Raw genomic sequence first — 144,179 nt, forward strand, 5'->3', positions numbered from 1 at the left:
GAAAAGAATAGTAACAAGTGACTAACTACGAGGCTCTCTAAACGTAACTAACCTCACCGCGTTCTAAAATACCGCTGATAATTCAGCAAACTCTGAATATAACGTTGAAAGATTAACAATCTGCCGAGGCAAACACACAGGCCGAAACGCGTGGTTCTTCGATTTCTAACTAGCCACCTCCACGCTCGTGAAGCAAGAAAGCACACATTCGAACTCTTTTCCCTTCTATTTAACTCAGAATACTTCCGCTGACAATTTGAATCCTTGCGAGTTCTAAAATTTACATACTCTGGCATTGGCAATTCCAGGGGAAAGTAAGGCTTGACAGGAAAGATTGTTTAAACTTAAAATAAATGTTAGTTAAAATAAATATAAACCCTACATTTGCCGCTGCCAGAATTTGGAAAACTTGGAAGCAGGTCCTACAAACGACCTGTTGAAAAGTTTCTAAAATTCTGAACTAAATTTTAAGAGCCTCGTTTACATAAAAAAAAATCTGATATCTCACAAAAGGTATAATAAATTTCTGTATATACTTATTTAATTCTCTCTTCTTACAGCAACTTTTCCTGGACTTCAGCAATCAATCTGTTCTCTTCCTTCCAGCATCTGGAAGGAATAAGTATCAGTATCTTTCTAAATACATTATAATTTACACTTTCTTGACACTGAATAAGTTTTTGTTTTTGAACGATTTATTTCCTTAGTTACTGCTTAATTCACATTCATTCAAGTATTCAAACATGAATTTAACTTTGCCCTGGCTCTCCACCATGTGTGGTGTCAAACGGGAATATTCGTGTTTTAGTATTGCAACACTTCCCCTAACCACAATGATTTGTTAGAATTCAACGACCAAATAGACACACCTTACTCGACATTCTACAACTCGATGAGCTACTTTAACATTCTTAAAATTCAAGTGTAGGTGGAGAACCCTACAAAACGCATTCATTCTAACTTCCCCTCATTCATCTTTAGACATGCAGGCTTTCTCTCTAAAGCATGATTTTATCTACAGTTTAATACTTAAATTTGAATTCATTGCTTTTGAGCATTTACTTTCAGCATCTAAAATTTTATGCTGCTAGACTAAATTCTACTTTTACATAACTTTCAAGTATTTACGTATATTTACAAAATTCTAATACATATGATTTTTACAATTTACCATAAAATGAATTAGAGAAAAATAAATTTTTACTTTACTCATTCTTCGCCAAGCTGGCGGCAATGAAACTAAAGTTCTTATTAATACAAGAATACGAAGTTATTTTTATCTTCGGCCAAATTTTGGCTTTAACATAACAGAATTAGTCTTTCGACCAACAGAAACTGCTTGTTCTTAAATTTTATACTTAAAGAAAATAATACTTTTGCCTTAGCTAAATAAAGTAAAACAAAACTAAGTCTTAACCGAGACACATTGACTTCCGTCAAAACATAGAACTTCGCATTTACGCATAACATTTCGGAACAATAGAAAAAAAAATTATAGAAAATTTTAACTTATCTTTGAGTTTTCGATGATTGGAACTCCGACATCGTTTTCTGGCAGAACTGCTCCCACGTTTTAGGTTTCATCGACGTCAGTCTTCTCCTTAGTGTCTTCCGAGTGTCGTACACGTTACTTTTTCTTTTTCGCCCTCTGCATGCTGGCCTCTTTGAGTGGTAGTCGTCGAGTTGCTGTCTTTTCTGTTTTTCCCCTGTACGGCTGGTCTTGGCGTCCTCAGGTCTGGAGTAATGCTTGAATTTCTTCTGTTGGTGGTGGTCTTTTCGTTCCTCCTGCTGTCTTTTCGTTCTGGGGAACGGCGGCCTTGTTTGCACCTGACTCTCTGGCCCTCGAAGCGTTTTCCTCGAAGTAGAATTTCTACTTCGATACCTTGTAAGTGGTGTTTTCCTCTTTACCAAGGTTTCTTTACGCGGCGGCTTTGCTTTCTTGTATTTCTTAAATGCTGGGTCTGAAAGTTTTCATTTCTTCTTTTCGGTACCGTCGCATGGGTTGTAGAAGTAAGTTTCTCTTCAGTTCTCTGCTTCTTGGGTGGTGGAACAGGTGACGTTACTTATGGACCTTCTACTTCTTTTACGCTTGAGTCCTGCAAGAAACTTTTAAGGATTTCAAAATCATTTTGATTATAATAATTTTTCACCTGGTCGAGACTTGCTTTACAGATTTCCCCTCTCTCGTTCTAAAGGTACAATACGACTCCCTTGATTTCCTGAATTACATAGGGGCCTTCAAATTTTGAAGCTAACTTTGCAGTAAAATTGTCTGGGGCACTTGATAAAGAAAACTTCGGCTTCAACACTTTATCCCCAACTTTAAAATCTACTTCACGGCGTTTTCTATCATAATATAATTTTTGCCTATTTCTTGCCGTATCCGAGCTTTTAACCGCCTGGTCAATAAGTGTTTGCACATCTTTCTGTTTAAATTCTTGTTCTCTTTGTTGCACAAAGAATAATTTATCTAATGGCGTAATTACTTTCGTCCTAAAAATAATTCTGCTGGAGTTTTTCCCGTAGTATCGTGATTTGCCGTTCTTAAAGCATAAGCTAACTCATTTATGTAGCCATCCCAGCGCTTGTGATGTGTGCTAACATAACTTCGAATTATTTTTACAATGTTTTTATTAACTCTTTCTGCTATGTTTGCCTGTGGTCTATACGGAACCATTTTGATATGGCGTATGCCAAGTCCAGTGCAAATATTTTCAAATATTTGACTAACGAATTGTTTACCGTTATCGCTAATGACTTTTATCGGTGCACCGTATTTTAAAATGTATCTGTGTAAGAATGCATCTGCGACAGTTTTGGCTGACGCGCGTTTAAGTGGAACAATTTCTGTCCATTTTGAAAAATGATCTACAATTACTAAAAGAAAACGATTTTTATTTAACTCACTCTGGGGGAAAAGACCAAGAAGATCTATGCCTAAAATTTCATTCGGAAATGTAGCGCAAATGCTATTTAAGTACCCGACCGGGCTGTAATTAATATCATTTATTAACAGACATTGATTGCAGGACCTGACACACGCAGTTACTATTTTGTATAATTGCGGGAAATATACCGCGTTGCGTACCCTTTTTAAAGTCTTTCTGACCCCTAAATAACCCGCTATTTTCGCGTCGTGTAATTCCTCAAAATGCTTAATCGAAGCGAGGCTGGGGTGACTGGTTTGTACTCGAGATTTTCGTTTGTTGTTTTCGTATAAAATAATAAATTATCTATTATTTCATAGTTTTCTGCTCTATTTCTTATCGCATCGATATCTGTGTGCTCAAAGATTTCGGGGTCTTTCAAATACGCATAGATACTTCCAAATTTTGGATCAGCTTTCAATTCAGCAATAATTGTATCTCTAGAATCTAAAATTTTTAAGTCAACACAGCGCATTTAAGTTCATTGCCTTCATCGTCCAGTTTTATACGAGAAAGTGCGTCAGCTACATTGTTTTCCTTACCCGGTTTATATTTGATTATTAGATTATATTCTTGGAGTTTTAAAGCCCATCTTATTAACCTGGGCGTTAGGTTTTTCCCCGAGTAAAGTCTACCAACAGCCGCATGATCCGAAAAGACTGTTACTGGCGCTTTGCCGAAATAAACTCGAAATTTGTGTACAGCCATTAATACGGCTAAAGTTTCTCTCTCTGTACCTGTATAATTCCTTTGTGTATGATTCAACATTTTACTAAAAAATGCCAAAGGATGGCTATTTTGCATAAGAACCGCACCCACAGCATAGTCCGACGCATCTGCTGCAATGTCCAGGTTTTCGTCTCCCTACGGGAATTTTAAAACAGGGCCATTGATGAGCGCTTCTTTTAATCTTTCAAATGCTGTATTTGCTTCCGCTGTCAACGTAAATTTACCTCTCTTTCTTTTGATTACTAAGAGTGGTTCATCAATATTAGCGAAATCTTTTATGAAAGACCGATAGTAAGAACATAACCCAAGGAAAGAAGAAAGTTTCTTGGCGGTGTTGGGCGGTGGGAAATTCTTGATGGCTTTTATTTTTGAATCTTGAGTTTCTATACCCTTTTGCGAAATTTTATAACCGAGATATTTAAGTTCTTTAGTTGCGAACTTGCATTTTGAGGCGTTAATTGTAAGACCGGCCTCTTTTAATAATTTAAAAACTTGTTCTAGATCTTTAATATGTTGTTCCAACGTACTACTCGTTATAATTATATCATCTAGATAGATTAAAGTCGATTTTCCTAGGACAGGCTTTAGAACAATGTCCATAGCTCTCTGGAATGTTGATGGGGCCCCACACAACCCAAAGGGCATGCGTAAAAATGCATAAGTGCCCGATTTTGTTATAAACGCGGTTTTATGTATGTCTTCGGGTCTCATAGCTATTTGATAGTAGCCAGATATTAAGTCCAAAGTAGTCATGTATCTAGTAGATTTAATCTTTCAAATAATTTCCTCTATAACCGGGAAAGGGTAAACTGGGAATTTAGTAATACTATTCAGTTTTCTGTAATCGATAGCAAACCTCCAAGCCCTTTTATCCGACGGAGGAAACTCGTTCTTTTTCCTACATAGTAGGACTGGACTCGCGTACTCACTACTTATGGGCGTTATTATTTTGTTCTTTAACATTTCCTGAATATGTTCTTCTATGATTAGCTCTTTCTGTTTATCATAGCGATAAGGTTTAGTCCTACAGGGTTTGTCGGGAGTTAACTGCATCTCATGCGTAACTATTTGACAGCTACCAGGCCGTTCTGAAAACAAGTGTGAAAAAGTACTCACCACTTGCTGGATGGCTTAACTTTCATGGTCATTCAAATGGCTAAGGTCGACTTGCGGTTGTTCCACTGGTTCCACCACCCTCTGGTTCATCTCCAGCACAATAGAACTGTCCTGAAAATTCAGTTTGGCCCTCCCGGCCCTTAAAAACTCCATACCTAAAATAAGTGGATTTTGCAAATTTTTTACTACAAAAATTAATACTTTAAGGCTTTCATTCTGGACCTGTATCCTTAAAGATAGTTTTCCGATACATTGACAAGTTTGTCCTTGTGCTGCTATGATTTCTGTGTTTTTATTTTTAAATAATCGTAACCTATTAAAGTTCTTCTTAAAAAAATATCACTCATAAAATTACCTTCTGCTCCTGTATCGATGAGGGCTTCTACTCGTACATCGCCAACCAGGACTTGTATAATTGGTAACTGTGAATTCTTTACGATGACCGTATTTAAGTATCTTCTTGAGGGTTTTTTTTAAACTTCCGGGGTCTGGACCCTCGCTTTCACAGGCCACTCTACTCGTTTAAAGCTTTCCTTTCAACTTCTGCCTTCTGGGTACGCGGACATTTGTTTCCAAATTTCCTTTTTGGGTCTTGACCTTCGAGCTTCGATGAGTTAGCTTGATAGCTCTTTCCCCCATAAGAGCGGTTTGCATTTCTGGTCTGCTCATTTGAAGATTGCCTTCGGATACTTTGAGAATACGATGCCCTTCTAGCTTTTTCCGCTATTCTGCGATTTTGAAACTTGACCGCCAATTCGAAGAGCTCCTGCAATGTGCTTGGGTTTCTAATTTCGAAGTAGTCTTGAACAGCAGGTAACAATCTTGGTAAGATTATTTCAACAATCTCCGCGTCGGGTTTCTTCCCATACAGCATATCCGTCAGCTTAACTTTTCGCAGAATAAAGTCCGTCAACTCTTCTACATCCCGTTGATAAAAACTATATAGTTCGGCTTCTAGCCTTGCTCGATCTTTCACTATGGGAAAGGCCTTTAATAACGATTTTTTGAAATTTTCAAGTGCATATGTCTGGCCTCCGAATTTCCCTAATAAAAATGTGCCTATATTCTTCCACCATAGCGCGGCCTGTCCTCTTAGTGCAGATGTAGCGATGGCAACTTTTTGTCTTTCAGGCAGAGGGTAGAGCTGGAAGTGATTGTCGAGGCTTTCTAGAAATATCGCCACATAATTTTTTTCCGTCGAAATTGACGTTTGGCTTAATGGACGCTCTCATCGTCTGGACCAGGTATCCAAATCCTTCCAATTGGCTTGCCATTTCTTGTTGTTGTCCAGCATCTTCCATCCAATTTTCGGCCATTTCAGTTCGACAAGTGTTCGGGCGCCAATGTAACGTTGCGCGCTTCCAACCTGCACGCAACAATAGTGGTGACTGCTGAGAACTGGAAAGGAGACCAAAGTCTTAAGAAGGGTTTAAATCCCTTTTTATTCAACTTTAGAAATTACAAATGCGTGCTCTTGACGCTCACAAACTACGCCGACCCGGCGGTAAAATAAAAATAAGAAACTAAGAAAAGAATAGTAACAAGTGACTAACTACGAGGCTCTCTAAACGTAACTAACCTCACCGCGTTCTAAAATACCGCTGATAATTCAGCAAACTCTGAATATAACGTTGAAAGATTAACAATCTGCCGAGGCAAACACACAGGCCGAAACGCGTGGTTTTTCGATTTCTAACTAGTCACCTCCACGCTCGTGAAGCAAGAAAGCACACATTCGAACTCGTTTCCCTTCTATTTAACTCAGAATACTTCCGCTGACAATTTGAATCCTTGCGCGTTCTACTAAACTTGGAAGCAGGTCCTACAAACGACCTGTTGAAAAGTTTCTACAATTCTGAACTAAATTTTAAGAGCCTCGTTTACATAAATAAAATAATAAAAGATAATAATAAAAAAAATCTGTTATCTCACAAAAGGTATAATAAATTTCTGTATATACTTATTTAATTCTCTCTTCTTACAGCAACTTTTCCTGGACTTCAGCAATCAATCCGTTCTCTTCCTTCCAGCATCTGGAAGGAATAAGTATCAGTATCTTTCTAAATACATTATAATTTACACTTTCTTGACACTGAATAAGTTTTTGTTTTTGAACGATTTATTTCCTTAGTTACTGCTTAATTCACATTCATTCAATTATTCAAACATGAATTTAACTTTGCCCTGGCTCTCCACCATGTGTGGTGTCAAACGGGAATATTCGTGTTTTAGTATTGCAACACTTTCCCTAACCACAATGATTTGTTAGAATTCAACGACCAAACAGATACACCATACTCGACATTCTACAACTCGATGAGCTACTTTAACATTCTTAAAATTCAAGTGTAGGTGGAGAACCCTACAAAACACATTCATTCTAACTTTTCCCTCATTCATCTTTAGACATGCAGGCTTTCTCTCTAAAGCGTTATTTTATCTACAGTTTAATACTTAAATTTGAATTCATTGCTTTTGAGCATTTACTTTCAGCATCTAAAATTTTATGCTGCTAGACTAAATTCTACTTTTACATAACTTTCAAGTATTTACGTATATATGCGTGTTCTTGACGCTGACAAACTACGTCGACCCGGCGGTAAAATAAAAATAAGAATCTAAGAAAAGAATAGTAACAAGTGACTAACTACGAGGCTCTCTAAACGTAACTAACCTCACCACGTTCTAAAATACCGCTGATAATTCAGGAAACTCTGAATATTACGTTGAAAGAGTAACAATCTGCCGAGGCAAACACACAGGCCGAAACGCGTGGTTCTTCGATTTCTAACTAGCCACCTCCACGCTCGTGAAGCAAGAAAGCACACCTTCAAACTCGTTTCCCTTCTATTTAACTCAGAATACTTCCGCTGACAATTTGAATCCTTGCGAGTTCTAAAATTTACATACTCGGGCATTGGCAATTCCAGGGGAAAGTAAGGCTTGACAGGAAAGATTGTTTAAACTTAAAATAAATGTTAGTTAAAATAAATATAAACCCTACAATCTAACGTGCTTTGATTGCAATTATATTCTATTTTTTTAGCGTTTTACACAGCCTTAAAAGGGAGACAGCAATATTCTGAGTGAAAATTATGGCTTTTCTCAAGGTACACTCGTACCTAACATTCAAATGTGCTGTCTTCAGAACAATAGTTTAGCAGTTTCATGAATTTGGCACGGAAATGATGATATACAAATTCCAGTTTATATAATAGAAACGGAAGCATCACCTAAGACGTGACGTAGTGGAGCAATTGAGATGAAACTCAGAGGTGTCTAATAGGCGATACCCATAATTAAGGGCAAAATCTGAAAATTTATTCGAGTCCGATGCCGCTCGATCAGCACTCCGATATTTCGAGCTAAGTATAAACATTATCCTTACTCGAGTGAGCACGAATTAAGCTTCTTCCTCGGCAAGTTTCGATCTGCGACCTCACTAACGGATCGATGACAATTTATGATAACTCGAACCCGGGTTTTATTGTTTTTTCCTGAAACAATTCAAAGTGCGTCCTCTCCCTCACTACACACTGGTTCCTCAGAAGAGCGAAAGCGAGCTCTGCACCGCTGCCTTCTCCGTTTTCAAGCGGCATTAAACTTCGCAAAACTTTTCCGAACCCTTAATTTTGAAAAGCGTCTGTTCTCATGGGTGATTTTAATGCGGAGAGGTCCTTGCCAAAGCGTTCGAAGGAAAATCGTTGCAGTGAAAGTTCGCGCGATGTGCGACGGGCTGTCACTCATATTTCACCACGAGCTCAAGCTTAAGCGGTTGATACTATGCTTACAGAAGATAATGATTAGCATTAAGCAGATAAATATATTTAAATGAGGTATTAGCAGAAATAATACACCTCTTATGTACGAGACTGCGTGGCTGACAAGCTTTGTTATCCTGTGGTTGTATGACTGCTACACGTTAACTAAATATTATATTTTTGAAACTTGGTTACGTAGATTTAGAAACAGTTGAAATTATTATAACCTTTGAAATTCAAGTAATTGAATCAAGAGAAATACGTATTCAGTGGAAGAACATGCGGAAAGTTAATAATTTCGGATTAATATTTATAAAAGTATATAGCAAAACACCAATTGATTGGAATCCATATATGCCAAACTCCAAATATGCGAATTATATTTTTCTCCTTTCTTGGTCGACTAAATCTAATTTTTCCTTCAATGTATTTAATCATTTCTGAATGCTTCAGTGATATAAGTAATACATAAAGATAATGCAATAAGTTACAAAATATGTTTAATGCATATGTCACAAAATTTGTGAATTTTACTATAACCATGTAGTGATAAAAAGTCAACAATCGATTTACGCGTGGGCATTTATGCTCACATGTAGGTTTTTTTTAATCACGAGGGCCTGCCAGCTAAATTTCCTTTTGAAAGGTTGATGGGATAGAAAGATACATAAGAGGTTTTTTGATTCCATACACTGTGTGTTCTTGATCAAACTGAGACATACCGAGACAAATTATTACAGGTTTCTAAGGCCTTTTTTAAAATTTCAGGTCCATTCAATTTTAAAATGCCTTTAATGATCATTTATCTATTCCAGTGGTTGTATACATGGCGAAGGTAAAAACGTTTAAGTCTCATTTTAACTACCACATTATTTTACAAGCTAATCATTTTTTCATGTCTATTTCTTCCATCAGCTTTCAGCAAAATGAAAAATAACCTCATCTTAGTAGCGAAAGTAGTAGTTCCTTTGTAATTTACGGATAATGCTGAGGCAACCAGCCAGTACAGCGGGGTAGCTTGAGACTACAAGAATCCATCTAACTGACCTGAGGATTTGGTGAGTGAATTTCGCAATAGAGCACCTTAATAGGCGTAAGTTATTTTGTAATTGAAAGTTAGCTTGTGTGATATACTTATTCGTCGAGTTACTAAAACAAATTTATATTTATTTGCGTAACTGAAAATCCCAAGAAATGGTAGCTAGTATTTGCTAAATGTTTAGTTTATTTACGAGTCACAGGTTTTAATAAAACCTAAAGCTGAATTTTAATTTCTGTCTGTATTTCTGATGTTTTTTCTGTTTATTTGTGACGCAAACACATCATGCAGTCTTAATTTTAAAGCTTATAAGGTATTTCTCCCGCCTTCCTAGCATGCCTTCGTGTTGTGGTAGTCTGCACGCTGGGCGCGTATTCCGGAGGTCCGTTCAACAACCGGTGAAGGCGTTACATATTTTTCATCTTTCCCGTCTCGAAATAACCTAATGTTTCTACAGTGGGATCGAACTAAAAGGGTGATGGATGATGATTCCCAGGATTTGTCGATTGGGTTCCCTAAAAACTCCAGTCGCCCTTCGAAAGGGGGATTGTATAAGGTATTTCTCCCGCCTTCCTAGCATGCCTTCGTGGTGTGGTGGTCTGCACGCTAGTCACGTATTCCAGAGGTCCGTGGTTCGATTCCCGGCGAAGGCGTTGTTATTTTTGCATCTTTGCTGCTTCTCAAAAAATCCTAATGTATCTATAGTGGCGGCCGACCTAAAAGGGGTGGTGGATGATGATTCCCCACACCCAGGATTTTCCAACTAGGTCCCCTAAAACCGACAGTACCACCACAATAGAAGTCCAAAAAGTTTTAAAACACTGTAAACTCTAGCAACAATGTTTATATCAGTTTTCTGGACAACCTTGCGCAACTGTTATTCAGTTTTAAGAAGTAACATCGCAATGTTCATATGCGTTTTGTTACATGTCATAGTGGAGCATAGCATGTAACAAAATGCATATGAAAATAGCAGGTTTGAATATTCAAATGCATATGAAAATAAACGCATACGAAACAAAACGCGTATGAAAATTCCGTGTTTTACAGATAAATCGATGTATATTTCTTTGCTTTAATCTCAGTTTTCAATGTGCGCTTCTGTAAATTTGTCTGCATTGGAAGAAAATGAAGTAAAATTTCCGCAGGAATACAATGTTTTTCCACGGATTCACTCAAGGAATAACTACTTTTAACCTACTCTTAAAGTCATCGCCACGAAATTTCTTCCAAAACAGGAAGTACCAAACAGGAAATACAAGGAAAGTAAAGCAATAATGCCTTTTGTAAGTATGCTTATTGTTCGATTTGAGGTATATATCTATAATTAAAGGTGAAATAAGTATGCAATAATATGTATGCATACAATAAAAATTTTCTTCTTATTAAGACTTGTCATTCTATATCTTCCATACAAAATATACACACACTGTCAAAGTGATTGCGCCAGTACGAATGAATGATATGTCTGTGAGCTTTTGTGATTAGGGAAGCTGACTGCCGTATCATTGCTTCTCAGTTAGGTTTCTGGAGGTGGATGTTTGTAAGTTCATTATGTCTATCCTGAATGGACAGGCTTAAAATACTGGCGAGCCAAAAATCGAGTGGTTTGGTAGTACGGAAGGAGGGATGAGAAAACTTCCCATACTGTCCCCGGTGAGTTTTCTATCACAGTTGGGACAGTTGAGTTTCACACAGTTGCACAGTCATAGCTGTGGAACTGTACGTGCATAACTAATGATGAAATTCTGGTGTCTGCACCCAGACTGTATACACCTTTTTTGGTGCGTCTCCAGTAGTGAGGCATCAAAGAAGTTTGTATCTAACAACAGCGTCCTGCTTAATGTGTTTAAAACATGTTCTATCGGATGCTATCTGGTGTGCATCCCACTCACTCAATACACCCTTTCCTTCCTTCTCCAAGCATCTGCCTAAGAAGACCTAAAAAATGAATCGGGCATTTCCATGCATAAAAAGGTTAAATCCATTATGGCAGCAATTTAGAACACGGCCAAGGATTTTTACAAATTTTGTCCTTGTACCTATGAGCAATCTGATATCCATTTGAAACAACGTAAAAGTTACTACGCCTGCCTAAGTTTATCCTTCCCTAGCCAAGCGCACCTTCTGCAAAATGCAGCCGATCTTTGGTACGCAGTTAACTACATCGGATTCCGTGTTCGGTTTAGAAGTCATCAGTTATCCGATACTAAGCTGAGTTTGGGCTTGTCGAAGAAAACAGGTTTTGGCCATTACGGTGCAGGTGGATTAATGGCAAAAAACAACTGCCCTATATGCATAGAATCCACGGGTTTGAAGGCATCTGAAAATGGTTTGCCATTCAACTTTGTCTAGTTAAATTCTATTTTGAAATTTATCCTGAAGACTGACCATCTGGCATCTAAGATGGCAACCTCGGGAGGCGTAATGGAAAACTGCACATTCACTTGATCAATGTTAAACGAATTTCGCATACTGCGCATGCCCCGAAGAGAATTTGGCGTAATTACGACTTTGATACAATTTTAAAAGAAGATAAAAACGGTGTGTGGTTGATATTCTGTTTATCTGGGCGTAAACAGTTCGGGGTTTTAAAACTTGTTAGGTTATAAGTTCTTTATTACTTAGGGGTAACTATCGATTGTAAACTACTCAAATATTCGTTTATATTAGTTGAATCTTTATTGAATATACTTGTGAGGAATAAAAGCAATTGCGTATGGTAAATAACTATATGTTCCATTCGTATATACTTTAACAAATTAAAGAATAAATCCAGTTTAAATTACTGAATTAAAGTCAAGGAAATTATTATAAATAACTGATATTAAATATAACATTTATGAACAAAATAAAACAAAATGAATTGAAACAGAAGCAAATGCACTAAACACAAATAAATTTCGGTAGTATTATAATTCTAAATAGTCGATAAGACCTACACGATGAACAGGCTTGTGTAATGGTTGCTTATGCTTAGTCGCCAGTTCTTTCTGCCTCGCCAACGGTACACCACTAAGCATGCGCAGTAAACGAAATTCGTTAACATTGATCAACTCAAATTGCGGTTTGCTATTACGCCCCCGGGAGTTACTCTGACCAAGCCCATTTCGACGACCTTAATTTTCGAACCACACGCACAAACGTGCAAGTACACTTTGGAATCTTTCACGCATGCTATCCATGGATTTTGACTAGTTTCCATCCTTTGCGTTCGCGCCAACTCTTATTTTCTCTCAAACAGTACTGATTCACAAATGCGATAAACTGCGTCTTCCGTGTTTTTGGTTTGGTTTGGTTTATTGAGATTACGGCAAAGCACACAAGGGCTATCTGTCTAAGGGGGTGCCTTCGGGGAGGACTTTCTAAAGAAATCCGGCTCTTATACGCGTTACACATGGGGGAACCACAAAAACTCCCATGCAGCCAGTCCGTTCACGGGATTCGAACCTCGAACCGAACTACCAGTGTTCAACCACTTTAGCGTTCGGCCGCTGGTGGACCACTTTTCTCGTGGCTCGAGGTAGAAGAATACATCTCCGAAAACAAAACTGCATGTTTTATATGGCGTTCAGATTAACATGAATTTCCAATTGCTTTGCACACGTTTTTTCATTATTCAGAGCAATCATTATAGTTCAATGGTATTTTACTCAACAGATTTGAATAAAACAGTTAGTAAACAATAAAACACGAGATTTTGTGTTAAAGTTCTTCACCACTGTATTTCTTTCGTTATTTTTTTAATATTTTCTTTGTAATGTGTGTTCCCATTTGCATAAGTCGAATAATGTGATAAATTTATCAATGTATAAATGTTTAGAAAAGGTTACCTGAATGATTAACCAGCTCTTGAAATTTTCATTTTAGACATGTGGTTGCAGTTTAAAAATTGGTTTAAATAAAACAGATTTTCAGACTCTAAAGCTTTTGGTCCGATATATTTAATATAATGAATATCTCTTTCAAAGATCCATTTAGTTCCCTGTAAATTCTTATGAATATCTGTATACTGCTAAAGATTCCTCATTCGATAAAAGTTCCTTATCAATATTCGATTTTATATTGATAGTAGTTCTTTATTAGAATTTGATTTTACATTGATAATAGTTCCTTATGCCTTTCTGTACTTTTATACAGATGTGCATATATATATATACAGATATCCGTAGTTATACATACATGCATTCCTTATGAATATATCTATAAATATTTACACCTAGTGAGAAACGCTTAAACAACGTTTCGTATTTTGGCCGTAATTCTGCAAAACATCAACTTGGAAACATGAAATTCGTACTAGGGAGGCATAATGTAGTACTTAAAAAAATGAGAAATGTACATAGTAGCAAAAGCAAGCAGTATGGGGAATACAGTATGAAACGAATAAAAAAAGTATTTATTAACAAAATGTCGTTGGTATAAAAAAAAACTATATCACATCCTCTAATTGCAATTGTTGCGTTACAGCGTCTGTTGGTATTCAACATTAGATTATCTGACAGTTCTTAGGGTAGATTTTCCATTCTTGAAGATGCTTTTGTTTCAGTTGTGTTTGGCATAGTCTTTAGGGTAAGTTTCTACCACCAAGCATCTCCCTAGAATATCCAACGTATTTTCAAAGGAAATAAAGTCAGCGTGGTAGGCTGTCCAATCCATTCTGTGGGTTTCTTCACTTTCTAGAAGCTCCTCAGCAACATGAGTCCTGTCTGGCCAACAATCGGGACCAGTGCCACCCCGAAAAAGAAGCACTATTGTGAAGGAGGATGACTTTATTACTATAACGATCTCCGGTAAGTGAACCTCTGTCGAAAATATCCGTTCATCATAATGCCTCCCTATACAAGGAGAGCAGGATAACTCAAACCTACCTCTCTCCATACGAACAGGACGGTCGGCGAATTGCGCATCTTTATGAAGTTTTCTGTCCGTCCGCATCTGTTGAGCAATATATTCTGTTGTCCGGTTTCGATTTCTGTTCGCACTGCAAAGAGATGTATCCGTCATCAATCACCGTTATTTTCCTTGGCCGACCATGAAACTTTCTCACAGCTTTACTTATCATGTAGAAGGCTTTACTTATCATGTGGAAGGCTTTCCAATCTCGTGAAGGAACACTTATATCAATTACAAACTCTTGGGCATTAGACGTCAAACTATGCCCCCTCCTGCAGCTTGAAAATCATTCTGTCACGTATAAAGCCGTCCTGATGTTTTCTTGCAGTAATTCTGCCGGCACATTCACATTTTCATTGATAGAAAAATACCTGGAAATGCACTTTGCATTCTTTTTTTTTTTTTTTTTCTTTTCTTAAATTACCTTGTACTGCACGCTCTTACTCTTCGCGTTTTACGTTCCCTGACATACCCTTTGACGCCATGGTGCTCATATTTGCATATGCATGGCCTTTATATTGAGTTGGCTCTTCATTGCAATGATCGCGGAAATCCCTTTTCAACATATGCTTGTATGAAAAATGTATTTGTTGCTTACTTGTTGCACACTAGCGTAAAAATAAAGTCTGTGATAATTGACTAAAGATATAAAAATAATCCCTGTGATATCTGACTAAAGATATAAAAATAAGCCCTGTGATAACTGACTAAAGATATAAAAATAAGCCCGACTAAAGATATAAAAATAAGCCCTGTGATAACTGTCTCGAACACAATATTAAATTCATATATAGAGTTACATTCAGACGGGTGAATACTAATATGTAGATTTTAGAATTTTTGTAAAATCTAAATTTCCTTAGGTAAGTAACTTCTAATTTTAACTTTTTGACAAACGAATACTTGAAACTGACAGTTTTCGCTATAAACATCTCATTCTGTATTGACATTCTGCTGACGAGCAAAATGACCTACTTACTGTAATTTAAAAATCTAACATCTATAATTTTTCTTATCAATACTCACAAGCACCTCTGTAAGTTTTATTAAGAATATTTAAAATATATTTAAAGAAATATTTAAAGTATTCTAAAAGAATACATTTATTTATTAATTTTGGGTAATTCGATACTTCTTCTCTCATTTGCCTGTTCAGAAAGTTAGTTGCAATAAAATCACCCGTAACGGGCATTCAGGTAATCAGTAATATTAAAGTAACGGTATTTTTAAAGATCTAAATTTAAATTTGAAATTTAGGCCTACGAGAGAAAAAATAAAATGGGTTAGCAATCAAGCAACCGTATCGTGTGTAAAGCTGTGTCGCATTCCATAATACGACGCCAGTCCATAATATGAGATCTTCGACTACAGTACTCCCAGTGGCTCATTCGTAAAAGAAATCACATGCGTGCTTCGTAAATCGCAGAGACTAATCCAAGAGCTTGTACTATCAAACTGCATTCGTATATTTACTCTTGAACACGTGACGTTTAGCTATTCACGTGAAACGTAAGAGGAATATTCTCACTCTTTAGTTAAGTCGTAATTGTTGGAGCCAATGAAAAGAGAAATCACGTGAAAATGTTCATCCTTATTGGACACAAAAAATCAAGGTGAACAACTTCGGAAATTCTTCATACAAATAGAATCTAAGAAAGTTCTACAAAGTTTTAAATTACTTCAACAATCTCGATGTAAAGAATTGGACAGTGTATTAAACGAGGATTTGCCCCAAAACGTTCGGAGGGAGCGTGTAGTTTTGGTCTGATGCTGTAAAAAATGCAGAGGAATTGCACCGTAAAATGAATTTCCAAGGCGAGTGTAAGTTTTCGGTTCGATGTCTTATCCTGTTCATAGAAAGTAATAAATTCTCAAGTTAGATCCATCGAGTGAACAGAGGAATACAGAAGAAATGTCCGCGAAAATATTTATAGTGAAGTTTTAGAGAATTGTGCTTAAAAATAATGTGACTGTGGAGCAAATATATAATGCTGAAAAGACTGGATTATTAAGCACATAATCTTCTCACGTCGAATTTAGCCTGAGCTTCGAAAGCCCTTCCGAAGGCCATTAAGCACGATAAGGACCACGTAACTATAATAGTATTGGGAAATGCTACAGGCAAAGCACTAATTAATATAATTAGTAGCAGTAAAATATCGCATTTACAGTGCTTTATAGATGCAAAAACAATGCCGATACATTACTCAATCACAAAAGATTGCTTAAATGGATTGTGATGTATTGCAAGAATGGTTTCGTAGTATATTCATGCCAAATGCAAAGGAGCATTTAAACGAGAAAGTTTACCGCCAGATGGAAAAATGGACAAATGGTGCTCGTATCTTTTGACTGAAAACTTAAATATGGGAAACATATTATGTTAGGTGTCTGCCGCCTAATGTAACAAGCGTTATCCAATCATTGGACCTAGCTGTTATCCAGAATATAAAGGATCCCTTTTTATGCTTCAATGTCTGAACTTTGAAGATAGTGCCCATGATTTCCTGAAATATTTTCTTGGTTTTAAATTTTGTCTCTTGTTTGGACAGGATTAGCGTTAGTGAAAAGGAGTTTCAAGCTTGGGTGAATGTAAACCATACTCTTTAACTATTGCCATATTCTTTTAAAACGACAACAAAGTAATCGAACAGGTGCTTGGAAAAGAGGACACTTAGGGTAAGAATGTTTCGTGGAATGAAGCTGATGAAGCCTGCAAATGTTCATAAAATTTGCGGAGCAAAGCTCGTCTCTGGCAGTATATGGTGTTTATGAAGCTTCATTGCGCACACAACGAATTTCAAAAAATGTTTAATAACAATCTGGGAAACCGGGAGATGTTCGAAATTATGTATTTATCACAGTAAGAAATTCGTAAATTTCATGGAATAGTATATAGATAGGAAGATGTTTTTTTTTTTTTTTTTTTTTTCAGATGTATAGAATTATGCTTCTGTTTAATTTTAGATAACGTGTACGATTTCTGATATAAGTTATTTATCAGTGAGCAATAGATCCAGAAATGTTCCCAATGGATTTTGCATACTTCAGTTTCTACACTTGATATCACAAAACCTAATCAGGAAAGTTCTACAAATATATATTCAAATTTTCGAAAAATCTTTTATTCTGAATTGGTGAAGTGCCGTATCCGGTTATGAGAGATTCTAATGTGTTGTGTATCTTTATTTATCACCCTGATCCATTTCTACTTTATTTGATTCGGAAATTAGAGGTATTGACCTAGAACTAATCATTCAAGAGCGTTTAGTCACACGATTTTTTATAACGTCCTCTATAATATTTTAATCATTTTTGGTAAGTTTACATTTTGTTTTCACGAAACAGTACATGTGTAGGTTTCTAGAATGCAAATTTATTTCTTTCTCTTGCTATTTGGAAAATTTCCATCTTATTTCTTTTAGCTGAAAATTTAATTATGCGTTAGCTTTATGTTAATTTGTGAATTAAACAGACGCTCCAAGACAGGCCATTAATTATACACCTCTAACTCATTAGTAGATTAGGATGCCGCAGTTCTCATGAGCTCGACTAGAAATGAAAACAAAACTGTTTTAAAAGTTAAAAAACGGGAATAAAAACCTAATTCTTTTTCTTTGATTCCGTTTTATGCCAGATGACTGTTTTCAGCATGGTTAAATTCTTTAACGTTTTCCTTCTTCCTTCTTTTTTGCTCAGTGCGTTATATTTTTCTAATCGTCATTTTCTAAGTTTTCCTAAGGAAGTCGGAATTGTCTTTAAGACAGAAACCCCAGATAGGTACAATTTTGCAATGACGCTTTGAGAGATCAATGATCCCTTCAACAGTCCCTAGAAGAGTGTTAAATTTCGGTAGTCTGTCTAATTAAAAAAAAATTTCAATCTAATGTTTCTACATATAGAGCTCTAAATTGATCGATATGACTATATGTCTTTTCTATGCAACGCTTTGCAGCCAAAACACAATTCAGTGATCTACGGCAAAAATAAAAATGTGATATAAATTAACTCAAAAAGCTACATTTCAGGATATGCAGAAAACACCGTAGACTTTAATTATTCATCTCTGTTTCTTAACCATGGGCGGATGACACCACTGGAAATTAGGTGAATTTCGCAAAGGACAGGTACCGTGTCGCAAATTTACATCTGATATTAGTGATTTAACATTTCACGGTATTTTAATCATAACCATCGCGTATTCATGGGGTACAACACATTCAGCATATAGGAAAAAAGAAGAATAAAGAAAATAAAAGATTAAGAATAATTAACAGGGTATAAAAGTACTGGCAGGTATCTTGAACTCATCATTTTAATGTTATCATCATTACTTCGTCCCGAATTCATCTTTGTTCAATTTAATTCTTACTTCGACAAGTAAAAGCTGAGAAATTTCAATTATCATTAAGCGAACTTCTTTAAAATAAAGCCTTCATAGCTAAGTCCATAATTTTATGTCTTTATGGAGACTTTAAAAAGAAAAGGGTTCATATTTACGTAAAACATAGAGAAACAACGAAACGGGCATGAACTCAGGCTGTTTTCAGTGATTTTATTCGTGACTGGACTACTAGTTTTCAACGGTCTTATCAACTCGGCCACTGGTGGTCGAGATAAAACTTCTTCAAAATCAAAATGTTATAATTTAAATTTCAACAAACTGGTTTAAAAAGTTTTAAGCAGATTTGAAGTTTGTACCACGCATTCAGATCTAACGGCATTGTTCTAATCATATCGTGCACTTTCATTTTGCAAAATAGTTCCAAATAAACAATTAAAAGAGGTACCTGGTTAAATTAAAATTAAAAGGTTCAATTAAAAGAGGTACCTGGTTCAATTAAAATTAAAAGGTTCAGTTAAAAGAGGTACCTGGTAAAGAGGTTCAATATAGGTACCTGATTAAAACTGTGAAAAATTTTAAAGAACATTTATCTGTTGACAGTCATTTACAAGTCGAAAACAGAACCTTAAATTAAAAAAAACTCAGCCTGATCTGTCACAAGGAATTGCACCACGAACAAAATTTTCATTATTCAGTCTATTATTTTTATATTCCGTTTATGCTTTATTCAGTGTTTATTTTTTACCCATTTTTTCATGGAAATATGCACAGAAAAACATCGCACTCATCTTTACTTTTACCTCAAAATTTTGGTTCTTCAGTCATCGAGTAGACGATTAACTTAATTGTACCCATAACTTGAATGCATTTTAAAAAACTTCCATATGAAAAATTAAAGTCGACAGTAGTTAAAACTTCATGCAGAATATAACTAAGAATATTCTCCTGATAAATGTTACATACTTATTTTATTACTGATAAATAGAATCACTACATATATAGTTAGAATCTTAATTTATCTTATAAAGTATTTCCAGTAATACTTAGAAAATAGTAGGTTGGGTAAACTAGCCGCAATAATTCAGACATTCTCTAAAATATTTTAGCATTTCATCAGCTGTTGTAGTTGTAGAGATAATTCACATAGAGACGAAATAAATTTGAGTTTCATATTATATTACAGAACTTAAAAGCATGCAGAAGATAACTGATTCCCAATTTGTCTGTCTGTCATGTTTCCTGACAATGAAATATTGCGACCCTTTCATAAATGATGCATTCAAAATCAAGAGATAGCGCATGTAAATGCATCCTTTGCGGATGCTTAGAGAAGAATGAGAAGAATGGAAGATTAATGTGTTGCAATAAATAGCGTTCTTCTTTGTCTTTACTAATTCCAGCTGCCAGTTTGCAAAGATATTAAACACGGAATTCAAAATTCGTCTTCATTTTCCCTGCTTATGAAATAAACCATTTTCCCTTATTGCGCTACTCTAAAGATTTAATAACCGTGCCTATATATTATTGCATACGCATTTATCACGCGGCAAATATTGCTTTCTTTTGCTTCATTTAATTAAATAGGAACTCGAATTTAAAATACTTAAATTACATATGTGTCATATTTCGTATGAAATGTAGCATCAGATATCACGAAAGGTTGTATGCTAATAATGTAAAACATTATTTAAAACAAAGCATTTATAACACAAGTTTTAAATCTAATAATAAGTATGGAAGAATTCGATAAATGAATTGAAAACTTAACACAGAAGTCAAAAATTGCGTCTATGATGCTTTCAAATAAATTTATCATCAGTTACTGCAAATTCTTTCTCTTAAAATCTCCTTACTGCCCAAACTGATTTTTTGAGAACAAAAAGCAAGAAATGAGCTGTAAAATTATAAAACAAGGTACTAATTTAAAACATAAACTAAATCAGTAAGTTCAGTTTTCAATAGAAAAAAATCGCATTATACCGAACATAATGCAGAATATTGTTTAAGCCATGGCGTAACCTGCTTGAAAAGATAAGAGTAATTCAACAAAATATGAGATAAACTGAACAGTGGTATGTGTAGACTAATCAAGAAAGTTGAGCATGAAATTTTTTATCAGACGTCTATGATATAATGCAGCAAAATCTGTCTTCGCAAACAGTTCGTATATCAACTGTTGGAAGAAGAATATTGTAAGTAAATATACGTCTGACTAGATTTGAACACAAATTTATAATGAGTTCCTTTTCGAATTTGAAAAGCGGAGTTTTTGTGATGAACAGTGTGCAACCTTGAAGTATTCCTTTCCGGAAATCTGTTACGAAAGGTTATAAAATGTTCCGGTAATTGTATCGAGAAGATGATTTACTGCATTTAATTACATTTAATTTTTTCAAAAAAAAATTAGTAAGGATTTATTTTGTTTTCTAAACAATGTGATTCGGGTGCTCTTATTAGCGCAGAGAACAAACAATATGATAAACGCAGCCGCTGTAATTCGTGAAGGTGGCCAAGTAGTAATGGATGAAATAGTGGAGATGCAATAGATTATCTCATGGCAGCAGATTTCGCTTACTCACAAAAAAGACGCTTCTCTGAAAGATGAATGCCGAGTTTATTAACTCCTGAACAGAAGCAAATACGAGGACATACCAGCTTTGGGAACTGGTGACGCATACTTATAGCCTATCATAACTGCAGGTGAGTGTTGGCAATATCACTACGATGTTAAAAGCAAATAAGAAAGCGCAGCCTGCAAAAAGTCATGTATTCCTTCTTGAAAAAAGATCGAAGTTAAAAAGTCGATGAAAATGAGCTGATTATTTCTGCTTTTGCACATGATGGAATAGTTTATGAACATTCAGTGTCTGAGCATTCAACTGTTACTTGGCAGTTTTAAGTTATAAGTTTGGAAGAAGTTCTTCGAAGAACCTAACGTTGAATGTCCAACAAAAACAATCGCAGAGACTGCATCAGATTTGGCACTTAACATAATGTACGTTGTTATATGCCTATTATTGTTCCGCTCGAAGAAAATTGAATGTGTTCAGTTACCTCTATGTAGCTGGAAGGCTATATTAGCTTATCTATGAGGCTATTTTTTATTTCGTCGTCTAAAGGTCAAAATCTGGACTTATTTTTGTCTCCGTTTTTATTAACTTCAATTCATTTAGATGATATTTACTTTATTAAAGAAAGAAAATATTTAGAATTATAATATAAAAACCAAGTGACAAAAATTCTCATTCCCGTATAAAGGCATTTATGTTATTCAAGGTTCTAAACTTATTAATAGTTATGTTTTGAATATATAGCTTTATTTGGAAAGTCAGAACTGCATTGCAGTCTAGTTCATCTAATAGTTATGGTAGTTATTCGTGAAAAAAATCCATTTTCTTTCTGTCTGTATCTCAAGTGCAATGTTGGTAGTTATATTTCTATAGAAGGAACCCATGCGTAACATATAATTGAGAAAAACGGAGAAGTCATTTAATGCGAAATACTAGTACGCAGTTTCACCATAGAACACTCAGAATCTATTCAGTCTGCGCCTGTCATCTAGTTTTCCGAGAATGAAAAATTTAGAATTTGCGAGATATTCATTTCAAACACTTTTTGTATACTTCTTGATATCAAGCATTTCAATGAATGCAGTGTGCAACTGATAACTAATAAAATATTTTGATTTTTGAAACTTCATTTAGAGTATGAAGTATTGCGTATTACTTGAAAACTATTACTTTGAACTAGTTTTGAACAGGAAAGTTAAACATTAGATTTGTATTAGAGTATTTCACGAGTGGCAGAATTTTGTTATTTATTGAGAAGAATATTTTTGGCACCAGAAATTAGTGACATATAATTATTAAGCTTATAATTTTTGGAACTAAAGATAAGAAATTTGTTTAAGCACCATTGATATGCAGTGGTCAATATATTTAACTAGAAAATAGCTGACTAAGTTTCTATTTCTGTTTAGGTACTGCTGTTTTCCAAAATTTACCATTCCAGCAATTCTAACGACTCAGCAAGTTAACACGTCTAAATCGTCTTTATCAAAAGATTTAAATATTCTTACACTAATTAAACTACATTATTGTATTTAATTGATAAAAATATTAAGTTTCTTGAATTCTCGAAAATTAATTTAAATCTAGCAAAGAAGTTCATACATTATGTTGAAGCATTAAATGCATTTTGATGACATAAATACATGACCTAGAGATCAATGCGACAAAAAACTAACAACTTGCATTTCCTACTTTAAATAAGTTTCATGAGCATTTCAAAGCAAGAATATTCCTCAACAATATTAATAATAGGAATCCTGCAAAAGAGGTTTAACACAAAGTCCCAACATATCAACATTAAAATAAGAATTCATACTAGTGCAAATTCTAAAAATAAAAATGAAAATGCAAAAGGAGAAGAAAATACAGGATAAAAAATATAAAAATAATAATTGATCTCCTTTTACTGAAACTCCAGTTCAGAACTCATCAACGTGTTTCGTTGTCCGAGTTCATTTAAGATCAAAAACCGAAAAAAGATTCTGTTAATTTTTTATTTAAAATACTAAAATTCATTTAAAACCGAAACCTCGAATCTCAAATGTACTAAGATTTTCCCTACAAGCATCGAAACACTTGCTAAAACGCATAAAAGATAACATTGTGCTAAACTGACTGCTAAAAAAAACCACAAAACTTTACATTATATAAAAAAAAGACCATTAAAAATTCACTTGGTCTAAAATCATTATATGCATATTCGAAAATCGAAAGCAAGTAAATATAAAGAGTAAAACTAATAAACTTTTAACCAAACTGTCTTTTGAACAACACTTAAAAATTGGGTGATCCCTGATTATGCTAAACTAAACTTTTAATGCCAACAAAACGAAAAACTCTTCGCAAAGGTTCTTTAAATAATAAAATCACAACTGAGCTTCATCAGCTAAAACTGGAAACCAACTAAATACAAAAATAAAAAAAAAATTTAAAAAAAAACTTACTGAAACCTTAGGACGACCTTCTAAACGAAAATATGCTTTATTCTTCAGACGACCAAACTGTGTTCTTGGAAGAATTCAAAGCTGTTCTGTAGATGCAAAAAATTGTAGTTCTTGGAAAAATAGTGCGATAAGGTTAAAAGTGTTCAATAGCAGAACTAAGTATTTAAAAATGTGTTCAAAATTGTGTCCTGTTAAACTTTGTGCGGGGGGCGTCAAATGTTGGGTGCGAAAAAATTATTACCTTTTAGTATGGTGATCTTCGAACCAAAATGGCGGCGTAAGAAACTTCTAAAAGATGCTGTCTTCTGTAAAAGTAGAAGTAAAGTACTGTCTTCTGTAAAGTACTGGCGCAAAGATGAGGAAAAGGGAAAATATATGTTATAAAAGATAAGAATTTTCACGTAATCGGGGTGCATGTCTCAACTAAAAAACCTCATTATTTTTGTAAAAGCTACAAGACCTAACGATTATAAAATTTACAAAATAATAGAAAAATAGTATAAATAATAAATGAAAGGAAAAAGAAACAATATGTTTGTACATATTTACATTAAATTTCTTATCGTAGTCATCCAAATACTACCTCCTGTTAAGGTTTACGCAATAATTAACATATCACTTAGATGAGAAATTTAAAAAAGGAAGTCAATACCAGCTTTCTTTAAAGCTATACACATTTTGAATAGAGGTGTACTATTCTCTAAGATAATTTTGACTTAGTGATTTCTTCTTGCTGGTATTCGACTTGCAAATATTTTTTATTCTAATAATTTGAGTATTTAAGGTATTAAGTATTACTCTTTTGGAGATACTGGAGTGCCGTTGGAAGAGTTTCATAGTAGGGGAAACCAAACTCTATTCGTTTGTCATAAATTTTGATATCTTTAAAACTGATTATTTGCAAATCTAGGTAATTAATATCTCCTTGTTGAAAGTTAGTTTTATTGAGTTTCAAACTTGAAGGATAAATGTGATCGTATTCTATTATATTGAAGTTGTTTATTGCAATAAAAATCCTCCATGAATCTGTAAATGTTAGAGTAATATGAACTGTTGATAATACTTGAGATAACTCTTGTTGGAAAAGAGCTTCCTTGATGAAAAGGTACAAATTACAAATCGCTGAAATTGTGCTAGTTCCCATCGGGATACCGTTGATTTTTTTGAAAAGCATTATTAAATGCAATGTAGTTATTAAAATGAATACTTTTTAAATATCGCTGACATTCTTCTTTGGAAATAACCGTAATAATTTGTGGCAATAAATTTGGTAGAGTTAGAAGACTGTCAAAGATTTATTGTAACGAAACAACCGTATATAAATTTTCAAAGTCGTAAGAGAAAATGTTTTTAATATTTAAAGCATGAAACGCTTCTACTACTGGTTCGTTATTACATATTATCCAATTGAAACTGTGGTCTTGCATCTGTGCTTCTTTAATAAATAGTAGAGGACTTTTTAAAGGATTTTAGTAAAATGGTAGTCTATTTCTTTCATGTAATTACTTCAGTCTTACAGCTATTGCTTTTAATTTTAGCCCCTTGTACTGTTTCTTTTTGTATATATATGTAAATCATATATATAATATATGTGTTGCCATCCCCCCGGGGTCAACTAGTGTATTAATAGAGATCTCTCTCTACTCGGATAATATTGGCACCGAGGGTATAAATTATACAGACCCGGTTCCTGTTATCTGGAGGGAAACTTTGTACTATCCTGTAGGGTAGGTGGCATGCATCCTCCGGGATGGGCATGATGAGTGGCCTTTCTTCAACTTTTCCCTCCGCTGTTGAGACTTGTTAGCTCACGTCTCCTGTCTGAGAAAAAGAGTAACTACGATGTGGGTGCAGTGCGTAGTATAGAAGCGTAGTGCGTCCATAGATGAGATGCAGAAAACGTACATCCGCAAATAATTTTTCAGTGATTGGATAGAAAATGTCTGCATTCCAGTGCTACACAAGATCTTATGGTGGAGATAGGAGATTAATTTTGAAATGACGCAGTTCAGATTCACGTATTATAAATAGTTCCTATTTTTAGGACAAAAAGGTGAAGTATCCAAAATGAATCTTTACGTATAATGAAAGGAAGTGTCTGTCTGTGTGTCTTTCGTCCATGCTGAACGTAAACTAATAGACCCAGAGCTACGAATGATGAAATCGCATCAAATCGATAATTATCTCTCATTATATCAGAAACAATAGCACGCAGCCATTGTGGCTGATAAATCATTGTTGTCATTGCGGCTGATATCAGCACTGTTGCCATTCGGAAAAAATGAAGGCGATAATTCTGTGCAGTTTTTACTTCCTTGTACAAATTAAAAAGGAAGTATTGTAATCGCGGAAAGTTTCAAACAACATATTTCAACGAAAATATCCATTTTGACCGTTTTCGAATGCAGTTTAACGATGTATTTGCGTGATATTTGTACGTAAGGACAAATAAAAGACTTTTCCTCCAAAAAATTATAAAATTGCTTTAAAATGAATTCTGAAAAGAATTTTTCGTAGCGTCTGTACGAACGTATGTACGTAAGTATCTCGTATAACTCAAAAACGAGTAGCCTCCGAACGTTGAAATTTTGTATATAGGACTGCTATAACATGTAGATGTGAACCTCGTATTTTGGTTGCAATCGACCGCGCCAAAGTATATAAATATATTTATATATATATCCACTCTGTTACCCGGCTCAGTGATTTCAGTTTCTTTACTCTTATATGTTTGTAAATTGTGCATTTTTTGCTTTAAAAATGATTGAATTATGTTGTTCTTATCTTCCGGTTAAGGTTTTTATGCCTTTAGTAAATCTGTATGCAATATTTTTAGAATTATCAACAATTTTAAAGTTGTTTAAGTGCCGCTAAGCCTAATAATTTTTCTGATGGCGGCCATTGCTTGTTTTCTTTTATACATCGTAATCATCTTTGCTTATTTTTTTATACATCGTTCTAGCTTTATTATAGTATTTGAATAGAACATGTGGCAACGATTAGATAATTCTTTAAATTATATAAATATTCTGCATTCTGAGTTATAATATGAATATAATACTGTTAAGGAAATATATGAATATAATACTGAAAATGAATGAAATATGATGAATAGTATATGAATGAATATAATACTGGAATATGGTTATGAATATAATACCGGAAATATAATACTGTTAATTGTCGCTATGGTAAACAAATAGAGTGAATTTTAAAGAATGCATTTATTCTATTGTGGTTTATGCTCTGTTAACGAAGTAGGTTTGTAGAGTCATTAGGTTAATTGGAAGCAGAAAGGATGAAAAATATGCAACCGCCTTCGCCGGGAATCGAACCATGGACCTCTGGAATACCGGCCCAGCTTGCTACCGTTATACCACGAAGGCATGCTAGGGAAGTGGGAGAAATACCTTTTGTACTCCAATTTTTAAAGGTCGACTAGTGTTTTAGGGGAACTAGTCGCCAAATCCTATGTGTCGTCATCCTATGAATCGTCATCCACAACCCTTTTAGTTAGGGCGCTACTTCTAGAGTCATTAGGTTAATAGGAAGCAGAAAAGATGAAAAATATGCAACCGCCTTCGCCAGGAATCGAACGACGGACCTCTGGAATACTGACCCAGCGTGCTACTGTTACACCACGAAGGCATGCTAGGGAAGTGGGAGAAATACCTTATAGGTTTAATTCAATCCAATAAGTTTAAACGAAATGCAAGAAAAATGCGTATAATTTAATATTCCGTACAAGGAAGTCATGTGGTGTACATATCAGATTTTTAATTTAATGTTTCTCATGGATAGTGGACATTTGTCGAGAGAATGCAACGGGAAGTTGTTTAATTTATTTATTAGGATAATTAATACCTGTATTAAGGTTTATTGCTTATTTTGTTGTGATTTTTTTTTCATATGCAATACATTTTTATTGATTTTTTTTTTATAAAATTGTTCTACAGAGTAAAATTCGGTGAAATTTTTATGTTTGGTGTCCCCTTCAAGCACTTTTCCGATACATTAAAAAGCCAGACGAAGACTGGTCGCGTAGGTGTTAGTGAAAAATAAAAGTTGACTATTGCTAGTTGAAATTAGATGTTTTTTATACATTTTTAACTTGCATTAACATATATATACTCTGATCATACAACATTACATATATATATATATATGTGTGTGTGTGTATATATGTGTGTATATATATTATATATATATATATATATATATATGTGTGTGTGTGTTACAAAAAGAAACTATAAAATGTATATCCAAAATAAAATTTGAAGAAAAAAAAAAAAGTTGAAGAAGCAACAAACCAAATGATTATGTATCGAAAAGTAAAATGACTATATATATAGCATATATATGGCAATATATATGACCATACATATATCGTTATGACTGTATATATGGCAACATAAGAAACATCATTTTTAATTACAATAGACATTTTATTAGATATAAATGACTTTGATTTACACATTCATTTATTAATTTATTCATTTACGAGCGTAATAAATAGAGGGTCTCTACAAAAATTTTAGAATACATTAAGTGCATTACAATTACCGTATAGATTATGCATTTTCATATCATATTAGTCTATCTAATTGCCATTTTTCTGACTTTCAATTTACATCTTAGTTTCTAATTAACTGGTCATTATTACAGTTAGTAGAAATATTTTACTTCAGGGGATCTTTCCTTGTTTCCGTAGACCTTTTGTTTTGCAATAAAAAATTTCATTCTCCGTCCTTTAAAAATGTAATACAGTATTGGTGAATCATCGAAGGATTTTGAAAACATAAAAACAATATAAGCAGTTTTTATTTCTCTTTCTCGTTTGACATTTCCTCAAAAAATTAATCGATTACAGAATGGTAACTTTATAGGGTGGTAAACTTTAAATATGATGGCTCTAATAAAACGAAATTGGTTCTTGAAATCAAGAACTGAAATTTTGATTTCGTGATATAAAGATTTAGCTTAACACTTTTCTGACCTGAGTGACGGATAATGACAAATCTTTTACTGAAACATAATTTATTAAAAGACTCAAATTAATTAAACTGAAATGAAACCTACATGTCTTTCTCACTTATCTTTTTCTATTTTTCACAAAAATCATTTATATAACTTCATATTTCATCGAGAATTACAATATATACCCACTCTGCTTCATTCCAAAAACTTTGATAAAAATTGTACAGTATTCAATCTCATTTTTAAGCAAATTTCCATGAACATTATGTTTCTTAGCTTAAGATTTAAATATTTGCTATTCTCTTCTTTTCTGGTGATACAAGGATATAGCCGTTGTTGTTTTAGTCAGTAAACATATTTTTGAAATCACAGTCTTTAAATTACAGCCACTAGTAATTTGTCTTTTTGAAATTTCTGTATTTAATAAGCAAGCGCATAATACGCTTATTCTATATAAATATTAGATTTTATTGTCAGAAACTTCTAGATTTTTAACTTTCAGTATTATGTTGTATCCTGTTACTCTACGAGTAGATTTATCAACCATGTACTCTGTTATATTACTTGTTAACGATAGTGTTTTTATTTCTATATGGCACTGAAGTTTTTAATTATCAACTTAAAATAATACATTATTTAATATAATGAATGATTAAAAATAATAAGCTTATCAGGTTCTGTGTTCCTCCTTACTTGCTTTGGGAACATTAACTGTCCTGACTCGGAACAGGGAGCTTACTAAAGCTAAGTTCAATAAATTTGGGAAGTAGACAATACACACAGGAAGGGTATACGAAACCCTTTATTTTTCTCTCTTTACAATGATTTCCGGAACTTCGGAATACAGAGACCAACCACTTGTGGTCTGAACGTAAGAATATAAAAAATATTAACTAAAAATCTAACTAAACTAACTTTGGATTAACAAACAAGTGCCTAACACCAAGATTGGCCGTATATTAACAAAAAGCCGTATGTAGTACAGAGAACTGCTAACAATACGATACGTTTAAAATTATCAAGAGGAATAAACCTCTGGCCTTGAAGGCAACCAGCAACCAAGTAAAACTACTATGGCAAGCGGCCTGCTTCTAATAGCTCCTTCCTCTCTCTTGCTTGGCAAAAAGCCACAACTTAAGTACTTGGCGTTCGCAAGACAAATTTGCATAAATAAGTTAAAGCTTTTAATTCTGGCCAGAAGTAGAAAATGAAGTGATAGTAAAGATTTAAAATAAAATAAACGTTAGTAAAACTTAGGATCCTTACAAGCTTACTTCTTAACACCTATGTTCCCATGATTCGTACTACTTTGAACATGCGCTGTATACATTCTACTTTAAAGCTAGCTGTTAAGGCTATTTTAATAATATCTAGTATTCTTTACATTACATATAAACATACATGATTGTTATGAGCTAGCATGTACCAAAAATTTAAATTTTGTCCTGTAAATTAAGATTTGCACCATGCTTGAAAAAGATTTCATTCTAGCGTTAAGTATCACTTATGTCATTAGAATTCAGATGAATACTGCTTTATTTTAAGCTATTATAAAATCAGAACTTAATAGAAGAGCTGTAAGATAAACATCAACTATAAGATGTGAGTGAATACGCTGACTCAAAACATTTGTTCATTTCTATTTTGCAAAATCCTTGTACCACTAAAAGATAGTGAAATCAAATTCAAGATGGCGTTTTTACGAGAAGTAATGCAGCTGGTATGTGTTGAAATTTCATTTACCAATAGTGTCATATTAGTTCAATGGAATTTCATTTGCAGTTTTAATGTAAAAACACATACAATCAGTTTATATTATATCAATGACTCAATTAGATCTACTTATATTCTATCAATGTCTATAAGTATGTTAATTATGTTAATTGTATTAATTCGTATTATATCAATATCTATATATTATGTCAATTACATCAGTTTATATTTTATCTTTAGTTTTTGGCCGAGTAACAGATGGAGAGCATATCCAGTGTTTGCAATGAACGTGATGAGAGAATGAAAGTCTATCCACAGAAGTAAAAGAGTATTCTAAAAAATTTTGATTTTACAGCCTTCTTCAATTGAAGGAGTGTTTTTGTAAGTACTCTGTACAGCAGATTATAATCTACTCAGAAATGATTCCTTTACATTATCTGACAGCGTATCTTTGTTTCGTAAATAGAGAATAAATTTTAAATATAATTTTTCCTTATAGAGGAATTTTGCATCCTTTTCACTTTCATTGCAATGCAGATGGTTTTAAAAATGGGCCCTATTTCTAGTGCCAACATTAGCATTGCAGCAGGACTGCATGTACATTACGAACATAATTTAAATTGACTAGGCAAATAAAAGAATGAACTGATTTAAGGTTTTAAGAAACCATATCTTTGCGTGCGTACGCGTTCGCAATAGACGCACGCAAAAATATATTTAGTAAAACCTTAGATTACACATGTTCAGTGATAGCTTGATAAAATTTATTTTACCAAAAGAAACACTTAAGAGTTCTGGAGCTTTTCAAAAAATAGTCGCACAAATTTTCTCAGTACAGTAAATCAGTAAAATCAGTAATTACACTTCAAACTACTGCGAACGTTAAGCACAACACAATGCAAATGCATCTAAAGATCGAAGCTAATCCGGAAATATCTCAGTAGGCTGAACTAACAACGGACAATTGACAACCGAGAAACCGATATTCTCTCTGATCTTATACAGTTTTCATCTGGCGGCGGAGATATTTCTTCTGCTTCTCTAAATTACTGGAAGGCTTATGAGGGCAGAATAAAAGTTCAGTTACGCAGAGGATCAATTACAGTTATTCAATTATACTACGTATTACGGTGATACAGAAGTTAGACCAAAGTGCGGGCAAATGTTTTGGCGACTTTTGTAGATTTCTCGCCAAATTTGGAGACAACACGTAGTCGCCAAAACTACTGCAAGCTTGGCGATATCTCCCCAAATTAGCGAGATAGCCAATTACTCACTTAAATAATGCTTGCCCTATATTCTTATTTTCCGGCAAAGCATTTCTCACAACTTCTCATGTTACATTATATAGAAAAATATAGCAATTTCACATATAATTTCACGAAAATTATCTATATGTGTACAAAATTTGTAAAAAAATGTTACCTTCTTATCTCCTTTTGCTAAATCTACATAAACAAAGATAAATGTTTGCGTCCAAATATGGAAGTGGAAGTTATTTCGTATTTTACTGCTGTTCGCTTTAGAGTTCTCCATAATTTCAGATCGCGAGAAAGACGCGTTGGCAAAAGAGATGAATGACAAAATCAATGAAAAGTCGTGACAATAAAGCCAAATATTCGTTTAAAACGGGAACCAAATTCACATGATCGGGAAATTCCTGTTGTTTCTGAGAACAATCTTCAACGGTGTTTACTTTCCTTCTGCATTCTGATGATATCACAAATCGATTTTTGCCACACATTATCGGGAAAAAGACATTTCATGCTTTTAATTGTTGTTGGTGATGTTCATCGCTGTAGATCAAAAATGTTCAATAACTATGCTCAATAACTAACTAATTAAACTTTGTTCGGTGGCATAGATTTGGTTCTTAACCCAGTCTTCAGTTTTTAAATTCCGATAAACAAATTGAAATAATTGTTAGGAAAAAAAATCATAGCATTGCGTTCGAGTTCAATTATGAATTATAGAGAAATTTTAAATCGAATATAGATTAATTATCAAAATATGTCAAGACAGCATCAAACCTGAATTCGATTATTGTCTTTTATGATTTTGGATCATTTTATCATTCTCTATACGCTAAAATATACATTAACTCTAGGTATGATCAAATTCATTTTGAGTTACAATTTGTACTAATCTTCTAGGCTGCTGAATAAATTCTTATCAAATCTTTGTATGTTAATACTGAAACACCGATTAAATATAAAATAGATTTAATTGGCTTCATCTCGAAGTACAGAACTAATAGAATTTACTATCGTATCTTGCGGGAATTGACAGGTAACAATAAATTAAATAATTTACAAATCAAAGATTTAAATTTATATCTTAGCCTTCTGGGTTTGCTATTCCAGCTCTATCAACTAATTTTGCTTATGTTGTGGATATTCACCAATGGCTAGTAATATGACGAAAGTAGAACTGTAACAGACGAGCTCACCACCGCCAGCGCGAGTTTCCAAATATCTCTTTTAAACTTACAGGGTTATTACAATTATGTTTTACTAGCCAGATATTTTATGTTTTGGAGCTTAACTGTCACTTCTCGTTTCCCTACAAGAATACATTGTGGTAATGAATTACGTTTTTTCGTTTCACTACCAGAATGTACTATTTACATAGAGGTAGAAAGAGATAATATTTAAAAGCAGGTTTCAAGATTCTCATTTAATTCATTTCCTGCCTCTCGATGCTACGTTGCTAGGTTTTGGCCGGCTCAAATACAAGATTTTATCCTTCCTCTCGGCATTATAGTGTTAGCATTTGAATACTTACGCCAGTTAGATCTGCAACCGAACTTCGTGTTAAATTGAATTGTATAGCCTTTGATTACTAGCTTAATTTTAAATTTGAACTTACTATTTCTTATATCGACGGAAATGTTTGCTGAATTGTAAACGCAAGTCGTGCTTTTATGTTCCAGTTCTGATTTAATAAAAAATTTTATTTTCAAACTTTCTAAAGATCATTTAGTTCTGTACAGACATGGAGAAAATTTGCTTAAAGTTTGTTAAGAAATTGATACTAGTTCATGCTACCAGAGCAAGTCAAGCATGAACTAAAAATTTGCTCCTTTTTTATATTCCTGTCATTTATGCATTTTGATAGAATAAATGAAACAACATAACATAATTTAATATAGAACATAATTTAAAATAATAAATGACATTTTATTAAGATTAATTTAACAACAGAAGTGATGGAGAAAAGTAACACTGAATCAGCTATCCTGGAAATCGGTCATTTGCACGTTTATACAAAACACGCAAGTAAACACGCAATTCACAAAAACGAAAAAATTGTACTCAGCACTAAAAAAATGCAACAATTGATAATTGCATGGTTAGTAATGTGTTCAAAAACACCTAAAGAAATAACATGCATGCTCCTGATAGGTATCTTGGAAAGTTAGCTAAGCCAATTTTCAGATAAATGGTATTCCTTGTGTATAATTTCATGGGATATCAATACTCACATTCTAGGCAGCTACTCAAATAATTGCAATACACTGTGTCCGTCGTTTAGAAATGAACAGAAATCAGAAATGTTGATGACGCTGACGATTCCCATCTCACAGAAAACGTATTTAAAATTAATGATACCCTAGTTTTCTGAATCGTGAAATTAGTGCAAAATTAGTAAGCTGCAGAAAGTTATAGTTAACATTTGGAAAATTTTATTCATAAAGTACGTATTATTAAAAAACAATAAAAAATTTAGATTTTGATTAGTTGGATGAATTTTTCATATAGTATTAATTTAATTTTATGCAAGGTATTTTGAAAATTTTCCTGCCCTGTGGAATAATTGTGATGAGATATATTGCTTAAAGCTGATATTAGATTAAACTAGTGTAAAGACTTCTATTATTTTCTAAATATTTAAGCACAAAGCTTAACGAATAAGATACAATTAACAATTATTGCTGTTAGATTTAGTGCAAATTCATAATTAACAACAGACAATATGTAAGATAAAATAAAGGATATTGTTACGAAATGTACAGGCGCTGTGAGATAGCTTCCCCGCAAAACAGTTTTAGGTGTGTTTTGGTGTATTGAGAATACGACAAAGCACACTTGGGCTATCTGCTTAAGGGAAGGGATGCCTTCGTGGAGGACTTTCTAAGGGAAACTGGCTCGTATACACGTTACAGATGGGGAAAACCACGAAAACGCCATGCAGCCAGCCCATTCGCGGGATTAGAACCTCGGACCGAACTACCAGTGTTCAGCGATTTTACCGCTCAGCCGCTGGTGGGCCAAACAGTTTTAGGATTGCCGTAAAATGGCAAGGTAAATCAGGGTTGCCACATTTGGCGATAAATCGCTCATTTAGCGACATTTGGCAACAAAATTGGCGATATGCCATGGACGGATGGAAAACCCTCTGGAACGAATTCTTACCGGTTTAGCCCAGAAAGTTCTCGAACACAAGCCGAAAGCTATATAAACCCTGCTGGTCCGCAGTCAGTGTGTGTGCCTCTTCGAGAAGGCGAGTGAGAGTGCCTCGCATAGAGTGCGAGTTAGTTAGTATCGAGTTGGTGTCTCGTCTAGCGAGTCAGTCCGTGCGGAGTCGATCGAGTTGACAACTCGGCAGCGAGTGCCGAGTGGGTCGTCGATTGCATCGAAAGAGTCTCTTCGTAGTGTATCGTGGTTAGTGCATCTTCGAGAGAGCGTGTTGAGCTCCGGGAACGACTGAACCGAAGAGTCGGGAGCTGTGCTCTGTGTGTCATCGAGTGCATCGCGAGTTGTAGCGTGGAGAGTTTCGGAGTACGTGGAGTTTCGAGAATGGCCAAGCAGAGTCGGGAGCTGTACTCTGGTGCTTTTCAATGAAGCTGTTTCCAACGTGATAGCTTGATAGCCTGAAAGCTGAGTAGCTGATCGTGTCAGCGTGTTTATAACAGCTCGACGACTGTAACAACGTGTTTTGAAGCTGTCCTGATTAGTACTGGCTAAATAAAGTGTGTTTTGATGCTTCACCAAGTGCTGTCGTCATTATTCACTCCAAATCCTCACGAAACCCGTACGAACGTGAAGGAAGAAAATAACGTAACAAGTGGTGTCAGAAAAGAAAAACACAACAATATGTAGAGAAAGTTATTACTGAAGACACGTAAAAGAAAGTATCTTTTATGTAACAAATCCAGGTTCAATTATTTTTTCCCCAAAAATACCACCTCATGAATCCGGAAACAGTCTAAAAATTACAGCATTTTTCTTCTAAAACTAAGATAAAATCGCATTACAAAGATGTAAACTCTAATGTTGAAATACGCGTCAACTCAAAATAAAAATCTTAAGCTTCCTTTAGTGTTTCCAAGATACAACTGGAGGCAGTATGTTGCAGAAATAGTAGTTTGTTCAAAATTAATTTAAGCGAGAAAGATTGCAGCTGTTGAATAATTTTGAAATCCTTCAGTCTAACGATTTTAGAAATGAAATAACTCATAACAAAAAACAGGTTGATCACATAATTTTATTTGATAATGATTCAGTGGCTTTTTTGACTCAAGTTGTAGAATATTTACAGTCATATAAGCCTGTATATATAAATAAAACATTCACTAATTAATGTGTAAAATTCAATTCGTATTATTTAACTACATAAAATTCTGAAATTAATAATAAAGAAAGGAAAAGTATTTTTTTCCTACGGATGCGCTTTATTGTCCTTATTTCATCTTTCAAAGCAATAAGATATAGTATGTGTTTTGAGGTCACTGGTTCTACTATATATTAAAGACAACTTTACAACAACAACAACAATTTTATTGTAATATAACTAAAAATCTAAATCGAAAATAATAAATCCCGACCATACGGGATTAAAAACATGTATGCTACGCTAGAAGTTCGAATCTTAACTAACTAAAATTGCGCAGAAACAATACGCTGTACATAACTTTGAAGTTGCGCTGAAACAATGCGCTGTACATAACTTACATTGCTGCGTAGGAGGCAACATACCACCCCACGTTGCAATATCTATGATATGCAAACTAAATCTAAGCATACAATTCAATATCAAATGCTAACAATTCAGCTATTCAGTTTTTCTAAGCATTAACAAAAGACTTAAAGTTAAGACATTTACAGAATGAAATAAGCAATTCAGAAAATTCGATAAAGTCTGAACATTTGCAAATTTTTTCAATAGTTATATATATCAACATTTCAAATAGTAAAAAATATTGACATTTTTCATCAAAATTAACAAAATATAAGTATAATAAAGAACAATGTATATTTTATTAACAATAGAAATTAATCCTTGAAGTTATCATCAATAGGCAATAAATAAATTTTTGATATTGGCCTTTTAAATGGACCAAACTTTGTGTTAATGACTGCTACTCGTATCTTACCATCTTTACCAGAAATTGTTTGATCTATTCTTCCTAGTAACCACTTAAATTTAACCATTAAATTTTAGCATCAATTCTTCCTAGTAACCATTTAAATTTAACCATTAAATTTTAGCATCAATTCTTCCTAGTAACCATTTAAATGGAGGTAACTGATAATCTTTAATAATAACCATTGTATTTTTATTTATATTATTTTATTTATATTTGAAAAATACCATTTCTTTCGTTGTTGCAAGTGATTAAGATAGTCAGTTATCGATCGTTTCCATATGATCTGTATCATTTTAGTTAATTTTTGCCATCTTGACAATCTGCTTTCTGACAAGTCTAAAATTTGAGGTTCTACAATTGAGTTTATGGGTCTACCTATTAAAAAGTGACCTGGCGTCAAGGGTTCGTAATCTGAAGGTTCAGACGATAAAGGAGAAAGAGGTCTCGAATTTAGTATTCCTTCAATTTGATCAATTACGGTTAAAAATTCTTCATATGTTAGTTTTGCGTCGGAAATAGTCTAAAGGTTTTTCAAGATGAAATTTAAAAGATTTGATTCCCGCCTCCCAAATTCAACCACAATTGGGGGCATGAGGAGGAATAAATTTCCAAGAGATATTTTCAGAAGCCAAATACTTACCCAAAACTTCATCAGGGACAGTAACTTAAAGAAGCAAGTTTCTTTAACTCTTTGTGAGCTCCTACAAAGTTAGTTGCATTGCCACTAAACAGACATGAGCTTTTACTTCTACACGAAAAAAATCGTTTTAAACATGCAAAAGGCTTCAGATGTTAAGTCAAATACTATTTCTAAATGAATCTCTTTTGTAACTAAGCAAACAAAGATTGCTATATAAACTTTATGTAAACTACCTTTCCTTTGATTTCTATATTTGATTAGAAAAGGGTCTGTGAAATCTACCCCTGTGTTATAAAAGGTTAGATTTGGATTTATACGTTCAGGAGGTAAATCGACCATTAATTGGTCTGAAATGATAGGTTTATGACGAAAACAAATTACACATTCGTGAACTGTTTTTCTAGCTAAGTCCTAGCCACCAATGGGCCAAAACCTTTCCCTAACAAAATGTAACAATGCTTGAGGACTAGCATGAACATTTTTCAAATGATAATGAATAAATATTAGCTTGGTTAGCTTATGATTTTTTGGCAATAAAATTTGATGTTTAGAATCATAATTGTGGCATGAGTTCAGCAACCGCCCACACGTAATACATCTTTTCCATCTAAAAATGGATTTAAAGTTTTTACCTGACTTTTGATTACTCTCTGATCTTGTAGTGATTTAATCTCCTCTGCAAATTCTATTACCTGAACCATTTTTATCAAGTGCATTTCCGTATCTTGAAATTCAGTACTACTAATGGGGCCTGTTTTCTTCACTGGACCTTTCAGATTGGACAGAAACCTGAAAATAAGACTTAAAATTCTAATTAGTTTAACATAATTATTTGTTAATTCAAAAAAAGTATTCCGAAACAAATTTAAATTGCAGTTCAAATTAATTAAAATCACCAAAATTAACGTCTAAAGGTTTTTCAAGTTCATCCTGATAAGCAGAAGAATCTATGAGAGTCTTGTCAAGTTCAAATAAAGAAGCATCACTAAGTTCGTTCTGTTCAGGACCATTCCACCACAAGAAAGATGTCACAAGCTCATGAGGATAAGCACCACGAGAAATCAGATCTGCCGGATTATTTGCTGATGATACGTGCTTCCAGTGTCGCGGCTCTACTAGTCTTTGGATTTTGGAGACTCTAGTTGCAACAAATGTCTTCAAAAGTTGAGGAGAAGTCTTCAACCATGACAGTGCTATCGTCGAATCAGTGCACAGCATAATGACATCTAAATGCATCTTCAATGAGTTGCTCAGATGAGCCAATAAGAAACATGCACAAAGTTCCAATCTTGGAATGGATACAGTTTTCAATGGAGCCACACGAGATTTGCTGGCTAGTAGATGAGATGACGAGCCGTCATCTTCATCGACACAAATCAAGTAGACAACTGCACCGTAAGCGGCTTCCAAAGCATCTGCATATCCAATGAGTGAAATCTTGCTTGGATGATTGGAGAGAATGCAAAGATTAATTTTTATGTTTTCAACAGTCTTTAAATTTAAAACTATTTGTTGCCATTCGTGAGCAATAGTTGCAAAATGTGGTTCATCCCAACTCAGTTTTAGAACCCATAATTTCTGTAAAAATATCTTGGCTTTTGTGATTACCGGACCACTCAGTCCTAAAGGATCATAAAGTCTGGCAATTGTCGATAAAATGTCTCTTTTAGTCGATAAAATGTCTCTTTAGATGATTTTTCCTTGATTGAGACTTTAAAGCTAAATTCATCCTTCTGACAATTCCATGTAATGCCTAAAGCTTTAACCACATTATCACTTTTGGAGGAGAAGGAAAGCTCAGAGCTTGTAAAAGTGCTATCCAAAAGTTCAGGAGAATTAGAGTTCCATTTGTGCAAAGTCATTCCACAACTATGAAAAAGCAGTATAAGCTGATTTTTCAATTCCCTTGCTGAGTCTAAGTTTGATGGAACAGAGATGACATCATCAACATAACAGTCTGACAAGACAGCTTTGGCAGCTTCAGGATATTTATGCATTTCGTCATATGCAACTTGCTTTATGAATCTAATGGCTAAAAAGGGAGCACTTTTAGTACCATAAGTCGCCGTTTTGAGTCTATATGTCACAGGTGAGTCGCTAAGGTTTCTCTTGCATAAGATTCGAAGTAAAGATTCGAAGTAAGTCTCTTTGGGATTCATCAACTAAAATTTGCCGGTAAATTTTTTGTATATCCACAATAACTGCAACTTGATGTTTTCTAAATCTCACAAGAATATCAAAAGTATCTTCTTGAACTGCTCCCGCTAAAAGTAAATCATTCAAACTTAAGCCATTTGAGCTCGGAGCACTAACATTAAACACAACTCTTAATTTTGTACTTGATTTCTCTGGTCTATACACTCCATGATGGGGAAGATAATATTCAAGTTCCGGTTTTGAATTATTATCGACCCTTTCCATATGGTCCAAATTTTCATATTCTGTTATGAAATCTTGATATAAATGTTGCAATGTAGCGTTTTTGCTAAGACCTTTAACTAATTGATTGAGTCTAATGTTGGCTAAGTGCTTTGAATTTCCTAATTGTCTGTCTTTCATAGGCATTTTTACAATAAATCTACCATCTTCATTTCGTCTGTAAGTGTATTTGAAATGTTGTTCATAGAATTCTTCTTCTTGGCTAAGCACTGGCTTTTCTTCACCAATATTTTCCACTAACCAAACTTTTTCTACCAATCTATCAATATTATCAACATTACCGAGAAGTCCACAATAATTCTGACTATTTTCAAGGGATGTTTTCAAAGAACCAGTAGCTATATAACTAAACACAGAATTTCTGAAAACGAGTGATTTCGTAGAAGATTTAAATTGGCCATTAATAAAAATGTCATAAACTATTTCTGCTCCTGAAAGCAGATCTATACTAGATGGAGTTGCAAATTCTGGATCAGCTAAACTTGATGTATTAGGAATATCTATATTTTCAATATTTAATTTTGTAGAAGGTACTAAATCTGTGGTTTTATTTACAACTAAAAAATTTAATGAAGCAGAGAACGAATTATTTCCACTAAAAATAGAAGCAAAAGTACAAGATTTAATGTTTGAAATTTGCCCATTTAAACTAGAAACGGGAATATTTATTCTTTCCTTTTTTAAATTTGCACGCTCACAGAATTCATTTGTAACAAAATTTGAAATTGATCCTGAATCAAGAATTGCTCTTGCTTTAACGAATTGGCCATAAATATTTCTAACCGAAACAATCGCAGATGAAAGGAGAACAGTTTTATTTTTCGAAAAAAGACACGCCGGTAAGGCTTTTTCTGTTAATTCATTGCTATTCAAAACAGCCTCATTTTTGCGGTTCTCTGGAGAGGGTGTAGTTTCACTTTGCTTTCCCCCACTTGTTGCAGACGACATGGATCCGTCATTCCGATGAAGAAGTGAATTATGTTTTAATTTGCAAACCGAGCAAAAGTGTCTAGATTGATAAGAAGCTACTTTATGATTCGCCTAAAGAATGAAGAGATGTCATGAAAGAATCCCATTCACATAAATCATTACTATTTACTAACATTTCAAATTGCTTACGCGATTCTTTATCTATTTTATTAAGAATAAATAATATTAATCAGCAAAGCTTTGCTTAATTTATCCATATTTAATTCCATAATTTTTAATGCTCTTAAATGTTTCTGAACTTTATCAATTAAAGAGCGTAAATCTTTAGGAGTTTCATGAACTATTTTTTGAATAGAAAGTAATTCATTGATATGAGAATTTACAACCAGTCTCTTATTATCATATCTTTCTTCAAGTGCCTTAAATAAGGAAGAAAATGTATCATCTATTGTTTGTATCTGCTTTGCATTACCAATTAAACAAGATTGTAAATAAAACAATTTCTGAGAATCTGTTAATTGTCCATTAGGTGAAATTAAAGCTACAAATTGGTTTTTAAATAAATTCCGGACTTCAAAATTGCCAGAAAACTTAGGTAATGTTATTTCAGGCAATTTATAATTCAATGAATTACTTCTTGTTTCTGGGATACTATTATTTGCATTCTTACTACATAATGAAGTATAAAGACATTTCACGCTTACCTGAACATTGGTAATATCCATCTCGATTTCTCAAAAGTAGCTTCGATGTCTGATATTTCTTTATCTTTGCACACTTTGTAATAATCCAAGCGAAGTTCATCAATTTGTTTATTTAAGTTGTGCATTTTTTCTTGCAATACTTCTCTTTGTTCGAAAACAAAATCATCACTTTTTCCACTGACAGACGACTTTAATTTCCTTATTTGAGCTTTAATGCCGCCGCGTTTTCTGTTACACGTTGTTATGTCTTCATTAGCCATTTTTTATTCTAATTAGCTGCGGTTCGACGATGACCAATGTTTTGAGGTCGATGGTTCTACTATATATTAAAGACAACTTTACAACAACAACAATTTTATTTCTTGGACTGTAATATAACTAAAAATCTAAATCGAAAATAATAAATTCCCGACCATACTGGATCAAAAACATGTATGCTACGCTAGGAGTTCGAATCTTAAAAAACTAAAATTGCGCAGAAACAATGCGCTGTACATAACTTATATTGCCGCGTAGGAGGCAACAGTATGCTCTAAACATATTTTCTGTTTACTTTTTCCTTCCTAAACGCTCATTTATATCCAGTTCTGTATTTATGAAGTGCACGTTTAAAAGGTGTTTCTTTTAATTCTGTAACAGTGTGACCCGTTGTTTCATTTTGATAAAATCGGAATTTTATTCTTAAACAATTTGTTTTAGGTTGAAAGGGCAGTTAACTTGAATAAAGTTGAATAATTTCTTCACTTCGCCGTTTTGAAGCATAATAAAGATTCTATCACATAATTTTCAGAGAAAGGAGAAATTATATAAAAACATGTAGAAAATGCGAAATAGTAATTAATGAAAAAGTGAAATCAGTAGTGTTTCAGCGAATTAAAGCAAAAATATATATTTCCTGCTATAAATTAAAAATACGTGTTCCCCGTTGTAGAGTTATAGTAGTATTGCGTTCTAGTCATTTTTGTCTGAATTCTTGAAGAGAGGCATTTCTGATAACAAACGTGTGACCTATATTGAGCGACAGAAATCTATAAATACAGTGGTGGCCAAAATCATGGACACTTTTGGAAATTTTTATGTTTTTGAATTTTGTATGCTTATAGAAAACGTTACGTTTCACAAACTGCAAACTTGTATATATCATTTTAAAGAGAATTTATTACTGAATTCAATACAAAACAAAAAATTCAATTATTTGCAATACAAAAAAGTTAAACGATAATAGTTATCGATATACATTAGATAGTGATAATTGCAGTGAGTTATCAGTACTTAGTAGGGTACCTTTTATTTTTTATTACAGCTTCACATCGACGTTTCATTGAGCTGACAAGAGTTTTAAGCTTGCTCTTCTTTCGTTATTACATGATGCCAGGAAATAATTATAGCCTCAATTAGTTCCCTTTTATTTGATGGGCACCATCATTCGGACAAGAGTTTTCAAACGGTGCCACAAATTTTCGATAGGATTGAGGTCAGGACTGTTTCCTGGCCATCACAACAATTTAATGCTCTTTGTACGAAACCATTCTTTCATTATTTTGACCATGTGGCAAGGAGCAGAATCCTGCTGAAAAATAAACGAAGCATTGTTGGAAAAGAGATCTCTGATGGAAGGTAGAAGTTTTGGTTCTAGAATAGTGTTAATGTACTTTCTGGCATTCAGTGTCCCATCGATGACATGAAGGCGACCAATACCATCTGCTGACATGAAGGCGACCAATACCATCTGCTGACATGCATGACCAAATCATAACACTAACTGGGTTCTTCACAGTTGCTTGAATGCAGTCAGGATGTATCTCTTTTCCTATTCTACGTCTTACATATTTTCGCCCATCACTACCGAATAACGATATCTTAGTTTCATCACTCCATATAATTTGTGACCACTGATCATCTGTCCAATTAATGTGTTCCTTTGCCCACTGTAGTCTTTTTTTTCGTTGCTGAAAATAAGATAAGGCTTTTTTCGTGGAATTCTACCTCTCAGTCCAACATCTGTTAATCTTGTCCTGATTGTTCTTGAACTGACAGAAACACCAGCATCATTCTGATCACTTCTGATGGCCGCTGATGACATTTTTCTATCTTGGAGACATAGTCTTTTTATTCTTCTGTCATCAATAGATGTGGTGCAGCTTTTTCGGCCTTTTCCTTCTTTGTTTTTTATTGAATTTGTCTCCTGATATCGTAAACAAAACTTTTGGACTCCAGATGTAGTTATTGAACCACCCATCCGTCTTGCAATTTCAGCATAGGAAAGACCACTTTTTCGTAACACAATAATATTACATCTCTTTCTAGGTGTCCAATCTACTCTTTTATTTGATGTCATTGCTTCTTGACTAAATATTAAAAATGTTTACAAAAATTCCTACTTGTAATTGCAGTGTATAAGAAACAGGTCCTCCTTCTACAGAACAAAACAAAATAATGAATTGTTTTAAGTGTGAACATGATGTCAGCTTCTACTAGCAGTTACTAACATTTGATTGGTTCTAAGAACAAGAATAGTGATTGGCCAGGAAAGCTAGACATTACAAACCACTTCATAACTGTGTTTTTTATTTATATTAAAGTAAATATAACTTTTTTTGTATTGCAAATAATTGAATTTTGTGTTTTGTATTGAATTCAGTAATAAATTATCTTTAAAATGATATATACAAGTTTGCATTTTGCGAAACGTAACATTTTCTATAAGCATACAAAGTTCAAAAACATAAAAATTCCAAAAGTGTCCACAATTTTGGCCTCCACTGTAGTACGTAAAACTTAACTGTATTTCTTCTATTCTAAAATATCATTAATTATATTAACCTTCTTAACTTCAGTCGTATCAATGATAAAATGGATTATAGTAATTCCCAATAAACAAACTGAATGAAATAAAACCTTAAAATGTATTTAGAAAATATCTATAAATCTCTCTTTAATTCATTAACGACGGTTGTGTTTATATTTCAATTAACAATTCGAAAGACATCTGCATTTCTGACAGATTACCGATTGTTAGGTATACCCTAATTTTGCCACGCTCATATTGGGACAAATGTTGATCAACGCTTAAATGCAGATAGAAAATATAATTTAATCCCTTTTCAAGTCATTAACGACAGTATTATTTCTATTTTAATTAATTATTCGAAGACATCTGCAGTTTGAACAGATTACTGATTCTGAGATATACCTTATACTTAGCCACTAGAAGAAAGCCATACTAGAAGAAATGAAATAATTTGAAAGAGAATACAAAAAAATTAGAAACAATATCATTAACGATTCATTGTAGATTCATTTTAGAAATAAGAGTGTATTCTGCAACTTTTCTGCCAAAAAGGTTACTCAAAAAATTACGGCAACACATTGAGAAAAGCATTACACTGAGCATTATATTAAGAAAGAAAGTTGCATTGCGAAATTCTAGACGTTGCTGCTGAAAAAGCAGCACCTAAATTAAAGCTGCTGATGGCAAAATGACAACTACCTTCAGCCTTCTCCAAAGATATTATAGAAAGTGTATTTCACCCTAAATTAGGTTATAGAGATTTAAGTACTTAAAGATTTTTTTAATTCTTTCTATGTTGAAGAACTTAAAAATTAAAGAACTAAAATGAATGTTTGCTTGATCACATGACTGTTTTCAGGGACTGAATAGGTTTCCGATTCAAAAGGTAGAATATTGTAGAAAGAACATTACGAATACTCATCGAGTTATTATTAACCTTTAACTGCTGTGACAATTTTTTCGGCGTAATTACTGTGAGCGATCTCACAGACCGCTTTAAAGAAACGCTTCAAAATACATACTTTTATGCCTTTTTAAGGAATGCTATAAATACTTTACGCATATTTGTGTAATTCTAATTAATTTAAATCAATATATTTTAAACATAAATCATTTGATTTTATGCAATTAAATTCACATAAAAATATGACTATTTTCTTCGTTTTAGGGAACAATAAGGAACAGAGATTTTATTTAACATGCATGAAAATATATGACTTTATTGAGTATTACTAGCAATTAAACCATAATTCTGCAACAGTGAATTTAATTATTAATAAATAATAGAATAGTATATCTTTGTTTACAAGGATGACTCATGATATACAGTCAAAACACATTTTTTGAGTACACTGAAGACACACTGCTTTCTTGCATCGCAAGCATTTGTATGCTGTTTTTTTCTTCTTACATGGTGGTCACGGACTACATGTTTTTCTTTCTTCTTATTTTTCCTCTTGATTTGATAAATTCATTCTCTTAATTTCCTTCTGTCCAAAGATTATTCTAATTGTTATCTTCCCTTGACAAAAAACCGAAAGTTATCCCAACTTTTAGATGCTGTTTAATAAGTTGATAAGCTAATAAAAGCATTAAATTATTTTCTTCTCAGTTTTGTAGCATCAGGATATGACTGGAACAATATGTATGAACATAAATTTTAAGTGTCTTCGGGCTCTGCTCTAGAGCCTATTTTTGCAGGATGTTTTAGACCAGGGAGCTGAACTATTATGCTATGTTTTGGTGTTCGTACACCCCGATTTGGTTCTTTTTTGCTCTATTTGAAGTGCTTTTTTCCATAAAAATTTGCTCACAGTCATTAGAAAATTATGATGTTCATTTGCAGAAACTTTTGTTTTCCCTGTGAATACTATATGATTCTTCAGAATCTGAGTGGTCTACATCAAAAATATTTTTGACAAGGTATTCAATTTCTTTTTGAGTGAGATATACGGGACGTTTTCTTTTAAAATTTGAAATCATTTTTATCACTTTTATGAAAAACAAGCATCCGATAAATAACGTCTACCGTTTACTAAAACTAGTACGCATCTGCTGTGAGCGGTCTTCCAGACACCTTAAAAAGTAAAAATATGTGACAGGAACCATTCTCTGGTTTTAGGGGTGGAAACGACGGTTAGAAAATCCTCAGCGGTCTCTCAGACCGCTCACATCAGTTAAAGGTTAAACTACGATTTATTTACATGAATTAAAATTGTAAAGAAAAATAAAAGAATTACAGCTATGTCATCGCACATTTGCGTTCGTTATAGTCACACATCTGCATTCGGACTCTTGTTGCGCGCTCATCTAGATGCCGCTCTTTCAGTATATCTACAGCTGCTTAGCCATTTCCTATAACATTTAAAGTGCTACATGTTTGTTCATAAAAATAAAGAATAAATAAAAATAGCGGTAAAATTCAGCTTGTCTTCTCTCACAATATAAAATACCAAAATTAACTATAATGAAAATGAGATGTTTTCACTTTTGATGTACTTTATTATTATTATTATTATTTTGTGTTTCGAAGTAACAAAAGTGAGTGTAAAAGAGTTTTAAAAAAAATTTCTGTTTAGTACTTCCTAAAATATCTTCTTTTATCAAGATCTCCGTTTACTATACATTTGTTTAAAAAATGCTTCTTCTAATTCTATATATTTATTTTCTTCTAATCCAATTTTATGTTCCTTTACTTCGTTTGATACATGTGAAGTATTGTCTTTCCTAGAAAATACAAAGGCTTGAAAGTGAAATTTTTACCTTGGTGATTCTTTTTTAGCTTCAAGGGCAATTAATTCGAGCAAAGCTTAGGAATTTCTTCATTTCAATATATTCTTTTTCAATGTAAGGAAGATTATATTACGTTCGCTTTTCTAGTTGGCATTCAGTTTTAAGGTTGAAACAGAAAATACTTTATTTTGTTACTTTTTTAACCGTAACGAAATATTTCCTTCCAAGAAAATAAAATGCTGCACTGAAATCGCCTTTACTTTTATTTGAAATAAACAGATTTCAAAGCGAAGTAAAATAAAGTAAATCTATGCTTAATATGCAAAACAGCTTTTACTACATTTATGTCATAATTTGTAATAAGAGTATCAATAATTTAAACCTTAAAGCAATTAAGCTGATATTTAAAAATCTAAATGCTGTAATATAATAAGAATACACGAAATGTAACGAATTTACAATAATAATTCTATTATTCTAATCTATAATTCTAAAATTCTATTAACAATAATAATTCTATTATTCTAATTTGGACTTAGGTAATGCTGGTTGATTTAGATATTCAGAATAGTAACATTTTGATAACATTTAGTTAACATAAAATTAAACTTTACATAAATTGAAGCAACTATAAAATGTATTATAGTAATTCCCCATAAATAAAGTAAATGAAATCAAAACTTAAAATTCATTTAGAAAATATCTATTAATCCTTCTTTAATTCATTAACTACAGTAGTGTTTATATTTTAATTAATAATTCAAAATACATCTGCCTTTCTAACAGATTACCGATTGTCAGGTATACCCTGTTTTTAGCCATGCTCATATGGGGAAAATGTTGATAAACGCTTAAATGCAGATAGAAAATATATTTTAAACCCTCTTTAAACCATTAACTACAGTATTGTTTCTATTTTAATTGCAAATCAGAACTGAATTTATTAATACTCCCTAACCCAAATGATTAAAACAATCATCTTCTGATATAAGAACGCTGACACTAAGAGAGGTTGGGCTAGTTAACAATTGCCCAATTAAGCAGCGTATAAGAAAATATTCCGGCTGTGATATCCGGTTGATAGCAAAGAAGTTTTGGTTATGGCTGTCGGAGAATATTTTTATGTATGAATGGATGGATACATCACATCAGGTGTCCCTGATGTCAGCTAGCTAAGAAAATTTATGTGAAATGCTGAATTTATCAGTAAACAAGGCAGCCATTCTTAGAGTGTAGTGTGTGTGTGTGTGATTATGGCAAAGCCTCGAGGGCTATCTGCCTAAGGGGAGGGATGCCTTCGAGGAGGACTTTCTAATCGAAACTGGCTCGTATACACTTTATACATGGGGAAAACCACGAAAACGCCCATGCCGCCAGCCCGTTTGCGGGATTCGAACCTCGGACCGAACTACCAGTGTTCAGTGACTTTACCTCTCGGCCGCTGATGAGCTCCCTATTCTTAGAGAAAATATGATGCACAACCATCTTTTTACGCTGTACGAACAATTCTCAGCAGTTATGCATCTCCGGCTACAGACATATGGTCACGCAAACTGAGTTATAATGAAGCAAGGTTGCATAAGATAGAAATATACTATTAATCTAAATTTGCTGAAAGTTTGCAATGCAGATGTTCATCTGTTCAAGAAGTAAACAGTAAATGGAAATGATTTGCTAAAATACGTTAAAGAAAGAAAGTCAGTTATCGAAATGGGCAACACCTTTACAAGAAGTTTCACTCAAATGTCAAGTTATTCTTCTCAAAAATCCATCAATAAAATCTTCGCAATGCAGAATAAAAGAAATAATGCGAGAACTAAAGCTTTTATTAGCAAATTAAATATTTTGATCAGTTGACAAACAGAGTAAGCTGAAGAAAAGAAATTGGCTGTAATGTCATCGATTTGCGTTAAGATGGGTTCGTTCGTGGTATAGACTTTAATTATTAGTATTTAGGAATGAAAATAGAATGCCAAAGTATCTGGCCAATATCGGAACCAAACGCTGTAATTAAACACTGTAAATGTAAGTTTTTAATTTTTATGGAAACTCTTCATTCCATAAAACAAACCATATTTTCAAGTGCCTTTGAAAATGAATGAATATAGGTGTTTCAGGGACCTGTACAGGCTCTGTTCAAAATCCTACAGAAAAGCATTTGAATAAGCTTCAGCATTTCTCTTAATCTTAAACGGGATATTCAAAAGAACAATTTCCGTGCTGTATTTTTCTCGCTTTTATATAGAATGTAACAATACGCAACCTAGTCATCACGATGAAGAGTAAAAGCAGCTGCCACAACCCTAGATATTTGTCGTAATATTCAAGTCGCTAAAATCCGTTATTGCTAATCGGAAAGTCAAAATGATGAGAAACCCATTGTTACTTTCTTTTCTTTTTGCCATGGACACAATAGCTGGGCTCTTGGGTTAAGTATTCTACAGCCTGTCGAATCTCGTCGATGGAATTTAAAAAGAAATCTGAAGGCTTTCAGATTTTATATTGCGCCCAAATCGGCGATTTTCACACCTACGGCGTTACAGACACCTACACGTTTCGAGAGCATTTGTGCTAAAGCCACTTCGGGCTAAAAATATTTAAAAGCAGCATATCTTTAGAATTTCCATACACGGGAGGAAAAAAAAATTTTTTTTTTTTTTTTTTTTTTGTGCAGTGTTGCCATTGCTCGCTTAAAAATTGTTGAATTCGTTAACCAAAAATTCTTTAATGTCTGACAAAATATGAAATAGATAATAAAACAAATGAAAACTTCCAGGGTTTCCAGGTGCCAATATTTCGTGGATGATTACGTTATTCAAAGTTTGATGGCACTAGGTAGCGTTGTTTTATCACAAGGCGAGAAACATACATACATACAATTATGCAGATTCTTCATTATTTAATTTCTTTAAATATAATACGGAGCGACAATATTTGGTGGAAACAGTTTGAAAAGTGATACTTCTCATTTAAGTGATTTGACGCAAAATACCATTTCGAGACTAAGAGCTCTTCTGAGCTAACGCCTGTTTGGGCTAAAACCTGGAGCTTAGTACTGAGTGCTCCATAAGCTGACTACTGAAGATGAGAATTACTGAAAGCAGGACCGCAATATGGAGAGAAAGTCCACAGTGGGAACACGGATGCTGAGACTAAGTAAAAAGCGCTACATTATCACAAGTTTTGCGAATTTTTAATATGTTGCGTTCTTCTACTCATTCAATACATAGTTTAGATATTTTTCACTGTTATGGTATATGTTAAGCGTATAAATATAACATGGACAGGGTGCATATACAAGGTACAGATGTAAAGATGTAATCTTTAGAAATATTTATTCGTTCCAAATCATGAAGGGAAAAAAATACAAATTATGTTAATACAAATAAATTTTCATAAATACGTGTTGCGGTTACATTATGCAAACACTAATGGAAAGTTATACTGGCAAAACTGCAGATTTATGTATCCGTATTATACACTAATAGTAATTACAAATGGATTAAATTAATTCTGAACTTAGAGAATTACATTAACATGGGTAATGTCCTGTTAGGTGCTATGTAAATTAAATAAATATGACAAAGTATGAAAATATGTCTGTAGATTGATTTACGGAGCATACATCATTACAGATAATACCTGTTTGTTTATATTTGGGGTACAATAATCATTGGCAAGGCAAAATAATAAAAAGAAACATGCATATGTTAATGTTCACTGCAAAATATAAGTACAAATAAATCATGTAAGGTACATCCTTAGTGCAAAATTGAATAATTAGATATAGATAATTAGATATAGAGAATGAATGATAAAAATGTGAATAATTAGATATAGAGATATTTAACTTGGAGTAAACATTCATAGCAATACAAGCTAGGTTAAGCACAATAATAAACATTATTAAAGCAGATAATTATTATACAGTACAATTCATATGCACACTATCAGTAATATTCTCCACCTGAATGCCTAAACTGATACTTGAATTCATTTCTAAAATATGATTATTCGTGGCGCATCTACAAAAAGTGCAGAATATAAACGCTAGATGGAATCGTATATTTGATATTCGAATAACTAATTCTATTATTCGTTCGCCACTTAAAGAATCTTTTTTGAATTTTTCGAAGCAAGGGAACTGAAGAAATCAGAATGCTGTCGCATGGAATCGAACTCCGGATCTCCCGAATACGCGTCGAGTATGCTTCTACACCACGGAGGTAGGCGGAAAGGAAGGAGAAAATACATGTATTCTTTTGGAAATGAAAAATGTATTGCTGCACAGTGATATTTTTAGTTACAACTCAAATTTAAAATGTTAATAGCACTGTTCGATACGCCCAATAAAGAATATTTATTTGAAATTTAAAATTAGTTCCACAGTGATAGAAGCGATAAGCAAATTATACAGTAAAACTGGAATACGGTTAGTAAATATTAAGTTCGCTCATTTTTAGCTTTGTGGTCCTTTTTCCTTAATAAATAAACATTTCCTATGATTAATTTGTTTTCAGTTTTCTTCTTATGTAAAAGAGTAATTGAAATTTCAAAACCTGAATTAAAATATTTCGACAGAAATTCTACTTTCTAACTAAATTTAGTTTCGCCTCGAGATGCAAAAGTAGCTTACTCTTATAATAACGCTTATGCGCTTTTCAGAATAATGTAATGTTTACTTTAGACTGATTAGTTATTCTCTCAACAGAGCATTATAAAGTTTTTAGTTACGGACCAAGTATTAATATAGCCTATTTTGTAATATAAACATTTCTCTTTATAATCAACAAGTGAAAGAGTAAAAGGAATTGGAAAAATGAACAGACTATATTTTGCTGGTACTGACATTTCCCAAAATTTGCCAGCTGAAAGCCAATTGCCATTAATTTGAGCAAACATTAATCGCTAAAACAAAAAAATTATGTTATTAAATATCATATCAGTTTTAAAATAATTTCCGAATAGAAAATTGCAGCCCACTTTTGATTTTCCCACAAGAGCATTTTGCTTAAACAATGTGAGTATTTGTAAATTTTCGAAAAATATTATACAATGACTTAGCAAAATAAATAACTTGATAAATAACGAAAATGAATATTGCATTATTGAAAATTTAAAACTATAAGAGCGCCCCAGAAACACGTAAGTTGGAAATCAGGTTTATTGTTTTTGAATAAATCAATGATTATTTTATTAGTAATTATAATTAAGTAGGGAAATTTGAAGTTAAACTTTACACTTTATGAAGCATTTCCGAGAGAAAAAAATAACATATGTTGTATAAAACTATCCACACTGAGAAGCATAATATATACGAAAAGATGCAGAATAATTCTGAAAATAATTTCTTCAGCACTTCTCCATATTTTCAGCAGAAAATAAAATTTCCATTGCCCTCTTAGTATATGAATTCTTTTGAGAAAATCTGAAGCCAGCCACTTGGTAAAGACATCAAACTGCTGAAAGTAGATCCTTTTAGACGCGGATATAAAAACGGGTGCTGACAATGGTAGACATTCTTCTGAGCGTGGAGCACTGAAATATGCGTCCTTTCCCTAATGGAAAGGAAATCCCGCTGGGGTTCTTCCAAATTGTGTCCACAGCCAACATTCCAGACAGTGATTCAAGTTGCCTTGGTGACTAATCCATTTTCATGAGAGGTCTCGACAACTCCCATAGAAGTAAACAAATAACTGAGCTACAGTTTGTCGTTATTTTGGAGTTGAAATATCACCAATTCTCGAGGCGACCGTTCTGGACATGAGAAAGGTATTGCCAAATTCATTTTGCATTTTGCGCACTTGCAAAAGTATAGGATATAAAGGGAAATAACAATCAATCTCCGTGGTATAATTTATCAGTTTCAAAAACTATTTCTTGAATTTTTGCATCGTAGTATTGAGTAAGGTGTTGTTTATTGCATAAAAAAGAAGAAGAAAGATTATTTATGAAGAAAAATAATTATGTTCATAGGTATGTAATTAATTTACATTTGTAATCAGTAACTGAACTTCGTACAAAAAAGGGAAAGATGACATATTCCTTCCTTTATTCGTTATTTAATTCGAGATCATTTTGAAGCTAGCTTATAAAAGCTACTTTTGTCCTTCATATTTTCTATTTTTATATGTTGCATATCATCATTCTTAAAGTGTTAGATAATTGTTAAGATTATGTTTTAAAATTTGCTTATATAAAGGCTATTTAGTTAAGACAACATAAAGTTGATTAAATGATTTTAAACGTTATGCTCAATACATTTTGACAATGATTCCACATTTTTATTTTAAGAAAGATTTATGCTTAAGAACGCCTTTCACTTAACATACTCGTCTTTTTCTTCCTCAATTCCTAAAAGGGTTCTGTAGCGTACTGTATTATCTGCAAAATTCTTTATGAAACGGTGATAATGCTTTTCAGGGGTGGAAATATTTTCATTGACACAACCTTTGACTCATTTGTCTTAATCTCATCTTGCGTTATTTTAAATCATAAGTGCTTTCATTCTTTACACACGCTTATATTTGTCAATATTAATCTTCATCTAGGATTTCCAAAATAATGAAAATACTTCCTGGAGGGCCTCTACGTATCTCTTCAATTATTCTGATGTAATAATTACATCATCGAGTTAAATGAAAACGTGTCCTAACACCAATGGTAAGCTATTATCTATGGCTTTGTAAAAGACATTCGTAGAAAAGCATTTCATCCAAAATTTTTTTATGATTATCTAGGACTTTTATGTTGTGTTGCAATTTTTAATTGTGCTTATGTTATTTATTTAATCTCTATTTAGGTAGTGGGTATATATTTTTTTAACAGTTAAAATCTTTAGTGGTATTTATTTTTCAATGGTCAGACTTTATAACAAAGACAATGATCGTTATTTAGAGCATCTGGACGGAAGCGGGGATTCCCCAACTATTGTTGTATAGCATTTCCGATAGCAAAGAGCAGTATGTCAGTGTTGTGTAGCTTGTCTTCCGCGCTGCAGGCGTCTTTGCTTCGCTTTTCTTTGTGAATGCTGCAAGCGTTGAATAAATGGGTTCTATCGGACGGAGGGGCGTCTGAAAATTTCTTATTTTAAGAGCAGCAGTGATTCTTATCTTTGTTGTTCTCTGTGAGTTAGAGATCGAATTTTGTTTCTTATGTGTTTGGGTGACTTACTGGTTTAAGCTGAGGTCTTTGTGCTGCATCTCTACTTCTATTTGTCGAAGGGAGTGAAGTTAGCCTATAGTTTTTAGTAGGTGGAGAAACCGAGTTTTCTTCGAGGCTTGTACGTGTGTTTAAGTTAGCTAGATTTGAGTTTTTCGTTTGGTAAAAGATGACATAGAAGGAAAAAAAAGAAGGAGGAATTCGGGCCCAGCCGTCTTGTAACAGGAGTAATTTTCTACCGAATGAGTTGTCTCGTTAGGGATATTACCAGACTAAGAATGAAAAAAAAGAGCTCAAATTAATCGAGACTTGACTCAAATTAATCGAGAAGGCAAAGAATCCTGCTGTAGTGAAGAACCATAGCTCTACCTCGTATTTGTTACGGATATGCAATTAATGCGCCAGACTTTCTACCGTACCTGCATCTCATGTTATATACCTCCCCTTACCTCATCTGTCTTCTCGTCGAACACTATACGTGTATGAACGCGATGTTGAAAGCGAGTCATTTTAAAATCCGTAAGGAGTAACCGACAGTAATGCTCGGTGTGGGTTTCGACGGTGATTCCTCGGAGGTCAATCGAAATAAGCAGGATGAGCGTTGAACTATTAAGGCTCCTTATCTTCAGAGGATGTTGACAATCAACTCCAGTAACAGAGGTTAGATGAGTGAACTTCACCGAGTGATGGTTTACATTTTTTAAGGTGTTGGTTCCAGGAATTTGGACATTCCCTAAAGACTGTCATTTTGGTAAAACGGACTCTCTTCTGTGAGTGATGATTTATTTTTTTTTTTCTCTGTCTTCTCTAATTCCATAGTAGACTAAGTAATAATCGTATACTTTAATGTATACGTAATCCAAGCGATTATAAAATTTTAATATTGACCAGTTATTTTAAGGTCTGCACATGAAGAACTAAAGATTTGTTTCACCAGCTAAATTTGTGAGCAATGGACTATACATGTATTGTAAACATACGATTCATATGAATAATGAGAGCATGTTATTTAGTGGAATGAAATATATGTGTTAAATACATCTTAAGATTAATTTTGTTAGGCACTGATCAGTTAACCCAGCTGTTTGAATTTATGATAATCTAAGAATTTAATAAATGGGTTTGATTTGTATATTTTGTTTCATTTGCTTAATATGAGTTATTTTAATTGGTGGTCTGCCCAGTTACTTTGTCCTTTTGGTTACTTCCGCTTTTCCGGTTACTTGGATAAAAATCATCACCTTTGCTCATCAATCTGATTACTGGCATATCTGCCATATTTACCACGCGCTTACCGATAATTCATTTGCATCCTTGTACTTTCGTACTTCGGTGAAAGTAGGAGGAACTAATGAAGAAAGAAGAGAGAAGCCAAATGAGACAACTCATACGACCGAAGTTTCCTTGGTTCCTGGGAAAAAATTTGGATCTTAATTAATTAATGTGGGGTCATTGTTCCTAATATGTTTCGTCCCTGCTCGTTTCCAGATAACGATTAACACAATTAAGCTTATCTTAAAATGAATGTACTTACTTCCTTGCCATTAAAAAGGAAGTGCCATACAATTAATTTCCAGCTCTATTCCTCACTGGCGGAAATGCCTTTAACACGGCCTGCTTAATGCTTCCTACATTCAGCTGTGTGCATGGACGGGACTTAACAACGCATTCTTTATATAATTATACCTTTCTTCAAAATAGACGCCGCTTTAACTACCATGAGCTGCCAGCATTGAATACAACACAAAATGAGTTTCTAACTCTTTCAAAAAATAAAGCATTAAATCTGTTGAATAAAGATTTACATTTAACTCTCCCATCAACCTAAGCGCATTTATTTGCCAGACAAATCAATCTAATGCATCATTACCAAACCTGGATCAAATGTTGCTGAGGCCAATGCACTTTTTTCGAATATTGCAATTTCACTGTTTCTTTCGGTTTTTCTTGCAAAGACAGACATCAGGGACATGACCTATAAGAAATAGTTATTATCGTCAACAGGACCTAGACAGGCCAACCAGCATATTTCCTAAAAGAGCCGGCTGTTCTTCCGGCAGAAAAAGAAAAGAAAGAAAAGCTGTTTAGGCTAGCTTCTTTTATTGTATTCCTACTGTTAAACATAAAATGTTAGATTTTACGCGACGCTGCTTTTACATTCAATGCGGAATTCCTAATTATCCTATTTCTCGTTGGGAACGATTATAACAACTAAGAGTGCATATTTAGATATTAACTATATGTATCTGCTGTCATCTTTAAAAGTTTCTGCTTGGTATTGGTGATTTATCGCCTTCCCTTAATGCTTGATTACGGACACAAAGTAGAGCTTAAAATATAAACATTAGCATAAAATTATTCTTCTCGACTAGTGAGATTTAAACTTTAAATGATATATAGAACAAGTTTGGTGATCTTTGGTGATCATCTTTGGTGATTTAGCGGCCTGCTAGAACTTTGCAGGATAATAGCGTAATTGCAATTCCAGTAACTCTAACTGGTTCGGACAGGCAAAGTGCAACTACTTTTCAACACTTTTTAACCGTAAGAATTTCAGGCATTCGCATCTACTCGATCAGCGGCTCTTTCTCTCTCTCTCTCTTTCTCTCTAGACAAACAACGGCGGCGGTTATGGCAAAGCATCTTCTATGAATCATTCTAATCCCAATTTTTCTTTCATTTTAACTTTTGCCGCTTGCTATAAAACCTGCATAAATCTCTAAAATTAAATATTACGTGACGGAAGGAGACGTTAAGGGAGAAATCAGCTAACTATTAGTAACACATAAACGAAATGTCATATGAATAATCTTGTTGATGCTCAATCGAAATGGAGAGAAAATTTCAAAAAGTAGTTAGAAAAATTGTGGAAACTTTCAAACTTTGTAAACAGTTTTGTAATATAAAGTAACATTTTATTGTGCTGTTACTCATTAAGAGATATCTAAAAGGTTTCATATACAGACATGAATGTCCGTACCTCAGATTATATTATAATTCTCATGTAAATGATATATTTAAATATAAGCAGTGTTCATGCGAGTATTGCAAGCAGCTAATAATATCTAAGGTCACTTAATTGGTTTATTTGATGACTAAATCATCAGTTCACTCCCACCGGAACTTGAGATGATTGATCGATGGTTCATCATTGCAGACTGTGGCTATATTTTTTGGCTTCTACCTTTTGCGAGTGGCAAGAAGACTAATTGGACAGATTATTTGTGTTTATGACAGCCATGATGAATGGCTGGTTTATTTCGTATTTAGAATCGGTGTAGTTAAAGAAAGGTGAAGGAAATTCTTTTCATACGTTGTATAGGTTATTCAGCAAATTAGCCACAGTGAAGCATTCAAACATTGGCTTCTCAAGCAGTCTTTAAAAAAGACAAAAATGCCTCGTATAAAATATCTTGGATAGGTTTGCAATCGATGGTTGTACCAGCATGAAACTTTCTCCCAACATTAAAATTAAAACATAGCTCTCAAAAAGGTAATAAACAAAGAGATAACAATCAAATCCACGTAATTACCCCTTTAAGTCTCAGATCTGCGTTTTACTCCCTCTCTGTATATCTTTATATACACAGATAAATTTCAAACTTTTTTCCCTTGTCCCGTTTGTCAAGTAGCTCTATACATCTTTTCAGACACCTTTTTGTTTCAAAAACTCGTACTATGGGCGAAAAACATTTATATTACACTTTATCAGTACATCATTAATGTTTTCTAGTTCTCTCTCGTACCTTCTTCTCTTTTTACTTTCGTGGATGGACTAAATAACTATGCTCAGCATCTGCGTATAGGCTTTTTTATTTTTAAACTTCCTCTGAATACTAGCAAGTTGTGAGACTGAATGACTGCATCTAATTTTGCAAAGCATATTAAGACTTGGTTTAAAATCATACTAAGATTTTGATAAGGTTCTTACTAAAATCATACTAATTAAAATCTCATTAAGATTTTGCAAAGAATACCAGCGCTACTTTACTGAGGGATAGTATGTCTTCTTAGAGAGAGTTTTAAAAAAAACTGACTAGTATACATGGGGTACATAGGTAAGTCCAATCCCGTAATGATTTGGTCATTTCTTTAAGGTTTGAACCCAGGTCTAACTAATATTGTTCAGCGGCTTTATTTACTCTGCCATTGGTTAACAGAAGGAAAGGCAGGCTTACATGGAAGTCCATATTATACAAATAATATACAAAAGCACTTCGAATGAAATAGCATTTCGAGTTATAAATTTTAAAGTCATTTGGATTATTTGTAAAATTTAAAAAAATCAATTTTGTGTACAGTACTTTATTGAAGGTTAAAAAATATGCAGAATCGACAGCAAGTACAAATGGCATTAACACTCTCGGATATTTCATCCAAAACCTAGGATTATTATTGTTTTCTCACCAGTTATATTAAAACTGTAAGACTGCTTATCATGTTCAACAATATTTTCCTCTGCTTTTTTTAATAAAACTGAACGTAAATACTGTAGATGATATTATTAAATGAAATAACTATAAATTATTATACTTTTCTCTAACTTGCCTCGATGATAAATATCCCAAAAGCGAAAGCGTATAATTAATTTAAGAAAAATTAAAAATTTGACACTTATTTTGAAGAGATTCGTTTCAAAATTCTTCAAGAACTCAAGAGGCTCTCCTGTTACCCCATTCGAAAGGAAAGGGGGAAAGTTGATAAATTATATACCCATAACCGTATCCGAAGTATATATTGGGGGATGGGACAATAGGGACCTTCTGGACAAGGCAACGATGAGCGATGAACCCCATCTAGGGTTATTTTTCACCTTTTCGAAGGAAACTGGACGATTGTTTGTTTTGTGTTCCTCTTCGTGCCTGGAGAATCCTTACTTCTTTTCCCCAAAGGAAATCTTTGTTTTCTTTCTTTAAAGTGCAAGGAAGAAGTTTAATGTGTTTCGTGAAAGATATCTGGAAATTTCGAAGACTTCGGAATCCGAGTGAACCAGAAAGAAGTAGAGAAAAAAGGTAAAAGCCTACTGGAGTAGAATTCTAACTTGGATTGACCAGAAATCGGAATAAATTGAATTTAACCTCATAATAATTTCAGAAAAACGGAGCAAAAAGTGGTTGATTTAATGTATCCTTTCGCGCAGTAAATACAAAATTTCTAAATAAATCCTGAATGATGTTAACAATTTATTAGATACGGACTTGAGATCTCAGATAGAAGATTAGTTTTTAATTGGTATAGTTGTATCTGTGCTTAACTTTTGCAGCACAATCTTAAACCATATTAATAAAATTTAACATATATCTTATACAGTAATCTAACATCTATTCTAATTTAGTACATATAAATACATAATTATATAGTAATTTAGTATCTGATCTAATTTAGTATATTGTAATACATAATTATAGAGTAGCCTAGTATCCAGTATATAGTAATCTTATACCATAGTAATATGCTTAATAATTTAAAGAATTCGAAGATTCAGAAAACTAAATCTCCCAAGGAAGTTTTCAATTTATAAACGATGGGATAACACTCGTCTGTTGAATAAATAACAGTTTTACTTTATGTTGAAGTAAGAGATCAATATTTTCATTATAAGCGAGATGAGGAACATATTCGCCAGCCAAATAAAAATGGATAAACTGGTGAAAATAAATGGGTGATGCAATAAGTTCACATAGTTATTTTACCATTTGAATAAGTTACTGTTGCTTTTAAACATTTATGGCAATCATATTTAAATATCTAAAAACCGCCTGCCCAAGATTTAGATATTGCCAACTGATAGTCCTTGTACAGGTATAATTCAGAATAAAGGTTAAGTAGTAAAAGGACTGAAAAGCTGGGGCCTATTCTGTAGTTGATGTGAACTGTAACGAATTTTGGAATAAAAATGGTTTTATAAATAAAGATACAAATTTATATACGATAATTGTACTGCTGATCGCATCTGCTTTCCCAATTGAATTGCTGCAATGTACCATCAGTCGCTATATGCTTTTGCTCCAGAATCTTACCATATGACCATTGAGAAACGTGTCTGAGTTTTGAGGGAAATCGGGATTTTAAATACATTTTCTTCTCCGATCTTTATTATCTTTTTACCAACTGTTTGTCTTTCTTGAAATGTCTAGTGCTATTCAAATATACCAATATCTCTTCAGCATGTTTATACATCCGCTTATATTTTCAATCTTTCATAGCCATGTAAATGTCTACGATGAACATCAGCTGTGATTTGCTCTTTTTCTTGAAGAAAGATAATAACGAAACGAATACAGATTTTGTCAAAAATTCGCTTCTATTAAACACCCTTAACACTAAGAGAAAGGGAGAAATTAAATAGCCATTAAAAGAATTGCCTAGATTAGTGTTTATCTACCATACAATGTATAAATTGAAATAATTTTCTTCACTCCCAATTCTATTCCCAAACACTTCGGAACTTAATTAAAATACTGCCTTTCTATCAAGCGACAAACCTGTTTCTACGTTAAATGATAAATGAAATTCATATTATATTTGTAAACCGTTTTAAAAAAAAGGCATATCTTTTCATGATGAAATTTTAAATGTCCTTATAATTAATATAAGTATATGAAACATTAATTTACCCATATGATGGAAATTCTTTTTCCCCTTTCAAATGGCATTTAAGTTAAAGAGGTTAGAAATTTGGGTTACCTATTGCGAAACTCGATGACGTGAGATTTTAAAGACTTAATGCTGCAGATATATTTAAAAAAAATAACTCTTGTAAATATTAATAAAATTCCATGATCATTTCCATTGCTTGAAATGCTTTAACGAATTTTTTCGTGATATCTACTCTTTAATATGGCGTTATGTCTTACGACTTCCAGCTAAAAATTTCAATTTCTCTCCTATAACATAATACTTATGTTCCTTTTTACTTAAGCCCTAAGGACACTCTTTTCGGAATTATGACAAATACGACTACAGGTACAAATGATTGTCGAACTCGAAAAAATTGTACTAGATCAGAAATATAACACATTTCTGTATACTTCAGCCAACCACAGTGATTCGTCCTTTCTGTTCCACTTTTATTTTATCCGGCTATTTTCTGACTGCTTTAGAGTCAGCTGCAGAATGGCTCATCATATATGACTAACAAATCATTGTAAAAAACTCTGAAAGACAGGTTAAAAAAGTAAATACCAAAAGATTTTGTTCTTATTTTTCTTCTGCCATTCTTTCATGTCGTCTTCAATTAGATTTTAAAAATTATGAAAAACTGAAAATGTTTCACCGTGACCCGGTTCCCTTACCATTTTTTCTAACCAGATAATTCAGCAAAACAATCTTCTTTATATTATAAATGATATTTCTTTCACTTTGTGTCTTTGTTCATTACACGTTTTGACTTACTGTAAACGAACTTCAATCAAATATTTAGTATTGATGTTAACTGCATCAAAAAGCTTCAGTCTCTAGCTCAAAGTCAAACAGTTTTCATTCGCTTTCGAGTACCAGTTTATCGAGGGCCAGTTTCAAGTACCACTGAAGACTATTCAAAGAACCTTTTAGATGCCGCAAGGATTCGCCAAATAAAGTTACTTATAATAGAAAAAAAAGTTATTCTTTCATCTAATATTTTTCCGAATGAGCGTTAAAAGGAAATTCTAGTTCAATATTTTAAAGAGTAATTTCTCAATAGTGTGCTTCCGTAATGACTGCAATTATTTTAAGGCAAATTTGCAGTTAGAACCGTCTTTCTCAAAACTGTCATAAAAACTTATACAATTAGCTCGAATTTAAAATGAAATAAAAGTGTATGAAGTGCCATTAAATTATGTGAAGTTTTCAACTCTTGAATAGTAAAAGTATACAGTAATTAGCAGGAAGTCATGATAATAATAAAGAGATAATTGTCGTGGCTAAGTACCTTACTTTAATTCATTTGAGTTTCGAAATAGTTTCTTTTTTATTTTGCGCACGTCGTTTACAAGTATACTATCGAATCCTGCTATAGCGAATTTCAAGGCACCGGAAGTTTGGTCGAACTATATCTGATCCGATAAAAAAAAATGTATTTTATCTAAATTTTACACGCAAAGTGTAAAATTTACTGGTGAATAAAGAAAAAAAAAATATTGACATTATAACATCCATTAAAAGAAGTGCGTAATAAATCTAATTTTAGACTCTACTATTAATATTTAAAATTATTATTATGCGCAATTATTAAATTTCTTTTTCGTTCTTTTCTAGTCTCTCCAACATTTCTGCCAAATTCATTTGTCTTTCTCTGAAGCACTTGTCCAAATACTAATCAGATTATGGCTTCTTTGATTCGCGAACCATTTTCGGAATTTTTCTTCAACATGTGTATGCTCCACCTAGCTCAAAATTTTCCTCATATCCAATTTTTTTTCCCAGAAGTTTAAATAGTAGCGTTTTTACTTTTTTATATGATAACAGCTGTAGATTTTAATACATTATTTTTCCCGCCGATATCAATTCATTGTTTAATTTTTTAATAATAATCATCTTATCTTTAATGAGGAAACTTTGTGTTTACAATTAGCTATGCGAATGAATTTTCGACACAGAAACAAAGTGTAGAGAATTTGGCCAAAGAATATGTGAGAGATCTGATTTTCTGAAAAACATGAAAAATAAGATAACTTCGTCACTCACATGATTTATCCAGTGTTCATTTAGGAACACAATCAATCCCCTTAAGACATGTATTTTTGCGACAAAAAGATTTAACAAACTTTATGAAAAATATCTTGTAATTTATAAAAGACCTAAATAATTCCACATTATTATAAAGAATATCTTCTATATTTCAAACGTCCTAAATAATGCTAAACCTCCATTCGGAGAATAAGTATTCTAGCGATGTTTCTTGGAACAACAAAACAGGGAAACTTAAAACAATACGACGTGATAAATTCGGAGGATAAAATTTGGAAAGCATTTATGTTCAAGCAAGATAACCGGATGAGGTTCAAAACTTTTTATTCTCTAAAAAAGAAGTCAACTGAAAAACAGTAAACACGCAATAATCACTTCTTCTTTTTCTTCTTCTTTTGAATAGCAAAAATTTCAAAATTTCCATCTTTGAATCAGCACTGAATAGAGCGCTATCTAGCAGTTCAAACAAAGAATTTCAGTGGAATCAGACAACCATCCATGTTTGTTAGCTCAATGGTCATGTGCATCATATGGTGACGTAAGATATGCTTTTGCATTTTCGTTATCCTAGAACTGCATGTTTACTTGTCTCGCGTAGACTTTTGTTTATAATGCAGAGAAAAACGGAGTTGAAGATTAAAGAAAACTAGTATAAAGGTGTTTTCGTTTACGCTTCCGTAATAAGGAACATGTATTCTAATATCTTAAACACTGATGATTTTTAACAGTTAATTATTATTTTCGCTAAAATTTGCAAACATTTTTTTTTTATTTATCGCCACTGCTTCTGAACTAAGGTATGGAAAAAATTTGAAAAATACAAAAAGGTTCAGTCGAAGATAACTGTCCAGATCATTATATCCACTTTTTATGCTCTTGGAGGTTCGCTATATGAGCATAAAATGATATTAAGTGAAAAAACAGAAGAAGTTGCTTGGGCTCAAAGTTCAATCCGTTATAGTTGGGGGTTCGTCATAGCGGAGTTAGACTATATTTACTTTAATATGTGACATAACTGTTGAGCTTAATAAAAATATTAATTTACACCCTTACTGTATGTTTTATTTAAGTCACGGACTCGCTCATTCTATGATTTATGTACATTAAAATGGCATCCAATTTAACATATAAAAAACACGTTCGTATCTGTAGGAGCTCTGAATTAACGTTCTTAGCGATAAGCCGCTTTCCGAGAAGGAATTAGAATCTCCAGACATAGGTAGCTTGGTAAGCTAGAATTTGAGCTAGCTTTTAATTGCCTTTCGTAATTTCTAGAAATTATTTAGATTTGTAAAGTCAGAGACTGTTAATAAAGAATAATGTGTTTCGCTGCCAAATCCAAGCGATTAAAAATTTTATTTTGTAACTTTTTGCATGTTCTTTACAAGTGGTGAATAAAGCTAAAATTACATATCCATGTTTCTGTGTTTCTGAGTTTCACAATTTAGTCAGGTTATCGGTGATAACTCACATAGCAGCTTTTGCGAAACAGTTGAGAGAGGAAAGTTATATCTGAAACAGGTAAGAAGTAGAATTAGCCCTAATAAAATTGTTCCAAATTGAATAATGAATTGCATAATAAAGGAAAACTTCTAAAGGGTAATGAAACCTGCTTAGTTACAACTTTCTGACAAAATTTTCCAAATATATACTGAATATTGAACTTCTAGATATTTAGATGAGCTCTCTAGGAGTCAAGCTAACTAAGCTTTATCTCTTTTATTTACGTCCTAAACTTTGATGGATATGTATATCTATAATCAGTCCTTCCTAATTTACGATAAAAGCATTTCAGGTTTTTGTGCATTTATGTTGCAAAGATTGTCTACTCTACTTTTCCGATGCTTCTTTACACACAGCGCTGGATATTTACCTGAGATTTCCTACTCTGAAGCAAATACAAGAATTTTAATTATCAGTACTTTTCTTAAGAAACATTAATTTTGAAGAATGACAAGGTGTCAGTCTGGCTGTTTTTAAGCCAAACTTATAAAAGAAGCCATTTTTTTTAATTTTTATTTTTGTTACTTTTATCATTTTTTATCATCAACGAATTACTTTCACTTGTGATGCATGCTCCTATTTTTTTTCACATATTAAAGTTCCTTACTAAAAATTCACATGCAATTACATTACCATTTCTTACCCAAATTCTTTTGAAACCGTTTATGAGATAGTGATTATCTCCAAAAGTAACTACTTGCAAATTTGTATCTCTTTCAGCAGTCAAATAGTTTTATGTTATAGAAATAATGATAATAATACCAAAATTCAGAATTCTTTCGAATATTCAAATATTATCCAAGCCCATCATCATATAAATTTGATACATTGTTATCTAAAACCATCATCACGTAAAAATTTGATAAATTATTATCTAAAACCATCATCACGTAAATTTTGCTTGTCCAAATTAAATATACTTATAATAATCATCAAGTGTACCTTACTTCATTTTCGTTTTGTTCTTTTTACTTGCTTAGTAAACTCAATTATCAATGTTGCATCTAAGAGCACGTGTTCTTCTGTATCATCATCCAAAATAGGAAGATGACATAATATGCGTTTGGATCTTTTTCATAATGTTATGCGAATTTTAGCAGAAAATTCTGAAAGGAATAAACTCATAATATTCTTAAATTCTTCATGATATTCCTAAATAATGGGAGAAAACTTTAAGCTGACAAAATTTCGTTCTCATTTATCATTTGATTTGAATGATAATGAGGACTGAGATAAGGGAAGCATACGTTTCCTAAATTTTTGCTCTATATTTCTTAATATTTTGTAATTAAACTACGTGTGTTAGCCATTTTCTGCAAGCAAACATTTATGAACATTGCAGATTATTATCCGATAGAAACCTGCTTCAAATGTATGTGCCCAAATAGACCAAATTTGTTGAATAAATTTATTTTTAAGTCTTGAGAACCTGTAAAGGCATTACATTAGATTCCAATGAAAGAAGCAAAAGCTGCGTTATATATCAACGTAATATGTTAAGTATATTTCGCGTTTTATTGCCCTGTATTTTGCGAAGCCAAAACTGAGAGCAAAAAGTATGCCAAATACTTTAATAATCAAAAGAATCGGGATTTTGTAAAATATGTATACTATTTAGAAATTTAAAATGCTTTCCGAGTTACTTGATATTTTTCCCAACGGATAACTCGTAAGTAGTCCATTTTCGTTATATATGAATATTCCGAAAAATTAATGGTTGTTAGTTATATTTAAAGAATAGAAACGAAATCAGTAATTGGAGTTTGCTGTTTTCCGTTTGAAATAAAATTATTAACAAATTACTTATATTTGGGTTTCATATATCACTCTCTCTCCGACTCAGCTGATTCACATACCTCACTATTTTAGCACCTTGCTGTATTAAATGATAATTAAAATTCCCTGGCACAAGAGTTCTAGTTTCATTAATATTTCTCTCAATTATTAAAGTGAAATTCATTTTCGATTTTAAGTGATAAATTTTCTACAATTGTGTTTAAGTCTATCAAATGTATTTTAACTCTAGGCAGTAATTTATACTAATCCATTAATTATGAGCCAGTCCTTTGAATTTGGTATTTGAAAAATTGTTAACCAAGATGTGATGTCAAACGACTGCGAGATCAGCTAAACCTCCAGGCATCATATAATTATACGTTTATAATTCTTGCATAACCTTCTCCGCTTTTACATTGAAACGGCATCATCTAATTATCTAATGCACAATAATCTATTATTTTAGAATTGGCACTTCATGATCTATTTCTTCCGTATGGTTTGCCTCGTAACTACAGTTGTGGAAAAAGGGGCGAGTTTTCTTATTGTGTTTTTTCCTCTCCATTTCCGTCCGCTTAATAGAAAGCCTACGAATGAGGATTTACTTAAACAAAAGTCACAAAGACGATGAAGAAAATAAGTACAGTATAGACATATAAAAAGTGTATCAGTACAGCGGTGACAAACTTTCAGGAGAGATAGAGTATACCTAGATGATGAGAAATCACATAGCAGTGCATGGTCGGAAACGCTTTCTTGGCGCAGTAGTGACGACACAAAACGCAAAAAAGGAAGGGCGCAAACAGTGAGACAAAACATGTTTTATTATGTAGTACATCATAAACTCAGAAATAAGAACAAAAACAACAACGATCGTCATTAAAGTAGGTGTTCGAAATTACGACCCCGGACCGTGAAGCAGGCCTCACTTCTCTGGCGCTTGGAAGATCTGCATCACGAGTGGAAGATCGCATGGAAGATGCATGACGTACGGTTCCTGCATCACGGTCCGGGTCGTAATTTCGAACACCTTTGATAATATCGTTGTCTCATTATGTTTTTTGTCTTTGTTTTTGTTGTACTCCGACTAATAATCATGTTCTCTCACCCCGTTCGTGTTTTTTCTTTCTTGACTTTTGTGTCGTCTCTACTGTGCCAGCATTGCTGTGTGTTTTCCCATCGTCTAGGTGTACTCTATCTCTCCTGAAAGTTTATCACCGCTGTACTGATGCCCTCTGGATATAGACACACCAGCTTCGAAAAAAAATCTATATAATATTAAATTTATTTCTATATATTTTTCCTTGCATCCTTAATAGCAAAAGAAATTTAAGTAACTAATCACAAAGATTTCACACATAAACAAAATGGAAACATGTTAACTGCTGCAGTAATTCAATCATGTATTCACAAAAGTAAAACTAAATTACATTTAACTTTTTGTTAATAAGCGATAATTTAATAGCCAAGGTAAATTTTCCTTAATTGTGAAAATATATAAATTCATTATTATAATAATGAATACATTTTCTCATATACCAAGAAAGTACTTTATTAAATTAAGTACCAATACGATCTTAATTTTCTAATATTTATAGAAAAAAACACTGTTTCATAGCCATCCTTCTGATCATGGGAGGCAGTGTGGAACGACGAATGCATATCAAGGCCTTGTAAGTTCAGGAGAAAGAATAGTTTCATGTTTTAAGAATATTTAACCTGGTAATAACAAAACCTGGTAACAACAGCAAAACAGATAGGAATTTCTCGATATAGTAAATTATTATCTAGTGAAATACTGAGTACATTTGTAATGAAAAATTACATTTAAATGATGATTGTTTAGAAAGTCAGAAACTTGTTACATACAACTCCATATAATAAGAATTATATTGCACACATGATATTAATCTGTCATTATTTCGTTAATACTAGATTCCTAACATATTAAACTACTCATTTTAATCAGAGAGATCCGATGATTATTTTGAAATCAAGAGTGGGCTATGTTTACATATAATTTGTCTAATGAGGGAAAACAATTGTAAATGATTAGATTTCTCATAAGAGATTAAGATGACTTACCATGAAATCTTTGAATCCCGTGATAGATTTGAAACCAATTAGAAACAATTCAGATTAAGAAGCTTAACAGATCGTATCAGTTATGAAATGTATTATCTCTATTAATTACCGCTATAAAGCATGACATATCTTAATTATAATCGTCTTAAGCACATCTGCATTATAATTGATATCGTAAATGTATTTCTTAATTACGAGCCAGCTCAAGTCCTGAAAGACATTTAAATAGACCAGAGTTTGTCAGCACTCTGTGAAACATTCAGACTAGAAACGCTCCTATTCATTAAACAAGGTTTCATCAAAAGCAGTAGGAAATTAATTGCAATATAAACATAAAAATTGCGGCTTTATTTATTTGATGTTAAACTAATTTAATGCTGAATACTAAGCTACATATCTGCCAAAAATGTTTAGACTTATCCCGATTTATATTTAATAATGCATACATACTGCTTTCACGTCTCAAAAGAAATCTGCTTTTTAAAAAAAATTATAATCGAAAATTGCCTAGTTTGTTTTTCTGCTTGTTTCTATCTCTTCAAAGAATAAGTAACTATAAAAGAAATTTTCTTTTTATTTACCGCATCTCATTGTGCTGTGATTGGAAAGAGATCCAACAAGCCACTTTAGGTGATTCGGAGCTCGAAACAACCTGATTGCACAACTGACGACACACTTATAGAGTCGAACAGGAGTTTCGAACACAGAAACGTGATAAATCCCAGACGCCCTTGACAAGATTCGAAATCAGGAACTTTCGACAGTTAACCGGACATGCTTCCATTAACATACAGAAAGCACGCGTTAGGGAAGGATAGAATTCCTTCCGTATTTAAGAGTCGTCTGCAGATAAGCGGGCCAAATCACCAAATCCAGGCGGCAATTTTTGGCTCGCCACATTTTAGTTAGGGCGCCACTTTTAAAATAAGGCTTATTTCAGAGCAGATAATATAAAAAATCAGCCATGACTTTGCCGGGATTTTAAATCCGGACATTCCGATTGTAACCCGGGATTACCAACAAACATTTAAAAACTAAATAGAAAATACAATCAAATATCTATCTTCAATAGGCAAAAATTTATGTGAACACTAATGTAATTAATATCAAAATTCATTTTTGAAGCTGCAATTAATCTAAAACTTTCATTATCTAATTATCTTAAAAACAAACCCTTGCAATAATAATGATATAGTAAAAAAAAAAAAAAAGAGGGAAAAAGAAGAGGAAGAAGATACAGATTCATGTAATAAACTTTATCTCAAGGAACTATTATGAACTGTTATAAATTATGACTGTTAGCCTACTATTATTATACCTATTATAACTACTATAATTATATCTAATAGATATTTAAATCAAAATATCGACATACTATTTATACTGTTATATTATGTGTTATATTATACTATGTACTATTTGAATATTACTTTAAAAATAAACCGAAGTGTAGTGGGACTATACCTACATTACTTATAGTAAACATTGGGTGTCCCACTACATTTCCACCTGAACCTGAACCTGATTGTAACCCGGGTATTTTGCATTTACGTAAAGAAGGAGCGCAGTAAGAAAGGAGAAAATTCTTTAGATTTAAATCCGCTTTGAAAGTAATAATTTTATCATGATTCCAGTTTAAACAGTGGAGGAAATAAAGAAAAAGAAATGTCTTTCGAAACAATATAAGTATTAAGTATCATTATTTAAAATTTTATTCCGTTTTACAGTTTTTATGTTCTGTTCCAGGTATACTAATTCGAATATTAAAAGAACATATCAGCGGACATAAGAAATGTTGTCCTCCTTCTTCAAAGATTCTGGTCTATGCTGTCTGCAGGGAAGATCTAGAAGAAATCAGTCAGCTACTGCCCATCCCTTTAGACAAAGTACACGAGAATTATTTCAAATCCTATTAAACTGTCTGAGGGTCATGTCTTCTGTGAAAAAGACAACTGACAAAGGTTCCGGTTAATGATAGTAATAATAATTATAAAATCTGAAAGGTTTCAGATTTCAACGGCCGTCCAAAAAAGGGTTCGTTAAATTTTTTACACTCTCGCTGAGCCCGCAGTCTAACAGTCTGTTTTCATACCAAAAACTCATGCCAATAGCTTATTTGTGTGTGTATGTGTTTTATTAAGCATGATTTTCTTCGCACTTAACGCCACACACATCTGAACAACAAAATCCCAACAATTTTGAAAGTTGCAACATATGTTTAGAATTTCCAATGCAGTGTTTAAATGTTGGCACACCTTTATATTTTTTTAATTTTTCTCATTCTATCATATAAATTAACTGCAACCTATCAGTAATCTTTTTTGCTTCGTATGTAGGAAATGCTTCTACTGAAAATTTGTCAAATAGATTTGTGTGCTTAAACGAAAACTAGCATTATAAAATGAAAATCTTGTATTTTTCCTAATGTTAAATATATAACCTGCATTAAAATACTGAAATTGTTATGGTACGAAAATTGGCCACTGAATTTTGCCCTGAGTTGTCTAATTTTAATTATTTTATTAGTTGCTTAATTTATTCCAAATTTTTAACTTAATTTTAGTTTTGTTTCAAGACAGCTTATTCATTAACATACACTTCATTTAAATGAAAATGAGGAGAAGGAGAAATAGAAAGAAAATTATGCGGATTACATTTTAATTTAACTGGAAGCACCTTCATGCTAGCTCCTTTTTTTATGAAAACCAATTGCTTAATTCTGTACTGGTATTCCCTAGCTACTGCTTTCTTTTGTAAAAAAAAAAATTAAACTACGAAATGGTTTGAGAATAAAGACTTCCTTTTAAATTAATTTTAATGAAAACTCTGTTCACGGAAAGAGCTGCTTTAACCGATTAAACCAATGTATCACCTGAAAATAAAAAAAAAAAAAAAAAAAAAAAGCAAAGAAAAAAAAAACTTGGGACTTGGAGAAATCTAATTATTCGTTGACAATGTGCATTACATTCGAATCTGTTCGCTGGAGACACAATGGTTTATTAGATGAATGAAGAGAGGATTACCATTTTATAAAAAAAAATGGTTAAAGGAGATAAAAAGTAGAATACAAGCAATCAAATTTAACAAAATAATAATTTTAAAATGCATTATTATTTTTTTGACATGCATTGCAAGGTGACCGACATTCATCTATATTGCTGCGGTGTATCCAAATCATTATTAAATGCATTTATTACTGTATATTACATAGCCATATAAAATGAAAAGAAACATTTTGAAATACCCATAAACACGAAAATTACATATGACCCTTCTAAACAAGTAGAACATCAAAACGAATTTTACTTCTCTTATTTTTTTAAAACATTAAAATGTATTAAGAAATTTTCATTTGAACCATTTATTTTTCCTCTATTGAAATTCAAAACTATTTTACACGGCAGTTAAAATTTTTCACATTTATGATTATTTACGTATAACTGAAAATCTGTGACAAACATCAGCGTAACCACTGAAAAAATGCAATGAAACAACAACAAGGAGATAACTAGCGAGAAGACCATCGATTACATTGTAATAACCGACTCCAATTAAATTTTTATTACTCCATGAAAGTGAATCCTAATTAGCTTTGGATACAATCAGTTCAAAAAACAAAGTGATGATTGGGTTGGATACAAATAAATTGAAGTCATATCGACAAATATTGTGAGCAGGGAAAGAATTGCATGTGTTGCAAGTTTTATCTCTGAAAATGGCATGTATTTACGTATGTTTGTAGCACAAATGTATTCTTGCAAATTTCATCAGTAGGGTACGATATGATCTGAATATGATCTGATCATTTCTATAAATGTGTCAATGCATCTAACTGTCGTAATGAGAACATGCATCTAATGAACACGTAACACTATAAGGTAATTCTCCCGCCTTCCTAGCGCTCCTTCGGGGTGTAGTAGTCTGCAGAGTGGGTCGGTATCCAGAGGTCCGTGGTTCGATTCCCGGTGAAGGCGTTGCTAATTTTTCAATTCCCTTGCTTCCAAAAATATACCTAATGTCTCTACAACACCTTCTCTGTAGTTTTGATATTTTCTTACTTACCTACCTCCAGAATGTTGGGGAGGTGTCTGAAGATATATGTTTGCAAGCAAGTGTATTTAAGGGCGTAAGACGGACCAACTTTTTAAGTTAAAACAGGGACTTTGAAACATCTAATAAACAGACATTTTGAAACAGCTTCTTTCTCTCTCTTCACACAGGTACTTTTCACTGCGTTTACTAGTCCAGTTTTTTGCTGAGTGCAAAGTATAATGATGGATTATTTTATATGGTGTCTATTTGTTTGTAATAACGATATCCAAACTGCGACCCTCAGAACTTTATTTATGTGTCTATGTCACATAGACGAAAAGGAAAGCATGAGTAAACTCTTTCACAGCAAAGTTGCCCGGAACGCCCGATCATTCAATTAATACGCTGGTCGACATATGGTCTGCGTCCATTTTCAGCCTGTTGATTTTCCCCATCCTGTTAGTGCATGACTCATTCGTTTCGAAGTCCTCATATGACATGCCAATCATTCATTCGAAGAAACTAGAAGATATTGTTTGAATGCACCTTCCCTATCCTTTGCTTAGAGTCAACGTTTATGTATAGATTCTCGCAGCTGCAATCCTGTCCTACGAGAAACCTGTGCTCAGGGGGAAACTGCACAAAGATCCCCAATAGAGAAATAATCGCTTCAGATATGTAGGTTATTCTTGACGCTGTAGCATTCTACTTGGCACGGGAGAAGGAAATTCATTTCAACAAAAAATTATATGCACGGGCGTTTCAGATATTTGAAAGAAACATATTTTGGCCTCCACCGACCGGAAATTGTTAATACAAATCTGAATATTCAGAAGATACAATTCAGAAGCGTAATATTCAGAAGATACGATTGAAAAGTAAACTACCAGTGAGTTTCAGAAGATACGATTGATTTGCTTGATTTAACCTGCTTCTTTAAGTTTAAAATTCGCTGTTAAATGATGTTTCAAATAGTGATAACATTTGAAAGTAAATTTAAAATGCTGAAAGCTCAAACTAAAATCACGTTTGAATTTAGCTCTTAAACTGCTACATGTAGCATTGACAATGTTTCTATGGAAAGACTGAGAATTTTTTACTATTTATCTCGCTTCAGTATTCTAGTCTCAGTTTACTTGATAAGAAATTTGCTTAGCATATGAAAAGCGTAATATTCAAATTATTCAGCGTCAAGTTAGTTAATTTAAATGGGTTTTTGCTTATGACTTTGTCTACAAGTGCTGAGACTACCAGTACTCCTTTCGAGCTGTTGCAATTCTTAAGTATCCCACAATACCGTATCTGAAATTTCTATTTTCAGCTATGGTTCCAGAAAGTAAAAATTATGTTTTTGCTGGTACTGTGATATTGTCTTCGGCTATGCTTTGCTGTACGGATTTAACGCTTCCATCTTTAATTCAGAGCAGGATTATGAGGGGCAGAATTCATTCGTTATTCTTGAAGGATGTCAAGGAAAAAAATATATTTCCTTAGAAAGTTCCTTACAGATGTGATGTCAACGTTTTACTTTCCATGCATGTCGATTTTAACACCGGACAAAGTCCGGACGGTAAAGCACAGTGGTGTGCAGATGAGATTACCTTCCAAATGTTGAGTCAAGTCATTCTGGATGATAATAACATTGACTCTTGTATCGATGTTCATATTGCAAGGAGTTCCATTTGTGCCTCATGATGAGCAGCCCACTATTGCCGCCACTCGTAGCAGAAATCAGAAGCTTTTAATAGCTTTAAAATAGGCTTCTCAATATCTGGTAACCTTCATTCGACGAGATGGTAACTATTTTATTTTATGCATCATTGCTTGGGAGCGATCTTAGCTTCCGTGCCTTGGATTGTTCTGCAGTTCCTTCGTACGTGGCCTTAATCGCCGCAGTTACATAACTTTCGGGCCGGTTTTCACCACTCCTATTCCGCCTCAATACATTGATTTCCCTAGTGAAATCATCTAGATGACCAGACAGTTGTTCCACTGATTCCTTGACATGAGCAGCTCTGACTGGGTGATCATCTTTACGAGCTGTTTGCTGGGCTGCCTCGAATTTCATGGTTCATACTAAAGAGTGTATTTTAGATCCTTGACATCCAACATTCGCAGGACGTTTTGAATGTCAGGACCTCAGATGAGCATTTTCCTTGTTTTTGATGGTCAGTTTGAAAAATATATATGCGAAAGACGTTCAATATCCATGGAGAGATCCTCGAGTGTTTCCGTGAACTTTTGTTGGAGAGATGTTTAATTGAAGCCTATATAGACCTTTAAACACTTCTCGCCAAACCGTATCTCTAGCTTGCCGAATATTGCCAAGTCTAGCCTCTCGTTTTCCGGCAGAGGTTGGAGTTTATCCGTTGCGTCCGCTCTCACAGAAGTTGTGAGGCGGTAACCCTTAGCTTGGGAATCCGATCCTTTTTCCTTCCCCCCATAGCAAATTGAATCTTCTAAATTTTGTAGGTGGTCTTACGTGGATAGCTTTAGAGAGGGACGAGAAGACACTGCTGGGAATGGATAAATATGGATTTCTTTAAGCTGTTGTGACCAGGTCGCATAGATGTTCTTTGTCAGGTCATGTTCTTTGTCTTTCACACCAAAGTAGAAATCCTGTTGCGACGAGGTCTCATTGTTATTAATTTTGGTTTCACACTCGAAGGTCTCTCCAACGGTTCCAGAGATAAAAGAAGTTTTTCACCAGGGTCGGAATGTGGACACCTTTGTTGTGTACGAGTGGAGGGATTTTTAAATCAAAACTGTTAATTTTTTAATCAAAATTTGCGTTATTGTTAAAACTTGAATTAGAAGAGCATTTTATCACTGAATCACAACAGATGCTCTGGATAGCGGACTCGGCCACGACACCACACTGTCATTTTCCATGGCGACTGCGGCAAAAACTCTGTAATCGATTTCTTGTTCCACAGCAGACACTCTTTCTTCGATTTGTTGTTCGACAGCAGAAATTCTTTCTTCCATTTTTTACTTGATAGCAGGAACTCTTTCTTCAATTTGTTGCTTGATAGCAGAACCTCATTCTCCTATTTCTTGTTCGCAAACAAAACTCTTCAATTGGTTGTCCGGCAGCGGAAATTCTTTCTTCAAATGCTGCCACTTTGTTTCCAACGGTATCCATTCTGCGTTTAGTTTCAATTGTTTTTCTATTATGGCAGTAATTTGTCTTTCATTTCCTATTGACTTGCTTTAATCTTTTCTTAAACTAATTACATTTCTTACTGGTTTGCTTTCATCTCTCCTTTAACGGATTCTTGGCCCGCTGCCGTCTCTTCGTTAACGGAATTTAAGGACCTTTCGTCGTCTCTTCGAATGCAGCAAAGGTTGCCACCAGGTGTTTTAGTTGCTGTGCATTAATCTTGTAACGGGCATTCAGCCTCACTTCTAACACCAAAAATTGTTCCGTGCTCAAGTGTTCGTAATGGATTGAATTACCTAGAACCGATAAGAGCTTCATAAAATTTATTTTCCCAGGAGAAACACTTTACAGTTCTGGAACTTTCCACAGAAGTTCCAGAACTGTAAAGTTCACGCTTATCATACGTTAAGTGTTTAGAGCCTTGAGTTATAATAAGGTTAAGTAAAATTTCCCCATAATTCAGGCGAATAAGGTACGATGTTATATATAGATACATATAACATTGCAGCTGATAATTGACCTGATAATTGTACCTGGTAATTTATATACAGACAATTGAAGGACTGAGACGGAAAGAAAAGTTGATGTCAAGGAAGATTTAACGTTAATTGGAGTCAACTGATGGAGGCCTATTGCGTCCAGTGGGGTCAGGTGAAGAAAACTTGGAGAGACAGCCTTGGCCTGTAACAGGTCGTGAAGCTTATGAAGAAGAAGAATTGATAAATGTGTAATGTACCTGATATATATATATATTATATCAATTATCATTGCATCTGATAACTGATATATGTATATACCTTAAATTTTAAAGTGAACAACAAAATGAATGGAATTCATTTTTTAAATGTTGCTGATATTTTACTGAAGGTCTAAATTAGGGATTCCCAAGTTTTTCCTTTAAATGAATGGCTCTCATAACAGAACTCCCTTACATTCATCTTTATAATATATAAAAGACAACACAATCATAATACTCTTGCATGCGCATGGGTTCGTAGTAAATTGAATGCACACAGAACTGATGATAGCTTGATAAAATTTATTTTACCAAAAGAAACATTTCACAGTTCTGGAACTTTCAACAAAAATATTCTTGTAGCTCTTCACAGTACCTCAGACTACACTAAGTAGTTACACTTGAAACTAATAAGAATGTTAAACACAAAGCAAAGCGCATATAAAGAGCGAAGCTAATACGGAGATACCTGAATACACCGAACTGACGCTGAACTAAACAACAACTGAGAAACTAATGCTCTCTTCGATCTTTATATAAGAGTTATAACGCACCAGTTTCTCAGTTGTTCAGTTTCCTCCGGCAGCGAAAAAATCTCAAACTGCCAAGTCTTGAAATGTCTAGAAGGCAGATTACAGCCAGATACGGTAACAATTACATATATTGATTACTTACATTTATTCAATCACAATAGCAATTACCGCACGTGAACCGCACCAAATTTTTGACAAATGATCGTCAATTTCGGCGACTTTTGTCGATTTCTCGCCAAATTTCACAATAGAAATTACATGCCAAAATATCTCGCCATTTTAGAGAGATAGCCATTTACTTAATGCTAAATTGACGTGCCCCTGTAATCTTATTTTTCCGACAGAGAATTCTCACTTTCATCGTCATTTAGCCAGATAGCCATTTACCTCTCATACTTAAATAGACTTGCCTTGTAATTTTATTTTTCGGCAGAGCTTTTTCTCTTGACGCCTTTCGTGTTACACTATACAGTGATATTACAGTTTTTCATATAGTTTGACTAAATTAATTTACATATGTACAAAATTCGTAACAATATACACATACACTTTACAATGAATTAGAAACCCAAGATCAATATTTCGTTGGACCACATTTTGCAAGGGATAACTGCTCTGATTCGTTTAGGCATCGAGTTTGCATGCTTCTGGAATGCATGTACGTCCAGAGATTACCACGTATTGGCTAAGCAGCTTTTTATATCTTGGAAATTAGATGAAGAGGAGAGTGCTGCCGGTTGGGTCTTTCCACCATATCCTAATCATTTTCTGTGAGGTTAAAATCCAGGCTATGCGGCGGCCAGGAAAGGTATTGGAAGTCAGACTGATGTACAACGAACCAACTTTGAGCAGTTCTGGCACGATGTATAGTTGCATTATCGTCGTTGAAGTATCCGCCGCCATCAGGATAAAAATTCAACATTGCAGTGTAGAACATTTTCCATTCCTAACATCATCCTAGATATACATCATCCTGGATATTTCCATCCTAGATATACTAGCAGATCAGGAGTGTTATTGATCTGCTAGTATATCTAGGTATCTCATGGTTGTTTCTTTACCCTCGAGGAACACCAGAGCACCACCAGCAGAACATGCCTCACATCATGATACTCGCACCTTACTCTTCCTTTCACAGTGAAATAAGGTAAGATGTATTCATGGCTTCATGAGGTTCGCGCCTAATTCGACGTCTTCCATCAGAGCAAAATAAGGTGTAGCGTGATTCAACCGACCACATTACTCGTTTCCAATCCTTAGATGTCCAATGTCTTCATTTCCGACACCATTGCAAACGAATTCTTCATTGTCAGGCAGAAATGAGTGGTTTTATTACAGGCAATCAACTAATTCGTCTACAATTCTCTGTGCATGGTTCGAGATGAAATCTAATGAGAAGAAGCTTACTTGACGATCTATGTCAGTTGAAGCTCAGTGGATTCCCTTTTCTGCTGTAGAATTCGTCGGAGACGCCGCTGAGCAAATGTGAAAGGTAAAGGAAAACAACTCCAAAGTGTCATTCATTCCTGCTTCGAAGTAGCATTAAAAATCGCACAAAAATCTAGCAAAGCCCTTAAAAGAGATCTATTGTCTATTGGTATTGATATTCATCCTTCAAATATGCGACGTCTCACTCTTAGTCGGAAGGCGAGAAAGCCAATTAAAAAAGAACTTTTGACACGTCAAATTAGGTAAAACGATTATTGTATGCTAAACAACACAAATCTTGTAAAGTCTGTAATTGACTGCAAAAAGGTCATTTTTTTAGAGATGAGATTTTTTTTCTTTGTGTGTGTGTGTGTGTGTAAGGTTACAAATCTCTTATTGATGAGCAAATAAAGAATCTATAGGAACTCAGCACATTCAGGAAACCGTGAAATACGATCCAAAACAAATGTTTGGGGGTTTTTCACTGCAGATGGCACTAGAAGTCTAGTTCTTATTGACAGAATGAGGAATTTATAGAAGTATATAAAAATGTTAAAACATAATATTGAACTAGTATCATAGCATTTCAAGATCGTTTGGCTCCGTGCCTCAGTTAGAAATCTGTCAGAAGGTACATGTTGAAAAATAAAATTATTGTGCAAGATTGGCCTGAAGATTCACCAGACTTAAATCCGATTGAAAATTTGTAATGCATTCTTAAGTAAAATCTTGTTAAAATGGACTGTACGACAAAAGAGCGCATGATTAAGAGAATTATAAAAGTGTAGCTCCATGGCAAAGAAGTGATACATATGAACAAGACTTATACAGTCAATGCCTAAGCGCATTCTAGGTGTCATTTCTGCTAAAGGAAGACATAATTTTCTATTAATTTTATTATTATCACTGTATATGAAAACATATAATATATAAATTACAAAAACGTTGCTTTAGCCCAATTAATTTGCATACGATGCCATATCTATATATGCTTCTCTTGTTCAAAAATGTAATACGTTCTAAAATAGGAACATATTTCGGCCAATTTATTTTTTGTGTTGACTATAAAATTGCTTGTCAACTACAAAAAATTAATATTTAAATCCGACTATAACTTCAATTTATTCATTTTGTATCTATGGATTCTGGATTTACAGCATATCATCATGACGTTAAGTGTTCTACAGAATGCCGCATCAGACTTCAGTGGCTTTCCAAATTATTACATTTATATAATAACATGTTTCACTATTACGATATTTCACATACATAACCTAGAGGAAATTCTCTGCTTAACTGCTATTTGCAATACAAAAGTTTTTAATGCATGTTTCGCCTTTAAATTTCATATTTTGAAAGGTTTCCGTAAATTTAGTTGAAAGCAATAGAATCAATTGCCAGGGCCGAAATCATTTCCACCCCGTTTACGTTCGAGAGTAATATGAAAACCTCTCAAAAGTACTATTTTCTATCGAAGAGAGGGATATCTTGCTTTTTATTAGAGATAAGTCTTTCATGAAAATGAAAATGCCGCAAGAGGTTTGAGTTGAAACTAATTATTACGTGGCCATGTGTAAACAACTGATGTAGTACATAGACTAAACTTGCATCACAAGCGAGTTTAATCACGGTGTTTAGTGGAAGCATATTGCATTTAAATGAATTCATGGACTTATTCAAGATGAATTAAATATGACCAAACATCCAGAAAAGATAAAGCAAATACCATTTTTACACATATAACATTAAAATTCAGTTCATTATCATCTTAATATTATTGCATTCCAATTTAAAATTCAATATGACTGTCCTAACTACGTGTTTATTATGCGCCCTGCTGAATACACTTGTAATAAACATCCAGATATAATTGCATTTTAATAGCCGAAAGACAGTTCTATCTGCTTGCTTTGAAAATATTAGAAAAAAACATAGTAAAATATATATTAACTTTTGTCACGCAAATTTATTATCATATACTATTGTGCATTTATGTATTCAAATAAGTTCCGACTGCTTTATTCTTTCAAGTAAAAGAATGCAATATTGAGTATTCCCTGACCTGCTTGGGTTTTAGGGTCTGTAATGAAGACTTGTATTTAGATACAAGACTTGTATTTAGAGCCTTTATTTGCGAAATTTGTATATTTACCTATTTTAGTCTCTATTTTAATAATCTTACATTCATTAAGATAGCCTTTATATTATTTATGAAAGTAAGAAAACAAAATATCTTAAATTATAAGCTAATATATGCGAAGTGAGAAAAAATCTCATGACAGGATTAGCCGGCCATGGAGCTCAGATCGTTGATTCTTTGCGTTTCATAATATTACATCAGACACTTGAAAGGCAAGTAAAATTATAAAGCTAGGAATTTTATGATAATACAAGCAAAAAAATATAAATAAATAATAATAAACACACACGAAAGAAATTTAAATGCTGTATCTAAATAGGTATTGGTTTTGAGAAAGAAAAAAGTCTATAAATGCAAAGAATAAAGCATATCAAAGGAAATTTAAATATTGCGTTCAAAATTTCGGAACAGGAATTAATACAAGGTATCTCAAATTATGCTAAATTCCACGCTGATAATTGTACTAAAATGAATGTTAGCTTTAGCCCTACACTTTAAGAGAAGTGCTAAACTGAAACTTTCAAGAAAAATACTTTGAATTTTGTAATTTTTTTTTGGCTTTAAAATGTTTAAATTCTCAAAACTCAAAAGATAATTAATGGAAGTATTTTAAAATCTCTGCATTTGTTAGTTGTAATATTTAAACTAAATGTTTCGTCCTCTAAAGCTAGAATACATAAGAACTGTGTAGCAAATAATCGCAGCCTTCCCGTACGTAAATTTTATATTTTTTAGCTTGTATTATCATCAGATTCCTAGCTTTATAATTTTACTTGCCTTTCAAGTGTCTGATGTTAGATTATGAAAGTCCAAAGAAGGAATAAATTTATCCTTTATTTCAACTCGAAAATAATTCACAAATGGTCCTTTCCCGGGCTTACAGTAAGCCTCCTCTTCGGCTTTATGTCAAAACAGAATACAAGAAACTAATTTAATACTAACTAAACTAAAACTAGCGAAAACTGCTCAGAAATAACTAGCAAAGTTAACCACCCTTGTTATGAAAGATTATGAATACATAATGATATGCTGTAAGATTATGAAAGTTCACCGGCGAAACCTAGCAGACACATTACAGTGCGGCCGAAGCATACTAAAATTAGGCTTAACAACTTGGCCAGAAGGCAGAACACGCTCTCCTAGGTTCTTCTAGTGAAGCGACCGAGACTTTAACTTAAATACTGATTTCTACCTCAGTTACATAAAACACAATTCTAAAAACTCATTCTGGTTCATTCTAAAAACATTCTAAACTCATTCTAAAAACTTATTAGGGGGTTGTAGGTTGGAAATAACGAGGTAAAGGAAAGGCTTTTTCCAAATTAAAAAAAAAAAACTTACATAATAATTAAATTAACACTTTATTTTAGATCCGCTTATTGAAATTATTAAAACTATGAATTGTATTTTATTTCCGAAATATCTCATTATACGCAGAAGTGTGTTATTAATTAAATAAAAATCAAAACAGGAGACACTGTTGACTTAAAATTGAACATTTTAGAAATACTAATTACCTTTTGGATATTGGAAAAGAACTTAATATCACAGATTAATAGAAACATCGCTTCTGAAGTTTATCCATTTAAAGGTGTTTTTTACTTCCTTGTACGAAGTAAAAAGGAAGTATTGTAATCGCGGAAAGTTTCAGGCAGCATATTTCAACGAAAATATCCCATTTTGACCTCTTTCAAATGCAATTTAACGATGTATTTTCGTGATATCTGTACGTAAGGACAGAATAAAACACTTTTTTCCGGCAAAAAAATTATAAAACTGCTTTAAAAGGAATTCTGAAGAGAATTTTTCGTGGCGTCTGTACGAACGTATGTACGTACGTGCGTACGTACAGTATGTACCTCGCATAACTCAAAAACGAGTATCCTCAGAACGTTGAAATTTTGTATACAGGACAGCTATAACATGTGCACCTCGTATTTTGTTTGCAATCGGCCGCACCAAACTTATATAAATATATTTATATATATATCCATTCTGTTACCCGGCTCAGTGATCTCAGTTTCTTTACTCTTATATGTTTGTAAATTGCACATTTTTTGCTTTAAAAATGATTGAATTATGTTGTTCTTATCTTCCGGTTAGGGTTTTTATGCCTTTAGTAAATCTGTATGCAATATGTCTAGAATTATCAACAGTTTTAAAATTGTTTAAGTGCCGCTAAGCCTAATAATGTTTTTGATGGCGGCCATTGCTCTTGTTTACATTTGAAGCAGCAGGATAGCGGATTTGTTGCCAATCTAGAGAAACTTAGCTTCGCAACAACAAAGATAACGCCTTCATTTATTATTTAAATCATGCTTAATCCTTTCTGGAATTTTTTCGAGGAAATAAGTGTTTAAGATTTACTTCGTAATTTTTAATACAGATATTTTGAGTTTTTATGTATTTTTGCCTTGTCGCGAAGTGAAAACTGAATTAACTGAATGAGAAATATTCAATCGTCTGTGAAAAACTGTTTCTTTTTTGTTTTGTTTGCTTAATTTCTTTTATACATCGTTCGAGCTTTATTATAGTATTTGAATAGAACATGTGGCAACGATTAGATAATTCTTTAAATTATATAAATTTTGTGCATTCTGAGTTATAATATGAACGAAATATAATACTGTTAAGTGAACCTAGCGCCAGAGTGTCCCTATGGTAAACAAAGTGAATTTTAAAGAATGCATTTATTCTATTGTGGTTTATGCGGCGAAGTAGGTTTAATTCAATCTAATAAGTTTAAATGAAATGTAAGAAAAATGCGTACAATTTAATATTCCGTAGAAGGAATTCATGTGGTGTACACATCAGATTTTTTTTAATTCAAAAAGCTGTACTTAAATTTTGGATTATCAAAAGAAATATATTTATAGTATCTGCTACACTTCCCCTCAGAGCCGCCCAGATGGTATAGTTTTCAGGTATGCTGCTCAATGCTTTTGCGAACGACAGGTGCAATCCTGCACTCCTTAATTTCCTATTCCGATTGATTTCGTAGGCTTGTTCTGATGTTACTGCCAGACAAGTGAGATAAATCACAGAAGCAACACTCTTCCGCTCATACTAAAGAAAAAATGTTTAAGCAGTTTCAGTTGGTGGTTTAGAGCTGACTTTACTTAAAGAGAGGGATGGGCTATTTGCGCAATAAAGCCAAGCGTACACTTACCAATTACTAAATGCATGGCGTAGCTGTATGAAACAGGGGTGCATCTTTGTCGTTGGGAGATGGGCATTTTAAAGTTAATTTTCTAGAATACTTTAATGTCTCATATTTCTAAACAAATAACAGGTGTTTTTAGGAGACCCAATCGCCAAATCCTGGGTGTGAAGAATCATCATCCACCGCCCTTTTAGGTCGGGGACCACTTTAGAGATATTAGATATTTTTTGTAAGCAGGAAAATGAAAAATGAGAAACTCTTTCATCGGGAATCAAACCACGGATCTCTGAAATACGCGGCCAGCGTGCAGACCACTACACTACGAAGGCATGCTAAGAAGCGGGAGAAATACCTTGTAAGGAATTTGAGATGTTTGCAGTTTTTGAATGCCTAAATTGATTTTAAAAATTGCAGACAAAGCAATTTATGCTGTACAGCATGCGAAACAAGCTATAATGTGACAGAATAATGCAGCCTGACATGTGCAAATATGTTTTCCTGACATATTAATTCTTATCAGCAATATAAATACACATGCACGAGTAATGACAATTAATTGTTCATTTAATGATTGTGACGAACCTGCATTTATCCATGGCGGCCCGTAGAGCAATCACAAAGCATCCGGTGGTTCCGTTTTTCTAATGCTATTTATTATTCGTTATATTTACATATTTACAATTGTCCTATTGTTAGGCGGACTACCTTCACAGAAATCATGTTGCCTAATCAAACGACATTTCGTTTTTACTTACATGCATTACGCTACTGCCAAGCAGCGCCCTCTACTTCTCTCTTTACAACACTCCCCACCTGTGAACTCTTTAAGTTCACACAAACCGAATACAAAATAAACCAGTATTTCTAAATCAAACACAACATTTGAATACTCTATAAACTACATCAAATTACAAATAACAATTAAGTAATGTTTAAACACATTAAATCAACTTATAAAGTAATTACTAAATAAGAAACATTATACTAAATCAAAATTCCCAATAATTATATAAACTAAACTACATTTAGCAACAATCAATAAAGATATTCAGAAGATGACATATGTGCAAACAACAAATTAGATTATTACACTGTAACTCTTTACTACTAATTATGCACTTCAAGGTTGTACAGCAATTGTACTGGTCTCTTTAGATTACCTGTTTGAGTTTTAATGAGACACGAGCGAACCTGACCATCTCTGCCAGGATAAGTTTCTATTACCTTACCTAGTGTCCACAAATTCCTAGGTAAACGGTCGTCATGTACAAGGACTACGTCATTAACATTAAAGTGACCAGACACTTTAGTAGGTGGACATAAATTCACAGATCTTAAAGAAAGCAAGTAATCCTTCCTCCACCTATTCCAAAAGTGGTTTAACAAGGTTTTTTGATGTTTATACCTTTTGATCAAGGAATGTCTAGACCCAATCAAGTCTTCTCTGCACACTCTTGTAACTGGAAGAGAAAGTAAACGTTTACCAATTAAAAAATGAGCAGGAGTTAGCGGTGAGGGTTCTGAAGGGTCATTGTACACATACGTTATGGGTCTTGAATTAATTATGGCTTCGATTTCTACGAAGACTGTTTCTAGCTCATTCAAACAGAGACTAGAACGTCCAACTATTTTCCTTAAAGAAGTTTTGATCGTTCTAAAATGCCTTTCCCAGAACCCTCCCCAACATGCCCCTTTTTCCACAATAAACTTCCATGTTATACCGTGAAAAGAAAAAAAAAATTGTACAGATGGATGTTGAATACACTTCCAAATTTTTCGCAACTCGAGATCAGCACATTTGAATGTCTTGGCATTGTCCGAATATATCGTTGAGCACAAGCCACGACGAGAAATAAACCTGCGAAACGCAAGCATGAAATTCTCCACGCTCATAGAAGGGACAAGTTCTAGATGTAAAGCTCGAGTTGTAGTACATGTAAACAAAAGCAGATAATGTTTATTCTTGCTGTCCTTTGTAAAAAAGGGACCAGCATAATCCAGCCCTGTTACAGAAAATGGAGGTGATTGAAGAACACGATCGGGTGGTAAAGGAGCGGTTTCCTGTGTACCGGCACGCACCTTGTATCGTTTACACAAATAGCACTTACTTAACGTGGACTTGACGAATTGGCGTCCTTTTATGATCCAAAACTTTTCTCTAATATCGGCCAAGGTAGCTTCGACTCCAGCATGAAACAATTTGTTATGAGACTCAAAAATTACTAGTTCACTGTATCTATCTTTATAAGGTAACAGCTATGGGTGTTTTTCTTCGAAAGCAAAGTCTGAGAATTGAAGTCTGCCCTTTAAACGCAGAAGATCATGGGTATCCAATTCTGGGTTAAGTGAATAAATCGACGATGTCTTTTCTAAGCATTTTCCACTTGACAGATCTAGAATCTCTTTCGCAAAGTATTTTCGCTGTGTAACTGTTACCCAATAGAGCTCAGCTCGCGAAATTTCAACAGAGCTTAATGGACCTTTGACTTTCACTGAATTTCGTTTTATATTGTTGGTAAACCGCATAACATAAGCCGTAATTCGATACACCTTCAGCAGCCTGCTGAATCGCGTTAACTGTAGTAATGCCGAAGATTCTACGTCTTGAACAGAAACATGAAGAGATGTTTGCACCCTTGCTTCGTTCTGAACGCTCTGCTCGTCGATGTTGGTCTGTTGATTTACTGGCCAAATACTTTCAGGTTGAGACAGCCAGCTAGGTCCCTGTAACCAAAGGGAACTTCTCACAAGATTAAAGGCATTTTCTCCTCGAGATAAAAGGTCAGCAGGGTTTTCACTCCCACTGCAGTGAAACCAGCATTCAGGATCCGTGAGTGACTGAATCTCCGAAACTCTGTTTGATACAAAGGGTTTCCAGTTTCTTGCACATCCCTTTATCCAGTAGATAGTTATTTGGCTATCACTCCAAAGAAACTTTTCATGACACAGTTCAGGAAACAGCTTTGTCAAATACATAGACAATTTGGCGGCTACTAAAGCAGCCATCAACTCCAAACGAGGTAAAGTCATAGTCTTGAGTGGAGCTACGCTACCCTTTGCGGTAATGAAACTGGTGCAAATAATGTTTTCTGAATCAAGGTATCTAAAGTATGCTACTGCGCCGTACGCTTTAGGGCTAGCGTCAGCAAATACATGAAGGCTAACATTAGATTTGTCACTACTACCAAAATATTTTCTCGGAAGAGAAAACTCCTCCAACACCTTTAATTCAGCTTGCCAGCGACTCCAGTCCTTAATTATTTCTAATGGAAGGGTATCATCCCAGTCCACACCTAATGTCCAAATGTTTTGTAACAGAATTTTCATTTTCATCACAAAGGGTTGAAACACACCAATTGGTTCGTAAACTTTGGCCACCCTTTGGAGAATAGTCCTTTTTGTGGCCTCAGCACTGTGATGGGATAAATTTCCTAAAAATTCGCAATTCAACTTGATCTTATCTGCTTCAGAGTTCCAGATCATGCCCAAAAATTTTGACTCTTTACCTGGTTCTATGTTATAACCTTTTCCAATCCACCAGGAATTAAGTTCCTCGGAATTTGACCTTAATTTTCTCAAATTCATCTCAGCGTCTTTAAAAATCTTAACCGCGTCTGAGGATAATCGACATGCATCTTCAATAGTGTCTGCACCGTAGTATAAATCGTCTACATATAACGAGGAATCTAACATATCATAACTTTCTGGATTTGTGCTTTTATATTTTTTAATGTGAAATTTTATCGTCATCGCTAAAATTGCTGGACTACAGCAAAGTCCGAATGGAAGACGTTTAAACCTTAAAACTTTATATTTTTCCTCACTATTCCCGAACCAAAGAAATTTTAAATATTCCCTATCCTTTTCTAAGATTCCTATCATTAAAAAGGCCTTAGCTAAATCTCCGCTGAAAGCAATTTCATATTTCCGAAATTTCAAAATTATGTCCAAAACCACGGGGATCAAACTAGGTCCAATGTCTAAAAAATCATTTAAGGACTTTACACCTTTAGTTCTAGATGAGCTCGTGTCGTAAACAATCCTACACCTTGTGGTTTCCTTAGGTTTTATTATTTCCCTGTGCGGCATAAAATACGATGCCTCCGTTATTTCCTGTGAACACTTCTCAACTATACCCTCCTTCATTTGCTCTTCAATCACGGATTTATACTGCTGATAAATCTCAAGATTTCTAATAAGTCTATTTTTAAGACTTTCAAATCGTCTTAATGCTACTCCGAAATTATTTTCTAATTGCCCTGCTTCCGATTTCCATAATAAACTGACATAGCATCTATTACCTTCTACCCGTATTTCCTTTTCAAAGCTTTGAATCATTTCTCTCACCTCCTTAGAAATCGCTGAGTCATCGGTAAGGCCCACCAAATCTAAAGTCCATAACGATCGCAATGAATCAGTTACGCAAGAAGAAAGGTTTACTATTGCCGTGTTTTGAGATACTATTTCGCTCTCTTTATCTTGAAGGCCAACTGGGACCCATCCAAACATAGTAGAAATCGCATAAATTTCCTTTCCTAATTGAATCTTTCCCCCCTTTACCATTTTCCAGTAATAATCCACACCTATTAGAATTCCAACGCTTCTTTTACATAAACAAGCGATTCGCAATCCGCACTCATTCATCATTTTTAGTGTTTGTTTTGACGGCGTGGTCATATGCGCAGCCGTTATGGCGTCAGTGACGAGACAGCTGATTTTTATTTTGTTCTTTTGCTTCGCATCTGAAACACAGAATTCGACAACCTTATATGTTTTAGGTACTGCGTATTTCATTCCGAAAGAATAAATAGACAATGTTTCTTTTTCTTCTCCAACAAATTTTAAGTTTAATTTCTTAACTACACTAATATGAACAAAACTTCGTGTAGCACCACAGTCGAAAATTAAATTAGTTAACTCTGACTTTCCGTCATAATGAGCTAACACTGAACAGGTTTGCAATAAAGCATTTTTCTTCAATGATTTATCACAAGGAACAACAGAAAGCGTGTGTTCCTTTGGGAAGTTCTGTGTTTCATCTACTGAATTATCTCGCGAGCTTTCGCACAATTCTTTTATGTTTTGATCTGAAGCCGTTCGCGCTTTGTTACGATTTGAACTACTCGTACAAAGTGACTCATGATGCGACTTAAACCCGCATTTTAAGCAGTTAGTTTTATTTCTGCACGATTTCCAAATGTGATATTTTCGAAAACAAATAAAGCATCTATTTTCAGTACGTAACTTACACAATTTTTCTTTAATGCTTTTATCACAAGAAAATGAATTATGGGACTTTTCGCAGAAGATGCATGCACGATTATCAACAGCATTGAAACTGGCAGCCGTAGGTACATTTCTGTGAATTTTTTTATAATCAGACTTAGCATGTTCGAAACGTGGAGGCAAGGTATTTCTTTTATCTCGCGTCAATAAACTCGACGCTTCACGACATTCAATTTCCCGCTTTATGAAGTCCAACAAGTCTGAAACATTAATTTCTTCATTTGGGTTTTTCCTTCGATTAAATTCCAGAACGAACTCTTCTGGAATAGCTTTTAACAACACAGGTATTAATAACTGACCAAATGAACCTTTCGTAACTCCTTGCGCTTCCAAATTCCGAACTGCAATTTCGATTTCATCATATAACCTACGTAAAGCTTTAATATTATTTGAATTCCTTACTGGTTCTAAATTTAACAGTTTGTTCATCAATTGACTAATTATTATTTATTTTTTCCCCAATCTATCCTTTAAAGTTTTTATACTCTCATCGTAATTTTTTGCATTTAATTCTAATGAAGATACTACATTACTCGCGGCACCTGTAAGTAATGTTTTCATGTATGCGAATTTTTCTATCTTACTAAGACTTTCGTTTTTGTCTATAGTGCTTTTGTAACTGTTCCAAAACTCCGTAAATGTTTCAGGATCACCTGAATATTTCTCTAAAACTAGTTTTGGAAGTTTTACCGTAGTTTGTACATTTTGCAGTCTAACCAAGGTTTGTTCAGGATCTTTAATACTTATTTTATCCTCTTCCAACATTCGATTAATTCGTTTAATAGCTCGAGAACATTTTTCCTAATATTCCTCAGAACTAACTACATCCGCTTCTAGAGAATCTATCTCAATTACGGAATGAATTGCCTCGTCTAATTCTTTCAAATTACTTTCCTTTTCTATTAACAATTCAAGCACTTCGCATAATTCAACTGTATCTTTCTTTGCTAAGCTATCCTCGACTTTCTTTAATAGTTTAGATACTACCGTTCTCAATGCGGTTCTCTTTCGTTTTAATCTAGTTCTGCCATTATTTCGCGTTAATACACAAATGTACCTAATACTGCAAATTATCAAAATTCAAATCAAACACGTTCAGAATTTAATAATAATCATGCTCTTACCTAGGGCATGGTCTGGACACATCCTTCCTCGTGAAGTTCACTTTAACAAATCCAAACATTTCCGTAAGATGCACCATTGTGACGAACCTGCATTTATCCATGGCGGCCCGTAGAGCAATCACAAAGCATCCGGTGGTTCCGTTTTTCTAATGCTATTTATTATTCGTTATATTTACATATTTACAATTGTCCTATTGTTAGGCGGACTACCTTCACAGAAATCATGTTGCCTAATCAAACGACATTTCGTTTTTACTTACATGCATTACGCTACTGCCAAGCAGCGCCCTTTACTTCTCTCTTTACAACAATGATAGAAAGAATCATTCTGTTTATTAACACCGTTCCTTGAAACTCCATTAAGTACCCAGAAGCTTATTTATCACTTCTGAGAGGATTAGATTAAAATGTTATTTCTTGTTTTGACATACATGGCAAACAAAACCAAAAAGTGGGAAGAAAGAAAGAAAAGGGAAAATAGAAATTAAAAAAAAGAAATAAAAATTGAGAGTAAGAAAGTGCATTGTAAATATACAACGCAGAGTATACCATTCTTATAACACATTAAGAACTTTCCACGAATGTACTATTCTGTGTAGCGTTAATTTTCATGTTACGTATTAAGTATAACGTTTATTATTATCACTGGATTCCCGAACTCTCAGTAAATTATTTATACCACAAATACCCTCATATTTATGGGTATTATTGTATAAACGGAGAATACCCACAAATATGAGGATACTATTTTGCTTCAGTCTGATTAAAACCCAGATGCTTCTTTCTTTAAACATTTGTTACAGCTCATTTTTCTGCTTAATCGCAAATTTCAGAAAATGTTGATTGATACAAATGAAACTGAGCGCTTAGATTCTGCTTTTATAAAAGACTGATTTGAGATTAAGCATGCAACCTCCATCAATATTTCTAGAAATGCAGTTAGTTTAGTTTATTGATATTTCCTCAGATTTTACCTTGAGTTCAAAGTTTCTTTATTCTCAAATCATCTTCTCGATGTTTATAGTTGCTTTATATATTTGTAAGTATTGGAGCATGTCTAATTTTTGTTCAATTGTCGTTTGAATATTATCGAGCTGTCCTCACAGTAATCAAATATAACTGAATCAGCAAGCTTTGTTGGCAGTGTAACCAAATATTATTTATGATGAACTTCTGCTGACGAGGCTCGTGGCCTCAAAGGTGATGTCAGCTATACAGTCAGAGATGCGCGTGCAGCAATCTGTTTATCAATGTTAATAGATTATGTTTACCAATGTTAATTAGATTCTGTTTACCAGTGTTAGCCACCAAAAGTGTCCTTGTCCTCTGGCATCTGTGACCTTTTCGATCTGGATTTTAAATACTGAAATTAAACTATGCTAGTGGTAACGATCAAAGGTAAAAATAGGACCAGCGGAACTATCCGGAAAGTTGAATTTCCCAAATTTCTACTAAGATTAGAAGACTTTGATAAAAGTAAATTTTATTCTTCCTTCCACTCCTTCCACAGACCTAATGTTTTAAGAAAAGGTTTCTAAAAAAAAATGTATAAAGTTTCAAAAAGATTCCATGTTGGCTTTAATTTAATGTGTGACGGTTTTCAAGCTATATGTGTGACAGCTCGAATTCTTTTCCGGGTATGAAGTTCTTGTTAAAATGTGTAACAGTCTTGTAAAGTCTTCATTCTCAGGCTAAGAATGCAATTTTAAGAGGACAAGCATGAATTTGTAAGTAATTCTGGCATTCTGTTATAATAATAAGTATTACTTGTTATTGCAACTTATTAGTTACTATACGCAAATTAGTTGCTATTGCCAGTATAATTATAATAACAAATGCAATGGCAATAACAATTACGCAGTGCAAGTGCTTATTGTCTATCATCCTGGAAAATGAAAAGTTATCTGTTGATCTACTACACTGTTGTCAGTGCATTATTAATGCTGCATCTCTTTCCTGAAGATCAGTATACTGCTGCAGTAGCCAATGGACTCGACTTGTTACCTTCACATCTGTTATATCCACTATTACAATGTCGCTTGGTCGTACAGTATCTGCCAGAACTGTGCGCTGCCAGAACTGTACCTGTGTCTCTTTTCCACCGCCTGAATGGTATACTGGTTAGTAACGTTGACTGTCATACTAATGGGCCTCGGTTTAAGTCCCAGATACGATATGGAAGTTTATAAGTGTATAATATCTGTGCGGCAGAAGGTACCACACGAACAGCTGCTTGTCAAAATCAGATCAAGCTTGCCATAATCTTCAAAGCAGCTGGAGAAATAATACTCCATGGCTGCAAATAAAAAGAAACTGTTGTCTTTGTAGTGCGAGTAGGGATCTTTTCATGTGGACTCTGAGCATATTACCCCAAAGCAATTCCGTTAGTAGATTGCGTATCATCCCAGCCCTGCTAAAAATGCCCCGTAGAAACCCATAAAATTTTTTTACGGGAAATTGGCCTACGGGTACCCGTACAGCTCTGCGGGTACCCGTAGGCCAAATCTCCGTAAAAACCCATAGACAGAAACCCGTACGACTGTACGGGTACCCGTAGGCCAAATTCCCGTAAAAACCCATAGAAAGAAACCCGTACGGTTGTACGGGTACCCGTAGGCCAAATCCCCGTAAAAACCATAAAAAGAAACCCGTACGATTGTACGGGTACCCGTAGGCCAAATACCCATAAAAACCCATAAAAAGAAACCGGTGCGGTTGTACGGGTACCCGTAGGCCAAATACCCGTAAAAACTCATATAAAGAAACCTGTGCGGTTGTACCGGTACGCGTAGGCCAAATACGAGTAAAAACCCATAAAAAGAAACCCGTACGGTTGTATGGGTACCCATAGGCCAAATACCTGTAAACAGAAACCTGTACAATTGTACGGATACGAGTAGGCCAAATCTCTGTAGAAACCTGTAGAACTGTAGGCACTATAAACAAAATCTCAGTAAAAACCCATAGCCAAAAATCAGAACTTTATATGCATATCCATTGGCCAAATTTCCACGGGTATTCATATACAGAATCCCTATAAAAAACAATACACAAAAATAGAACTGTAAATCAAATTTCCATAAAAACATAAACCAGCAGAAGTACATAATTAGCACTGAAATGTACAGAACTAAATGGCTGAGAAAGCATGTAAAGTAATTTTAAATAAAATTCAATGCAAATAAAAATTTTTAAATATCTAGAAGCCTACGAGCCCCTGTCCTTAATGCACGTCAATATCTATAAACATATTACAAAAATATTTGCTGAAAGAAAAGTTGAATTAAATCTACCTCGACTGCCAAATTTCTTATTCATTGTGGATGAGTTTCAACATCTCTAAGCCGTCAAAATTCTTGCTGTTCATTACGGATTCAGCTGCTTGTATTCGACTACAGAATCTATTACACATATATATATATGTATAAATACATATAATTTGATTTGATGGTTGCGAATCATTACTTTGAATGTATATATATTATTGATTTCATTATAAATATATACATATAGTATGTCACTGATATATCTGTATTTCAGTTCTTTAATTGGGAAATTAAACAATTGTATTTAATCACATCAGCTTGTTTAACAATTTGATACCTAATGAGAAATGTATTGCCAAAGGATGGTACTTTCTAGCATCTGCTTAAATTTTAAGTTACCTACAATGCACTAAACCAAATTAAAAAACAAAATTAGAAGAAACCCAAATTTTCAAGAAAAGAAACATTATTAACAAGCAAGCAAAAAGAATACTGGACTTGCAAATTAGAAACTTAACATAGAGTTCAAATTTAGCATACTTGCTATCCCCTTAAGGCTCGCTTACCACTGATAGTAACATCCTACAGTTTATTATGACACGCATACACACAGATGTTTTGCGTGGAAGAACGGATGAATCCTATATATATAATGTATATAATATAATGTAGTGAAGAAATAATAATGGCTAATCTTTGGAATAAAGTAACAGGTAATTTGGCGACATTTTGGTAAGGCAATAAAGGTTACTAGCTAGGACTTTAGCAGTGTACATGGATAAAGTCAAGAGTGTGCGCAATGCCATTTTTGTGCAATTCTGGGATTTTTTTTAAATGAAAATAGGTCGACGTGTACATGGATGATACCGTGTATGTGGAATTCTTAAAAACGCGGCAAGCAGTTTGCAATTCTGCGCTGTCTCCGAATTTCGCACCTAATCTTCATCATGATTAAGCATTTTTGTTCCATAAAAGTTCTAGTATAAGAGTAATTTGGCTAGCAGATTGTTGGAAAAAGTTTTGAGTTAAAAAAAAAATGCCTTTACTTCGGAAAACAAAATGGCGTCCAAAACAAAACTAGCAGGTTGCTGTAGCAGGGTTGGTCGCCAAATTTTCGTCAAGTTACCATAATCCAAAGATTAACCATAATAATATACAAACACTGTGTCGACCCCTTATTACAATACTTTGAATGTTACCTGTATCTCTCAAAAGATAAATGAAACATGAAGATAACATATAATAAACTTAATAATACCCAAAATACAATAAATTATATTATAACAAAACGAATTTTAAAAAATTTACAAGTCTCAACAAATACCAATTCTCAACGCACAGTTCGGGAATTAAGGTGTAAGGATCTTAAGTTTTACTAACGTTTATTTTATTTTAAATCTTTACTATCACTTCTTATTTTCTACTTCCGGCCAGAAATAAAAGCGTTAACTTATTTATGCAAAATTTGTCTGGCGAACGCCAAGTACTTAAGTTGTGGCTTTTTGCCAAGCGAGAGAGAGGAAGGAGTTAATCGAAGCAGGCCGCTTACCTTAGAAGTTTTACTCAGTTGCTGGTTGCCTTCCAGGCCAGAGGTTTAATCCTCTTGATAATTTTAAACGTATTGTAGTGTTAACAGTTCTCTGTACTACATACGGCTTCCTGTTAATATAAGGCCAATCTTCCACGTTAATTATTTCAAAGTTAAGTTAAAGTTTAGTTCTATTTTTATATTCTTACGTTTAGACCACAAGTAGTGGGTCTTTGTATTCCGAAGTACGGAAATTATTGTAAATAGAGAAAAATAAAGAGTTTTGTATACCCTTCTTGTGTATCCTGTCTACTTACCAAGTTATTGAACATAGCTTTAGTAAGCTCTCTGTTCCGAGTCAGGTCCTTGCATGTTCCCAAAGAAAGTAAGACGGAATATTGAACCTGGTAGTGGCGCCCAACGAAGAAGAATAACCATGGCCGATTTTCAAGAAGAACCTGTGCTGCCTGCAGAAGCGGCTCAGAATCCAGAAATGCCAGCTGCCGCCCTGGAAGGATTTGGTTACATCGTCCAGACCATGCGCGCTTCGATGAAACCAGAAGCAACATTTAATGGAAACTCACCGGTAACCAGTTTTTTGGAAAAATTGGATGACCACTTCATGCTCTACCCCGTGCACGAATTTCAAAAAGTTACCTTAGCTACCAGCGCTTTGAGGGGCCAAGCGCTTAACTGGTTCAAATGTATAGGCAGAAGTCTCTTGGGTCAAGCAGGAAGTCCCACCTATACTTACGAGAATTTCAAGACTGCCCTAGTAATAGCCTTCCCTATTGTAAGGGATCGTGCGAAATTAGAAACGGAACTTTTCAGTATATATCAGCAAAGAATCTAAAATCTCTCAAGCTTTATTTTAAGAAAAATTCAAGTCTTCAAACTTTTGTATGGAAACCGTCCGGATCCTGAGATAATTCAAGTGATTTTGCCGAGGTTACTGCCCCAAGTGCAAGACTTTATTGAATTAAGAAATCCGACTACACTGGAAAAGTTATTTGAGCTAGCAATCCAGTTTGAAAGTAGAAGAACGGCGGATATTGAAAGAAGACGCCAATATCAACAGCGAAACCAATTTGGTGCGCCAAGACTACAGCAAACTCAAGCACACGGCTACGAAAGCAAAGCGAATCAGTGGGCGAGGAAACCCGAGCATTCAAAAACAGCCGGCGAACGTCGACAGTTCAATAGCAATCCAGGAAAAAAGTCTCAAGTCCAGTGGAAAAAGAAGGAAAGTACGGAAATGAAAAATAATTTAAACTAAAACGGATTTCTGCTGACGGGAGGGTGCGGAAATCCGAAGGCCACGAAAACCCCTCTTCCTTCAAGTTAAATACAGTAATAGTGAAAAATTTGACTCTTCCGAAGATTGAAGTGTTGGTAAATAATATCCCAGCCACCGCACTCCTGGATACAGGCGCGCAGTGTTCCTGTGTGGCAGAAGATTTTTTTAGGAAGTATTTTCGTAAATATCGTATATATAATTCGGATAATACGACAGTGTTAGCTGCGCAAGGAGAAAGATGTAAGTGTATAGGTAAATTACCGCTGTATGCCCGTATCAAGGACGAACAAGTAAAGGTTATGTTTCTCATAGTAAAGAATCTGCAAGCACATATTATTTTAGGAAAAGATTTTCTTTCAGAGGCACAAGCAACGCTAGATTTTAATGAAGCGTCCCTTAAGCTGACAATGGAACCAGCTCGTGGAGAAAAGGCTGAACCGCCGATGTTAAATCTTGACCACCTGCCTAATGACGAGCAACGAAGAATCCGACAAGTGGTAAGTGAATTTGCTTCGTTATTTAGTGATATTCCAGGATTTACTCAGGTTACTAACCATAGTATTGACACCGGAGATTCAATGCCACTTCGCCACAAAGCACACCGGTATGATAAGAATAAGGAAAAAATTATAGAATGGCATATCACCGATATGCTACGTAAAAAGATCATAACGCCCATCTCAAGTAGTTATGCTAGCCCGGTGGTTTTATGTAAGAAAAATAATTACTATCCTTTGACACATCCAAAAAGGTGGAGATTCGCAATTGACTACCGTAAATTAAACTCCATAACTAAATACCCGGTATATCCGTTACCTATTATTGAAGAAATTCTAAGGAACATAACATCCACCAAATGTATGACGACTTTAGACTTAACGACTGGTTATTTTCAAATAGGGGTTAGGCCTGAGGACGTGCCTAAGACTGCTTTTATAACCAAGTCTGGCACTTATGCATTTTTGCGTATGCCGTTTGGCCTTTCCGGGGCACCGGCAACATTTCAGCTATGTATGGACATTGTGTTAAGGTCTGTTCTTGGAAAGTCCACATTTATCTGTTTAGACGATATCAATATTACTAGTGATAATCTCGACCAACATGTACAGGATTTAAGACAGGTGTTTTCTTTATTAAATGAGGCCGGTCTAAAAGTTAATGTCGAAAAGTGCAAATTTGCAGCCCCTGAATTAAAATATTTAGGTTACAAAATATCTCAGAAAGGAATCGAGACAGACGAATCAAAAATAATCGCTGTACAAAAGTATCCGACTCCAAACACGGCGAAGAAGCTCTCTTCTTTTCTAGGACTTTTTTCATATTATAGGTCCTTTATAAAAGATTTTGCAGCTATTGCTGAACCATTGTTAAAATTAAAAAGGAAAAAGGCATGATTCTCGTGGACGGCCGAAGCCAATAGTGCTTTCGAAAAATTAAAACAAGCATTAACGCAAGCCTCTGTGTTGAAATTTCCTGAAAAGGATGAGAATTTAGAAATTTCAACGGATGCTTCGGATTATGCGGTAGGAGCGGTACTTTCGCAAAATCAGCAGCCCGTGGCATTTTTTTGCGGAACTTTAAATCAAACACAAAGAAACTATTAAGGCGCCAATAACAGTGTACTCTGATCATGGGGCGGTAACTAGATTGTACTCAGGGAAAAACTTATCCCCAAGGTTAATAAGATGGGCACTCAAGCTACAAGAATATAATCTGGTAATCAAGCATACCCCCAGAAAGGAAAATATCGTAGCAGATGCCCTATCCAGAATTAAAATAGATGAAGAAGGTAATACTGTAAAGGTGGCAATGCTCACAGCATGTACAATAAATTCCCGAGAAACTGTAATAACCGAACTGGGTAAGGATCCTGAGTTTGGAAGCATTTATGAGTATTTAAAGGATCCTGAAAATTTTAGCCACCAAGATATTGTGGCGATAAGAAATAGGGCTACCCATTACGAGCTAATAGATGGTCTATTATTCTATACAAAAACTACGAATTCCAACAACGAATTTCGACCTGTTATCCCAGCTAGTCTTAGATTAAATATCCTGCAGGATAATGGTCCTCAATTTGTAAGTAATGTATTTGAAGGCATGTGCAAAAAACTGGGCATACGTCATTTAAAAATGGTCCCGTATCGGCCGCAATCAAATATAGCGGAACGGGTCAATAGAAATATAGTGAAAATTATCCGTAGTTATGTTAAAAATTTTCATAAAAGCTGGGATAACTATGTCAATGAATTTGCTTTCGCCCTTAGGACCGCAAAACTTGATACAACGGGCAAAACTCCTGCTGAGTTATTTTTAAGCAGAAAGATTATAACGCCGTTAGATAAATTATTTTATGTGCAACAAAGAGCCCAAGAATTTAAAATGGGTGATATAGAAAAACTAATTAAAGAAGCAAAAAAAAGAATACTGAAGTAGCACAGAGAAAACAAAAGCTGTATTATGATTTGAAACGACGGGGAGTAACTTATAAAGTAGGGGATGAAGTATTAAAAATTAAGCATTCACTTTCTTCAGCACCAGAAGATAAAACTGCCAAATTTTTTCCACGATTTGAAGGACCATATGTCATAGAAAAAATAACTCACGCTGTAGTAGTGTTAAAAGCCAGGAATGGTGAAACCTGCTCCGCAAACATTGATCAAATCAAACCCTACTATGATCGTAATAAAATGCAAATATTTACAGATCTTTTGCAGGATCCGGCACGGCAGACACGGCAGGCACAAGCTCCAGAGTTGGAACAACGACAAGTACAAAGGCAAGCCATTTAGAGGCAGGAGCAAGTGAAAAGAAAGTTTCCCCGCGAGAAAATTGAAGGTAACAAGAAAAAGAAGCCGTTCCACCGTCCAGAAAACAGAGTTCACGAACACCCCCAGAATGAAGAAGGGAGAAGGACGACGTATGTGAAGAGGACCAGGAGAAATGACGGCAACTATAACAAGGCTTTAAAACGGAAGATCTACTCATCCGACAGAACTTTCCGCAGCAAATGTCGCCGAACTGCGGAAGGGCCACCAGCGGCGGAGGAAACGTTACAAGGAAAATTTGAATGGCCAGCAACGAGGTCCAAGCAGGAACGCGAAAGAAGTTTCCCGGTTCCGCCAAGACCAGCTGCCATCAAACGGCCAAGACCACAAGCAGAGGAGAAAAAGAAGGTATTCAAGGGTGACCGAACTGGAGAAAAAAGAAAGCTTCTAGAGGAAGGCACTGAAGGGCGAGCCCGCACAAGAAGGAGGATAAATCAAACGAGAATATGCGCTACCTTCCAGGATTGGGCTCAGAAAAGAATGACGGAATATCACAAAGATAAGTAAAATTTTATGTTACTTTTCAAACTTAAGTTAATCTTTCATTCTTACTGCAAGTGGCAGATTTCAAGAAGTTTTACCTCATGCGAGGTCTACCTTTATCGCCAAAAGGGCGAGAAATGAGTTGTTACCGATTTTGGTATTATGTTTTTCAATTACTCGCGCGTAAAACTAAAGTTGATGTATAATAGCGTTGTGTAAAGACTTAAATATTGTAAAAAGTTATTGTATAAATATTATTTAAAACATTCTGGCAAGAAAGAAGTTTTAGTATGAAAGACTTTTTGAAATGTATTATTTCAATGTAGAAAGAATTGGCACTTGCTTTGAAAAGAATAGAAGTTAACAATGTACTACTAATGTATGTTTTCAAATGTGTAAAATTAACGGCATGTTAATATGTAAAAGTGAAAGTAATGTTAAAATTTTTTTTTATTCGTGTGACTGTAAAAAGACTAAATCATGGTGAATATGTGTTAAAGGTTGAATGATGTAGTTAGGCTCTCTGACGCTACACTTCAGAGTTAGCCACTTTCAGAATAGTACCTCAGGGTTTAGAGTTGAAGTTAGGGTGTGTTACGATGTCTTGGTATGTTCAATTTTAACACGTTAGTGGTTTGATTGTAGGAGGAAGTGTTGAACACGTATACATAAACACATTCGTGTTTGGTGTTCTTTTACATCACATGTCAAAGAGCACGGGGAGAGATAATTAAAATAGTCATGAATGAAATAAGAATGTTAAAAGAAATATAAATATGCATGTTACTTGCCATTTCATTGTGTAACATTTCATTAAACTAATTTTCCTTCCAGATCTCTGGAAGGAACCAGATTTGAATAAAAGCTCCTGTTTAGATGCAGTACAGATGAAAAATTGCGTGCCCTTGGAGATGCTATTGTAAAAACAAATTTCTTTTTTTTAAATTTCTAGTTTCTAGCGAGAAATGTTTGTAAAAGATTGGCCTCGCGTTAGATTCTAGAGCTAAAAGTTTTCAACAAGGTCGTTTTAGACCTCAGTTTCAAACTAATTAACTCTGGCGGGAAGTATGTAAGGATCTTAAGTTTTACTAACGTTTATTTTATTTTAAATCTTTACTATCACTTCTTATTTTCTACTTCCGGCCAGAATTAAAAGCGTTAATGTATTTATGCAAAGTTTGTCTGGCGAACGCCAAGTATTTATGTTGTGGCTTTTTGCCAAGCGAGAGAGAGGAAGGAGTTAATCGAAGCAGGCCGCTTACCTTAGAAGTTTTACTCAGTTGCTGGTTGCCTTCCAGGCCAGAGGTTTAATCCTCTTGATAATTTTAAACGTATTGTAGTGTTAACAGTTCTCTGTACTACATACGGCTTCCTATTAATATAAGGCCAATCTTCCACGTTTATTATTTCAAAGTTAAGTTAGAGTTTAGTTCTATTTTTATATTCTTACGTTTAGACCACAAGTAGTGGGTCTTTGTATTCCGAAGTACGGAAATTATTGTAAATAGAGAAAAATAAAGGGTTTTGTATACCCTTCTTGTGTATCCTGTCTACTTACCACAGTTATTGAACATAGCTTTAGTAAGCTCTCTGTTCCGAGTCAGGTCCTTGCATGTTCCCAAAGAAAATAAGACTGAACATTGAACCTGATAAAGGAAATATCTCATAGCGTATAATGTTTTATTCCGTATCTCACTTATAGTGCTATACAATCTTCCGCAGATTTTTATATAAATAAAATCTATAATATAATGGGTATTTATACTATATGTAGTTCTTGATGTAAAAAAGATCAACTTTCGTACTGGAAAAATTCCATCTATGTGAATAAGTATGAATATACTGATATACACATAATTATACTAAATAACTAATTTAATGAAACTAAATTCCTATAGAAAAATGGGGAAACTGTAGAATCGCCCACTGCTTGGCGTGTTTTTAGGAATTGCACATACTCGGTATCCATGTACACATCGATGTATTTTCACTTAAAAAAACATCCCGGAATTGCACAAAAATATCATTGCGCACTCCTTTGACTTTATCCAGGTACACATCGATGTATTTTCACTTAAAAAAACATCCCAGAATTGCACAAAAATGTCATTGCGCACTCCTTTGACTTTATCCAGGTACACATCGACCTATTTTCACTTAAAAAGTCAAAAGAAAATTGACAAAAATCCAATTCTTCTTACTTTAGTAAAAAGTACCAAATAAATAAGTAGGCGATTATGCACTTTACCCGAAACAAATATATATAAATACCATTTACCTATATATATTAATAATTTATTATTACACAAGGTTTTTCATATATCATCTCAAAGGAACATAAATTTAATTAAAGTGATGCATTATTGGAATAAATTTAGTCAGTGTTTTAGGTGTAAGTTATTTAGATTTCTATTGTAGAAAGAATACTTTAGAAAATGTATAGAAATATTATTTTGAACCATAAAATTTCTAAAGAGTAAAATTTAAAGTACTGAAAAGGTAGCTAATATTTTTGACAGTAGAATACATAATATAAAAATACCTCATGCTGAGCATTTTCTGAAATTACAATGCCAAATGAAATTTACATAGTGCAGTATTTAGCAATAATAACCTTTTGTAAACAAATGTAGCTATTATAATATATTCGCTATTATAATATATTGTAATGTAATATATTCGCTTAATTGTAATGACAGTAATTTTAACTGCATTTGTATAAGGCTGTACAAAAGATTTATTTATATGGGTTTTCATCCGCAGAGAGCAACCGGATTCTCTGTGGAAGTGCTTCCGAAAATAATGTTTAAATATTAATCTAACTATACTTGAAAGCAATGCTATAACAGTGCCCTTATAAGACTCATGATCCGAAAAGCTTTGGTTTTAATTGTCTCGTAAAAACTTTCAATTACCTCTGCAAAATTCATACCCACGTAAAAATTACTACACCGAAGTCAATTGATTATACAGCAAAACGTTCCTAAAACAATCAACTCCACAATTCAAGAGAATGGCAGATTCCTGTAGCCTGACAAAACTATGAGTGATTTTTTAAGTCCTGTTATTTAATTATTGTCCTGACAAATGTGCCATTACCAGAGGTGGTCATTTAAAAAAATAATCACTATGAGGTTTCAACTTAATGTAATTTTTTTCAAATAAATAATTCACTTTTTATACTCCCAAAACTAGTACATATAATATTACATAAATCTTATTCACAAATCTATTTCTATTTCAAAAGCAATTTATGAAAAACACATTTGAAATTTTCTTCATCAAACAAATAATAATGAAAATTAAAGTATGCATAAAAATGATTATATGTGTTTTAACAAAATAGCACAAAATATTTAATGTAAAAATGTGCTTCTAGTCTCATACTTGTAAAGAAAAATAGACCAAAAAGAAAAAACAATGTAAGCTACTATGATCATCTAAATTTTCACATAATTTTAGTAGTGGAAAAAAGATTCCTTAAGCTTGTATGTCTTGTCTACCCATTCAATAAGTAATAAACACATTAAATATTTCAATGTTTATTTCATTAATAAAACTTACCTTTTTTGCTCGCGAAATATAATTAGTACATTTTTTAAAACGTAAAAAAGTATTCTTTTTGCTCGGCCACATCACATTAGTCGAAAAATTGAAAATTGAATCATGCAAGATCATTTTTAAGTAAGGTATGCTGAAATTTATTACTACATAATATTCAAATGATAAAGCATTTACATGAACAAGCTTTAAAAAAGTATTTCTAAACTGTAATCAAAAAAATAAATTTTCCAAAATACAATTTCAGTAGAATGCAAAAACTATATTTCTGCATCTGCACACTGAACCAAATTATCAAGTCTGAAATTATCACTTTTCAGTCTTTAAGCACATTGTTTTTCAGGATAAAAGTAAAGATGGAAAATCAATTTCACGCTCAGAAACTCCATTTCACAACTAGTCAGTTATCAGCAACGTTCTCTCAAACATTAGACACGATTACACGTGCATGGCTTTAGTGGTATATTCATAGTCAGTGCTGGTATTTTATTATTTATTATTAATTTCTAAACAGTAAAACATAGTAAAATTTGTAATACAGTAAAGCATAGTAAATAATATATTGCATTACTACAACTACGAAGAAAATAACACCACCGTCGCACAACAATAACTAGGGCGGCGCCATATTGCTTGTTTGGGAAACTTCTGAGAGTGGGGGAGGGAGGGGGAATTTTTTTCTTCACGTCAGCGTTAACAGAGAGAAAAGTTTTGCGATTGTGAATGAACTTGTTCGCGTTAAAGAGATGTTGGTTGATATTCGTGTTTATTTGTAATATCAGAAATGTAAGTGCTTATGTGTGTGTATTCAGAGAACCAACTCGTAGCAAAAATCACCTCCCTAAGACGACCGCCTCTGAAAGAGACCAGTATTTCTGAAACATAAGTATACTTTGGCGTTGAATATTCCCTCTGTAAGGCGACCATTCACAAAGAAAATTCTGCTAGTGTGGCTGGTCGCCTTAGAGAGATTCATTCCGTAGATGCAATCTCTCTAAGACGACCACCTCTAAAAGATAACCATATCTCTGAGAACGTGAGTATATACTGATATTGAGCATCACCTCTCTAAGGCGACCACTTTCAAAGATGAATTTTTATTTGCGGTTGGTCGCCTTAAAGAGACCTCGTTGTGTGTGGTGTATATGATTACTGTTATTGTTTCCGAAAAACAATTTTTAAATCAAATAAATAAGCATATTTCGTAAAAACCCTCTCTAAAACGACCACCTGCGTTTCCAGGTTACTCTGATGGTCTTAAAGAGATCATATTTTCATTCTGTTAATTTTATTGTTTACAAGAAGTCTATTAACGTCAGATAAAAAAATAGCATAAACCCATATAAACCAACAGAAGATTTATTATTATATTGATACCAGTAAGAAAACCAGTAAAAGTCAATATAAACCTATACAAACCAGTACAAAGTTCTGCCATTGATGTTGGTTGTATGGGTGTCAAGTGATACCAGTAAGAAAAACCCACAGAGATCAATAGAAACCAGTAAAAGTCAGTAGAGACCATCAAAAATTCTATAGGTACCAGTAGAAAGTTTTACTGGTTTCTATGCGTCATTTTGAAACCAGTAAGAAAAACCCACAGAGACCAACAGAAACCAGTGAAAGTCAATAGAAACCCATAAAATCTTATGGGTACCCATAAAGAGTTTTACTGGTTTCTATGGGGCATTTTTAGCAGGGAGAGTAATTCTGTGCAGAACTTTCAGTTCAGGCTTCAAAAATTCCGAATATCTACCATAGATTGTTTTATATCGCTTCTTGAGTGCAATGACTGTAGTGGCGGTTCCGAATCCTAGAGTAGGCACAGCTGTTTGTAAGCGTATAGTATCTCTGCAGCAAGGTTCCAATGCGAGCTCAAATCCTTTCGAAGTAGTGGGGGTGGTGGTAGGGAAAGAGGTAAAGGTAGAGGTGGTAGGGAAAAGGAAGAGGCACCAGTATGTTTCTAACTAGCCAGCAGGTAACTCCTCTGCCCACTGACCATTTGGAATACTAACGGCTGCTGTGAGCATTCTCAATAAATACTCTACTATCTACCAAGGGCCTTTATGCAGTATTACTTTTCTTGGTGCAATATTACTTGGTACAATGAACAAGTAAATTCGTTCTGTACGGAAAGAGCGATAGGAAACCTTCGGATCACTCCCCCCCCCCCACCGAAGATATCTCCTTCGGAATTCCATCCAGATCGAAAGCTTAGCAGTTAGCAAGGCCAGGCGATACCTAATAAGTCTAGATGCATGCAGAGGGGCCTACTACTTCAACCTGCACCTATACCTCCACAGAAAAGAACCATGTATTCATAATACTTCAGACTGGTGTACTATATAATGAATTAATTTCGTATTATTTATTAATTTTTATTATAATTTTATTATAATTTTTATTGTAATAAAGGTAAATTCCCTTTATTCTAGGTTCAAACTTGGTTTGCTTGGTTCAGACTTGGTTTTGACTTGCTGTTTTTTTTTTTTTTTTTTTTTTTTTTCGCTTTAGTCTATGTGTTATATGTTTGATCAGATAGCCTGGCTCAGTAAAAGTAGGCGACCAGTGTAACTCTGATTCGAAATCTGGTTACGACCACGTGCAGTGCTGATAACGACCACGTGTTTCTGAGACTCCTTTGTCAATGCTTTATTTTTCTTCTTCTTTCCCCTTTCTAGTAATTCCATTCTCCTGATGAGGAGGGACCTTTAGCTGCCCTCGAAATCGATTGAGTGTTTTAATATATGTTAAATACAAGGTTGTTATTGCGATTTTGATCCATGAACTAGTTCAGAATCAGTGCAGGATTTACGCATAAGCTACGCAAGCTATAGCTTAGAAGCCCCACTTTCTTTTGCGCCCCCGAAAAATTAAAATATAGTATAAATATAGTATGACAGACTTATAAAGGACACCATATCTCAAACAGCTTAGGGCCTTATCAAGTCTAAATCCGGCCCAGCAGAATACCTGTTTGAGTAATTCATATTAGAAACAGATTAACTTCATTTGCATAAATGCAGATTAAATTAGCTTTATAATGCAATTTTATATGTTAAGAGGTTGTTGAAAGTATTATTATTTTTTTTTTATTTATTTAGTTATTTATTTATTTATTTTTTTTTTCAGGGAATAAAATATTTCCGGAAGATTCAGAAATTTTGTAAGAAGGGAATCCCAGTATTCCTTGAAAGCCAGATAATGTTGAATGTAATCCTTATAATTCGATAATTACATGTATATATATATATATATTCCTTAACATAAACTCCTATTTTATTTAATCTCCTATTTTACACAAGTTACACGAGCGTAAATATTTTAAGCTAGACAAAAATATCCCTTCCTAACATAAACATTAATAAACAAGAACACATTTTTATGTCAAAAGGATTTTGACTTAAAACAAACATCGAGACTGCTCGGAATGGGTTCAGTATATCAGGATCCCGGATTTTCTAGACATGTACCGGTAACAAAGACATACGGACCTCTGGACCACTAAGGGAGATTGGTGGCCGGACGCCCTACGTTGTTTGCGTAAAGATAAGCGGGATTATTCGGCAGAAGGTTAAATCGCCTCTAACGGTGCAGGAAGGAGTGACGCGGTCGTTGTTTTTATTGCGCGAAGGCGTCTAATAAGGAAATTCCGAGACTGTGACAGATGATACTGCAAGTGCAATTTCCCGTTTTCGAAGGTATGTAAGGGAAAATCTTTGCGTTTGTCAGCTGCTTGTTTTGTTTCTCCGCATCAATAAAGGAATCGATTAAACTACACTTCCTAAAGAATAAACTATTTCAAGAAAGAATATTATAAAATGCACACAGTAGAGGTAGGAAATACCTTTCTAGATGTACTAACAAAATTCAGAAACTTTTATTTAGGAACCTTGAATTTTATTCTACGAAATTTGCCTGATCTCTAACTACGTTACGAATAAAGTATTTATTCTAAATAAAGGTCTGTTAAAATTTGCAGTCTAGGGATAAGAACTTCCATGTACTTTAGTAAAAAGTAGGAGTCTGGCATCAAATATATAGAAGAAAAGCAGTATTATTTCCATGTAAAGTTTGCTTGAAATTAAGTGAGCCGAAAAAAAATTTGCATATAATTAAGCAATTGATTTTAAATAACATATTCATCCGAAAATAGAAGGATATTTTACCTTTAAAAATAACATTTTAAAACCTCTAATCGTGTTTTCTACGCAGTGTTTAAATACACTGTTTTTCAAAAATTCAGTGAATAAGTACTTTTTTTTTTTTTTTTTTTCTTTTGGAATTTCTCATAAAGTAGTGAAAGAAAACTGTAAAACATTCGGTCAAATAGCAATGCAATAGCATTGGTGTCGAATACTTTATCGTTTGACGTTGCGAATAGTGCAAGTACAAAATTCTGTGCTCTGTTATTCCGCTTTCACTTTGTTCATACCCACAGAATTTTAGTTTAAAGTGTTATTGTATTTCAAAGGCTTCCTCAGAAGGAGGCTCTTGCCAGACGTCCGTTCTTCGCGTCCATTTGCCTCACTCACAAGAGCACGTACAGAGGAATCCAGGCTTCGTTTATACTTCATTGCGTTTAATGGCAAGTCTAAATACAGCCTAGAGACTGATTCTTGGCATATCTTCATTCGGAGACAATTTGGAACCAACTTTAGGGAAACTAATTCTTCTCACGAAAGGGAAACGAATATAGGGGTGAAAGAGCTATCGTCTGGATAAGTAGTTTGTTAGAAAACCCACACGATGTCACGTGACAAAAATCTGAGAAACCTATATGTGACTTTTAAGAGGCGCAGTTAACCCTCAGTATTTTTTCATGGATGATAACTCAACTCTCGTCAATATAGTGCTGAAGTGATATATGAATATCTTCATAATGAAATTTTTCGCTGCATGGAATAGCCTATATCCAATTGAATACATCTGGCATGCAATGTGGAGGCAACTACTATACGAAAATCCGTTTTGAGAACTAGTCCACAAATTTAAAACTGCTTTACTGTAGGAATACATGCAGCTGCCACAAGGATTCATCTGTCTTGTTAATAGTGTAACGTATGTTTCTGCTTCCTATGTATCTTTAGAGAAGACCACTCTCAGATGAGTATCATTTTAAGTATCATCATGCAACGTCAATTATGGACATGCAGTCTTACGTGTTCTATAGCATACTCTAAGTCAAGACTCCTATGAAGACTTGAGAAACTTATCGCTATGTTTAGATAAGCAAACAAAATGTGTGAAGGGTGTAAAAGACCATTTTTATTTAAAACTAAGTAAACTAAACACAAGGCATACCTGGTGTTTAAAACCCAACCAGCATTTATGACATGAACTCAAAAAGTAGAGTTATAAACTAAAACTGAATCTATGACTTTATTAGCAAAGAACTGCTAACAAGTAATAAAACTCGCAAGTTGGTTCTTCACCTACACCGCCATGACAGCACTATCTCCAGTAATAAAGCAATGTCGTAGACAGGAATACTTACCTTAGAATAACTACTAGTAATGTGGCCTTCATTAGGCAGAACACGCTCTAACTGAAACAGTCTCAAAATCTCACTTAAACACACGCCAGCTAATTTTCGTTCTCTTAAGATAACGGAATGAGAGAAGTAACGGTAAAGATTCGAAGAAAACATTATGAAATAATAATAGATTATTTAACATAACTAATAGTTTTCCTTGCCAGAATTTAAGTAATTGCAACAAATGTCTTTAACGACATTGCTAAGAACTTTAACTAGTCATGAGCAAACTTCTTACAAGTAAAAGAACTCACAACTACTTACAAAATAAATGTTACAATATCTGGAATTGTGGACATACAAATCTTCATATCACAATAACAGCTGATCTCCCCCCTGTCAGCTGGAAGGAAAAAAGATATTAGTAGACGTGTTTCACAAAATGCACATCATTTTCTATTAAGATCACTTTATCTGAATTTTCCATTTAATTTTATGAAAACTTCCATGCATTTTCATTTATTCTATAATTACATTTTCTTCTGCTCTGCTCTCCAGTAAAATGTACAGAAATGATTAGAATATGCCATTTGTATAATTGTTACAACACTATCAGCTAACCAACATTCTGCAAGTTAAACCCACTAGACTTAAAAAACAACTTAATTTCAAAATCTGCACCAAATGTGCTAACAAAATATGTGATTAAACTTTTGTGTTGGTTGCACAGCATAACCTTTAATTTCATGGACACCGATAGCTCTTGCTTTTGACTTAATTTTATCGTATTTTGCTATTTTTTATATAAATATTTCATTTACATATAATGCTTGCATAGTTCAAGAATTAGTTCTTACAACTATGCAAGCATTTACTTTATTTTTCACTTTGAAGGGTCTGCCCTTCTTAGGTTGCATAAAATTGGACCAGAATTTTAAAAGATAATTAGTGAATTTTCACTATTGTGATGTCTTGTAAGACCACAGGGACATAGAAATGGTGTAAGGGACTCTTTGTTAATCCAAATGAAATTCAACTGTCGGCACTAACTAGTGCTTTTAGAAGCCAACTAGCTTAAATCGAAGGTAATGGTTTGGTTTGGTTTATTAGATTATGGCAAAGCACTCGAGGGCTATCTGCCTAAGGGGAGGGGTGCCTTCGTGGAGAACTTTCTAAGGGAAACTGGCTCGTATAAACGTTACACATGAAGAAAGCCACGAAAACGGCCCGTTCGCGGGATTCGAACCTCGGACCGAACTACCAGCGTTCAGCGACTTTACCGTTCGGCCGCTGGTGGACCTTGAAGGTAATAGATAAACTAAAATTAATGGAAAAATTCTAGCCTAACGGCTTCACTGTATAACTAATAGCGCGCAAGCTGGTCCTGGCTGAAGTGCGCGTAAACAAGTCTAATGGAAAGACTAACTCAACGCCGCAGAATACTAATCGCTGGAGAATCAAAGTTAGCAACGTGGTCTTAAAGCAGGCAGAACACGTTCCGATTCTATTCCCCAAAACTTTCCTTTAAATAATCTCTACTTTCTATCACATTTGAATATAGCAGGAGCTAGAAATGTACATTTCAGCAAGGAAATGAAATTAGGCTGACAGATTAACACACTAACATAAATTAACTGGTTAAAAACTTAAATGGTACTGTATATCACACATTGACAGTACTTTAACACTTTCAATGAATTATTAATGAAATTTCAATGAAATGTATATTAGAATATTAAATAAACTTCATGGAGAATTTATAATACATTAAGGTTTGTAATACTATTAAATATACTTCATGAAGCATTTATAATACAATGTAAGGCGTAAATTAAATTTTTTTAATACAATTTCGCCAAAATTTCTTCAACTAGTCTCTTGGGCTAACACAGAATTTCTTTTCGTAGACTAACTTAAGATCCATGCGAATAAATGCATACTCAAGTTCAGAGCTTCTTGCTACTTAACAACAACTGAAATGACTTCGCTTGAGGCAAAACATAAAATAAATAACAATTGTTACACATTTTGATATAAAATCAAAACTGAATATGCAAAAAAATATAAATTTCACCTGTCTAAGATATTGTACGCCAATTAGAATTTTTACTTGCAATTGTATTTTTAGACCGTATTAACAAATCAGCTAAAATGTGGCAACTTTGAAAGTTGCTGCAATCTTTAACCATTTGTTTACTTTCCTCTTATTAGAATGGCGCCGACATGGATGACGCAGTTTCGACTTTAAACATACTTAATAAATTCAACGACTCTTGATCTATTTAAATTAAACTGAATACATTTAATAATATAACATTCACACGTAAACATTTAGTAATAATTCAGGAGTACAGATAAGCATAAAATAGGAATTACAACCGTTACAGGCCAGCTACGCTTTTAGCGACCGAATTCTACGAACGACAAAATCTCAAAAGCGTGTTGCCAACGCAGGGCAACGAAAAGGTAGAAATTAATTCAATAGGCGTGGAAGTGAACATACTCCCACCCTATCACGTTTAGTCCTGATACACAGGTAAAGGTGAAAGTTTATTAATTGGTCTTTTAAAGATACCAGTTTTAGTTTTGACTGTAACTATGCGAACTAAGTCGTCCTTGCCCTGATGGACATCGATGATCTGTCCTATAGACCAAGCTAAAGGTGGAGATCCATCTTCGATGATAAGAACCACCGTGTCTACCTTCAAGTTGGCTTTGGTGCGCTGCCACTTGGATCTCTGCTGAAGAGAAGTCAAGTTCTCCCTTTTCCAGCGATTCGAAAATCCATATCTTTTTTCTGTACAAGTTCCCACCTAGAACTCCTTGTGCGAACAGACTGATGTGTCTCTGGAAAGGAAGTCAAAGTATCACCTGTAATAAAATGAGAAGGGGTTAAAACATTAATAGTCAATATCAGTATCGTTCACGTAAGTAAGTGGACGTGAAATTCGAAATAGCCTCGATCTGAGTAAGTGGCGTTGACAACTCTTCGTAGCTTAAAAGAGTGTCTTTCAATACTCTTCTCAGATGAAATTTCGCTGAGCGAATGCCGGGCCAAAGTGGGGCGAAGCAGACGGTATAAAATGCCATTCAATAGATGACTTAGTTCTCGGGAAACCGATTCTGTGGCATACAAGGAATACCAAATCTGATTTAGTTCTTGTAGTTTTCTGCATGCTCCCACAAAATTGGTACCGTTGTCACTGCAAATGTGCCGTGGTGCACCGCGACTTTAAATGAAACGTCTAAACGAGTCTACCGTCAGGTCACTGACTGCTTCTATATGCACAGCTTTAGTCGATAAGCAAACAAACAGAGCTATATAGTTCGTTGTTTTAGAACCACGATCCCTATTAAATTTCGTGGTAATAGGACCAGCGTAATCCACACCAGATGCGCAAAAAGGTCGTTCCAAAGTTACACGATGTTCAGGTAAGTCACCCATCAATTGCGGATTTGAAGCAGCTTTAAATCGATGACATATTAAGCAATGGTTGACACAACTGCGTATCAGTCTCTTTCCTCCAATTATCCAGTAAGATTGCCTGATGAGGTGTGATAATAAAGAAGGACCAGCATGAAGGTAAGAAGTATGAAGTTCTTTCACTAGTAATTCGCTAAATTTATGTCGAGAAGGATGTATGACAGAATGTTTGATGTTAAATGCTAAAGATGAATTTCGAAGACGTCCTCCCACCCGTAAGAGACCATCTTTATCTACGAATGGATATAGAGAACGTAGTTGGCTCTTCTTGGATAAAGGTTTATCTTCCTTAATACATTGTAAATCATCTTTGAAATAATGATTCTGAATTCAACGAATAATGAACTTTTCTGCTACTCGAATCTCTAGAAATGTTAACGGCATAAGGCAGCTGGAGTTAATACCACAACGTGAAATGTTCTGAGTAACAAGATGCTTCTTGCAATTAGAAATAAATCTTTGGCAGTAAGCCAGAATACGAACAATTTTACAACGCGAAAAATAATGCTCGAACAATTTAGCTAATAAATCATTCGATTCATGTATAAGAGAAATAAATATAGGATCAGATCTTTGTTCGTCCTTTACTTCAGTATCATATTGAGATTTTAATTCCTATTTAGGCCATTTTTCCCCTTCCTGACGAAACCATGGTGGACCATTCCAGCACAAAGTACAATTTAGTAGGAGTTGAGGTTCAATACCACGAGAAGCATTTTATGCAGGATTCTGTTTAGAGGGAACATGATTCCAAATAGGTATCACTTCTATGATTTGAGATGTTCTGTTTGCCACAAAAGTTTTCCACTTACGTGGATGAGCGAATAGCCAAGACAGAACTACCTTGGAATCCGTCCACGCAAAGATTTCAAAATTAAACTTCTTCAAAATGTTCAAAAGAGATCGCATTAATCTGGTCAACAAATACGCAGCACAGAGTTCTAATCGAGGAATGGATACTTCCTTTATAGGCGCGACTTTAGTCTTTGATACCAAAAGATAAACCTTAAACGTACCATTGCATTTTTGACGACAGTAAATGGCTGCTGCATAGGCCTGCAAAGATGCATCAGAAAATCCATGTAGTTGGATAACACTGTACGTTGTAAGTATGACACATTTCGGAAATTCACGATTATTGATTTGACTGAATGTCTCTTGAAATTTAAACCAATCATCTGAAATATGCTGGGGAACAACTGAATCCCAGTCGCCTTTAACTAACCATAGCTTTTGATAGAATATTTTAATGAATATAGTGCAAGGAGATTAGAGACCTAAAGGATCGAAAATGCGAGCAAATTCTGCCAATATGCGTCTTTTTGTTATAGGTGCGTTGATGTGCAGTGTAGCTTTAAAACTAAAGGTATCAGTAGTTGAATTCCAAAAAAGTCCTAAGACTTTCGAACTCGAATTAGGAGATATCTCGAAATCAGAATTCAAGGAACAATGTTCCTTAAATTCAGTTAAGAATTCTACAGAATTTGAATTCCACTTCCTCAAATCAAAACCACGTGCATGTAAAATTGAAGATATTTTCTTGCAGACAGATACTGCATCATCAACTGTATTTGCACCCGACAATAAGTCGTCCATATACATATCCTCTTGCAATATACGAGATACATCTGATTCCTCTTTAGAATCTAAAGCTACCTGCTTCAGACATCGAGTTGCTAAAAATGAAGCAGAAGAAAGACCATACGTAACTGTTTTCAACTGGTACGTGCGCATTTTATCACTGGAATTGTATCGCCAAAGTAGCAACTGATAATTCTGATCTTCAGGGGCTACCATCACCTGACGATACATCTTCTCCACATCGGCCGTGAAAACAATTTTAGGAAATCGAAGATTAATCAAAATCTCAAAAATATCTCTTTCGAATTTCGGACCTACCCCTAAAAGAGAATTCAATGATATACCGTTTTCAGATTTACAGGATGCATCAAAAACTACTCTTAATTTTGTCGTTGGACTAGAAGGTTTAATGACCGCATGATGAGGAAGATTAAATTTTTCTATATCCGATCTGTTAGATAAATCATCATTAATCACAGTCATATGTCTTAACTGTTCATATTCATCTATAAAATCTTTATACTGTTTTTCAAATTCCGGATTATCTTTGAATTTTCGTTTCATGGAACGCAACCTAGAAATTGCTGCCGGCTTTGAATCACCAAACTTCAAAAGCGATTTATAGAATGGAAGTTTTACCACAAATCGCCCATCTGAATTAACAGAATGAGGGTTTCGAAAATGTGATTCACAAAATTGTTCCTCAGGTGTCAGAAATTCCTTCTTCCCAACATCGACAATATCCTCCATTTCCCAGAAACGCTTAAGTTCGTAATCAATATTTATATTGTCTTCTAGCTTTATGAAGTGTGAATTTGCTGTTTTTGGGCCTTCCATATTATTTCCGACCTTCTCAACAATCACCCAACCGAAAAATGTATTTTGAGCTACCGGCTCATTTTTCGAACCATATATATGGCCAGATCTTTAAACGAAGAAAAAATAATCAGCTCCTAAAATCAAATCAATTTCTTTGGGTTGAGAGAAATTCGGATCCGCTAACGGAATAGATTTAATGTATTCTATATGCTTTACATTAATGACTTGTTCCGGCATTGGCAAAGTTAACCTATCCAAAATGTATACGTTAACATAAATTTTTCCATTATTTAACCTTGATTTAATTTTAAAATCAACAGAACCACAAGTTTTGGAAGCTGGCACTCCGCCAATTCCACGCAAAAGTAACCTTTGATTTGTTCTTTTTAATCCCAATCTTCGAACAGCTCGTTCAGAAATAAACGAACTTTCACTTCCGGAATCCAATAATAATTTAATTTAGATAGTTTCGCCACTGGACGAAAATGCGAGTGCGAGAACCGTAGGCAAAATCGCCGAGTTTCAATTTTGAATCGTATTATTGACAACTACCTGACCTTGACCCTCGCATGATTCATTCGAAATTCTCTCTGGAGTGCTTTCGTTTTCATTTGGCGCGGTTAAAACCTGTACGTTGTTAGCTTTAATATCTTCATGCAACAAACTATTATGTGTTTTTGAATTACACAAATCACACTTTAACTGTGAATTATAGTTTTTGATTAGATGTGAATTTAAACATAAAAAACACAATCCTCGTTTTTTCACAAAGTTCTTTCTAGCAGTAACATCCAGATTCTTAAATTTAACGCATTTATATAACGCATGAAGTCCGTTACATTTCGAAGATTTAGTATTACTAAATTTAGAATTCTGTAATGTTTTAGGACTAACATTACTATTTTTATCAACGACTTTAGCTTCTCCTTCTTTATTTATGATAATTTCGAAAGAAGAACACCTTAAATTTAAAAATTCAAAAAATGATTCCAGTGTAGGAAAATCATCTTCTGCTGATTTCTGTAATTCTGTTTCTGTATTTCCATAACTTTCAAGTTTCTGAATCTACCTTTTGAAGCAATATAAATATTAACCATGGATCCCTAGAAGTTGCTTTTTCACCAAGAGCTTTTAAACCTCTGATAACTTCAACGGAAGTATCAGATAATTGCCATAAATTAACATTATCAACCTGTGAAATACATTTTTGATCCAGAAATGTTTTAATTAACGATTGTACTATTTGCTTCTTTTTATCGTACCTAGCGAGCAATTTTACCCATGCTTCTTCATAAGAATTATTTGATAACGGAATATGTTTAATTATAGAAGGTGGTTCATCAGCAAGTGATCCGATTAAATACTGAAATTTCTGTATATTCGATAAAGAAGTATTATGCACTGTTGCAACAAACAAATCTTCAAAATTCATCCAGTCATTAAAGTTACCCGAAAAATAGGAATATTCAACTTAGGTAACTTAAAGTTACTAATATTAAAATTTCCTAGACCATTTGGCACATTAGTCACATTCAATACATCTAATAAATTTTGATGCTGAAGTTTCAAACTAAAATACTTCGGTTCAAAATCTTCAATTTCTGACTGTTCTTCTGGGAATTGGGCATCAAATTTATCAAAATCTAAATAAATCCTTTCCAAGCGCTCCAGATGCACAATTATTTCATTTTTAGATAAATCAGAAGAAATAGTATTCTGAAGCCTTGTGAAGGCCGCTTTTGCCCTACCACGCAATCTAATGACAGTAGCTTGATCCATAATAAGTAATCGAAGTATTCAAGTTCAAAATCAAAATCAATACAACATAGATATGAAACTTCAATAATCCAATTCAGATGTAAATCGAAATAAAAAGCACTTATCTGTACTTGAACTATTGCCGAATTCTCGATCTCGCCTCCGTGCCTCCAGAAATTTGGTTACGTTCCTCGTATTAGAATGACGCCGACATGGATGACGCAGTTTCGACTTTAAATATACTTAATAAGTTCAACGACTCTTGATCTATTTAAATTAAACTGAATACATTTAATAATATAACATTCACACGTAAACATTTAGTAATAATTCAGGAGTATAGATAAGCATAAAATAGGAATTACAACCGTTACAGGCCAGCTGCGCTTTTAGCGACTGAATTCTACGAACGACAAAATCTCAAAAGCGTGTTGCCAACTCAGGGCAACGAAAAGGTAGAAATTAATTCGATAGACGTGGAAGTGAACAAGTAGCAAACCACAATTCTTCTAGTTTCAATAATATGACCAAACCCAACAGGGCAACCTTATTGCATTATTAGGAGTTAACTAAATATTTGTAGGTAATTATTTGAAGTTTTGGCCCTATTTTTGTACCTTTTATGATTTATAGGGTCAAATTTTAATTCTAAACTTAATATTTATTTCATGTGAAAGCATTTTCATAAATATGCTTATCAAGGTTATATTTTAATGTATTTATGATGTTTGATTTAATGCGTTTTTGTCCAAACTATGTTCATATGTTTATTCAATTTTTTTACAGTATTTTTCTTGGGAGTCAGAATCGTGTCTGGGTATGAATACTTGAATTAAGTTAAAATATTAATAAGATCGAATTTTCACCCAAGCAGACTGGGAAGACGAAAGAGGACTCATATTTCCTTAATTAATGGTGATTATATCGAGAGACTAATAGCCCGTGAAAAGGCAGACTTTTTTCATGGAATCATTAATTTAATTTAATTTTTATACTGTATCTTTACCTGAACGATAGCTTCAATTTATTACAATAGTTTTCAAATTGCAATAAGTATTTACTGTATGTTTTGCGGGAGATAAAGATTAGATACCATGCTCTTCGTACTTAAATCACATAAAATTCAATTCAGCAGCAATATCACGAAGTATTTAAAAACAGCATATCTCTGGAATTTCCGACAGATAGATTCGCTCACTGGAGATAAAGATGTCTTTCTCTGTACAGTGTTACCATTGATCACTTTGAAATCTTTGATATACGGGTGATATACGATGGTTGATAGCTTTACAAAATATGAAGTTGATAATAAAACAAATTCTAAATTCAAAATTCGGGCTTCCCCGTGTTCGGGTGGAGAATTACCTAATTAAAAAGGCTCTAGGTACCTTCGATTTTTCACGATACGAAAAACATAAACGCATTCATACATTCTTCATTATCTAATTTTTTTACGTATAATATTTGGTGGCAACATTTTGAAAAAGTGATTCTGACTTTTAGAGTAATTCAATGCAAAATGTCGTTTCGAGAATAATAGCCCTCCTAGGCTAGCGCTCCTTTGGGATAATAATTCAAAAAAAAGACTCATAATAACCAAATTTTAACTTGTTTTTTAACTCCCACATGAATGAATTATGTCCAATTATGTAGAGATATTTAACAGATCAGTAGTACCCACTGTCTCTTCACTCCCTTCACTAACCAAATTTCATTGCACTTCTAATCCAAGTCTTCATCTCTTTCGCTTATGACCATATGCACGTCTTTTTCATGTTACCGAGAGACAGCACACTTGTAAGAAGGGGCATCCAGACCCTGGCTAGCTCGAGACTGCCTTACACGGTTAATCACCACAACCCCTAGGGCGATCCAAAGAGGCATACCCCCCAATCAACCAGGGAGGACAATTTCGTTTCACAAAGTCTGGGTTTTGTAACACTTAGTACAATGGTAGACTGCAACGAGTCCACCAGAAAAAAACTTAGAACGCATGTTAGACATCAATCGTCCCCCAGTGTTGACCAAAGGGAGCCAAACCCGCAAAGACCACCTTCGAAATCAAGCCATGTAGTGTTCCAACAATCAATGGGCAGAGAAGGTACAAGGCAGTACCATATGGCTCCTGCCGAGCTTGAACATACCACTGAATAAACGATGGTTCTAGTCACTCTTAAGACTCTTAATTTTCCCCCAGAAGTCTGGTTTGTCAAGATACTGACCTAGCCAGAGCGCTGGGATTGCTCTCAGTCTATCCACCACCGGGAGTTACTGAGAGACAGAAATTATTGAACGAAACTGCTAGAGCTTCGAAAAGGAAAATTGAAGAAAAAATCAGGTGGGAAAAAATATAAAATTTATGTGTTGTATAAATGAAATGTTTTTCCTTTAAAATAAAAGGACTGAATCAGAACAGAGATAAAATAATGTATAAATGTAAACGCCATATAAATCAGACATCAATAAACGCCGCTTTAAGACATAAAATATTCTGGAATTAAAAACATGTTCTTATTCAAAATAAAAGTACCTCCTTAACTATACATGAAAACGTTTTAGATATGCTACTTAAATATAGTTCTGAAACATCAAGTAGCAAAAGAAAAGTTAAAGAGATTGTTAAAAATGAATAACATACACTTATGAAAGTTTGAAAATGTTATAATATTTTCATGAAAATCTGCATAAATGTACTTAACCTAAATTTTTCCAAGTAGCCATGTTTCAAACAATTACTTATGCAAATATTATGTTTAAAATTATAGTAAACTCTACTTCAGAGTTAAACACTAGATTTCCTCTATAGAAAATATGAAATTCTCTCTTGAAATTTGCGTAAAATATTACTCTTTATGCAGACGATTCTATACTGTTATTTTAAGTTTTTATGGTACCACCAAAAACATTTACAGCTTTAACTTATATCTGGAGAAACATTTAATTTTTTATCGATTTTATCAGCACTTATGTTTCAAATATATCTTAACATGAAAGCGAAGATAATAATATATTCACAAAAGGCAGAGTAAAAGCGTGCATAAGTTTACTACTACTATTATATTCTACGGTAAAAAGCTCTGCTAGATATAAAAGTACTCCTTAAGGGAAGAATTTTCACAAAAAACTGCATTATTTATTTATCTCTCTTTCCCTGTAAGGCGAGTTACCCAAATTACCTTAAACCTCATAAAGTACACAAAATTCTAGCATAGTGACGCAAGCTAAACTAGAGTTTGTAAGATAAAGAAAAGAAAGGATTTTGAAGAGAAAATTACATGGAATAAGAAAGATAAATTTTCCTATATTGTTGAAAATTCAAAGACATGAAATCTCAATATCGCTTCTGGCTTTCAATAATGTATTTGTATCTCGAAGGCTTTCAGAGAATAAAGAAACTTCTTTGATGATTTCTACCATAATTTGAAACTTTCAAATACATTTTTAGATTAATTGCTTAGTTATAACATCGACAGAATAAATTGCGATTTCTCAGTTCATTGACTTGAGATGCTTTGGATGAATGCATTTATTGAATTAATAAGCTACCAGTTTTTGTAATCATCGTCATATTTTTCATGTATCCTTGCATATTTTTTCTCTTTCAAACAATTATGTGGAAACTGAGAAGAAACATATTACTAACATGATGTAAATTTTAGGAAGATGTTTTCAAACATTAGGAAAATTATATTAAGAGAAGAATAGATTTAATAATTTAAATCTAAATACGCAATTAATTTGGATTTAAAATGTATTCAAATTTAACTGACCGAAGTTTAATACATAATTTCACTTAGAAGATTAGGTATTAACCACAGGGAGCTTACATTTTCGCGTTAGCGATTTGAAGACTGATGTTTCGAGTGTTTATACTGTAGAGTTATTAGATTATATTGAAGCAGGAGACATGAAAAATGTGCAGTGTCCTTGCCGTGACTCGAACCCTGGACCTCTCGATACACGTCGAATATGTTTCCAGTTACACCGAAAAGGAATGTGGAAAGAAGGGAGAAAATATATTATATACTCCTCCTTTTAAAGGGCTATTGGAGGGTAGGGGACCTCATCGCCAAATCCTAGTGATGATGATTTATTGTCCACCACCTTTTAGTTCGGGCTCCACTTGTACAGATTGTTTTGAAGAAGAAGACGCGAAAAACGTTCTGTGGCTTCGCCGGTATTTTAACCCTGGACCTCCCGATACGCGTCGACTATGCTTCCATTTGCACCACGAAGGTACGTTTAAAGGTAGGAGAAAATTCTTTTTTTTTTTTTTTTTTTTTTTTTTTTTTTTTTTTTTTTTTTACCATGAGGCCACTTCATGGCCAGGTGGGTCTGAGTGTACCCCCAATGTATTACAATGTATTACCTTATAATACTCAATTGCATTACCTTATAATACTCAATTGCATATATGTCCTTAGAGCAGAAACCTGCCAAACTCTTGTTTTTCAGCAAAATGAATGTCACTGATGCCAGCTGGATTTCATATAGAAAAAACCTGTATAATTCAAAAATTTTGATTCAAATATGTATAATGTTTTTTTAAAAAGTGCATTTTACCTCTTTGTATATTTTTTTCGTTGTTGCACCTTATTAGGTGTTGTGTAAAATAGAGACACAAGCATTTTAAGTTAATATCCTAATTTATTCCCCTCTCTTTAAATGGCGAATGGAAGGAAATAAGAAATTCTTATTTTCGTTTTACTGCAAACGTTAACTAAGTTATAGGCATGCGACGAAATTAATGCAATTAAATTGTTTATGTATTCGGCAATCGAATATTTAAATAAAATGCAGAATTACAAATTTCACTTTCTTTCGAACGTGGATGAGTCATTTATTTCGTGAGTGATTACGTGGTATGATTGTGGAGGCAATCTTAAAAAATAATTTTGGATTTACTTAGTTCTGAGTCGTGAATGCTGACTAGTACGAAGAAGAAACTTTGAGATTTGAAATACGGACTATAATCATATTTTTCTTACTTTAAGACAAACGCCCTCGATCTCAGTCATCAGCCACATCATTAGCTTTGTTAAAAGACTTCACTAGAGTGATTCTTCTCAACGCTTTTCCTTCCAACAAAAACACCAAGTAATTAATGGTAGAGCAATATCATTTGAAGAAGCAAAAAACAAAATATAATGATACTTTCCAACTCTTTCACTATACCCTGATATCTCTTTGAGAATGCCATTGAACACCTTTCGTGCTACCAAAACATTTTCAATGTCGAAAACATGGATTCTGCATTTATCTCTTGCTTTCATTAGCACCATTTTTCATGTGTATTTTGTCAGACTATTCGGGACAGACTAGTAGCAAAGCAAAACGGATTAATGTTGGTTTCTTTTCTCTTTTATAAATTTTGTGAGCTTTGCTCTTCAGAATTCTACCTGGTTTCCTTTTTTATGTATACCTGAGCATGAATTTGCATGAGCGCCTAATGAAAATCCTACTCGAAAATCTGTGATTAAGTTGTTATTCTTAAAGTTCGAAAATCTGTAATTAAGTCTGTTGGTAATGACTAACTTAAAATACATGAATTTTGTATATTCATTTGCAAACAGGACTTAATTTAGAGCTTTTAATTATTCTTTATAAAATAAATTTTCTTCATAGTAAATTATTAAGTTTCCTTCAGTAATCTCACCAAATAGTAAATGTGATTTTCATATTTTGCCTATATTTTAAATGTTATTTCGTAGCACATTTGAAAACAATCACGTATAGTGTGCTTTCTAAAGAATGTTCATTGCATTGAACATTGAACATTTCATTAGACTGAACTACTGCGAGCTTTGATACGGTAATACGACTTGAACTGGCGAGTTTGGCGAATCATCTAATTTAATCATACACCAGTGGGCTTCAATAAAAAGATGCGCTATAGTCGTCGATAACTGGAATTCTTTTAATGTGACAATAACACTTAAATACAATTATTCCACGAAATATAACTGACGCACCTAATTAATTAGCGTAAGTGTTTTCGAAACAAATCATACACTGAAACATAATTAGGATTAAAATAAACACAAATATTTATTCCAACTCCTCTATTATTAAATGCACATAAATCTATAATGCATTGAATATTCATAACAATTCCCTGGATATATAGGAAGTATTATGCTGCACAACCTCAAAAATTTCGATGAAAGGAACTAAATTTCAGTACGTTACGAATTCTTTCTCTTTTTAATTTATTTAAACCATTTTGAAACAGTCTTTTCCCAAATGACATTACACGTTTAAAATGTTCAACTCTACATGTTTTTCTCCTTCATTTAAATGCATCACTGCATTTATGTTTAGCATTTCTAAAATAATGCCCATATGCATTCTTTAAGTTCAATATGCAGCAGTAAAGCAACGGGGATGTGTATACAACCAAAGTAATATACGTGTGTATGCATTTTGTCTAAAATGTATATTGTCCCATATGAATTCCCTGGGCAAAAAACTGTTCACAAGAATTTTGAGAAAAATGAATTTTTAGTTTGGGTAATTCTAATGATTAACAAAAAAATACAAAACCATTAAAAATTTCTAATGAATATCCAAACTTTATTTAACGACATTTCACATATACGCACACACATATACTATATAGCAGAAGAGAAACGAATTTTCATTGTTTTACCTTTATATTAAGATAATTACCTTTTATACCAGCTTCTTCTGTTATTATGAACTGTCCAGCTGCAGTAAGATAGCTTCGCGGCAAAGTGGGGTTAGGATTGCCAGAAATGGGCAGGGAAAGCTAGGGTTTCCAAATTTGCCGCAAAGTCGACCATTCGGTGATATTTAGAGAAAAAATTGGAGATATGTCATAGAAAAAGCGAGAGCATTCTAAAACGCATTTCTAGATGTATTTTTTTTTTTTTTTTAAATAATATTTAAGGTAGGTTAAAGCTATATATACCCTGCCTGTCCTGGGAGAGAGTAGTAACAAGCCTAATAAACAAGCCTAATAACTCAAAGCCACAGAAGTTTAATAGCTAGGAAATAAAAGATGGCAACGAGGCCTTCAGGCAGGCAGAACAGACCCTGAACTTAGCTTTTAAAGCCTTCCTTAAATACTAATTTGAATACACGTGCCTTAGATCATTTACATTCTAGCAAAAAAGTGTGAGTTGAAAGCAAGAGATAAATTTATTGTTAAGTAAATTAAATAAATCACCACAAGGTCTTGAATCAGTTTCGCTTTATCTTGTCCTTCGGCAAGTCGTTCTCATTTTTTTGCAAGCATATCAATCGCTGTTTTAATATATCGCAAAGACTACAAGTTTTTTTTCGGGGGGGGAGTAACTGAATACAAGATTAAACTTCGAATTAAAATTACCTATGAATTTATCATACGACAGTTGATTGTTCGAATTGTTTGTTTCGAACATGTCGTGTAATTTCGTAACATTTAACTCTTCCAAATATGTTTCTAACCATTTTTTAAGGATTAATGAGAGTTTCTGCCTTTGAGAGAGTTGAGGATTTTCATGCATTCAATTCGCGAAATATTCCGGTTATCATATTTCAACGAAAATATCCATTTTGACCTCTCTCGATACGATTTTACGTGACATCTGTACGTACGGGCAAAATAAAGGACTCGTTTTTTCCAAAACAAACTATAAAATGGATGAACAAACTATAAAATTGAAAGACTATTTTCGTGACGTGGGTACGTACATACATATCAACGGTGTATCTCGCATATATAACTCAAACACTTTATAAGAAAAAATTGAATTTAAATACAAATTTAATTAATTCTTTGCGCCATTGCTACAAGGAATGAAATTTAAATTTTAACAAACATGTATATACCTAAAAAGCAAATTTAAAGTTAAAATAATTAAAAAATGTGCAAACATATAAAAGATTTAATTTTCGAACTAATCTACAATATCATTTAAATTCAGATAGCATAAGTAAATCAAGTGCAAAACCAAACCATGAAAATTCACCAATTTAGCAAATTAAAATTAATCTAAAAATTGTTTTAAAAAATGCATAAGTGAATGACAGTTGAGCAGGCAGGAGACAGACTTATCCAGGGGAAGTTGCCTCCAAACCTAACTCCACAATTATTCAATTCGTGTTTCGTCATTCATGCAGGCAAGGGTAAAAGTCAAAACCAAAAGTAAATACATAGTGAAGAATGTCCAAAAAGAAATACCAATAAAGTAGTACCTTCAGAAATTAGCAATTAAAATAAAGGTCTAAAATGAAAAATACCAATAATGAAGTATTTTGAGAATTAAGCAATGTAAAGTCTAATAAAAAAAATTTTAAAAAATTAAATTTTGTAGAAAAATTAATTCAGAAACCAATGCATTTTAGAAATCCTTGTCTACAGAAACCTCCCCGACACGAATATGCATTTCAATCAAAAAGAAATTAAAAAGGAACTAGACATAATTTATATAAACCAATAAGAAAATAAAAAGAACTAATTTATAAAAAATAAATAAATAAATACTTAAAATATAATTACATATGTAGAAAATACTTAAATATTACATAAAAATACTTAAAAATACTTAAAAGCAAGTAAATAGTAAGTTTTAATTCTAACTTCTTACCTACCATATAGCGTTGGGGTCTGTAAAAGTATTTCCTAAGTGATGTAAGTGTGTTCTGCAAATTATATAGATGGCGCTTATGTAAGTAAAGTTGAGTGACAAGCTGCTATCTTTGTTTTATTAAAAATTTTGGAAACTTTAATATTAAAATATTTAAATAATATAAATCTAGAGAAAATCAAAGAATATCCTAAAAGTATGTAATTCAAGTTTTAATTTTAACTGACCAACTATTTATGATAGGGAGTTTAGTAGCCGAGCCAATCAAGAGATGTAAGTTTGCTCTGCAAATATCATAAAAAGAGTAATCTAATTGAAGTAGAGTTAAGTGGTTATTGTGAATTAATAAATGTAAACTGTTCGTAATGTTAAATGTGTGTTGCAAAATTGTCTAAATATTGCAAATAAAAACATTAAGTGAAAAAATTATTTTTTAGTGAAAATTGCAAAATAAAAAGTAATAATTAAAAAGTAATTAAGTAAAACTGAAATGTTTAAAATTTAAAAAGTTTTTTAATAATTTAAATTAAAAAAAAGTCTTGAAATGTCTTAAAAAATTCCCCAAATTTTTTAAGTAAAATTTAAATTTTGAAATGAATTCCTAAAAAAAAATATTTATTAAATTGAATTCCTTAAAAAATGCTTATTGAAAGCTAAATTTAAAGAAAGAAAATATTGAAAGTTTTAATAAACTTTATTCCAACTGGTATATCAAAATTTTACTAAATACTGGCTAAAGTATGGAAAATTAGAAGTAGATTAAAATCTTCACTCAATTCGGGCTATAATTGAGACTTTTGAAAAGAGTTAGCCCTTTATTAGTAAAAGGAAAGAATCCAGTATTGATTAAGTATACATATTTACAAATTTATTTACAATAAAAATTTAAAGATAATTCCTTTACTCTTCTATATCTTCCATTACCCTCCAGCTAAGGTTTAAGGTAATGTTATCATACCATAAAGAGCCAAAAAATTATAAAGTAAAGTTAATGTCTGCCTTTTTAATATATAAATTAATAAATTTTGGTGGTACTTGGTTATCAACATGAACATTAATTAGCTTTATTATTTCTTCCTTTAAATCTTTTAATTTCAGTACATATATTTTTTATTCTGATTATTTGGTCATGAAACGTGTTTTCTATTACTTTTTTAGAGATATTAGAGTTCCAATCTTTTATATGTTTGCACATTTTTTAATTATTTTAACTTTAAATTTGCTTTTTACGTATATACGTGTTTGTTAAAATTCAAACACTTTATAAGGTATTTTTCTCAACTTCTTGGCGAGCCTTCGTGGTGTAGTGGTCTGCACGCTCAATATTAGATGCAGAATGATCCATCAACGGAAAGAAGTATTATGTCGAAATTATATAAAAAACGATGTTCCCAACCACAATATAATATAAGCGTGAGCTTCCTTTAGTTTTTCAGAAATTTTTGATTCTGCTTTGAAATCGGCGCAATCGCTGCGCATTGTCATTCTACCATCACATTTACTGCTTTGAATGTCCCAAACTCATCCATACAAAAATTTTCATTTTTGCTGAGATCTTGTCTACTATTCTACTCTAGTTATTACGTAAGAAAGACGGGAGTTAACTCCTGTCCATTCTTTCTTATGTAATCACTATCGTGTCCTGTCTATAAGATAAGAAAGATAAGATAAGATAAGAAAACTCTTGTCCAGTCCAGATAAGCTAAAATAGGTAAGCTAAGCTAAGAAAGCCTGGACAGGACTGGATAAGTTAGACAGCAGTTAACTCCTGTCCAGTATTTTTTATCTTATCTAATCACTATATCTTACCTTGTTCATTAGCAGCTGAGGATGATGGTTTGGTTAAAACCACGGAAACTAGTCTTTTGAAAATATAACACTGATTTTTGTTGTTTGACTTCTTGCATCTTGGTACGTTCGAATTTATGTATGACGATCTTAGCTAAGAAAGCATAATCATTTTCTTATAAATCTTCATCTCAAGATTAAAATAATAGATTTATGTGTTCGCTTTTTTATCGAGTACATAAAATCTAACATTTTAGAAAGGCAATATTTTTTACATATTTTAAGAAAGGAAAAATAATTTTGCCTTATGTAGTTTATGGTAATGCATTCAAAATTTCACGACACCAAATGATTTCGCAAGAACAGTTTTTTCTCAAGATACATTTAGTGAATACACGAAAAGAAATGCTGACATTATTCGCTACCATTTATATTGTTTCCTGTTTTATTATTGCGGGGACTTTTAAGAAACCACGATCTGCATTCTACAGAAATGGCACAGAGCCATAAAAGCTTTCCGTTAAAGAAGAGGGGTGAAATTCCATTTTTATCAGTAATCAGTAAGGTCCTTTCTCGCTTCATATGCTTTAAGTAAAAAAAAATATATATATATATATATTGCCCCGTGAACAGTTCCAAAGTTTTCAGATTAAATATGTTGGAGAGAAGATTTTCGGCCCAAAACTCACGTGCAGGAAAAATATTCAAATGTGTACATATGAATTAAATAATTTGAATGTAAAAATTTCAATATCAAAATGTTACTTTTTTTAGATATACTGTCAAACCCCGCTAAAATGAAATTCAAGGGACCAAAATCTTAATGAGCTGTATCCGGTTGGATAAGAAAAATGAATTATCTAACAAAAGCGTGTAAAATTTACAGGATAAATTGGAAAACAGATTAACTTTGTTACATCTACCAAAAGTGGAATACGAGAATGAATAATTTAATTAATATAACTAATAATAAATCATATTAAAATTTAGTTACAGTTATTTTTTCCCAGTGGAGGGCACTAACCATTATAGGCGTTGGCCACCACCCAGGCCGAAAACGGTAGTTACGTTATTAAGGATGCATTAAAGAGTGGTCACGTTGCCTCCTATGAAGAAACAGACAATTGGTATCCATGTCTTCCCCGGCTTTCAGATCCCGGCACTTCCGTAAGGCATCCCTAACCACTTTCCCTTTGGTCGACTAATTATCATTATAAGCATTATTATTATTATTATTAAGCGCAGTTGTTAAATAATAATAAAACATCTGATGTGTACACCACATGACTGCCTTGCACGTAATAGTAAATTGTACGCATTTTTGCCTGCATTTCATTTAAATTTATTTCCTCGAATTTCATAAGAGATGTATTTCTCATTCAATTAATTCAGTTCTCACTTAGCGGCAAGGCAAAAATACATAAAATCTCAAATTATTTTCATTAAAAATTGAAACCTATAGAAAAACGTAAAAAAAACACCAGACAGCTGTCTGGTGTTTTAAAACAATTAAAAAAATTTTTGCAATTAAATTTAAAGTTTCTACGCAAAAACATGCAATTCGGCTAGCAGGCAAGAAAGCAGTTATTTTGTTGCACAAAACTAAACGTTTCCTTTCCCTCCCAGTCAGCAAAAAGACGCTGAAGGTGCAGAAAGACTTCATTCACTATTCTGCTAAGTTTCAAATGTAAACAAATATGGCTGCTATGGCATAAAATTAGGCTTAGTCGCACCTAAACAGCTTTTCAATTCTAATTTAGAAGTCAAACAACAAAAATCAGCGTTATATTTTCAAATTCGGAATTAGTATTTGTTTGGCGTGTTATTATGTCTTAACATTTCAATTGCTAAAAATTCTACAACTCTTGCATGCAGATTTACTAAAGGCATAAAATGCTTAACCGGCAGATAAGAACAACAGAATTCAATCATTTTTAAAGCTAAAAATATACAATTTACCAATATAAAATAAAACTTAGAATAAAGAAACCGTGTAATAGACTGGATGTGTATATATATATATATATATATATATATATATATAATGTTGTATGATCTTAAATTCACTTAGTGCGAAATCGAGTTATACTACTACTTGCGGAATTGCTGCTAAGTAAGTTAATAATAATTTATTTATTAAATAATATCGATTATATTATCTCCAAAGATTAATTATAGTAGAATTATCTGAAAAGAATGAATCCATATTTAGTAAGTTCTATTTCGAAAGATGTTTTGAATTGTTAAAAATATTTAACGGGGACTTGAATTAAATCATGAATAAGAAAATTTCAATTGCAAAAGGAATAAATTAAAAGTAAGTAATTAAATTAAATGCAAGTAATCATTGCCATTGATCGATTTTCGATCAATGGCAATGATTGCTGACTAGTTACTTTTCTAGAATAGTTATATATATATTTCTAGAATATTCTATTACTAGAATAGTTGTCTTTTCAAAGGGAACAAACCAACTCCCGTTCAATGAACAATCATTAATAAATAAATACGAAGGTGTTTCATCCTTTACTCGAGCAATAAGGCGATGCCAAACCGGCAATTCAAGCTAGTCCAAACATTTCCGTGAATAAAAGGTATTAAGAACCAAAGCAGAGAACCAAAGAACTCATTCCTATTAAGCATTTTAGCTAATTCAATTTTGGGTGAAAAGCAATTTCTGCAGTAAAATAGATATTGCTCGAGTAACCGTTCCCCGACACCCTCGTGTTTATGCATTTTAGCACAATATTATTTGTAATTCTAGAAATTAAACTTTGGAAATTGTCATTATGAAATAGGATTCAAAACAGTTGAAATAAACATTAGAAAATTACAAAATATAAGATAAATAAAGCAATCTTTGTAAAAACTAATAAAAAAATTAAAAAAAAAATCTTTTAAAAAAAATATATAATAAGAAAAGTGAATGTACATGAGATATAAAAGCCAGAAAAAGCATTAATTACGTTCTTTCTAGTGGGGAGTGGACACAGTGTTTTCTTCGCGTCTGACTCAGAAGAGTTGTGTTTAAGCAGCGGGGGCTTTGAATTATATCAGTCGTTAAGACTTGTGTGAAGTAATTTCTGGTAGTGGGAGGGACTAGGAATTCTTGAGGGACTTATGCTGTGGAGCTTTTATTTGAGTGAAACCGTCTGTTAAATTTGTTTTGAAAATACTAGTGAATGGAAACTAATTAATTTCTGGCTAATTTTCATGTCGTAGCGATTAAGAAATTAAGAAAAGGAAAAAGGAATTTTCACTGTAAAAGAGCTATTTGACAGACTAAAGATTATGAAATAGGCCCATTTTTTAGTAACAGCATAAGTCTGAAGACAATTAGCTTTTTACATTATATACAGCTTAGTAATTACACTATGTACAAATCCTTCAACTGATAGTCATCCAACTTATACCGCCTTCTCAGGTTTAGGAACAAATTATCATATCCCTATCAGTTAAATGATTTAGAGTGAGTATTTAACGCCTGCTCTTTTAAGGCAATGGTTAATAAATTGATTGGGTATTAGATTATGTTTGAGAATTTTAATAAGGAGCAAACTTTCGCGTTGTAGGTCTATCGATTCTGTGCAGATATTTTTAATTCGTTGCATTTGATTTATTATTGTATTGTTAATTACTTTTTTGGATATGTTGGAATTCCAATTTATTAATTTGTTAGTATTGAAATTGAAGTTTCTTGTTTTTTCAAAAAGTAAAATTTTTTTGTAGTTAATGATTTGAAGATCTAGATAGTCTATGCTATTTTGTGAATTATTAGTTTTATTAAGTGTAAGACAATTTGAATAAATCTCGGAGTATTCAATTTTATTAAAATTATTAATAAGGTCATCAATATATCTGTAAGTGTGCTTTTAGTAATTTAATTCTTGTGGTTGTAGATTTTTTTGGAAGTTAAATTCTTTGATAAATAAAAAGATATTACAGAGCGAGGTACTGGAATGTGAGCCCATTGGGAGTCCTCTGACTTGTTTAAAAAGTTGATTTTGAAATTTGATGTAGTTATGAAACAGTGTGCATTTTAGGTAGGTTTTCCAATTGTTAAGATTTATAATCGTGAGCATATCAGGGAAGAGTTTAGGCAGATCTAGTAGACTAGTATAGATTTCTTCTAGAGGAAGTGAGGTATATGAGTTTTCAAAGTCATAGCAGTTAATGTTTTGTATGTTAATTGTTTGAATTGCATTAATGACAGGAGTGTTATTATGGATGATCCAGCAATAGTTATGATTAGTGTTACAAGCGTTGAAAATAAATTTACAGATTTTTTTAAGTTGAATTGAAAAATAATAGTCTACATTTTTCTTGTAATATATATATATATATATATGTATGTATATACAAATATAGTACATATATATATGTATGTATATATATATATATATATGTACTATATTTGTATACTTTTGCATACTTTACTATATATACTATATCTATAGTTATATACTTTTGCATACTTTACTATGTATATACTATATATATACATATATATCTACTTTTCATACTTTTGCTACCAAAAAGGGAGGTGCACAGCTGCATGTTATAGTACAAAAGCTGCATGTTATAGTTCTATATACAAAATATCAACATTCTGAGGCTACTCGTTTGAGTTATGCTAAATACGTAAGTATGTACAGACGCTACGAAAAAATCTTTTTTGAATCCATTTTAAATCTGGTTTATAATTCGTTTGGAGAAAAGGAGTCCTTTATTCTGTCCTTACGTACAGATATCAAGCAAAAAATCATTAAATTCCATTCGATAGCGGTCAAAATGGATATTTTTGTTGAAATATGGTACCCGGAATTTTTCCTGATTACGATACTTCCTTTACTTGGCAAAAGGATGCAAAAGACAACACAGAATATTTATGAAATAACTTTTAACTTTTTACTTAAATTTTGAAAATAAAACTAATCTGTAATGTCCTGCTGACGTGATACACATTGCAAGAAATATTGTCCATTGTTTCAAAGCAAATTTCAACAACTTTTATAAAATATATTCCATGCCTTTCAAAAGACCTAAAGATTGCAAAATCCGTATTTCAGGGACATAATTTGGAGAGCATTTATACTGAAAGAAAACTAACCTATATGTATCAAAATGTCTTTCAATAAAGAAAGAGTCGACTGGATGTGTACCGGAAACTCATTTAATTCACTACTTCCTCTTTGTCTGAGAAGCAAATATCTAAAAATTTATATCATAATGTCACATTTGAATAGAGCTCTGTCTGAGAGCTCAGTCAAACAAGTTGGATGAAGTTAGAGAACACATTCATGCCCTTCGGTCACTAACACAGACAGTATCTTATAATATGGCTTATTTTGTCCTCCCTCTCGTAGAACTGTGATCCCTTACAGAAACTTCCTTTAGAAAGCAGAGAAAATTGGGGGTAAACGTAATAGAAAAGTAAAGTAAAAGTGTTTTCCTTAACGGATTGTATTTATTCCTAGTACCCTAAATATGGATGATTTTAATGATTAGTAAATTTTTCGCTTATATGTGCAAAAATTCTGGGAGAAATGCGAAAAGTGCAAAAATGTTTCAACCTAAGGTATTCCTGCAGTTTTATAGATCTGTTTTTCATATCTTTGGAGGTTCTCTATAACAGTAAAAGTAATATTAAGCGTACAGGAAGGGACCAAAAGACTCGTTCGTTATATTCGAGGTTCATTATAAGCGGTTTATTATAGCGAGATTCGACTTTTCAGATAGTAAAGAAGCTCATATTCACATGTTATGTACCAGTTAATGGTAATTATCAGAATTTAGTGTGCCGGAAGCATTTTCTGCAATATTAAGGCTTACTTAAAATACTCGACCATTTGTATTTGTGTTGGGAGAAGTATAAGAGTGGTGGAGGCATGAATAAAGATCCATAACAGGGACTTATACAGTTTTATATATATACTTATATGAGTTCAATGATTAAAAAGTCTTTATTAAGTCTGCAACACAGAGGTGTTAAATATACATGTGCATTATTTCGATTTCACTATAGATGAGTTTTGTGTCTTGCTAATAGATTCTTCAATTTGCACAAATTTCACCTAATATTTTATAATATTTATCAAAACATATATTTAAAAATGTGAATAGGCAAACAGAAATACAAGTACGAGATTTATAAAGAGCAGAAAGTGTAAGCATATTTTTAAAAAGTCTTTTTTTATTTGTTTACTTACCGAGTTAGTCAAAAGCAACAGAAAAATTAGTAACATGCGCGTTTCACACAAATGCAGACGACACATGAGAATTTTTTTAATTCCGAATATTTATATTGCCATAATAAGTACATTAAAGTCATATGTATACAGATATCATGAGAAGTTATTGGGCACTTTGAATGAGATTATTAGGTATCACGTGCCAGAAATTTTAACGGAGCCCTCTTTGATGCCGAGCAAAGTGTCGTACCACGTTTAACGGCCATTCTCGTGAATGACGACTATCACACTGGACATTTGTAACTCTAGCTCTACTCAACTGAGCTGTACCATTCTACGAACTTCTAACAGAACCAGATCTGAAGAACAAATTGTCTATGAAAGATTTAATTATTTTGCCAACAAATTTTTCTGTCGTTCAAAAGAAAATTTATCGGCTTTTTGTGCATTTCCGCAGAACATCCATCGCGATAAAGCTTCGTGCACAATTAGGAATTAGTCCTAAAAATCCGCTGTTTTTAAATAACTCTATTAAGCAGCTTCTTTAATTATTTTCTCTAACCAAGAGTTATATATTCTGATCCATATAATTTGCATTGAAAGTAACATTTTAAAGTTTTAATGTTAATTAAGCGGACTATTCATTCAGAATATGCGGTAGGAAACTTACAAGAATATTTTTAAGAGATTGTGGAATAGACTAAACGAAATACTGATGGAAATAGAATGCTGTACGTATCATATAATTACGGATAAGCATAAAATTAACAAAAGCGTCTTTCTCATTTACTTTATTGCACAGTATATGGAGCGTATTGGTCAAACTAACAACGCCTGTCTAATTATGGTAAGACCGTGTACTTTAAACATTTTCCTATTTCAGCAGTCCGTCATGTACTTAATAAAAATGGAACTATTTTTTATTTGCTGTCTCATCACTCATTTTTATATTCATCTGCACCACTATTCATTAACTCGCGCAGTAATAGGAAAAAAAAAGTCTGGTGGAAGAAAGAAGCTATTACTCCTAATTTCTCAGTTCCAGAAACGGCTTAAAAATTAGTTTGAAATGTGCTTAAATGTCTTGAGATAATTATCTCATGCATAAATAAGCATGCAAAAAGCATTTTGAAATATAATGCAGGAATTAAAATTATGACTTGATCAATAACCAATGCATAAAACATTACTTATTCATAATTCTGAAAGCACAAATCACTGCATCATTTTTATTATTTTTCCCCTGGCACCAGAAATGGAACTGCGTTAGAAAATGTGAAAGATTATACTTTTATTTTTACTCGAATTTATTTATTTTTCCAGATTGCTGGAATATTAGTTAAAAATCAATGCAAAGCTATTTAATTTAATTACCAAGCTTTTGTAACTATGATAATTAGATCGTTAAAATTTATTATGAAGCATATCATATCACCGAACTATGAATGAAGTGTTTACAAACAGTTAGAAAACATTCTAAAGCGAGCAACACTATTGTACTAACTGCTGGATACTAAGCACACTAGAAATTATTAAAGACTAAAAGCCTCTTTAAAGAGTTAAAAAATGTACAATTGAATGACAGGAAGAAAGCGAAATAGGAAGCGGGGTCATTTCGGATACGTTAGAAATGGAGTGTAGGAAGACAAGTCATATCGGATAATCTGAGGAAATTATTTTGTGTGCCAAAAATAAATGACAATAACATACTTACGTAAAACCGTATGTTACACATTTTTATATATTTATTAGCCCAAAGGGCGTTATCCTAGAAGGGCTATTAATTTCGTTTTGGCATTTTGCGCCGAAAACTTTAAGTGCACGTTTCACTTTTAAAATTGAAGCTATCAAATATTTTCGCCCTGTGTTACATTTAAAGAGATTAAAGAATGAAGAATCTGTATAAATGTATGTATGTTTCTCGCACTGTGCTAAAACAACGGTATCTATAGCCATCAAATTTTGAATAACGTAATCCTCCACCGAATATGGGCATCTGGAAGCCCTAGTTTGGAATTTGTTTTATTATATATATCATATTTTGTCAGACATTAAATAATTTTTTATTAACAAATTCAACGATTGCAAAGCGAGCAATGGCAACAAAATATATTGTGATATTGCTGTTGAATTGAATTTACGGTTTAAATGGGAAGAACATGATATTTAATAAGTAAAGCTAACACACAAAATGTTAAAAAACGCTCCTTTGGGCGTAATGTAAAATATGAAAGTTTTCGGATTTTGATATTTAAAATAATTAAATATATTTGAGTATCAGTGTATCAGTTAATGCAGACACACTCCTTTGTTGTTGAAACGTAATGCAACTTGAAACAAACAAACAAACAAAAAAAAAAAAAAAAAAAAAAAGCTGTGGTATACTATTACCCTCCTGATATTGTGATTCGTCTCGGTATAGTGATTAGGGACACTGACTATGTTACCGATGGGTTCATGTTCGAATCCAGGAGAGTGCACGGATATTTGTAAGCGCATAGTGCCTCTCACCAGAAGGGGCACTCAAAATACAGGGCGAGCCGAAAGTTCTCTTGAGAGGTTGGTGGTAGAGGAAGTTGAGTGTGAGATTCTCGAACCGCTCTCCGGAGTGTTCTTCGTTAAAATCGGGGTGGGACTATACACTTGCACGACCAATGCCGAAATTTGAGTGTATTGCCCACTTATATCTGTACCAGTGGCCCAAACATTTCTTGCTTAAAGTGGAAAATATTACTATAGAAATACTTTTCAGATGCCATTTGTTGTTTACTGGTATAAGTTTAATATTATTGTTACAGTTAGCCGTTCGCGACAGACATCTAAGCCACCGAACCGCTTTCTCCGGAAGATGCGCTATTGGATGCGTGTCTTGTGGGGACAGACATTTCGCTCTGCTAAGCCTAACTTTGGGAAAAAAATTCACATAAATTAAATTTGTCATACAATTGCTCCAATTTTTCGAAAGTTTGTAGAGGAATACTCAGGCAGTTATCAGAACTAATTCTCAAACTTTATGATTATATTTTCCTTTCAAAATTTATAAAATAATCAATTCTAGATTAATATAATCTTAAGCCTTCTGTTTCGAATATCGCATAGGTCGAATTAAAATCATCGGTCTCCGATAGGATACTTCATCTTATGGGAATTAATCATCTCTAATCTAAACCTTTCTAATCTGAATTGTAATTGCCATCTTCTGTTTATATACATAAGTTCAACTTGTATGAATTTGTTTAAATGAAGCCTTGCTAACTTTCCGGAGAGGAACCTGCTTAATTATCTTTTCTTTGAACCAAAATTAAAGGTTAAGTTATCATGATGTGGTAAAACTAACTAAAGAACCCTATAAACAGATATTTTTGATGTCATATTGACAACTTCCGACAGCAATATTTTAGATAAGGTCGTGATAATTATGTCCCGTTTCTTCTTTAAGTCATTGCCTTCGGAGATATTTTCAGAAATTTCGTTCATAATCTCTCACTCTTTAAATAAAATTAGCCTGGAGTGTCACTATCAGCTTGTACATCTAGCTAAAAATAATAAGACCTTATTATAGAAGAATTAAATAATGTTTGATGGAGAAATCACATTTTTTCCATTGAATTAAAAAAGGGCAACATGAAATTTGAGGTACTCTAGAATAAGATTAAAGTAAATTCATTACATGAAAAACCAAAAGACTCGAAAAAAATTTAAATTTAGACATGCTTTAAAAATGAAATCTATGTTTCCTGCTGAAACAGAATATGACGCATGTTTAAGCCGGCAGTGAAAGCAGAAGAGCATAAGCTCAGCTTAACACAGTAATAGTAAAGTAAAGAAACTAAGCAATCCAATAATAAAGACGTCTTTGAATAGAATTCGAAAAACCTTCAGCCGAGAAATTTATACTGAAAAGATGCATTTGAGCATAAGTGTTCGTGAATAAAGATTTTTTTTACTCATGGGCTGAATTCACACTTTTGAATGCTTTTTACTTCTTGGCTGAATGAAACCTGAATGCAGATATTCATAAGCAGCGCAAAACTCTAAAGTACTTGTATATAAAATAAATAAATATAATGTCAAGAATAAGATACTCTTATCAAGACCTGGAGGATCTGTCCTTTTATAATAAGTTAAAATATGTTAGGCTTTTTCAAATGTTTAAAATAAAGTTATACATTCTTTTATCATCTGAATAAATTCCCTTTTCAAACAAAACGTAAATTACAAAGCAGCTGATTTTAATACGGTGGTTTTAAACTGACGTAAAGCAAGACTAAAAGTTCCTAATTTGTACTTCTAAGAATATGTCAATTTTACGAAAAACCTAATTACTGAAAAGATAATTAAATTGAGTTGAATTCAAAAGCTTTTTTACTTTCAGTTGTGCTTTCTTTAAATATATTAGCTTTTCTTATATTTAAAGGAATAATTATTGCAACACACTAAGTCTTAAACTGAAAGATAACTGAAGAAAATTTTCAGTAAATAATACTTGCATTAAACTGAATTTAATATAAGTAAATATTTCCCTTCCAACCGTAATTAAAGAGCAATGCATATTGTGAATTAACTAAGTTATTTATATATCTATACAGTATTCATTTACAGGAGTTTCAATTATTTACATCTTGTGTTTTCTAGATCTGTGTATTTTTAAAAACCATTTGTAACGGGAGAGAATAGAAATTACTCCGGACATGGTTAAAAGTCTAGAAAGTAGTTTAATAAAACTATTTTTAACTGCGAATTTGTAGTCAATTTTGAGTAATTCTTTGAATAAGAGACAAGATGTCACAATGGTGTTTCAGGAAATCAAAAAACTTGTATTCGCTGTTGCCTTATTAAGAATATTCGCCCAAGCAATAAAAGGTCAGTATTTCAAATGAATTCAAGTTAGTATATTTTATTTCAAATGAATTCAAGTCAGTATATTTTATTTTGGCAAGGAATCCTGAGCTTGATTTAGACAGGATAAGACAGGAGCAACTTAAAGGGTAGCATCACCGCATCGTAGGCAAAAATTGTTTAAAATATGTATAGCCCTAGCATTCTACATATATTAATTTACTTAATGTCTTGGAGTTTTTCGTTTTGTTTTGTTTTTAATTATGTTTAATATTTTGATTATTCCAGCACTCATTTAATGATTAAATGATTGTAATCTATTTCTTCAGATTTCATCTTTACATCTGTTCCTGTGTCTGTACCATGTCCTTAATATATCTGTATGCCTAACATGTACCGTAAGAGTGAAAGTGTTCCCCTTAGTCTCAACAGACCCCACAATGCACCTTCCTTCCATGTTCTGGTCCTTCTTTCAATATTCCTCGTTTAGCGTGGTCAATTCCGGGGGACACAGTACTAAGCTATTTTTTTAATTCCATCGAAGGGATCCAACAGACTGAAGAGCGCCTAACCTAGTGGGCCAGCTGTTCTGTCGAAAAGAAAGAAATCCCTAGCACACTAACTCTCTGTAACAACTCCTGAGTTAGGAGTTTATTAAAATTAAGAAACCTGATGTGGACACCACATGACTACACATTTTTGCTGCACTTAATTTTAAACTTACTTCCTGGAATATAATAAATCTTTCATTCAATCAATTCAATTCGCCCTTCGCGGAAAGGCAAAAATACATGAAAACTCAATATATTCATTAAAAATTAGAAAATACAGAAAAACCAAAAACATCAAATACAGTTAGTAATAGTTAAAAAATATGTTTTTCCAATTAAAATTAGAATTTGTAGGCAAAAAACAAACAATTCGGGCAGTGACAGGAAGGCAACATTTTCGTAGCACAATATTGTTATGAGTTTATTGCTTTTATTGGAGTTGGTCCCACTCGGCCAAAAAAAATACACGAGTTGGTGCACCGACTGAATTAACTCCCTCTTCTACTAAAAATTTCAAATGTAAATAAATTACGCCCTCGTTAGGCCTTGCGGCACTTAAATTTTCAAACTGTTGATAGCTCTACATCTATTGAGTGCACATTAACTAAAAGCATAAATCCTTAACTGGAACATAAGAATAAATAATCGAATTCCTGTAAAGAAAAAAGTGCACAATGTATATATATATTAAACATTTATTTGTATGCAATTAAAATTTCATATTTTAAAATTCAAATTTTAATTAACTTTAAATTTGGTTTATACGAATAGAAAATGTTAAATTTATCTATACATATACATATATACGCTTGGTGCTGCCGAATATGACATAAGAGTGTGGTGCCCAGCCAGGTATTATAGCAGTCCCATATACAAAATTTCAGGGTTCTACGACAAACTATTTTGAGCTATGCAAAATGCGTACGTACAGACGACATGAAAAAAATCCCTTCTGAATTCATTTTAAATCCATATCACAATTCGTTTTGGAAAAAACAGTCATTTGTGCTGTCCATGCGTACAGACATCATGCAAAAGAATTGTTCAAATTGATTTGGGATCTGACAGATTGGATATTTTCATTGAAATGTGAAACACGAAATTTTTCGCGATTACAATAATTTCTTTACTTCGTAGAAGGAAGTAAAAAGAAAGAAAATTAAAAAAATGAGAAAAACTGACAAGTGCTTTGTATATATACTTCCTGAAACATGTTTCAGGAGTTTTGCATTGGTTTACAGTTTGACTGCAATATATAGAAATTTTTGCATTATGACTTAGAAGTATAGTTTATCGGTGGCACATTAACATATGATGCTTGTTATAGAGGGTCAGAGAATGAGGTGTCAAGAATGGCACACCTGGAGACCTTTGTGTTGGAGCACTTCCATAACGACTTTAATGTGCGGATGAGTATTGCGATGTTTAACCAAAAAATCTCTTGAATTCAGTGCCAGGGTTTTGGGATGCCTAGTATGGCTGATCTCTGTTTCAGGACACTAGAAACACATAGTGGTCTGGATTTTTCCTCGTTCACACATATCTGTAGGTGTCCGGAACTAGGTGGCGAAGGGGCCATGTCAGGTATCAGGAGAGGTAGTGGGAAGCGAAGACTATATTTTCATCAATTTTGGAATCAAGGTCAACGTTCTATGTCATTGGTATTCTTGCTACTATTGGTGTTCCCACTTGTCCTTTGCAAGATAATTAAGCCTATTTATATACTAGCTGATCTATCTGTTCTCGGCCCGGGTGGCCCTCGTGGAAGAGAGAAGTATTTTAATTCGGTCAGTATCAACACACTTTTTTTAAATCACTGAATTTGTTTATTAAGTCCCAGAGACCAACATATTGCTAGTGGCAACACATTTCTTTCATATTGCTGTTTTTTTTTAAAAAAAGGTTTAAATAAAAATATCCTACGGCCTGCATGGGGGCAGTAAAACGCTTAACTGATAACAGGTGACTCCCACCCTAACCGTGTTATATTATAGATACATTTCTGTTAGTATAAATATATTCCACACACATACGGATATATATATATATACACCTTTCGATATAACCAATAATAGTTTCACTGAGATTACAGATGCATTAACGAACCGAGCACCAACAACCCGAACTCTTTAGAGGTCAGTCAAGTTACGAATTTTCTTCACATGGAACCAAAGATTTGTAACGCAAAAATGATATTTCCAAATTTACAGGAACCTGAGAATATATATAAAATAATTCAGAAAAAAGTTATGTTTACACTTACTTATTACTGAGTAATTTTTAGAAGCAAAATTAACATTTTTAAACAAGTTGTTTTCATTATTTTGGTCAAACTCTGTACCAAACCACAATATTTCATATACCTTTAAGCAAATTTTGCCTTCTATTGTACCTAATTTTACTGCTGTTTAAACTACCATTCTAATTATCTACGTAAATGTACTTTGAATTTCAATGATTGTCATTTTAATGTGAGAAATATTAGCAATATTTCAAATTCACACAAAAATACGATGTAAAACCAATAAATCGGACGATTTAGGAGAAAATTTAAAGCAGACATCCTTTACATATGCACTTTCTTGAACAAACGATATATATATTTTCTGGAATGTTCGAAACTTTTACGTGAAATAATTGCACCAGAGAAATCATTCAAAGCGAACACGCAGCATGCTTGGCGTAGGGCTTAACGCACAATTGTGAAATCCTTTTATAATGAACCACGCAGCGCAATGAAGTTAATATTTATTCATGTTGATTCTGTGATCAACCTTACATATTTACATTTCGATTGTTAAACCGAATCAAATGTTATGCGAATTCATACAATAGGACAAAGCATTTTGATACGAAACAAAAACCAAGTTCATTAGTAACAACCTAGAGCTGAAATGAAATTTAAAGTAATAAACGCTACAGTTAATAAAATGCAGTGTTCGAATATATTTACTACGAATATCCTCTTCACCAATTTGCTTATAGAGAAATTTAAATATGATTTCTCAGCTATCTGGACTAGTAATTTAAAAATTAGATGATTGTAGTTGATCATAGTTGATATGATTATAGTTGTTGTTGGAACTGATAAAACCTAGGAATAGATAAGTAAATCAATGATTTGAAAATTTTAATGTATAAAACAAAATTCACGAAACGATAAATAGTTTATGAATTATTCTTTCTGAAAAAAATTTCTAATTTCTGTCGAGTAAAACAGCAATAAAACGTAGCAGTTCCATTTAACAGTTGTTACGTGCATTAGATTGTTTTAATACACATAGACGTTTCAATACATATGTTTTTTAGATATTTCAATGTAAATCAATAAAGCCTGATTTATGTTTGGAAATAAATTTGTAAATTACAGTGTTTATTTATTATTAATTCATTAAATATTTCTCGATGAATAAAATATCCATTTTAAAATATTACAAATAAAACACAAATATAACATGTAATATATTAAAATTTCTGCGCTTCTTAAAATCTAAATTTGAACGTATTAACTTTTGAAGGCAGTTTTCAATAAAAGAAATCCGCTTCTGATTCTATCAACAAAACACATTAAAGATCATAAAAATAGATGCTAAGTATTTATTACTAAATTGGGCTAGATTTGTGTTTAGTTAAATACTGCAAAGCACACTAGGTTATTTAATAAGGGTTATCTGATACGCGGTTGCACATGGAAAAAGCCACTAAAATGCCCATGGAGCCACCAGCCGTTCGCCTAGAATCGAATCCAAGCAGGAAATTTCAGCGTTCAGCCAACGGGAGCTGCCAGGCCAAATAAAGCTAGAAGTTTTTTTTTTTTTTTTTTTTTTTGTTTGTTTGTTTGTTTGTTTCAGCTTTAATGAAATTAAAGAGTTGTTTTATAGATGCTGTAAGCAATTATTTTTCATAGAGGGTAGAAATGGTAGAGATATGGTAAAAATTTGCATATTTTTATTACACTTCGCGAGCATGTCAAGCCTATGCTTGGAATCATTTAGCACAAAGTCATTTGATATAATGCTTTTTCCCTAATAATACATTAATTATCGATATATAAAGTTAAAAATATAGGTTATGATATTTTTAAAGTAAAGAATTTTTTAAGTTTCAAACTGCTAAGGATTAATTATATGATGGTATTCTCTTGATATAGACATAAAAAATTGATCTAACAAAGCTATTTTATTATCAGTTACTTTATAAACAGTATACTAGTATAGATAAAGATGAGGGATGGAAGAAATAAAGAGACACGTGCAGTAAATGCATATATGCATTTTGTTTCCATTTATCTAATTGTGTCATAATTATGGACGAAAAGATATATGCTCATCCTCAGAGGCGCTCTGCCCAACTATTATCCATTTTCTCCTCAACTAATTCCTTTCGCAACCAATTCCTTCATTTTTCGTTATTCCTACATAAATAAAAATAAGGACTATCTTAACAAAAACATTAAAATATATTTTTTCGGATTAAGAGCAAAAATATATCATTATTTCAAACCTTAGAAACCTACATTTAATACTACATCGTCTTCAAGACGTAAATTGTAAAAAACACAGTTAATATAGACGCCAGTTTGTAGGAAACTGTTATTTCAAGAAAAATATGTTTGAAAGTGGAAAACTTAAAACCTTTGAAATAACCGAGGTAGTTTCAGATGAAATAATTCTCTTACATTTATCTAACAGGATATATATTTTATCCTTGGAAATACTGAAAAATCGGGAAACATCTGAGAAAATGCACCTAAATAAAATTACAAAATACTCAGTGTAAAAACGGAATAAAGTTGTGTAAAAGATAAAATAACATAAGCTTATTAGGAGCAGTATTATCAAATACCTTTTACGAATTGTAAATACTTGAAGCTGTAATATAATAATACAGAGATGTACACGCTTTTGCAAAAAAAATCGAGCAACAAGAAGGACTTTTGCGATCGTGACGAAATTTGGTGTGCAAAAACATCTTGATCGAACATGCAAATCATCAAAGTTTCAAGGCAAATGAACAGGAATTGGTACCATAGCGCGAATTTCTAGTGCGCAGTTCACAAAGTATAAAACCAGTAACAGAAGAGGAAAATTTATCTCTTTTGTTGCCGCCATTGTAATTCCGTAAAGAAGCAACTAAAGATGCCATTACGACGATATCGAAGACCTTTCAGTCAACTTAACGACTTCGAACGTGGTCGCATTGTAGGGTTGCGTAAAGCTGGGTGGTCATACCGAGCAATAGGCTGCTACTTGCAGCGTGCAGATACTGCTGTGCAAAGATGTTGGCGGCAATTGTTGCTACAAGGAAATTGATGAACGAAATGAACGCTCTGGAAGACCAAGGAACACAAATGCAAGGCAAGATATGATGATTGTCCGCCAGGCCGCGAACCGTCGTAACAGATAATTGTCGCCTATTCAACGCAATATAGCCACGTCTATACCTCCCGTGGTACTGTCCACCATCTCACGATGCTTGTCTGAGGCGGAGTTACGCTCACAGAGGCCTTTAAGTCGTTTGCCTTTGACCCCACAACGTCGTCTAAAGAGGTGTCGCAGCCGATCACCATGGCTGCCATCAGACTGGCATCGTATAGTGTTCAGCGATGAATCCCGCTTCTCTCTTGAAGCAGAGGACCACCGTGTTCGTGTCTGGATAAGACGGGGCTAGCGGTCTCAATCAGCCTTTGTTTTACAAAGGCATACAACTATAATCCCTGGTGTTATGGTGTGGGCGCTATTTCTTATGACAATAGATCATCCTTAGTCATTCTCCGCACATCTTTAAGAGCTCAACGACATGTTGATACCATCCAGCGGCCGGTTACATTAGCCTTCACGTCACGTCATCCTGGGGCCATTTTTCAACAAGATAATGCCAGGCCACATACCGCTCGCATATCTCTAGACTGTCTCCGTGAGGTTGATACTTTTTCTTGGCCAGCAGGGTCCCAAACATTTCACCAGTCGGACATGTCTGGGACATGGTAGGCCGCCAGATTCGGGGCACCACAAAATATCGCAGATCTGAAGCGACGACTGATGGATGCCTTGCAGAATGACATTAGGAACCTCTACTACTCCTTGGCTCGACGAATTCAAGCATGCATTGCCGCCAGGGGCGGTTTGACCAAATACTAACTTGAACACACAATGGGTGATTGTGAGCCGTGAACAGATACTATAACCTTGAATTTTTAATCATTTTATTATCT

The 144,179-nt window shown here is 33.5% G+C and overlaps 1 long non-coding RNA gene across 2 annotated transcripts; it reads left to right on the plus strand.

Moving 5' to 3' along the window:
* Positions 1–9,453: 9,453 nt before the first annotated feature.
* LOC146996897 (uncharacterized) lies at positions 9,454–106,181 on the plus strand. Of its 2 annotated transcripts, XR_015041500.1 has the most exons (4): positions 9,454–9,591; positions 30,758–30,898; positions 70,066–70,353; positions 106,020–106,181. It is a non-coding gene; the product is annotated as an uncharacterized LOC146996897 (long non-coding RNA). The 2 variants fall into 2 exon arrangements; XR_015041499.1 differs by lacking the exon at positions 106,020–106,181 and having other exon boundaries at positions 70,066–71,476.
* The last annotated feature ends 37,998 nt before the right edge of the window (positions 106,182–144,179 follow it).

This window comes from Stegodyphus dumicola, chromosome 6, assembly GCF_044657685.1.
Source record: "Stegodyphus dumicola isolate Sdum_Otavi_A_Nest chromosome 6, ASM4465768v1".
NCBI classification, from domain to species: Eukaryota; Metazoa; Arthropoda; class Arachnida; order Araneae; family Eresidae; genus Stegodyphus; species Stegodyphus dumicola.